The 138,711-nt window shown below is 44.1% G+C and overlaps 14 protein-coding genes across 19 annotated transcripts in view; 4 read left to right on the top strand and 10 right to left on the bottom strand.

Moving 5' to 3' along the window:
• LOC122770073 (histone-lysine N-methyltransferase SETD1B-A-like) overlaps positions 1–3,498 on the top strand; it is an 8,860-nt gene extending 5,362 nt beyond the window's left edge. Inside the window, exons 13-18 of the mRNA XM_044027042.1 lie at positions 1–569; positions 929–1,095; positions 1,180–1,281; positions 2,606–2,725; positions 2,861–2,998; positions 3,251–3,498. The exon at positions 1–569 is cut by the window's left edge and continues 418 nt beyond it. Of these exons, the coding sequence (XP_043882977.1) occupies positions 1–569; positions 929–1,095; positions 1,180–1,281; positions 2,606–2,725; positions 2,861–2,998; positions 3,251–3,424 (1,270 nt within the window). The 3' untranslated portion in view covers positions 3,425–3,498. The remainder of the gene's footprint in view (positions 570–928; positions 1,096–1,179; positions 1,282–2,605; positions 2,726–2,860; positions 2,999–3,250) is intronic.
• On the bottom strand, positions 3,481–7,571 carry hpdb (4-hydroxyphenylpyruvate dioxygenase b). Its single transcript, XM_044027043.1, has 13 exons — positions 7,498–7,571; positions 7,332–7,358; positions 7,164–7,226; positions 6,835–6,939; positions 6,501–6,543; positions 5,457–5,539; positions 5,289–5,378; positions 5,108–5,211; positions 4,948–5,025; positions 4,427–4,661; positions 4,228–4,350; positions 4,013–4,129; positions 3,481–3,932 (listed from the first exon to the last, which is right to left on the bottom strand). The coding sequence occupies exons 1-13, from the start codon at positions 7,498–7,500 to the stop codon at positions 3,822–3,824; spliced, it is 1,182 nt and encodes a 393-aa protein (XP_043882978.1). The 5' UTR covers positions 7,501–7,571; the 3' UTR covers positions 3,481–3,821.
• A 9,433-nt stretch (positions 7,572–17,004) lies between these two features.
• Positions 17,005–19,037, bottom strand: aplnra (apelin receptor a). The gene has a single exon (XM_044025356.1). The coding sequence runs from the start codon at positions 18,866–18,868 to the stop codon at positions 17,783–17,785; it is 1,086 nt and encodes a 361-aa protein (XP_043881291.1). The 5' UTR covers positions 18,869–19,037; the 3' UTR covers positions 17,005–17,782.
• Positions 19,038–41,530: 22,493 nt separating this feature from the next.
• LOC122769322 (TBC1 domain family member 10A-like) lies at positions 41,531–49,607 on the bottom strand. The gene is made up of 9 exons (XM_044025773.1): positions 48,962–49,607; positions 47,047–47,146; positions 46,031–46,138; positions 45,685–45,791; positions 45,477–45,591; positions 44,957–45,022; positions 44,408–44,597; positions 44,175–44,329; positions 41,531–43,539 (listed from the first exon to the last, which is right to left on the bottom strand). Exons 1-9 carry the CDS (start codon positions 49,141–49,143, stop codon positions 43,036–43,038), a joined length of 1,527 nt encoding a protein of 508 aa, XP_043881708.1. The 5' UTR covers positions 49,144–49,607; the 3' UTR covers positions 41,531–43,035.
• Positions 49,608–50,504: 897 nt separating this feature from the next.
• sf3a1 (splicing factor 3a, subunit 1) lies at positions 50,505–55,494 on the bottom strand. Its single transcript, XM_044025770.1, has 16 exons — positions 55,427–55,494; positions 55,230–55,318; positions 54,632–54,741; positions 54,338–54,542; positions 53,998–54,243; positions 53,837–53,911; positions 53,605–53,755; positions 53,311–53,507; positions 53,108–53,225; positions 52,718–53,025; positions 52,326–52,574; positions 52,017–52,230; positions 51,647–51,801; positions 51,395–51,496; positions 51,238–51,309; positions 50,505–50,869 (listed from the first exon to the last, which is right to left on the bottom strand). Exons 2-16 carry the CDS (start codon positions 55,275–55,277, stop codon positions 50,768–50,770), a joined length of 2,352 nt encoding a protein of 783 aa, XP_043881705.1. The 5' UTR covers positions 55,278–55,318; positions 55,427–55,494; the 3' UTR covers positions 50,505–50,767.
• Positions 55,495–55,535: 41 nt separating this feature from the next.
• Positions 55,536–58,949, top strand: ccdc157 (coiled-coil domain containing 157). 2 transcript variants are annotated; one of them, XM_044025771.1, is made up of 10 exons: positions 55,536–55,847; positions 56,061–56,211; positions 56,321–56,990; positions 57,069–57,146; positions 57,237–57,397; positions 57,480–57,656; positions 57,753–57,921; positions 58,032–58,171; positions 58,246–58,322; positions 58,445–58,949. In XM_044025771.1, the coding sequence occupies exons 1-10, from the start codon at positions 55,600–55,602 to the stop codon at positions 58,698–58,700; spliced, it is 2,127 nt and encodes a 708-aa protein (XP_043881706.1). In that variant the 5' UTR covers positions 55,536–55,599; the 3' UTR covers positions 58,701–58,949. The 2 variants fall into 2 exon arrangements, with proteins under 2 accessions (XP_043881706.1, XP_043881707.1); XM_044025772.1 differs by lacking the exon at positions 58,445–58,949 and having other exon boundaries at positions 58,243–58,296.
• A 626-nt stretch (positions 58,950–59,575) lies between these two features.
• Positions 59,576–78,286, top strand: LOC122769632 (rapamycin-insensitive companion of mTOR-like). Of its 2 annotated transcripts, none has more exons than XM_044026322.1 (37): positions 59,576–59,662; positions 59,788–59,835; positions 61,561–61,658; positions 62,835–62,899; positions 63,076–63,207; positions 63,310–63,373; positions 64,234–64,360; positions 64,482–64,651; positions 64,967–65,034; positions 65,452–65,519; positions 65,613–65,695; positions 65,933–66,020; positions 66,108–66,198; positions 66,752–66,818; positions 67,413–67,493; positions 67,622–67,722; positions 67,870–68,035; positions 68,791–68,892; positions 68,989–69,035; positions 69,132–69,267; positions 69,372–69,571; positions 69,656–69,782; positions 70,130–70,294; positions 70,402–70,478; positions 70,676–70,754; positions 70,851–70,960; positions 71,039–71,126; positions 71,239–71,331; positions 71,442–71,548; positions 71,980–72,209; positions 72,287–73,397; positions 74,323–74,579; positions 74,678–74,884; positions 75,425–75,577; positions 76,045–76,168; positions 76,257–76,395; positions 76,501–78,286. In XM_044026322.1, exons 1-37 carry the CDS (start codon positions 59,614–59,616, stop codon positions 76,582–76,584), a joined length of 5,202 nt encoding a protein of 1,733 aa, XP_043882257.1. In that variant the 5' UTR covers positions 59,576–59,613; the 3' UTR covers positions 76,585–78,286. The 2 variants fall into 2 exon arrangements, with proteins under 2 accessions (XP_043882257.1, XP_043882256.1); XM_044026321.1 differs by having other exon boundaries at positions 74,275–74,579.
• A 1,031-nt stretch (positions 78,287–79,317) lies between these two features.
• npc1l1 (NPC1-like 1) lies at positions 79,318–91,517 on the bottom strand. Of its 2 annotated transcripts, none has more exons than XM_044027150.1 (21): positions 91,261–91,517; positions 89,755–89,925; positions 88,755–89,666; positions 88,386–88,679; positions 88,080–88,303; positions 87,891–87,991; positions 87,641–87,813; positions 87,431–87,559; positions 85,746–85,928; positions 85,546–85,660; positions 85,171–85,436; positions 84,993–85,082; positions 84,649–84,839; positions 83,417–83,544; positions 83,201–83,330; positions 83,053–83,108; positions 82,825–82,975; positions 81,529–81,760; positions 80,107–80,220; positions 79,852–80,014; positions 79,318–79,760 (listed from the first exon to the last, which is right to left on the bottom strand). In XM_044027150.1, the coding sequence occupies exons 1-21, from the start codon at positions 91,303–91,305 to the stop codon at positions 79,543–79,545; spliced, it is 4,086 nt and encodes a 1,361-aa protein (XP_043883085.1). In that variant the 5' UTR covers positions 91,306–91,517; the 3' UTR covers positions 79,318–79,542. The 2 variants fall into 2 exon arrangements, with proteins under 2 accessions (XP_043883085.1, XP_043883086.1); XM_044027151.1 differs by having other exon boundaries at positions 89,755–89,916; positions 91,261–91,509.
• A 3,296-nt stretch (positions 91,518–94,813) lies between these two features.
• On the bottom strand, positions 94,814–96,543 carry nono (non-POU domain containing, octamer-binding). Its single transcript, XM_044026530.1, has one exon. The coding sequence runs from the start codon at positions 96,436–96,438 to the stop codon at positions 95,116–95,118; it is 1,323 nt and encodes a 440-aa protein (XP_043882465.1). The 5' UTR covers positions 96,439–96,543; the 3' UTR covers positions 94,814–95,115.
• Positions 96,544–96,567: 24 nt separating this feature from the next.
• On the top strand, positions 96,568–100,924 carry pold2 (polymerase (DNA directed), delta 2, regulatory subunit). 2 transcript variants are annotated; one of them, XM_044026529.1, is made up of 11 exons: positions 96,568–96,928; positions 97,534–97,764; positions 97,846–97,967; positions 98,201–98,324; positions 98,421–98,535; positions 98,625–98,823; positions 98,967–99,047; positions 99,802–99,959; positions 100,048–100,175; positions 100,248–100,349; positions 100,442–100,924. In XM_044026529.1, exons 2-11 carry the CDS (start codon positions 97,536–97,538, stop codon positions 100,600–100,602), a joined length of 1,419 nt encoding a protein of 472 aa, XP_043882464.1. In that variant the 5' UTR covers positions 96,568–96,928; positions 97,534–97,535; the 3' UTR covers positions 100,603–100,924. The 2 variants fall into 2 exon arrangements, with proteins under 2 accessions (XP_043882464.1, XP_043882463.1); XM_044026528.1 differs by having other exon boundaries at positions 97,529–97,764.
• aebp1b (AE binding protein 1b) lies at positions 100,768–112,516 on the bottom strand. Its single transcript, XM_044026527.1, has 22 exons — positions 112,096–112,516; positions 109,137–109,313; positions 108,988–109,050; positions 107,805–108,323; positions 107,149–107,211; positions 106,643–106,708; positions 106,444–106,527; positions 105,613–105,684; positions 105,397–105,506; positions 105,180–105,319; positions 105,014–105,098; positions 104,795–104,939; positions 104,627–104,715; positions 104,332–104,455; positions 103,877–104,073; positions 103,617–103,793; positions 103,268–103,431; positions 102,594–103,168; positions 102,352–102,491; positions 101,998–102,097; positions 101,727–101,893; positions 100,768–101,544 (listed from the first exon to the last, which is right to left on the bottom strand). The coding sequence occupies exons 1-22, from the start codon at positions 112,352–112,354 to the stop codon at positions 101,143–101,145; spliced, it is 3,918 nt and encodes a 1,305-aa protein (XP_043882462.1). The 5' UTR covers positions 112,355–112,516; the 3' UTR covers positions 100,768–101,142.
• Positions 112,517–118,591: 6,075 nt separating this feature from the next.
• elmod3 (ELMO/CED-12 domain containing 3) lies at positions 118,592–127,524 on the bottom strand. Of its 2 annotated transcripts, XM_044026531.1 has the most exons (14): positions 127,457–127,524; positions 126,431–126,485; positions 125,375–126,053; positions 124,219–124,290; positions 124,065–124,139; positions 123,914–123,983; positions 123,373–123,435; positions 123,174–123,262; positions 122,647–122,770; positions 122,438–122,560; positions 122,169–122,299; positions 121,914–121,990; positions 121,665–121,792; positions 118,592–121,541 (listed from the first exon to the last, which is right to left on the bottom strand). In XM_044026531.1, the coding sequence occupies exons 3-14, from the start codon at positions 125,474–125,476 to the stop codon at positions 121,291–121,293; spliced, it is 1,305 nt and encodes a 434-aa protein (XP_043882466.1). In that variant the 5' UTR covers positions 125,477–126,053; positions 126,431–126,485; positions 127,457–127,524; the 3' UTR covers positions 118,592–121,290. The 2 variants fall into 2 exon arrangements, with proteins under 2 accessions (XP_043882466.1, XP_043882467.1); XM_044026532.1 differs by lacking the exon at positions 126,431–126,485.
• A 2,359-nt stretch (positions 127,525–129,883) lies between these two features.
• Positions 129,884–132,266, bottom strand: star (steroidogenic acute regulatory protein). The gene is made up of 7 exons (XM_044026921.1): positions 132,066–132,266; positions 131,844–131,951; positions 131,634–131,764; positions 131,385–131,543; positions 131,102–131,286; positions 130,562–130,655; positions 129,884–130,468 (listed from the first exon to the last, which is right to left on the bottom strand). Exons 1-7 carry the CDS (start codon positions 132,127–132,129, stop codon positions 130,349–130,351), a joined length of 861 nt encoding a protein of 286 aa, XP_043882856.1. The 5' UTR covers positions 132,130–132,266; the 3' UTR covers positions 129,884–130,348.
• Positions 132,267–135,152: 2,886 nt separating this feature from the next.
• Positions 135,153–138,711, bottom strand: part of grk5l (G protein-coupled receptor kinase 5 like) — a 22,630-nt gene continuing 19,071 nt past the window's right edge. The window contains exons 8-16 of the mRNA XM_044026918.1: positions 138,560–138,700; positions 138,294–138,484; positions 138,145–138,182; positions 137,957–138,046; positions 137,678–137,886; positions 137,454–137,591; positions 137,205–137,342; positions 136,973–137,104; positions 135,153–136,873 (exon numbers count right to left, since the gene is read on the bottom strand). Coding sequence (XP_043882853.1) covers positions 136,790–136,873; positions 136,973–137,104; positions 137,205–137,342; positions 137,454–137,591; positions 137,678–137,886; positions 137,957–138,046; positions 138,145–138,182; positions 138,294–138,484; positions 138,560–138,700 — 1,161 coding nt within the window. The 3' untranslated portion in view covers positions 135,153–136,789. The remainder of the gene's footprint in view (positions 136,874–136,972; positions 137,105–137,204; positions 137,343–137,453; positions 137,592–137,677; positions 137,887–137,956; positions 138,047–138,144; positions 138,183–138,293; positions 138,485–138,559; positions 138,701–138,711) is intronic.

Here is a 138,711-nt window from a genome sequence, read left to right as displayed (position 1 = left end):
CGTGTGTTCGCCGCTGAGTAGCCCACCACCTGTTCCATCTCTGTGCAGCAATCCTTATACAACAGCCCCGAAGACTCCTGGAAGAGACATCGTCCTACCTCGAAGAGCAGCCGTCTACAGGAGGACAGCACGCAGCGTCGCCTCCTCTCAGGTGATGTTATCTGACGGGGGCTTCCCCATGAACGCGTCCTCCTCGCCTCGCAGCCTCTCCGATTCCTCTCTGGACGCCGCTGACGTGTTGATCACGACGCGTGTGAGAACGGAGCCCTTACGGGGACTGGAGAACGTGCTCGGCGTTCTGCACGCGGAGAACCAGTCGTCGTTTCGGCGGAAACAGTGGAGGAGGTTAAAGAGAACGCTGCATCGTCAGAAGTCTCTCAAAAGGATCGCCGGTCCGTGCCGATACCGCGGTCGCTCGCGGTGCAGGGAGCGGACGATCCTTCACAGCGTTTGGACGGAGGGTCTGGATGAAGAAGATGCGAGGCTGCTGCGGTGCACGTACGACAGGCTGCAGGAGCACGATAACGGCTTTGGATGGCTCAATGACACAGTCTGGATCCCCCACCCTCATATCCTTGTAACAAAGGTTCATTACAATAGAACTCTGTAGAGCCCGGACCTTTAACAAGGCCAAAGATCCACAGGATAAATGATGAATCTGTCCTAAAACAGAACCAAAGAAATCCTGGATCTGCTGCTTAAGCCACATCTACACAATTTTAATGGGTTCCCATTAGATATTTGCATTTACGTGCAGTTAAACATGTGTACCTAAGAAAGTGGCTGGTACATGTATATGCATTAGATATTAGTATGATTACTGACATTTATATCCTTATTTTACATGTTTAAAATTGATTGTAGAACTTTTTTGGAAACTTTTAAATGAAATTTAAATTGTGTTTATCGCACTTTAACTGTTGCTCACTCACTAAAGTGGTCACAGAGAACAGAGAGGAAGAGCAACACTGGTGGCCGAAGCACAGAAGCGGCTGCGCTCGCTGCGAAGGTTTCTATCAAATCAGCAGGAAGGACAAACTGAAATACCTCAGACTGACGGAGCCGGGCGCTGAGCTTCCGTCCACCAGCTCTCAGGTGAGAAATGTGATGACGTGTGTGACGTTTGTTGCATTCAGAGGTAAATGTGTTCACACACACAGCGTTTGTTCATGTGTGCAGGGAACGTCGGTGCGCGCCGGGTCTGACTTCAGGTCTGAACAGCGCCGCCTGCTGTCCTCTTTCAGCTGCGACAGTGACCTGGTTAAGTTCAACCAGCTGAAGGTAAGAGATGTACATACAGAGCATCTGTGTAAACCAACTAAACAGTTATTTGTTTACTCTGTGAATTGTGAAAATATATCATTAGATTAGATAAATAATATATTTAAACGTTAAATTTACGTTGTGTTAGATTCTTGTCAGTACACATGGATTTATATAGTGTCATATTATTGTTTGAATATGTTCAGTCCTTGATCTCGTGTAGACCTGCAGGTATCCAGCTGTTCAGACCGGGTTTTGCAGATGTTTTGAGAAAACTGCCGTCACACCAGGAAAAGGACCCAGACCCCATTGCACGCAAAAAACAACAAAAAAACTAAGAGACAAAACCACACTTTTGAGGGAAAAACTAAGACAAAATCACTCTTTTGAGGGAAAAACTAAGACAAAATCATGTTTTGAGGGAAAAGCTAAGACAAAATCATGTTTTGAGGGAAAAGCTAAGACAAAATCACTCTTTGAGGAAAAGCTACAAAAATCACTCTTTTGAGGGAAAACTAAGACAAAATCATGTTTTGGGAAAAGCTAAGACAAAATCATGTTTTGAGGGAAAAGCTAAGACAAAATCTTTTGAGGGAAAAGCTAAGACAAAATCTCTTGAGGGAAAACAAAATCTGAGGGAAAAAACTAACAAAATCACTTTTGAAGGAAAACTAAGACAAAATCACTCTTTTGGGAAAAACTAAGACAAAATCACGTTTTGAGGAAAAGCTAAGACAAAATCATGTTTTGAGGGAAAAACTAAGACAAAATCATTCATTTGAGGGAAAAACTAAGACAAAATCACTCTTTTGAGGGAAAACTAAGACAAAATCACTATTTTGAGGGAAAAGCTAAGACAGAATCATCTTTTGAGGGAAAAGCTAAGACAAAATCACACTTTTGAGGAAAAACTAAGACAAAATCATTCATTTGAGGGCAAAACTAAGACAAAATCACACTTTTTAGGGAAAAACTAAGACAAAATCACCTTTTGGACAGAAAAACTAAGATAAAATCACTTTTTTGTGGGAAAAACTACTATAAAAAACAAGAGTTTGACAAAGTAGCAAACAAAAAGTACAAATACCTGACAAGACAGTGGCACAGGAGTTACGCTGCTTCTCTGGTTCAAAAGACGAACTGGCAACAAACAAAGGGAGATGATGGTGGTGGGGAACAGGTGGAAACAATCAGACAATCAGACAGGCAGGAAAACACAAGGGGAAGGAGCAAGTTACCTGAAGCGACAGGAGAGAGGAATTTCAAAATAAAACAGGAAACCACAAGACAACGGCATTGACACACTCGTTAGTTTCTGTGTTTTTTTTCTTGTGTTTTTCAGTTTCGAAAGAAGAGGATCTGTTTCAGCCGCAGCCACATCCATGAGTGGGGGCTGTTTGCCATGGAGCCGATCGCAGCAGATGAGATGGTGATTGAGTACGTGGGTCAAATCATCAGACAGGTGAGACAGTAATAATCCGGCCTGTAAGAAGAACATGTGTGTGTGTGAATGTTCTGTCAGAGGCCCGCGGGGAGCCTCTGGTTGTTCTGGGGAGTTTCCAGGAGTGTGAGAGCATCTGTTTTCTTTTCTGCTCAGGTCATCGCCGACATGAGGGAGCAGAAATACGAGGAGCAGGGCATCGGGAGCAGCTATTTGTTCCGGGTGGATCAGGACACCATCATCGATGCCACCAAATGTGGGAATTTGGCCAGATTTATCAACCACAGCTGCAATGTGAGTGACAGCTGCTTTGATGAGGTCAATGTGTGGAATTTGTGAGAATTAGTGACATAAAAGTGAGATACGATACGTCAGTGAACTGCGACGGCCTTTGCATACCAAAAGATCTTTCACTTTTGATTTACTGTTGTATTTTTGAAGTGATACAAACACACTTATAGCTACTGTGTTGCATGTCTGTAAATAAACCTTCCTAAATGTTACTCATCTGCACTCATTATGTGTTTTGTTTTTTTTGTCTTGCAGCCTAATTGCTACGCTAAGATCATCACCGTGGAGTCTCAGAAGAAGATAGTGATATACTCCCGGCAGACGATAAGCGTCAACGAGGAGCTCACGTACGACTACAAGTTCCCCATCGAGGACACAAAGATTCCTTGCCTGTGTGGAGCAGAAGGCTGCCGCGGCACCTTGAACTGACCTCTCGCGACGAACCGTCACGCGCTGAAGAAGGAAAAACACACAGACTCTGCACGTGTAGCCATACAACTGTTTTAATACTGCGGAGAAGAACACGAGCAATAACTGAGCGGGAGGCCGCGGAGGAGCTGACGATAAACGACGGCGACATCAGCTGTTTTTCTGCGTCGACCTCGTTTTCAAGTGTTTTCATTCACGAGAGCTTCAATGTCGTTTGCTTGAGTCAAGCTTTTATCGGTAATATTTGACTGTGATGTTGTTTTATACTATGAAAGCATATGCGATATATTCTTACTAATAAAGTAACGATAATAAATGGAAAAAGAGAGTCACAAATATGTGAAGACGTAATAGCAAACGAGCAGTCACAGTATCATGAACGTCAGACGTCAGGCGTTCAAATGTTCTGTGACAGTCCGTTTGGCGTCAGGGCCGTCAGATTCCCTCTGGCGTGTTGTTCGGCTTCTATCGCCTGAAAGAGAGATTTGAAGTTCCCCGCACCGAAGCCCTGTGGGTGAAAACCTTCATGTAAATGACGGACGTGCACACGGACTGAGCCGTGAAGTGGATTTCTTTACGTGTGTTTACCTGATGGTTGTGTCTCTGAATGACCTCCAAGAACACAGTGGGCCGATCCTGCACTGGCTTGGTGAAGATCTGAAGTAAGTAGCCGTTGTCGTCGAAGTCCACCAAGATATTCAGTTCCTGTATAATTAAAGGTGTTATTATTATTATTATTATTATTATTGTTATAAAATGTTGCACACTAACTACTACAGCACATTCTACCCTCTGGCTCTGACCTGCAGCGTGTCCAGGTTCTCCGTGATCTTGACCTTTGAGTGTCTCAGCTGCTCCCTCAGCTGCTCATAGTAAGTGTCCGGCACACACATGAACTCCATCCCACGCTCCTTCAGGTTGCGAATCTGTGGCGAGGCGACATTGTTGTCATTTTCTGACGTACCGTGCGTGCGAGATGCAGAGCGTGCGTCGCAGACTCACCGCGGCGACTATGTCTGAGGTGTTCATGGCTATGTGCTGCACTCCTGCGCCGCCGTAGTACTCCACGTACTCCTGGATCTGAGACTTCCTCTTCCCGACGGCCGGCTCATTGATGGGCATCTTCACAGTCTCCTCGTAGTTTGCCACCACGATGGAGCGCAGTGCGCTGAACTCGGTCTGGAGCTGTTTGTCGTCCACCGACCAGAAGCGATGGAAGAGGAGGTTCCTCTGATACCTGAGAGGTCACGGAGCAGACGTCAAGCGTTCATTTATGTGTTTCTGACAAAGCAACTTCTGCACATCTGCATCGACCATCTGGTCTCCAGGACCAACCAATGAACGCGCTCATTGAGAGAACTGCCTCCTCCCGTCTCTAAATAACGGCTCGCAAACGAGACACAGATGTGGAAAAGCACTGGTGACCCACTGATGAGGGACTGAAGCCAAAGCACAGAGTTATGTAACCATCAGCCACGTTTCTCAACCTCACATTTCCACACACTCAGACTCAGGCTCGTTACCATTCCACCACAGGAACCATCTCGTCATCTGCTTGGTTTCCCACGACGTGATCGATGAAGTTGAGCTTTCCACTCGGACTGCGCGGAAGGATGAAATGGTTAGATTTTGCACGGATGATGTCAAATCACCGGAAGATCACGATGACGCGTAGGTACTCACAGTTTGGCCAGTAGAGGATCCCTGACCGGAGAGGGATGGAACCCTGGCAAAAATAAGCCGGTGTATCCTGTCCTCTCCACGAGCGTGTGTGTCGTGTCGCCATACTACACACGAAAAACTCATTCAAAGATGGAAACACTGGACATTTTCCCCGTGTAAATAACAGGATTCACTCTCTTACTGTTTGAAGCACAGCGAGTCTGACTTTGCCATGTTTGTCCTCGACAGTGTGCGGCTCCTTCACGATGACCGCGCCGCGCTCACGGGCTTTCTATGAGCACAGGGTACGTGTCAGTGTCATCACCAGGTTCACTATCATAGCAAGGTCACTGCAAAGGTCAAGCATCACCTGCACAAGGTAGTCCAGGTCCTCCACTGTGAAGGCGATGTCCTTCACTCCGTCCCCATGTTTGACCAAATGATCTCCCATCTCTGAGGGAACAGACAAAACAGGTTTTCTTTGTCAATTCTAGGCTTAAAGGTGTTGGGGGTTCACTATTCAGGCATCAAAATAATTATTATTATTTTAGTAATTGTGTACATCATGTAAGAGAATACAATAATACAGGACACAGTGCAAGATGACATTTAATCGATTAATCGATTACTTGATTATTAATCGATTACTAAATGAATCGACAACTATTCTGGATTCATCGGTTTAATTAAAATCAGATTTCCGATTGTCTAAGCTTCTTAAAGCTTAAGCTTAAGCTTCTTAAGCTTCTGGACAGCCCGTGGCCAAGTGGAAAGGGAACTTGACTTGTAACCGGAGGGGCGCTGGTTCAAATCCCCACCTGGCCAAAAAGGGCTGGAGTACCCCTGAGCAAGGTACTCAACCCCCAATGCTCCCTGGGTGCTACTCAGTGTGGCAGTGATGGGTCAAATGCAGAGGAATACTTTCCCCAAGGGGATTAATAAATTCAATTAAATTTGAGTATTATCTTCCTTTCTTTGCCCTGGATAACAAAGAAATCGTTAAAAGTGAGATAAAAAAAGATATTTATTGTCATATGTTCAATTAAGACACACTGTCACACCGCACAATGAAATTCTTAATTTGCACGTCCCCCGAAATCACCAATTTTTTTTTTATATATAAAGTAAACACAGTACTATCAGGAAAATATAATTTAAAAAACTAGAATAACATTTAAGCTAAATGTACAATCATTTTGGTTTGTGGACAGAACAAGATACTTGGGACATCGTCATTTCCAGGTTATGACATTTTTTTAAGGTTTTCTGACATTTTATGGACCAATCGATTAATCGGGAAAATAATCGAAACAAAAATTGCCAGGAAGTGCATTTCTCATCAAGATTTGCTTTTTAATTTACAAGGCTTTATGAGCTTTAAAGTGTGACTGAAGCCCGTCGTGCTGTGTCGTACCTTTGTTTCCAGGATTGAGGGCAGATGAGAAGACGTAAATGATCTGTCAGAAACAAGATTTTAAATAAGATTTATTTATTATACTATGTAACCCACAGTGCAAAGTAACCCTGAGTCTCTCTAAGACTGTAAACATACAAGACTATAAAGAAATATAAAGGGAAAAAAGTCAAAAATGTACACATATATATATACATTCATGTGTATATATTTGTGAAAACATGAACTGAAATATTACTAGAGTGAATGATAAAATGCTCAGTATATGTTCTATAAACCTTGATTGTACATTCATAAACAGTGATTGTGTCATTTCTGTGCAGGTTTCTTTCACCTTGTCTTGTTTGACCACATGTGAGACCACGTCACGACTTCCTGTCTCCAAACCCTGGTAAACCAAAGGCTCGAAGCCCAGCCTGCTGCAGTAATACGACGCCGCCTGTCAAAGACAACTCACTGTCACTGTGTGACAGCGCCATCTGCTGGTGACGCGTGAGGCCACTATATGCTTTAATCGCCTGAAAGTGAGTGGTTTTGTCTCCTCCACCCCTCTGCAGAACCAATAGCCTCGCTGATTGCACAGTCTACCCCATAATCTGCAAGTCATCATCATTTAACCCCCCCCCCCAAAATAACATTTTAAAGGTAACTTTGTGAACTCACCTGTTTGGCATTTCCAACCCAGAAGGTTAAATGATCAAAGCAGAGGAATCTGCCCTGTTCGTGCTGTGACAACACAGAATTATTAAAGAAATTATAATAAGCATTTATTAAAAAATCTAAAAAGACTAAATTCGACCTTTAAGTACTGATCAATATAACATGACCTACCTTTTCACCTTTGTCTGTGTATGTCGTCTGTGTTTAAATGAATAAAAAGCAGGTCATGAAGTTATTACAAGGAACAAAACACACTGACATTGTTTTGTAATATCTAAGGTGACGGTAAAATAATGATTTTAATAAAAAAGAGTCAGCAGTGACCATGGTAACTCACCATTTTGCTCCCGGTGACCGGCTGAGACAGAATGAAGAATGAAATCCACCGCACGTTTAAAAACAGAGAGGAAGTTTCTGAATCAACGCCCACAGGAGAGGAGGAGGAGGAGGACTTTTGCCGTTACACAAGGAAAACATGTTACCGTGCCCTCCATCACTTTACTCACTGTTACTGATGTTACTGTGACGCTCACAAATACACTTGAGGGAATCTATTATTTCCTGTTTGTAAATGTGTCACAAACTAAGAAAACTGTCCAAAACAGTTCAGAGTGGCAGCTGCATGTTTCCATAAGGAGAAGAAGTAGAAGGAGAATGGCCATATGTTAGCGTTTAGTGTCGAGAGGTGGCTCACTAATGCTGGCCTCTCATTGGTTCAGTGAGGTTGAGTTGAACGAACCCTGGTGTTCTTTGAAATGCCCCCGTCCCATCAAACCACACAAATACCACAGATACTGCTGTGTAGGGTTCTTTAATTGTTAATGTGTTGAAAAATAAGCCCCAGAAAAAGAATTATTGAGTAGTATAATTGTCCAGATGTTGTTTACATGTGATCAAAAAGATTTATGAGTCAGTTTAAGACAAACTGGAGCATTTTAACTAAATGAATGATGGGAAACGTGGGCATAAGTGACCTGACTGAAGAAGATAGCGTTTTAATGGAGAAAACCACATTAACAGATGCTCCATCCACGTTCATGACCTTTGACCTTTCCCTATGCTGTGGCTGAACAGAGAAATGCTGCACTTTAAACCTTTTCACGTTCACATTTAAGTTTTCATCCGTCAGACAGATATCGTCATGTATCGCTATATAATTGTCTCGCAATACATTGATTATGACAGAATTGTTGTGTTTATTATTATTATATATATTATATATATATATAATATATTATTATATATATTATTGGTATTGTGCATGTATCGCGTCTCATATCGTGGCGTGGCGCATTGCATCGTACAGTATTGTATAGTGACGTACTCTGTGATTGCCACCCGGAACGATGATAACCCACAAAAACAGCTGTTGCACCACCTACTGGCAGGAAGTACACCTTCAGTAAAAAATATGTATTTTATGTGTATATACAGACAGATATATGTATCTCTCTCCCTCTCTGTGTATATATGTATATATATATGTATATACATATATATGTATATACATACACATATATACATACATACACACAGTAACATGACAGATATAGTCTCCACAGTTCCTTTTTAAAACTTCAGTGGAGTAAATGTTGGTTCCACAGGGCCAGAGAATCCTTTAATTGTTTTTAAATATAATGTCATTAATTAATCTTACTTTACTCAGAAGCGTATTATTCTTATTACCCTATGTTAGTTTTTATTATGACAGCTTTTTGACTTTCTGTAGATATGTTGTTGTCTTTTATCTGTGTTGTGATACGGCTGCTGTCTTTAAATATGTATGAGTTTTTGTCTCATTTGGTTTGTTTAGTTCTGGGGGAGGGGCTTATGTTGGTATTATGGATCAGTTGTTTTTTTTGTTTTTTTTACAGCTCACTAACAACTAATGAGGCTTTAGAGTCTGCTGCTCTGATCGGTCCCTGTGGATCTTTGTTTTTCACGCTGTTACCATGCGGGAGGCTCACTGTTGTCAAGTGATGCAACACACACACACACACAGGAACATAACATAGTAGATTAAATCACTCGTGCATTTTGTTATACACTAGCTACAAAACCCTTCAGCAACAAACAGGTGATGTTTCAGGCTGTAGTTAACCATGACGTGTCTGAATCCCTCGATGCTCAGTCACTCTAAGGACAGGCACATTAGTAAAAGAGGCTCTTCCCACACCACACCACTCACTCACACATTAGTAGTGGCTCAGGACAAACTACGACTGTCGAGACACAGAGAGTAAAGATGAGCGTGTTATCCTCTGAAGCTTTTCCACAGATCCTGGTGAACGGTGAGCAGCAGCAGCAGGACACCCGCGACGCTGCAGCGGAGGAGCTGATGTCTTCCAACAGTCTGGAGGACGAGTATTCAGTGGACAGCGGCGCTGCGGGAAAGGAGGTGCATGCAAAAGTGCAGTCTGTGCTGCAACAGGTGCGTAAGCAGATCAGATCGCAGAGTGGGGCAGCGGGGGCTCCACAGAAGAGCAGCATCCTGGAGCTGGTGAACAAAATCAAAGACAGAAACATGGTGCATAATGAAGCCGTGGACATCAGCAGCGAGGACAACGGACACACTGAGATGTCAGCAGATGAGAAGAATTGCAAAGAAGAAGAAGAGCTGTGTGCAATTTTTGAGGCAAAGCTGGAGGCCAGTAAAAAAGCCTTAAGGGTGGAATTTGAGGAGAAAATCTCTCAGGTGGAGAAAGAAATGCAGGCGTACACAGACAAAGCTGTGAGAGACCTGGAGTTAAACCGACTGAGCTGCAAATCCAACACTCTACACAAGACACATCCCAAAGAACAGGAGAGCAAGGGTCTGGACAGGAAGGTGCCCACAGCTCTGTCACTGGCCTCCAGACGAGGGAGAGTCCTGACTCGGACCATGACCACCATCATCCCTAAAACATGTCCTCCCGTCGTCTTTGGCCCACGAGCCAAATCAGAGACTCTGGCCTCCTCTAAGGGAGCAAGTTGTCGACCTCTGCAGAAAAATCCGGTGCTTTCCTTGCCAGGAAACAAACCGTACCAGAGCTGCAGACCCACACCTCCTGCTCGCCCGCTGCTGCATCAGAGTAAAAAGCCTGTGGGGGGGAAACCCAAAGCAGCAAAATGACACCGGGAGATGAGAAAATATAGCTGATTTTTGCTGCTCCTTAGATAAACTAAAAAGTATCACATAGTAAACATCAGATAATTTAAAGGTCCAGTGTGTAAGAATTAGTGAGACATAAAAATGATAAACTTATCCAAACATACTCATGGGTATTAAGTTATTGCTAATTCCATGTATGCATTACTGTATGTGCTACATTATCACGTTTGTTTTTTTATAACTGAAAAAGGAATAAAATATCTGGTAAGTTTCCACATCTCTGTGGCATCATTTTGTCAAAGTCAGGGGTCAGGGCTTAGTGTTACCTGGAACTCAAACTAATGAATATTTCTCTCTCTCTCTCTATGTATATACATATATATATATCTTATTTATGTCCATGTGGCTGCTTTGGCGCCATCTGCTGGAACTAAAAACAAAACAAAACCCTCAGAAAACTGAATACATGAGGAAAGACCCCTTCAAAACAAGATTAGAGAGAGAAAAAACAAGTATGACTTCTACCAATAATGATAATAAGTTTGTATATTACATTTCTTTTTAAATTATATATTGTCCATGTAATTCTTTTTTAAATTTTTTTTTAAGTTTGGTTAGTGAGACTTCTTTGTTTACTTTGTTTTTGGTTATTTCACACCAACCTTTGGGTTTTCCCTGTAAACAAAATGAGATGATTTTTTTTATATATAATTTATAACAAAATTTATAAAAATATATATTCATAAGGCTGTGTATTCTTATAAAACTGCTCTGGTTTTATCTGCCTTTTGTGTCGTTGTAGCTTGAAAAAGGGCCACAGTATAAACATAATATATTAGTATGAAATGTGACCATATTCCCTCCTGATGATGATGATGACTTGGAGAACTGTTGAATTCAGCTGTAACTTTGACCAACAGGTGGCAGCAGCTCCTTTAGAAGAGCTCACAGAGACTCACTCACAGTTTGTAATGAGAGAAATGAGTTTTTCTCAGTCGCTTTGGTGCTTTTCTCACATCACTATTAACATTTGCACAGCAGTTTTCTCAAAACAATTAGTGCAAACTGCAAAACCTAGTGGATAACCTCGTCACTTGCTCAAAATGAATAGTCCTCAAAAGCAAGTATTCATGTCAATGAAACTGCCAGTGTCATCAAAATGACAATCGTTTATGAACAAGATAGTCAAATTACTTTGTCAAGTTTTCATTATGCCAGTTTATTCTCTGTGTTTTCCAATGCAAAAAAAGGTCGGTGATACTACCTGAAAATGCTCAAGACAGCACTATACACTACAATCATTCTGGCACATCCAGACGTTCCTGTCTGTCTGGCCACATATTTTCATCTACATCACAACGGATATCATCCCTGAGTGACTGTGAACAAGTGGCTTGTCATTGGTTACACCTCCTCGTTCATGTTCACCTGAGAGCAATCGTTCAATTTAGGACACATTTCCAGGAAAGAAATGATAATGATGATAGTCATATGTAATGACTCAAGCAATGATATGAAGACTATTAGTTTTATTGGTTAAGACTATTCAGCATCCATAAGTATAGTTCATTTTGACTGACATGACATAAGCAAATGATAATGTTATAAAACAGCAAAGAATTGTATGAAAGCAACTGATACATGTCCAAAAGCATGTGCAATTTGTTCAGAGGAAGGAGAAATTGCTACTATGATGTGCAAAAATGACTAAATGTTGACGAGGTTGAACTAATAGTTACGAGAATTTTCATTCTGATCTGAGAAAAGCACCAAAGCGACTGAGAAAAACTGTCGTTTTCACTGGTCGTGAAAGGTGATGTGAGTGCAGTGTGTTTGTGGAGACCTGAGCACCTGAGTGCCTCCAGCAGCTGAACTGGCACCGAGAGCAGCCAGTGACAGGAGATGCATTCAGCGCTGAAGCAGGGCACAGGAGCAGGGGACGCCCCAGGCAGGAGCTTCACAATGGACGTGATAGAGAGCGATGTGAAGAGGATCTTTGTGTCTAAAGGGCCGATTAGCCCAGAGCAACCGCATCCGGAGAGGACAAGAGTCCAGCACATTCAGGTCTGGCCAAGACACGCTGTCCTCGGAAGCTGCGTCTCTCGCCTAACGATGTCCACCAGCAGCAAGAAGAAGAAGACACATCAGTCATTAGCATGCAGTAGATAGATAGATAGATAGATAGTAAGCTAACTAGCACGTTGATAGATGGCTCGTAAGCTGTGTTGTGTTAGTAACTAGTTACAGTTACTTTAACTCAGTGACCTAAACCAAAAAAGTAATGTGTTACTGAGAAAGTAACTTTTTAGTTCTGTAAAACGTTTTTCCAATGCTCCCATTAAATAAAGATTGATTGATTGAGTTCCCCTCTAGCTGTCATTTCAGCTCTTATACTAATGTTTTCCACTCTATATCTGAGGGGAAAAAACACTGCTTTTATCTGTAAAATAGCCTGATATTGCTAAAAAGAGATCCAAATAAACAATGAAACATACCGCGCTATTGTTTTATCAAGTTGTGCCTGGCTATGGGTCTGTCTTTCGAACTCCAACCACTGCTGCTTGGGTGGAGTGTGTGTGTGTGTGTGTGTGCTCGCTGCTGCGACTCTCGGTCTCGGATGCTGCGTTAGCTACCTTAGCTGCTAACTTTGTCGTAGCATGCCGCTCCTCCTGGTGCGTCAGCAGATTTCTGTTGCCGTTGTTCGCCGTAGAAAGTATTTTTGAACCGGGACAAAGTCTACACGTTACCGTAAATTGTTTTTCCCTCTGCTCTCCAGTTGAAAATAATGTGAATACCTCCACGAGGATTATCTTCCCCTTCTCGCTGACCTGTCCAGTCCTCTTCATGGCGCGTGTTTGATTACGTGTGGGACGCTAGAGGGCGACAAGTGCTTTGTTTTTCAATTCAATTAAACTTTATTGATCCCTAAAATGAACTGTGTGCCGTTGTAAAACGTCACCAAAAGGAACGGAGTAACGCAGTGTTTTATAACGGAAACGGAGTTACTGAATTTAAAAAACAACAACAATTTACATTATTAGTAATTGAATAAAGTAACGGCGTTACTAATAACGCGGCACTACCCAACACTGCTCATAAGCTAACTAGCATGATAGATAGCTCGTAAGCTAACTAGCACGATAGATAAAATATTGTTGAGGGCCAGACCAATGAGCTGAATTAATTCTGCTCAATATTAATTTTATCTCTTTATAGAAAAGCAGTAAATTGTAATGTTTTGGTGTAAATTGGGCAGCATACAATTCTTTCACAAACTTTACCTTTAGTCGATGCTGTGTTGTTGTTTTTACCAGTTGACCTGATAATAAAACCAGCGTTGTTTGTTTTTTATATCATTACAAAATACAGTGAAGTTTGTCAGGGGGAAATGTTTTAGTTGTACCTTTATCTTTTCAATAAAACTGTGGCTTTGTTATAAAGTGATTCAAGAGATTGAAGATTTTAGTTTTCATTCCAATGTGGTCAGGCCTTTACACTACAAGCTTTATTATTCTCTCAGTAACTCTCCCGCAGTCATTCAGAGCCAGTCAGTGCAGTAACGGGTGGAGTGGACATGACCGTGAACAGCAGTGAATAACAATGACAGGGTGAAAGGCCTCATTCAAACGATGTGTTATTTTCTGCTTCAGGTTGAGTTTGTTCTCAGGGTCTGAGGAACACTCACAGTGAGAGGCCACTTCCAGGTTATAGCCCGCACATTACTGATCTCGCCTGTGATTCTCGTGCAGATGTGGCAACAGTTTACAGTCGGAACAAGATGTGAAGCAGTGGAACGAGGGCGGCGGCGGCGGCTGCTGTGGCTGTGCCGGTGTGTATTGCACACTCAAGTGGCCACTTATGTATGGGAATGATTACACATGTTACACTCTGTTAGTGTGTGGAAAAGTAATAAAATAAAGTCCTTCTGCTTTTGTCAATAAAAATAACAAAGAGGAATCTGATGGGTGTGACGACCAGACACCGGTCACAGCAGCTCCTGCTCGCACTCGTGTGATAAGAAGGTTGCCTCACTCTTATGATATAATACAACACATTAATGAGTTCATACTCTGACAATTCCTGTTATTAACAGTACAGTGTAAGCCTTAATCCCCTGGACAGTTTCTCATCAGCTTAATGTCGGCTTTAGTGGGGAAAAAAAAAAGCCACATGTTCACTGACTGTGTGTCCATGTTTGTGCTTATTGACATTTTAAAGACATGACTTTACATATTCACTTTGGTCACTGCGTTAACAGGACCAGACTCGTTGTACCGGATCTTTTTTGCTAAGAAGAATGAATGAATGAATGCACTTCGGTGTAAGAATAACCCTGTAAGAGTTGTAAATAAACAACATGAGGCTGCTTTATTTCACGTACACTGCACAACACGTGCCTTTTCAGAGGTTTTAAAGACAAACAAACAGACAGACACTTCCTTTAGCCCCTCCCCCACCCAATACCTCAGTCTTTTCAACTCACTCCTGAGTCTCAGTAAGAACAGGTAGAGATGAGCTGTAGGGACTGTTTGTTTTGTCTGCTTCTTTTTCAGCGATTATTTAAAATGGCGCTTTAATTGTGTGTGTGTGTGTGTGTGTGTGTTCATATGCACATGTAAACAGAGATCTGACACTTTTCTACAGCCTGTCAACACTGACCCCACTTTCTCGTTAGCATTTGTCCACCTGTTGCCCAGTTATAACACACACACACACACACACGCGGTGCATTTGTTGCTGCTTGGGTGGGATTGGAGCAGCAGGGAGATCTGAGGAGCAGTGAAGTGAGCAGTTGTGGTTTTGGTCCATTTGGGGTCTGGTGACAACAACACACCTGTGTGGGCTGCGTTCATGTGTTCATGTGTTTGCAGGTTTGCAGACTGATGCTGTGACATGAAAGCACAGTTGTTGGACTGGGAATTTAATATTATTTGTTTGTTATTTCTTTGTTCATTTTCATTGTGGTGTTTTGTGTTCTTGAAACATTAAAACGATGATAATGATTTAGAAAATCACTTCCTGCACATACATACATATCAGATCATGTTACTGGATGAAGTGGAGCATGCGACAGGCTGCAGGGTGTTTCTTTGTTGTGGCTAAAGTAGCAACAATGATTACAGTTATGGAAAAAAGCAGCTTTTACTGCAGCGATAAGGAAAACCATCATAATGAGGGGCCGCTGTTTTACCACGGTTGACCTCACGCTAAGAAAACTCACACAATCAGCCACACACACACACAAACGCTCACTCAGGCCACACACACACATACAAGCAACCTTTATGTGCATTTTCAGGCTAACACAACTGTTGTTTTTGTGTTGGCCGTGGCCCCTGCGGCCCCTGCGGATCCCATGGACCCCGCCATGCGTTCCTCAGCTGGTGTTCTGGGTGACTTCTTCCACAGTGATGCTGACTAACAGCATCAGACAGGCTGTCAGCGCCGATCATCTCACCAACAACAACACGCGCGCGCAGTCCAGCGTGAACCAGAGGAACGTCCTCTGTTGTGGTCTCAATTTGTTCAATTGTGCGAGAAACATGTGTCGTGCGTCTGATTCTGTTTGTACCTGAGCCCATGAATCCCCACTTGTAACACCATCCGCTGAGGTAAATGAAGAGGAAGTATGTGTTTAATGGTCCTGGAGCTGTCAAACCTTGCTCCATTTTGCCCCTGCGACGGACAATAAGTCACATATGATCTCTCACACATGACGTGAATCATGTGGCTTCACATTCTCATCATTTCACGCATGTGTGAAGAATGTGAAGCGGAAAAAAAACCAAACTTTTTTCCCCTTACTCCCCCAAAGCTTTAGGGGAATATGGGTCGGTTGCACGGTGGGCAGACCTGACCTCTGTCTGGTGACAGTTTGAAGGTTAAGTTTGTGAAACTGTCCTTGGAAAATTACAGTTACATTAGTACATCTGTTTGCCTGATGATAAAAGATAACCACGAGGATCTTCATCACCCGTTCCCTATCTCTCTGTCACCCTTTGCTTTCACCCCCGCCCGCCCGGCCCCGCCCCGCCCCTGCCCCCCAGCAACCACTAACTGCAATTTGAGCTGAGACAAATATTGACTTGTTTGGTTGTCCGACTTCTGCCAAGATTACAGAGCCACCCCCCACCCCCCCGGGTTTGCTGTCACATCTGTGAAAGGTGATTACTGTTGACTCAAAGGTTCATCACAAGAGTCACTCGTTGGTAATGAGCCCGTTATTCTGTGAATAAAAGTGTCCCTTTTGTGCTGCCAAATAACATCGTTTTAAACTCACTTTTAAAAGCATTTTAAGGTGGAATTGACTTATATATATATATATATATATATATATATATATATTTGTGTGTATATATAAATAACCCTGGCCCTTTGACGGCGGTTGTAAATAAATACGAGTGTTTAAACGTTTGATTGAAGCTCACAGGACGACGTCATCAAACACATCTGATGGAAATAACACCTGAGCAGTGAATACACACTCGCGGGACGGCCCGCGCTTTGCATAATCCAGTTAGAGTCTGGATACTGGCTGTGAATCAATAGAGATTAGAGATCTATTAGTCTGAAGGTGTAACACAAACACCAGGGTTTTCCATCACAAAGCCGCCGAGCCGGTGCAGATACTTCACTGTGAAATAACAGGATGGTGTAATGAAACTGCAGTTTGGATCAAGGAAACAGAGATGGGATTACAATCGCCTTTTAAATTCATCTCAAATCACACTCACACACACACACACAGAGAAATCTGGTTCATATAACACATCTTTAATACAGAAGTTAGTTACAGAGATGCCGAAAAATAAAACATATACATCAAACTGGAACATTTACAGAGTCCCTGTGTCCCTCTTTAGTGCTGTGACCACACTGTGAAACACCCCCCGTTCCTGTTCCCCAACATTTGTCCTCTGCCATCTGTCTGTCTGTCTGTCCCCGTCTCCTCTCCACAAACTTTACAATTAAACTGCAACACCTTTTCTCCCTTCCTCCCCCCTTTGACTCCTAACATCACAAACAAGAAAGAGGCGACTTCTCTGTTTGATTTCCCTGCTCACACATTTTTTTTTTTTTTTTTTTTAAACAAGTGCCAACAATAAAGCAACAGAAGAAAACAACAACAACAACAACAACAAAGTCAGGGTATGAAAATACTGTACAGCTTTATGTTTTATCCAGTGTAAACAGAGTCAAATCAGCGTGTGGGTTTCAAAACCAGACCTCTGGCTCCTGCCGCGATTACAAACGAGACGGACAAAGCAAAAAAATAGACCTTTTCTTTGAGGATTTGATCAACAGGAGCTCAGCCAGCTGTTACTCCTGCGACCCGATCACACCTCTCGCTGTCGAACAGAAGGCACAGAATCACTTTCACGAGCAGTTCAAAGTTCATCATCATCTCATCTTACCGGCTATGAACAGTGGACACTTTAAAGTCTTGTATTTTAACAAGTGTTCCAGTGGTGGGAGCTGGTTCTGTCCCGCAGCACCGCTCCCCACCTCCTCCCCCCCAATGCTTGCTTCATCACACCTTTGTGGCCAGAGAGTGGATCTCTGACTTCTGAGTCTGGGCGCTGAGCGTGGACGACATGGAGCTGATCTGGCCGTGCATGGCCTTCTTCAGGTTGAGCAGGCACAGGCACTGGGAGCGGAAGCGCAGGTCGAAGAAGGCGTACAGGAATGGGTTGAGGCAGCTGTTGACGTAGGCCAAGCAGGTGGCGTAGGGATGAGCCAGCAGCAGGAACCGCAGGAAGCCACAGGAACTGGGAGCCAGGTTCAGGTAGGACAGCGCGTCCATGCTTTTCAGCACATGGAAGGGAGTCCAGCAGATGGCAAAAACCACCACCAGTGTGGTGATGATCTTCAGCAGCCTCTTCTTCTTCTGGTCCTCCTTGCGCAGGTTGTTGAAGTGGCGCGTGACGGTGCAGCCGATGAAGCAGTAGAAGATGGTCATGGCCAGGAAAGGGAGAAGAAAACCCAACGCGGAGGAGGACAAGCTGAGTCCCGCGATCCAGAAGTACTCGTGCCTCTGGTTCAGGGTCACGATGCTGAAGTCCATGGCACAAGTGGTCCGGTTGCTGTTCTGGTCGTTCACGGTGGTGCGGAACAGCAGCGTGGGCACGGCCAGCAGTCCAGAGAGGAGCCAAATGGCCCCCAGGGACGCCAGCATGGTCCCCCGAGAGCGCAGCCTGGTGCTGGACAGAGAGTGCACGATGGCCAGGTAGCGGTCAAAGCTCAGGCAGGTGAGGCAGAAGACACTGGCGTACATGTTGACCAGCACCACGTAGCTGCTGACCTTACACAGAGCCACGCCGAAGGGCCAGTGGTAGCCCAGCGCCGTGTACACGGCCCACAGAGGCAGGGTCACGACAAAGGTGAGGTCGGCGAAGGCCAAGTTTCCGATGTAGACATCCGCGGCCCGGCGCTTGGATTTGGACCTCCACACGGTGAAGATGACCACGCCGTTCCCCGACAGGCCCAGGATGAAGATGAGCATGTAGAGCACGGGGATGAGGGAGTAGGAGGGCTCCCACTCGGAGAAGTCACAGGCGGTCTCGTTGTCGTCGTAATACTCGTACATGTCGCCATATTCCCCAGTGCTGGTCTCCATGCTGCTGCAGGCCAAGACAAAAAAACAACAGACGGTTCCTGGTTCCTGTACAGATCCAGATCTTCAGTGGTCTTCAGTCAAAGTGAGTCACAGCTTCTGTTCTGTGGAGCTGTTACTGTTACTGCTGCTGCTGCTGCCGCTGCTTCAGAGGGAGTGAGTGACTGTTGGCGCTGTCTGCCTTTTTAAACCCAGCCCTCCACACCCCTGCACCCCTAACACACACACACACACACACACACACACCTCTAAACGCGTCCCTCCCCCACCTCTCTCTCTCTCTCTCTCTCCCCCTCTCTCGGAATCTATAGGATTACTATAGAAATATGAATGTAGTTGTGTTGTTGACCTTGTGTAGTTATGCAATGTGTGATTGTTGTTTCTATCTTTGTTGAACGAAGATAACGGATTAATTAATTTATGAATGAATTAATAAATACCGATATCAATACTAATATTTGAACAAAAGTTGTTTTCTGCGCAGATAAACAAGCATTAGATCAGAAACTGTGATCTATTATAATAATGATAATAACGATAATAATAACTGATGACGACATCACATCGTTAATTTAATCAGCGGCTGATGATTACCATAACGTTTCTTTTTTCTCTTTTCATCAGGACTGCTCTAGGTCCTGGTCTAGGTCTTGGTGTCTCGCGTCCTCGGGTAGATTCTGGTCTGGTCATGTGCGGAACAGGTCCGGGCATTTTCAGCTTCTCGTACTTCTTACAGAACAACGTGCACACACACGCGCGCGCGCGCGCGCGTGGTCGGGTAAGTTAGAACGTAAGTTTGTCACATAAATGAATGAATGAATGAATGACGAGTGTAAAGAGAGTTTCATTTATTGAATTAGATCGACAGTGAAAATGGTTGATTTGAAAAGCGTTTGAAGATGAACTCAGGTGTGAATTCACCTCTGAGGATTCATTTCCATCAGAAAAGGACAAACAAACACCGTTTGCAACCAAAACAAAGAGGAAACTTCACTTTTTTTTACACCGTCACGACGAAAACAACCTTCTTCCCTAAACGCTTTCGCTGATTGCATCATAAAATGAGGCAAGATGAGGCTTTTAATCTCTTTTTTATCGTTTTAATCTTTTTTAAACTATTTAAGTGTCAAATTCAATGGTTTATGTGGTAAAAAAAAAAAAAGGATAACGCAGATATTTGAGTTATACTTTGACAAAATCAAACAAATGACAAACTTAATTCAATTTGAAGCTGCTTTACTTGGAGTAGAGTGTCCAAAAGCAGGAGCTGCTGCATGAATGAATGAATGAATGATTGAATGATTGTACTGTAAATGCAGTGGCTTTGATGACAGCTGATTCTGCTATGAGACTTTGTTGGCGTTTTGTTTTTTTAAATCAAACATTTAATTTATTTTTTTCCATTTTTGAAGTGAAAGTCTCATGTATCACACACACACACACCAGGTGGGTCCCACCTCTTGGTCGCCTGCTGATCTTCAGGGCCTGATATCCATTAGACAAATACATTTGCAAATTTAAAAAATAAAGGCGAGCAGATAAGAAACAGATGGTCAGATTAGACCGTGGTCTTCATCACGGCCTTGATATCTTCACAGGACCTCCTCACGTGTTAATCCCAGACTCGGTAGGTGCCGAGATAAAGTCCTGCTGTTGATCCTGAGCTCGGGCTTATATGGAGGGGGTCATTATCAGCTGCTTTTGTGAGGCTTTACTTCCATTTCTTCTCTGCGTATATAATTCGACATCATTTATTTCGGACGCTTTTATTTCGCGCGAGTGGCGTCACGGCGAGGTCACGTGGTTCTGTCTCCTCAGGCGTGGACCACACATGTGTCACAGCTGCTGTGGCTGCGTTTGATCCGCTGCTGCTGTAAAGACGCCGCGGCTTCCGTCTCTCGCCTTGTTCGCCGGGCTTGAAACAGAAAATCTGTTTACTGTACGTCCGCTCCAAAAACCGAGCGACTGAAGGTGTGAGTCTGTGGCCGTGGCAGCAGAGTCCAGGTCCCCACAGATCACAACTCGTGTGGAGAGACCCGGGCTTTGTGTCTCTGTGGATCCCTTCTACGTGCACACAGTTCTCACTTTTGGACTCGGTGCAGCCCTCTGGTTCATGTGTTCATCAGCTCGCTCCTCGGCAGATGCTTTCACGTCGGCGCGCTAAGTGCCGCCTCCGCTGTGTCAGACGACGTCGCACTCCTGTGCCGTGGAAGCAGGTCAGCAGGTCACCTGAGGATCTGTGGCCCGTGTGAATGTTTGCAAACACACAATCGTGGTGTGATGTGGAAAAGACCTGCACATATTTTGTATGTAAAGGGTGTTTTGAGCTGAGCTGCACGTGGCTAATGAAATCCTTATGCCTCATGCTATCTTTCCCCCACATCTGCCCACTCTTGACCTGTGTGCATTAAAGGAAAATACAGACGCCCGTGCAATCACGAGAAACGCCGGCGCTGATAAGGCCGCTCCATTGTTTCTTTTTTTTTTGCCGCTCTAAGCACTTTTCACGAGCGCTTTTTAATGAGCGACGCACCTGTGGACAGAGCTCTGTGAGACTTCACCGTGATTGCAAATGTTTTTCGGTTTGAATGTGAAGACGAACAGCAAAAGGAAGCTCGAGTTTCTTTGCGCCCCGAAATGAGGGAGGAGAAGGAATATTCTATTCATCCCATGCTCCAGAACATTAGATCATTAAATAAACTATTATGCATGCAAGAGAAACTCATCCAGATTTATTTGCGTCAACTTTTACCCGGTGTCAGTGAACTGTGCATCAAAGCATACTTCTCCTCGGATGGCTCATGTGGAACGAAGGCTTTATCTGCAGCAGAGTCATGATGTCTGCGTCTGTGGAGACAGTCGACGTTGACGTCTGTATCAAAACCCAAACACCCGGCAAACTACAGGCCGAGTTCACTCCACTCTGTCCACTTATTGTTGTTGCCATGAGAAACACAGAAAAATCCCGTCTGTCTGTCTGTTTGTGACTTATCTGTCTCTCCTCCGTGTGCGTCGGCAAAGAAAACACGAGTGGACTGCGTCACATGTTTACACGTGCGTATATCAACAAAGCACACACACACACACACACACGCTTGTTACGTCTATTTTTTTGGCTACTTTTGAATAAAAACAAATAAAAAAAAAACACAATAAGAAGTTAAGAACTTCCTTCCTGATCTAATGAGGTAACTCTGATATTAAATATTGTCCAGCAGCTGTCCTCTGTCCTCTGTCCTCTGTCCTCTGCAGCTGCAGCGCCGTCGCTCTCATTGACTCAGAACCTCCAGCAGTTTGGTCAGGAACACGGGGGTCACAATGTGTTTCCCCCTCATCCTTTTTTGGGACCCTCGGCCACCCCCACACCCGTCCTCTATCTACCGCCTGATCACACTGTGTGTGTTTGTGTGTGTGTGTGTGTGTGGACAGGATGTGCTATAATAGGACAGTTTATCCCAGAAGCTCCTGTTGTTTTATAGCTGCTAAGGATGAGTCATTGATTCAGTCGACTGATGACAAATATGTTTAAGTGGATCTGGGTTAAGTTGAGACAATCGTCCCGTCAAAGTCATTGGACAGCGCAGGCGAAACTTTAATTCACCTGCGCTCGCAGGAAAAGATCAGGAGGCGGAAGCTCGGAAACAATAACAGGAGAAAATAAAGAAGCGTGAGATGAGCCTTAATGAAAGAGAGAGGACGTAAGGGAAGAAATAAAGGGACAAAGGACGGGGCTGATGAGAGGGTTTTTGACTGGCAGGCTGGACACTTTTAGGTAATGACAGGGATTAGGGAGCTGGAGAAGCGCTGGGATCTCCAGGCTCCGGCCCTCCCATCATCCCAGGAGATCTGCGGGAATTTGACTCCATTTGGCCTAAAATCTCCTGACCAAACAAAAGCCTATTGCTCAATTAGAGGGAAATTAGCCTCTCTCTACACCTTCACGTTTCACTGCTTGGGTAGTTTGTGCCTCTGCACCTCTGGTACGACTCAAAATCAACAAAGTGTGCTGCTTTGTTTCTTCATTCCTCGACCGAGAAACTTATTCTGAAGTGACAGGAAATGCCTCCGTCTCACAATCAACACTTGTTTTCTTTAAAACTAAGACAAACCTGTGGAAAACAGTTGCAAAAACCAGGTGTTTTGTCTGCTATCCCATAATGACCTTCAGACCTGACCGACGCGGAGAGGTGAGGCGGGAACTGGGCTCCCCGCTGACAACAAACAGACAAACTCAAAAAATAGGCGAGCGCTGAAAGTCTGGAGTCAGGCAGGAAAAGATCTGTTTATAAAAGCTGCTAAAAATAAGAAGCGAGTTGTTTCCCACACTTTCATTCATCCAGGAATATTCTACACTGTTTTTATTTCAGCCTAAATCATGTCCACTGATTTCATGACTGACTGGACCTGTTTCACTTTTCTGTTTTCATTTCTGTGACCAGGTCTCTGTCCAGGTCTTTGTAAAAGTTGTACAAATCTGTCCATCATTTCACCAGCTGCTGCTAAATGAAGCAGATCTGCGCTGCAGAGGCGTCCAGTGGTCGCTCCATCACAGGCACAGAGCAGTGAAGTGTCGGCACTTTTTACGGCCGCTGTTAAACATCCCATCAGACCTGAGGAGCAGAGCTCAGCTGGTGACACCGCGGAGCATCAAACAGTGGCGACAGCGAGGCGGAGGCTGCGCTGCTCAAACATCTGTCAGCTGTTTGACAGACAGCAACAAACTGTAAATCAGTCAGACAAACCACAGGCCACACGTGTGTGTGTCTGTGTGTGTGTCTGTGTGTGTGTGTGTTCTTCCTATTATAAATAAAACAGTCACAACATTGTTGCTTTTAATAAACTCGACTGATTCACATCTGAAAACGTCAAAAAAAAAGGACGAAACGTAAACTGCGATAGTTTAAAAACTGTAATAGATATCAAAACATTGACTTAGGTGATAACAGTCCCAGGTCATGTGACACGTTTAAAGTTTCAACCGCGTTTCTGCGATAAAGTACGACAACACTGTCAGGCTCCAGACTGATCATTTTTTTAACCATTTCCCATTCATGTGTATGTGGACATTTTTCGCAGTTTATTGCGATTTTTGTTACTCGAAGCGATTAGAAAAGTCACGATTCCCGATCAGACTGCATGTTTTGATATAGGAGGAAGAGGAGGAAGAAGGGCGTGAGATTATAATAGATGCTTGCTCTGCTTGGTGCAGCAGGCACTCTAATTGAGTAGTATATTAGACCTATTAAATCACAGCTTATTTACAGGGTATGACACTGATCTTGGTTTAGAGTTGAGTTCTCAGACTCACTCAAAGACACACAAAGACCAAAAACCTACATTATATTGTAAATTATGTTCGACTTTAGAGGAAAACGATAACGCGAGGCCTCTGAGTGATTGTTCGGAGACGGACAACTGACTGAAAATGAAAATGAGTGTGGACCAAAACACAGCGCGACACCGTGACTCGCTGCCTCCAGCCTTTTAAAAAACAACAACTGACAACTGCTCTAAGGAGTCAAACAATAAAATCCACATTTACACCCAGTCGACAACTTTGATGTGCACTCACATGGCGAGAGGGAGTAAAAACATCCTCTGACTTGCCCTAATTGTTTCAGCATCTGTTTTGCTCGTTGCGATCACCCAGACTGCCTGAAAGCACACCAGCCCATTTCCTTTAATCAGGCTCCACTCACACTGACTGATTGTTAGTGCCGACCTTGGCCTTGTTTTTGCCCATCTCTCATCTCATGCTTACTGTACAACCCATATAAAAGTCTTTAGCCTTTAATGTTCCCTGAGCAGCTGATAATCACATTACAACTGATGATTAGTGTGATAAAATGTGACTGGGAGGAAAGGTTGGATTGTGGGTAAGAGCCTGTTGGAACGTGGCCTTCTCATTATACACGTTCTTCAGGTTTCTAAGACTCAGCAGGTCCACATGTGAGGCCCCCTGGAAACACGTCTTACCGTCGGCCTCGTGTTGAATGCTGACAAATTGGCTTTTAGCGATCCAGAGCAGACCTGAGGTCAGTGTCAGAGCCACGTGTCACTCTTTTGACTTACTGCCGGGACACTGAGAAAATATTTTGACAAAGTCCGCCGCACTCGTAAATGAGTCGATCCACGTCCTCGACACTCAGCACAAAAACAAAGGAGGGATTCAATGGAACTTCTTAAGGTGAAAATAAGACTTTGTCCTGCCAACAATTTCACAATTTGATCTACACATTTAAGTCATTTTCAAATGTGAACTACTGCCTTCTACTGCATCGTCTGTGTTGAGAATCTTCAAAGGGCTGCATCACATGCACGCACATGTCTGCTGTTCCGTCCAGACTAAAACCAGGGTCGGTGACGGTCTAGTATTCCACGCACGAGTGCTCGATCTCACATTCCTTTTTTAGTCGGGACACATTCTCACCAGGTGTTTTTGCTCTCTTTTCTACGTCTTTGTATTCTTTGAGCAGTAAAACCTCTTTTTCACCTATGGTCCCGGCACGGCACGGTACGGCACGGCACGGCACGGCACATCACGGCACGCATCGCACATACATCGCGCACGCGGGCACGCACGCTCGCACGGCCAGAGTCATCACGCACGCATCACGGCATCTGTCGCACACATCACGGCACGGCACGGCCAGAGTCATCACGGCACGGCACGGCATGGCCAGAGTCATCACGGCATGGCCAGAGTCGGCACGTCACGGCACGGCACTTGTGAAGTGGTTGTTTTCAGTGGAACTGAATCATTAGAATCCGTGAATTTAAACTTTTCACTACTTCAGTCACTGGATTTGGTTTGTGATGCCATCAGGTACCAAAAAATTGCAACAACTAAACCAAGCCGTGCTGAGTCGAGGCGAGCCAGTGGAAACATGCCTCCACTGTCTTTTTTGCGGTCTCTTTACTGTAGTGTGCACCTGGCTGCAACATTATGTGTATTTTCTTCATTAACATGGGATTATAGACTGGAACTGACGAGAGAATCTCCACGGTCGCCGCACAGTCTCCAGAGTTCGGACTGCAGCTTCATCGCTGCGGGCGGTTTAATCCTGCAGATCCAGCAGATCTCCCGGGACGACCATGACGCCAGCACATGTGTCGGTTGCCGGCGTAATCCTTAACGAAGGCAAATGTTTAGTTGGAACATTGAAGTTGCAGACCACATCCCTTCTCCTTCAACGCCGCCGCCTGCTAAACCACCACACTAAAAACACACGTGTCATTTAGTTTAACATCAAAACACCAACACCGACCATCCCATTCACATGCTACTAATCCATGTACATACATGTACGGTATATGTGTGCTCTCATGGTGTCCATATGGTTTAAAAAAGTGCTGAACATCTCGATCTGCGATCTCTGCCGTCCAACTGTGGCGTCCGGGCTCGCTCAGGTGTCGTTTAGCTTCGTCTGCAACACGTCACATGTGTGATTAATAAACCGTGTAAGACTCGAGGTTACAGTCGCGTCAGCGCTCTCACGTGTCCGTCCTCCACAGAGGCAACAAGGTGCGGGTTTTACACCATCCAGCAACAGGTTTTGGGCTGTGGTTTGAGTCCAGGACACGCTTCATCATCCGCTGTCCAAAACAACAAAGGCCTCCTCCTCCTCCTCCTCCTCCTCCAGTATATACACAAGCTGCCACAACTTCAAATGTCTTCATATGAATATCAGAGACATGATTTAAGAGTGTTTACAGTGTGCAGCAGACGTAAAGTGCTCTCAGAGGGAGAATCCTTATTACAGGGATTATAAAACAGGAAAAACCTTCTGTGCTACAAATCATACGGCGACAGCTCTCCATGCATGAGTGCGATGGATGCGCCGCCGTGGCCCGGTGTCTCTGGTTCAGCCCTTCCTGCATTTGTTGCTCTGTGTTTAGGGCGGACACCGTCGTCCGTGACCCCTCGCTCTTCAGGTTCCTCCTGAAAGGTCAGACTTCGATTTGAGGCGTTTCATTTGTAAATGAGGCGGCGAGCATCGCGGGGTATCGTGGAAACCGTTTGTTTTTGTTTTCACAGAAGGTTGAGGTGGGTTTGCTTTTTTTTTTTTTGTAGCCCCGAGGGTCTAAAGGGATTAGGTCTGAGAGGACAAGTCTGAACCTGCTCTAAACCTGCTCTCTTACCTCTCTGTCATCGGCCTGTAGATCATTAACTTTACAACACGGGGCTGAAGAAACACAGATGAACTGTGATTTGATAATTATCAACAAATCTATGATGACAAAGTGAAAGGCTTTGGATGATTGGAGTCACACTGAAAGCTCCATTATTAAAAAGCACACACACACACACACACACACACCAGCAAGATCAAGGTCAGAGAGTTTGAGAGCACTGAAGAGAAAGGAGGACACCCAGGTTCTTTTCAGGGGATAATCTCTGCCACCGCAGTCACGGAGTGACAAGCTTTCACGAGCCCGAAAGGCAAATAGATCCTCACATTCCAACATCGTCGACCGACCAGTCAATTCACACAAAGCCCGCGCACATCCCCACATTAGGAGGGGAGGTCGGGGGGGGATGGAGGGGGTGAAGGGAGTGAAGCCTCACCTGTCAGAGGTAGAAAAGCCCTTTGGCCAGGAGACAAAGCACAGGACTAAAATGTGACAGACAGTCACTTCCGACAGACACATGAGAAGCGGGCGGGGCTTAGCAGGGAAAAAAAAACATCCACTTAACCCTCGCTTTGAGACGAAGACGGGCAAAACTGTAGCGACTGAAGCTCATATTTATGAGACTCTAGTCCGACTAAGCGTACACACGCAGGAGTAATCAGACTACGAATCACATTATCCAGGTACGTTAGTCTGACTAAGACCAGCTGGATTTTAATCGGACTAATGAACTTACACAGACAGTTATTGTCTAACTCTGACTCAAATCAGACTTTAAAAAGGGGGCGTTTACAAATAATAGTCACATAAGGAACGACATGCCTCAGGAGAAGACACCGGAATACCATCCGGATCCGAGATTTGTTACAGTCTCGTCGATAGACGTCGCTGTGTCTCACACACTAGACCTTTAAAGTCTATGAGTCTTGCCTATGAAGCTTTTCGTTTTCTTAAACAACATTTTGGGACGGCGGAGTTTTGTTTCCACAAGTGAACGTGAAATCAAGAAGTCCCAAACTCTGGGAACAATACTCCGAGGGCGGTTGTTTCCAAACGCAATCAAGCTCTGGACTACTGTATTGTTCAAAGATGCCGTTTGGCAGCGGACCAGTAAATCGTATTGTGCTTTGTGAAAAGTGGACACTCGGCTGATTTTCTCTGTAGAAAATAAGGGAGAATCCAAATGTGTATGTGTGTGTGCGCCCTCCTCCCCCCTCTCCCTCTCCCTCTGTGGCTATCAGCAAGTCTCTGGAGAAGTGCTGGTTTCCGTAAACGTGGTGGGGAGATGTTTCCTGTGGCAGGTCTGTCTGCTGCTGATTACAGTCCATCCATCAGCCGGACCTCCTCGGAGCAGAGCGGAGGGCACCGGTCAAGTCTTTCTGCCCAGGTCGTATAAAAAAAAAAACCCAAAAAAACAGCTTTAAAACAGAGCCACGCCCCCTCTGTGTCCCCTTTGACGACGTCGATCAGATTTGGAAGCCACCGTAGCGGCGCACAATGAACAATGCGTGAACCTCAGCCAAGATCTCTGCTTTAGTTCGACTCATCTCCACTTGACTCGACGTCTTTGATGTGGATCTGCATTTTCAACACTCTGACAGCTCGGGGTTAATCACTGAAACTCACACATGCGCTCACACATTAACTGTCTCGGAGGGAATGTTGTAGATTGTAAAAGTGGCTCCTGCGAGGCTCATGTAGGTCACAGTGGCCCCCCTCCCCTCATATGCAGACATGATCCTTCATCTTCTTCCTCCTGCAGGCGCTGGTGTGCACTGGGTTCTCTCCCCTCCGTGTTCTGTGTGTGCCATCGCGGGCGAATTCACCCACAATCGCAGGATGACTCCGGTCTAAAAACAGGCAGCTGTTCGTGGCCCCCCATGCTGTGCCAAGGGCCCCTTTTCTCTCCCCGCTCCTCATCACTGACCGACTCTGGGCTGCGGTGTGAAGTGTAAACAGGAGGTCGGGAAGCATCCTTCCCGGAGGGGCCGAGGAAACCGCACGGGGGTCTGGAGACTGAACTCTCCTGTGGTCAGCTGGTCACCTGGAAGGCGACGCTTGAACTGCGGTGCTCGATCTACGGCTGCAGCCCGGTCCATTGTGTTTGGCCCTTGTTGTCAAAAAAAACCGTGTGACCTTACAGTAAAGTGAACTCTGGTGCAAGTGAAGATGCAAACAGGAAAGGATTCATTAAAGACGTGGACACGAGACTGCACTCATCTCCCTTCTGACCAAAAAACCTGCACGCAAGAGGAAAAAAGCAGCACTTTTTCCAACATTAAAGCTTATAAATCAACAGATATTGGCACAGGTAACACGCAGTAAAGCCTTGAACACATCGTGACGTCCTTTTCTAACTCCAGCGATGCATCAGGAGAAGGAATTTGGGCAAATTTATGCCCCCACTTTGACGCTTATTGCTTTTAAGGGCCCCTTGTAGGCATGTGTGTGTGCGGATGTAACATTCCTGAGAGAGCAGTTAGTGTTAGAGCGCCACTGACCGCGCTCACCTCAACCTGTCAGCCCGCTGAACCCCCGGCTGACTCAGACAATGTCCCGGTCAACAGGTCCCGCTCTGCAATCGCCACGCAGCATAGGTTCCATCATTCAGATTTGACCTCTGACCCCTGAGGGAGTGTCTGAACGAGATCGATTTAAAAAAGGTGGATCAAAGCGTCTATGATGTAGAGAATGTCACATTAATGCAAAAGGGAGAGGGTTTTAAACTCTAATCGGGATCTTACCGAACTCTTCCATCATCCTGGAGAGTCACGGACGGGAAAGAGGAACTGGAGTCTCTGCAGCTGCAGCTCTGAAGCGGGACATGTGAGGCAGGCCCTGAGAAGATTTATAGTCTTCATCATAAATTTCACAGGAAGGATTACAGCATTACATTGTAAGTGTGGATACGGCGGAGGAGGGGAGGGAGGAGGAGGAGGAGGAGGAGGAGGAGGCCACACTGGATCCTGGCAGGACAGTCGTGTTCAGGAGACAGAGCAGCAAATACGGACAGATTTCCTCTCTGCTGTCCAGCTGTGTGTGCTCATCACCTCACTGTATTATTATTATTATTATTATTATTATTATTATTACTATCGCGGCAGATAAAGTTTGTGAATGGAACTCCACTAACTCATCATGACTCAGCTGCTGCATATCTGATCCCAGTGTGACACGCCCACCCGAGTCCACAGAGGAGCATCTTATCACACGAGAGTTCACCGCCCGGCAATTAGCCACCAGGCGAGAAAATAATGAGTTATTTTATCATGCGTGCACATTCCTGTGAACCGCGCAGAACCGTGCAGAACCATGCAGAACCGCGCCCCCCCCGCGCCCCCGTGACCCCGTGCCGGCCCCCGACACACACACGCCCAGAGGGGCGAGGCTCAGCAGCAGGACGCCGCGGCCCGGTGTGACAGCGCCTGCTGGGAGGGTGGGGAATGAGCGAGGCCCCGCTCACCTTTATTCCCCTCCAGACTTTGGGCTTTGGGCCGGGGCTGTTAGTCCACCTCCACTGCCACACTCACATTCCTGCAATTCTCCACAGTGCAGGATCCCCCGCTGGGCCGGAGGAAGAGTCTGGACAGGTCTGACTGAGCCTCCGACAAAGGAAGAAACTCACAAAGCAGTAAATTATGTCCGACAAGTGGAAACTGTCCGCGTTAGTGTGCTTGTTTTCACGCGCCGCGTTGCAGCTCGTACCTGCAGCGACGCGTCGTCCGCACGAGCTTCAACACACTGCAGGTCGCTGAGGAGACAAAGGTCAGGGGTCAACACACACACACACACATACAAACAAATACTCAGCCGCATCATAACTTCACCATCACATCTAAAATGTGCAGCCCGTGGCTAAGAGGAACGGAACTGGACTCGCAACCAGAGGTGTGTATGTGTTCACTAGTGAGTCATAAGTATGGGTTAAATGCAAATTCACTCAAATAACTCATTCTAATTCTAAATGCCTTACCCTTAACTTAACCCTCTCACCCTTAACTTAACCCTCTCACCCTTAACTTAACCCTGATCCAAACCCAAGTCTAAACCCGAGTCTAAAACCAAGTCTTAACCCTCAAATGCACTTTAAAGGAGTAAAGTAATACCATTTTAGTCGATCTAACTTCTGTGTAATCTGGCCCTAATCCCAATCTAATTTTAATCCAGCGCTACCTTTTAAAAGTGAATTAATGTACAACCTATCGACGTCTCCTCAGGCCTAACCTTATCCTCTCAATCAATTTGCCTAACCTCTTTGTAATCTGGACCTAATCCCAATCGAATTATAATCCATTTCCTACCGTTATACACATTTTTGTACAACCTAAACATGTACGTTTGTTCCAGCGGTGTGTGTGTGCACTTACTCCTTAACTTAACCCTTAACTTAACCCTGATCCAAACCGTAAAGTCTTAACCCTCAAATGTACTCGACTAAAATGTTGTTATGGATTAAAATGAATGAAAGTGAATCACATTTGTCCTCAAAGCCTACTAGAGACCAGTACACACACACACACACACACACACACACAAACAAAGACACCTCAGGCTCTGGTTCTCCAAACACACAACACTCCCTTTTCCTGTTTTCATAAGGAGAAAACAGGGAAAGGAAAACAGAAGACACACAGACGCTGAAGGTGAGACTGAAATATATGTAGTTGTCATTAGAACTAATGGAACATAAGAAAAGTTAGAGAATAACACTATAAATGTATGGAAGCCCATTTCTGTCAGAAGAAAAAGAGAGATAAAACTTAGCCTTGATAATAAAAAAGTAAGTCGAAATTATGAGATAAAAAGTCATTATTTTGAGATAAAAAAGTCGAAATTATGAGATAAAAAGTCATAATTATGAGATAAAAAAGTCATAATTATGAGATAAAAAGTCAAAATTATGAGATAAAAAGTAAAAATTATGAGATAAAAAATCATAACCATGAGATAAAAAGTCATAATTATGAGATAAAAAGTCATAATTATGAGATAAAAAAGTCAAATTATGAGATAAAAAGTCAAAATGAGAGTCAAAATTATGAGATAAAAAGTCATAAATTATGAGATAAAAATCAAATTATGTAAAAAAAATATGAGATAAAAAGTGAATATGAGATAAAAAGTCAAATTATGAGATAAAAAGTAAAAATTATGAGATAAAAAAAGTCACGATTATGAGATAAAAAGTAAAAATTATGAGATAAAAAGTCAAACTTATGATACATTGTGAGTATGGTTAGGTCAACGAGATGATGGATGAAGGGACCATTGAAAACACTGCCATTGAGGCGCATGCACACTTCTTATGTCATAATTTCAACTTTTTATCACATAATTTTGACTTTTTATCTCATATTTTTGACTTTTTATCTCATATTTTTGACTTTTTATCTCATCATTTTGACTTTTTATCTCATAATTATGATTATGTGTGGTGTCTGATTTAACGCGAACAGAAACGATTCATTCATCTGCAGCTGTTTTACTCTCAGGATTCTTCAGATTGATGATCAGAGAGATTTTTTCTTGAGAAACACCGTCTCCGGTGACACCACCCCTGAAAAGTCTGATCCAGACCATTTCCTGCTGTGTTCTTCAGGTCTGAAAACAGCTCCGGTGTTCCATCCTGCACATGGTCTATCACACATTAAAAGCAGAAATTCGAATAAACCACAGAGTACAAACTGGTGCAAAAGCAAAGGAATGAGTGAGGTCAGTAAAAGCACTGTTTTCTCACTTGTTGCTTGTGTGTGTGTGTGTGTGTGTGTGTGTGTGTGAAGTTTAATGTGGGGAAATCCTGCTGTAATGTGAAACTGTAAAACGGAGCCCGGGATAATTAGGAGAGCACACAGCGCAGCATTCAACAGCACGAGCGGCTTCACAGGCCGCTCCTGTCGTCACACTCGTCGGATTCGCGGCTCCTATGACTTCCTCTGAGGGGCCCGCGGGTCCTGACGAGACCCTCAAGCTCAGCCGCGTGTGTGTGTGTGATAAGAAATCCACACAAACCGCTCTCTTAGAATGATTTGGATGGAGCATAAATATTACACGTGTGTGTGTTGGATGAACGTGGGAGCGGGGAACAGAGAAACCTTTGTGCGTTGCTCTTTTTCTCCCCCCGTCTCTCTTTCAGCTACTATCTGTGATATTTCCACCTCGTCTCCTCCAAAGTGAGCGGGGCCTTCTGCTGGGCCCTCTCCCGTGACATCAGAGAGAAATCTGAAGCATGCAGCGTGCAGGAGGTCGTGGAGCTGCAGCCGCGGCTCCGCCCCCCTGAGTCTGTGTCCAGGCCTCGTTACACAGCACCGACGCACACGTGTGCTGCAGCCGCCGCGTCGTCAAAGTCACATGTGAATAAGCTACTGTTTTTGGATTTCCTGACAGTTCAAAGTTCATGTTGATGTAATTCGACTTAGAATTTATGATATGTGGCCAATTTAGAAAATCCCTCTAAGTATCAGATAACACACGACTAAATATAGCTGCTCCGAGCTCATGACCACAGTCCATATGTTTACTGAACAGCAGTTACGGATGAATTAGGATGCAACAACCTCGGGTGCGTTTCATTCCGTGCCATTTTCCCCTCGCTTGGCGACACTGTGTTGTGGTTTTATAAAGTCGCACTTACGCGATCCTCAGGGTGAGCTGCACCGGACTGTACCACGTGGTGGAAATGCAGCTTTTCGGAGGCAAAATCCTCTGTAATTATTCACAGCAGGTCATAAGCACACATTTAGGTCTGTAAGATGTCACCTGCTGTCGCTCCCCTCCCCCCCCCGCTCTTCCTGCGCCAGCATCTTTGATCAATAACGCTGTGGTCATCAGTGAGGGGCCCATTGTCATGTAATTACAGACCTGTCTGGCTGATCAAGATCAAGAGTCAGCTGGCACATGCTCCGCTTCTTACGACTCTTTCAACTGGAACCAACAGCCTGGAAACACAGGCACAGCACAGGCCGAACAAAGCTTTGTTCAGCACGCGCTCGCTGGCTCTGAAACCTCTAACCACCGGCAGCGGTGACGCAAGGGTGGTAACGTGACGGAGCATCTCATTTGGGATGAAATTGAGAGCACCTGTGACATCTGAGCAGAGGAGGAGCCGATTCAGAGAGAGAGAGAGACCTAAAAGTTCCGCCTGCTAAACTTTAATTAGGACTTAAAAGTCTCCATGCCCCCCCAGGGGGGCCCGCCCCACAGTTTGAGCGGAGAGCAAACATTAGCAAAGTTTAATAAAGCGTGGTTCTGGTCTGTAGCTATCTGGTCTTCCTTTAGTGGAACACTCGCAGGAAACACCCTGGACTTTATTATCTTTCCTGCTGTTTTCGCTGGCAGGGCAGAGTTTGCTTTCGCCTCCTTTCTAATCTCGGCGTCCGAGCGCGACCTGCACGCCATCTCAGCACAACAGCCCCCTGTTTCTCCCTCACGCGCACACACACGCACACACACGTACACAAACGCACACAAACGTCCACCTTATTCTTCTCGGCCTGGTTCAGCTGCGAGTCAAGTCTCTGTGATCGGACTCGCGTGTTTCTCTGTGATTAAAAAGGGTGGTTTCTCCTCATCTGCTGCAATCACGTCCTCACATCTATCATGATAGGAGGCCTGCAGCAGATGACAACAGCGCACACACACACACACACACACACAGCAGTAAGATTTATGCGATGGCAACATGAGTTGATATTAACGCAGGAGTAAAACCTCAGCTGAAGCTCCACATCCAGATGTTCTCTTCTTCGTCTCTCCTGCTGCCTGATCGACTCCAGTGATATTAGGCGTTTTATTTTTGCAGTACGGGAAAGGTCAAAGGTCACTGATGAGCTGCAATGTAAGGTGCTAAATATGAATTATGCACATTCCCAGAAAGCAATAATAGCATCAGTGAGAAATGGAGCGCTGAAACGTCTTGTGATGGACTTCCAGATCCTGGTCCAGGACGTCCTGAACTGAAGATGAAGAGGTTCTTGTCCGTGTAGCTCGCTGTTTCATCCTCTGGGACTAACAAGGAAAGCTAAGCTAAGCCTTTCTTTTGGGTGTATTTATATTTATACGACATCTGATGGTATACGCTCGTCCTCTTCACGGCTCTGGACTCCAGGGCCACTTTTCCAAGAGGGGGCCCCTGACGGTGTACACTGCTAAACATCAGTTTACGGCTCCTGCTCTGTAACGCTCAGGTTTCACCTCATCTGGTCGACATAACGCCGGAGCCGAGGGGGCTTTTGTATCATCTCTGATTTAGGAGGAGCCAAAGAGACGGGAATCAGTGAGTAAATATACAATAAACACAACGGAGAGCGTCATAAAAGTGAGTGAATGACCTTTAGGAGACGATCGTTGGTGGAGAAAGAGGAACACAAAGCATTAACCCTATCTTGGGTAAATGTAATGGAAATGGAACTATTTGGTCAAACAAATAGAAATGTAAAAGTAACATGAAGATAATGACAATGATCGGCGGCGGCGGCGCAGCTGAGCGCTGACTCTACTGCGACTCATCATCTCATCAGAAACAAAAACAATGGCAGGAAGAGGAGCTTGGGAGATGAGCCACACACACACACAGACGTCTTCAAGCACCACTCATTAGACCGGCGCTGATGCTTCTTTGTGCATCCGTCCATTTCCTGTTTTTATGCCAACAGCCCTAATGACTCTTCATGTGTGAGCAGCCACGAGCAACAACATCGTCCCCTCATCAGCGGCGATGAAGCCATGCCGCTGACGATGAACACAATGGCTGATGAAGAGGACATCCTCCTCTCCGTGTGGCTGCAGGAGTCCGGCTCCACTGTTTATAAAATAAACACGGACCCGCACAAACCCCGCCCCACCCCTCCACTGCATCTGGCTGACCTTTGACCTGCCACGGTTTGAACTGTGCTTCCTGTCCAGTGTGATGTGAGCGTGATGTGGTGATTCCGTGGGATTATGACGATGCAGCCGAGACAGAAGCTATAAAAGTGCAAATGTGAGTTCATTTAGATAAGGCTCCACTTAGCGGTGTTGCGTTACTTCTAATTACAAACCTGTGCTTCTTAAATGCAGCAGCATTAGCTTTTCAAAACAAGAGTGTTTTCACACAGACACCCCCGCCTCTCCCCCGCCTCTCCCCCGCCTCCCCCCCCGAGCCTGTGAGGGACCACTGGTGGAGGAATGAGACCAGATAAGCCCGCGGTCGGCCTCCATCAACACACGACGCTTGCCAAAGTGAGTAGAGTTACAGACAGACTCTATCCTCTGGGGCTCAGTGGGAGTGGGAGTGGGCTGCTCAGACACTGGAGACTACTAATCTGCCTTCAGCCGGCCCTGTTGATGCCCACCATCTGTGTCTGTAACTCATCACCCACCGGCCCGGGAGCCTCCGCAGGCAGCACACACATGTAAACAAACACCCAAAGAGAGATTTAACATCTTCTTCTCCTTCACTCTGTTAATCACTGATCTTTTGTGTGTCATAGTCGCACAGTTTGCGTTTAAATAACTTCACCAGAGCACAAACTCACAAAAAAAGAAAAATGGGGCCTCCTTCTTCTTCTGCTCCATTTACTTGACGAGATTTCAGCGCCGTAATCGCACAAGCTCCCGGCTTCTACTGAGCCAGGAGGGATGTAGAGGGTCAAGAGGTCGGGAGCATGGGTGCTTACTAAATGAAAAGCCTAAAACTCCTGCAGGAGTACGACAGCCACACAGGTGTGCAGCATTTACCCCCCGCGTGACCCCCCCGTGTGACCCCCACACACCCAGGTGATTAGTGATCAGTCACCTTTTCAACATTCATGTTAACAGAGATTTCCTTGTAGCTTTGTGTGAGTGGTGGCGTTGAGTTTGAGTTTGTGTGATGTGAGTTAGTGGTGGTGTTGTGAGTTTGTGTGTGGTGGCGTTGAGTTTGTGTGAGTGGTGTGTTTGTGTGAGTTGTGTGTGTTTGTGTGTGTGGTGTGTGTGTTTGTGTGAGTGGTGCTGTGAGTTTGTGTGTGTGTGGTGGCGTGTGTTGTGTGAGTGGTGGTGTTGTGAGTTTGTGTGAGTGGTGGCGTTGTGAGTTTGTGTGAGTGGTGGTGTGTGTGAGTGGTGTGTGTTTGTGTGTGTGGTGTGAGTTTGTGTGAGTGTGTGTGTTTGTGTGTGTGGTGGGGTTGTGAGTTTGTGTGAGTGGTGGTGCTGTGAGTTTGTGTGAGTGGTGGTGTTGTTTGTTTGTGTGTGTGGCGCTTGTGTTGTGTGTGGTATGGAGTGTGGTGGTGTTGTGAGTTTGTGTGAGTGGTGGCGTTGTGTGATATGATGTTATATAAGAATAACATCCGATTATCAGGGAACACTGGGTACAATAACGTCACATTATGAAAAGGCCACGTTGTCATTTCTCGGCAGTTTAGAATCTTTTATGTTTCCATAACAAAGAAAGGTTCGTATCGCGCAACAATCTCAGTTTAATTCAATAAGTCGACACCCCTCGGCCTCTGAAGTGGTTTTGTAAAGAACCACAAGTCAAACATATGGTTTAAAAAAGCCCCTTCTGTAAGTTCCATGCTTCTCCTCCTCCTCCTCTGGGAGTCGCAGGAATGAGAACCGTGATGACATTTAAAGCACTTTGCTAAATGTGCCCAAGAGAGAATCTGGGTGTTATTCTGAGCTAAATTTACCTGCTAAGTATTTGCCATATACGTCGTCATCGTCGTCGTCTGTGGACTAAAACGATAGAGTGGAAAACAGCGGAGGTGCCAAACGACACACAGAGCTCTTTATAACGCATGATGGAGTGGAGGAGAGTTCAGACGCTGCTCCACATTTAAACCATTATCAGGCTTTTTGAGCGAGGAGTCATTCAAGTCAATACTGTGCACACTGTAAAAAAAATGTCTGTTAAATATATGGCAAAACATTGTTACTTTCAATTAAAAACAATGTTATTTATATGGTAGAATATGGAAAAGCCTCCAACCTTTACCGTAAAGTACTCATATCCTTTTACCGTAATGTAAGAAAAAGTTCTACTGTAATTCTGGCAACCACAGCTGCCAGTTTTTTACTGTAAAAATAACAGGGTTTTTTTTTACAGTGTATATTCTGCTGTCTATAAAGTACAGTACATTCTACATTCTATTTTTAACAAATTTTTTATAATCTAAGTGTTAATATCTTTGTATATTGTAATTTGCTTTTTTTGGTAATGCATGTTTATTTCTCATTATTTTTATCTTTATTGTCTTGCTGCTGTAACAATGCAAATTTCCCCACTGCGGGACAAATAAAGGACTATCTTATCTTATACAGATCTTCACCCTACACTTATATATATATATACACACTCATAACACTGTCTGGTGTGTGTGTGTGTGGAACAACTCAGGGGGGGGATTCAATTATCTTCCCTCTCTCATGGATCCTCTTCTGCACAAAGAGTAATGTTTTCCCCCCTGAGTGTCATAAATAACTGTTTTTATTCCCACTGCCCTTTAAAAAAGTTCACCTGCAGACACGATCCTCATATTTGTTACCGCGGCCTTCTAATGTGACCTGAGCCAACCTGTCACGCTCCATCAGACGTGGGAACGGGATACCTCAGGAACACAGGCGCCTTTGCTTTTGCCTCAGTGGCACACGGAGCCTGGGAGTGGAAAAAGCAAGTCGCCCCGCATCGCATGATGAATCGAGCACTGTGACGGGGGGGTGGGGGGGATTGGGGGTGTTCTTTGGGTCCGGGATCACACGCGGGACCCACAAGTCCACCCCTTTCACCGCTCTCCCTCTCCCCGTCTCTGTGAGCTGGGGATGAGCGAGCGTATATTTCCGTTGATGAAGAGATAAATCAGATCATTTCTGGAGTGAGGAAGGCAGCACAGAGGGAGCCTTCTTGCTCGTCCCCCTTTGACATGTAAATGGAACGGTGGCCCTGAAAGAGGACCAGGTGTCCGATGCAAAGAGGGAAAGCGTGACGGTGCATGCATTCTTCAGCGACTCGGACCATTAACTGTTGCCGTGCCTCGTGTGGGCAAACATCCACTCACGGTGCATGAGTTTGATGGATAACACGCGACAGGTTCTCCCCGTACGAATAATAGCCGGGATCTCCAAACTACCTGCAGCGCCGTGACTGAGCAGAGGTCAAACAGCTGCAGCTCACACCCGGCCGGACAATTAGAAACGAGTTAGCGGCCTCACTCAGGTCATCAAGATAGCAATTTGCAATTAACTCTTAGAAGCCTGCGGCAACAACTTCACATGCACCACACCTTCAGGTGAGAGAGGAGGCCTCTGACGGGTCAGTAAAACAGGGAGTCGCCCGTCATTAGTCTAAACGAGGAGAAAGAGCATGAGTCAGCCCCCCCTTTTTTTATCTCAGTCCAAGCCTCAGAGGTCAGAGGTCAAATCCGTCATGACTGGATACACTCCCACTGTGGTTTCACAATCTTCCAGTTCCAGAAACATTCAGAGGGATGAACTCCCGTTTGATAAGAGCATGTTCAGCAGAGACTGAGAGTGAAAACCACATCGGGACGTGGTTTGAAGACGGATGGATGAACGCGATCTGTCCTCTGATCCACTGCCTATTCACTTATTTTACACTAATCAGCTCTCACACTCGTTTATTTGCCGCTATATTCATCCTTTTATTATTGTATTTTTAATATTATTTATTATAATTTTTATTGTTATTATTATTATTATTATCGTTGTTGTTATTATTATTGTTATTATTATTATTATTGTTGTTGTTGTTGTTGTTATTATTATTATTATTATTATTATTATTCTTATTATTATTATTATTATTATTAATAAGGTGGAAGTCATATTTCATGTTTCAGAGCTTTGTTTTCACTCGTCCGTGCACACACACACACACACACACACACACACACACACACACACAAACAACACTGAGAGCAGTCACACCTGTGACTTCCTGTCCACACAGCACAAAGAACGAGTGTATTTTCAAACAATAATAATAATAATTTGATTTCATGGATCAATGTGCAACAGACTTAACATTTCACTTGCAAAGAAATGTAATTATAACATAAAATAAAAGGAAAAGGAGACGTGGTTTTGTCTAATGTTAAAAATGGGTTTTGTGGCAGGAGCAAAAACCTACGTATGGTCACTTTAACTCACCTCTGCTGTCCGTAAGAACTCAAGCACAGAGAACCGAATCACACTTCAGGAGCTTCTAATGTCTCCATGTGTGAGGACAGTGCACTGATGTCCCGCATAAACAAAGTGTCTAACGTCTAACCCTCACGTGAACCGAACCACAAACACAATCTCAGCCCTGAACTTCAACCAGTTCCTCTAAAAATGCCTCATTAACGTCATGAGGACAAAACAGGAACTAAAACCGACACACACACTTTCAGTTTTATATCAGTTGAAAGGGAGGTCACATTGTCACCTTTGGATTGATGTGATGTTATGTACTTCATGGTGTAATATGACACGCAGACTACAAACAAAAACAAACAGGAAAACATTTACTTTCATATAATATAACATTCAAATCTGCTGATTGTTCAGATTATTCCAATCATTATCACTTATGATGTCTTTTTTACTCCGGGACGTGTTCAAATCCCTCCTGAAAGACCTTTGACCTTTTCATGCCAAACGTACTGCTTCATTTCAAACTGGTGACACAAGAGCTCCCTCTGCTGGCCAATATACGACATTGATCAGCACCAAATCTGACTAATATAGTAGTATATAATACTACTAATAGCAATAATAAATGTAATGTAGTAGTATACAATACTTATAATAATAATAATAAATGTAATATAGTAGTATACAATACTTATTATAATAATAATAATAATAATAATAATAAATGTAATATAGTAGTATATAATACTACTACTAATAATAATAAATGTAATATAGTAGTATATAATACTAACAATAATAATAATAAATGTAATATAGTAGTATACAATACTTATAATAATAATAAATGTAATATAGTAGTATATAATACTAATAATAATAAATGTAATATAGAAGTATACAATACTTATAATGATAATAATAAATGTAATATAGTAGTATACAATACTTATAATGATAATAATAAATGTAATATAGTAGTATACAATACTTATGATAATAATAAATGTAATATAGTTGTATATAATAATAATACTAATAATAATAAATGTAATGTAGTAGTATACAATACTACTACTACTGATAATAAATGTAATATAGTAGTATATAATACTAATCATAATAAATGAAATATAGTAGTATACAATACTAATAAATTAATAATAATAAATGTAATATAGTAGTATACAATACTTATAATAATAATAAATGTAATATAGTAGTATACAATACTTATAATAATAATAAATGTAATATAGTAGTATACAATACCAATAATAATAAATGTAGTATAGTAGTATATTATAATAATAATAATAAATGTAGTATAGTAGTATATTGTAATAATAATAATAATAATATTAATAATGATAAATGTGAGCAACGTTACACGACTCAGTGAAGAGAATAAAAGCACCAGAAAGGCTGAAGTTTTCTTTGAACAAAATTTATTTTGTAAAAGTTAACTGTAGCAGTTTAGATATTGCAGACGGCCGTGTGGCTGTAAAACATGTTTGAACTCCATGTGGTGACTATTGAAAAAACCAGTCTGTGTGGAAAAGTATAAATGTACAAATATTCTCCCCCCGCAGGAAATCTAAAATATTCTGCGACTTCTGGAACTGTCCAATAAAAAGTTGGCATTATCACACATTTAAAACAGATTTCACTACAAAATCGTTACTTTACACAGAATTAGAAAAAGAACATCGGCTTAACATAAGGTGTGTAATACAAGCACCTATAATAAGAACATTGCATACAGGGTAAGTGTTTTTGTTTACATTTTAGCCCTTTTGTGACCGACCGATAAATACATGCATTTCAAAGCAGACCTTTTATTGTTAACGACACGCAAACACGTCCCAAACTTGTACTTGTGCTCGAGCAAAAACTCCCTTTTATTGTTTATCAACACAAAAGCAGACGTTCACGAAAAAGATTGTCCAAATTCTTGGGGGTTAGCATCATAGCAAGTGTGATTTTCTCACAATGTCCTAAAGAAATGCTACAGAGACCCTGACCATGCTCAAAACAGTCTTCGTTTACTTTGGAAATTCTAGCAAAATCTACATATATATATATATATTTATTAAAAAAAGAAAAGACCAAAATAATACACATTAAGCTCTGGTTGGCCCTTGTACAGAGGTCAAGTGGAAGAAAAGCACCATGACCTGTGACCTGTGTCATCACACGTGAAATACAAACACAGAGTTTGGCATCAGACGACAAATTTTTTTTATTTTTTTTTTTTTTTACAATACTAGCTTTTAACAAAGCAGAAATGTGTCATCCATGAGGAATGTGTTTTTCTCTCCGCTGCCCGACGAACATAAACTACTGCTGCTGTAAAGAGGCTGGACGAGGCTGGCACACCGACTATATAAGGTTTTAGCACGCGCGCAAAAACCTGCGAGCATTTGAGAGCAAGCAGGGGTATAAACGAAACAAACGTGATCTTTAAATAAATAGTCCTTGAAGGAGAGGATGTGTCAAAACGTCGTCGATCTGCGGTGATCAACGTAAAGAACATGAAACACAAGGTAAAAAAGAATATCTCCCAAACTGAGTGAAGTAAATAATGAGTTTAACTAACTGGATTCTTACTGAGGCCTGGACGAGGCTGCCCTCTAGTGCACGAAAGCACCAATGACACCTACGGCTGCAGAGTATTACAGTGAGCTCAGTCCCATTCAAAGCACACGTGTCTGCAAGAGGTGATTTTGCTCCCATTAACTCAGTAAACACGACGTTAAAATGTATGGTTTGAATAAAAACAAAAACGTTAAGCGGAGCTAACATCAGTGTCTTGTGTTGAGAAATGAGCGCGGATCAAACAATAATAACAACAACAACAACACAGACAAAACTGGAACAGGAGGATATTAGTGATTGTGATGCTGGACAGACTCTGGCTGGATGCTGCTGGTGAGCTACAGATATGTGTCCAGCTCTGTGCTGCTAAGGCTTTGTGTGGATTGCTGAAGAGCAGGTGATTCTTCGGCAGGGGGGCGGTCTGTGGGAGGAGCTTGCTGCGGCTGCTGAAGTGAGTCTGTATCAGCTTGTGGCGCAGTCTCGATTGTATGGTCCCTGACTGGAGGTGGAGCGGGTGGATCTGTTGGCGGGGGTGGAGGCGGAGGGTCAGTTGGAAGAGGGTACGGGTTGGGGATCTCCATAATGGTCTGGGGTTTCTTCATGCTCCTCTTTTTCTTGCTCTTTTTCTCCTCCTTGCCCTTCGGCGGAGGCACTTCCACGACAATGGTGGGGTTCTGCTGCAGGTCCTGGCGCCCGGGCGGCTCGGACATCATGACGTGCCGCGCGCCGTGCATCCTCGGCGCCGGCTTGGAGTTGAGCTCCCCGCGCGTCTTCCTCCAGCGCTTCAGCTGGGCGTGATGCTCTCGCTCCACGTCCCGCGCGGTCACCGGCACCTCCAGGATCTGCAGCGGGAAGAGACGCGTCACCGGGTCACCGCACGGACTCTCATCAATCATCGTCATTGAAATGTGAAGCAGCAAAAGCAGCGACTGCTGGAAAATATGTCTGGCTATTGAGCTAAAAATGTGAACTTTGTTAAGTTAATGCCAAAGGGGCCTCGGGGCTGCTGCGGATACTGAGCGGCGAGTAACGGCAGAGCGGACAAGAGGAGGTATTGTTAACAGGAAGAGACGCGCGCACACACACACACACACACACACACACAAACCAGACAGACGGACATTCTGCTCAGTTTGTGTCGACACCACTTTAATTCACTCGCAGTCTCTCTGCCGTTTCCTTGGCGACAGTTGTGAAGGCTTTTGTTCTCTTTTCATTTCATATCCACAACAAGTGACACGGCCCTCTACGACGACTGTGTTACAGTCTCGTCTCAACAGCACAATACAAGTGTTTGAGTTTGATTAGTCACAAGTAAAGACTATATATACACTGTACGATATTCACCAAACAAATCAAATCTGGCCACAACTGCTCTCAGCAGTGCATGATGTTGTAAATGTGCCAGAAAAGCGACATTTACACGAACCAAAAACATAAACTGTGTTCGTAGTAGGCAGGCGAGTCTGTCACTTACCTCTCGTACGAGGAAACCTTCCTGCATGTATCGAGGCTCGATGGCTCTGAGCAGCTCCATGGTCTCGTACTGGCCCTGGCAGGCCTTCAGCTTCTCCCGGGTCCCGAGCATGCACTTAAGCAGCACCAAACCCACGCGGAAGATGATTTTCACCCCTGAGAGAGGGAGAAGTGTCAGGGTGAAGAGGTTCTGACGCGACGTCTCGTCGACAGCGCTGCAAAGTCGCCGCTTACCGTCGCAGAGGAACATGTCCCAGACGCGAAGCACAGAGGCCCAAGGCAGCGTTCTGGAGAAGGCACACATAAACCACTCAGTCATGTAGAGGATCGGGTCAATCTTGTGTTTCTCCAGATGGCGGAAGGCTAGCGGGGAGACGCGTCGCAGCAGAGCGAACAGGATCTCTCCGTCCAACTGTATAGCTTCCTGAGAGAAGAATAAACACAAGCTATTACACTCGGGGATGAAACCTGATACAGATGCTCATACATCGTCATTTGTTTCCTCTGATTTCATAACCTCTATGTTAGGCTTCCACGAGGAATCAAATTCTTCCGTCAACTTAGAATTACATAATATGAGAACGATTATGCTGAACAGTAACCGCGTGCAACAATAATTACATACGGTGAGAAATGCGTTAACTCTTGTAGCTGCTGGGCAAATAACTAACCCGCTGTTAAATGTGGTCTGACGACGCCTAACTGGTTTCATCAGTAATTTATAACCACATCATTCCCGAGTCTGCAAATACAAAAGTCAACTCCAGTTTTACTCAGTCTTACCAAGCCAGGACTGTAGTAGCCGGGAAGATAGCGCTCACAGATTTGGACCAGGCCCCAGAAAGCTTCCTGTGGAAACAAACAGACATGTCACATAGATGTCACATTACACCAGACACTGTGACACGGATAATAAAGACCGAGCATTGACAGAGGAGGCTGATGATGCCAGATTGAAGATGATGCACTGTCACAAAATGAACGACTTTGTGGGATTGAGCCTGCTTCGCTTCTGCATGTTTTATTTGAATGTAGACATGAAGACATCTGCTTAAACACTTGTTACGCCCGTGTGGCTGCCTGAGCGAGTCTCAGTATTCTCAGGATTACATTATCTGAGACTAATACAAGGTGACAAATTAAAACCCAGCAGTACAAGATCATGAAAATGGCATTCTTAGCTTAAAGGGCAAAATATACCAGGTAACTGGTGCAGAGGTTTACACAGTATGGCAACAGCACACTTATAGCAATGGAAAATACTTTATTTGGTATTTGTGGTGGATGGAAAAGTATACAGCACCTCAGCAGGCATGTGCATGAGCAACACCGCAGCTATGGGAGCTTGGGCTTGGCAGTACCCCTCCTCTGGCCTGTAGACAGTGTAGGCCTTAAGAACACGGAACAGGTCCCGCTGCCTTTAAACCATCAACATACACAAGAGTTAAGACAAATTAGAGACAAATTCAAGGTCCGATGGTGATTCACTCACGACACGTCACACCGCTTACCCGTGTCCTCCCCGAGACACAAACATCTCATGGAAAGGAAACTGTCGATGGAGATCTTTCTCAATGACATCGATCCATTTGGGTTCCCCGGCCTGGTTATCCAGCTCCTGACAAAACACACCGCAGAGAGGGACCATGTTTTTCCATGCAGTATTATTATAATTATTATTTTAAAAGTACATACAGTAGTGTTATTTGCCATCAGATAACACTTCATGACAGTCTCAACAGATGTGATAACCCGGGTGCACAGTCACAGTTTCAGTGGAATTTCAAAGTAAAAATGAGCTCGAAAACAGAATAAAGACAGCATTAAAAGGGGAAGTGGAAGAAGAAGTGTCCTGACCTGAAACTTTCCTTGGTTCTGCTCTTTCTTCACCTTCCCCCCCGACAGGTAAAGCCATGCACGGCCTCGGAGGGCAGGAGGGATTCCTTTCTGGCAGCGCAGCCTCACCTAAGCCGCAGAGGAAGAAGAGGTCAACAAATGAAGCAAGACACAAAAGTATCGAGAATAACAAAGGCTCGTCAGGAGCCAAAAAAACAAATCATGCAAACTGGTATGCAAGTCAGTGGCCCACACACTTGGTGTTGGTTCCTCTTCTATTTACACAGAATCTTGCTATCTATCAAAAGCAGCTCACTGTGCACCATGGACTCATTTTCTGTATTTTATTCTAGTCTAATTTCACTACAATCTCTAAACTGAATAGAATAATTCAAACTAAAACAAACTGAAACTTAAAAATGTCAAACTTAGATGGACTAAAATGAAACCTGGTCACTTATGTTTGCTTTCTCTGATATGAAGCTGGCACACTTCCTCAAAGAGAGAACAATTTCTCCAGTAAAGCTCGAGTAAAACATAACAATGGATTAGAAACTACGACCGTCAGTGTGCGATGTGTTTAACAGGAACACGACGGCTACTTTTGGCTCACAGTCAAACTGCCCTTAAGTACAGCTATAACATACTACACTTGCAGAACCTTTATTACAGTCATCTCACAGGAAGTCAACGCAGCCCCTCCCTGAATATGAGACTATCAATCTGTCACATGGCGCATAGGGCGATAACGGGATGGGTCATGTCCTGCCCTGCTGCTGATTCATGGAAATGAGCAGCAGTTGCATCCCTGTGCTGAATAGCTGACAGCGTTTCGGCCCAGAACCAGCTCAACAAGTGAGGCTGCAAACAATGTGTCCACAAAGGTTCTTGTCCTTGTGCAATCAAATGCTTAAGCGTGGCCATGTACGTGCTGCCGAGTGCACGACAGCTGACTGCAGACCAAATACAATCGACTGTCAATCAAACCGAGCAGCCTCAAGTTATAAATGACATTACAGTTATCATTTGGTGCTGACCTTATCAAACCTCTTGATGATCCACTTGTCCCAATGGTTGAGCATGTCCAGCCACTTCACCTCCCTCTGCCTGAGCACAGCGGGGGGCACATCCTGAGCCCTGAAGACAAAAACCGAAAAATGGATTCATGTTGAGCCGCTTAAAAATAATACACCACCTTAACCGCCAGGTGAAAATGCTGTAATACCAAATTAGGTAAACAGGAGGCTGTTGTGCTTGTGCCACCAGATCAGTGTGTGTGTGTGTGTGGTACAGTGCGTCTTGTTTTGATTTGAGGAGACTATAAAAGACACTAACTCAGTTTATTGACAACGCCTGTTTAACCTCAAAGAGCTGCAGTAGGGACTTGTCTTTTAATGTCATTTAACTGTAAAACATTTACAGGCTAGAACAACTAAGAACTTCACAGCGTACTCCCCGCTGGAAAAAGAAAACATGGGCAAGTATAACGTATTATAACTGAGCTCCGATGCCTTAACAGGCTATGTAATTATCTCCACAAACACGTAATTGTAGGGTTGTCTTCAAAGAAAGTTTTAAACTTCAGACGGTCCTCTTTCATTTAAAAAAAGGGATAGATGTTGTGCATCAGTGCAACGATGTTATACTCCAGCATCAGCTTCCAAAGACCCTAAACAATTGGTTTTTAGTAACTTTCACTTCCAAGTATTGTAATTTAAACCCTGGGTTTGTGACTATGTATAAAGCTGGGAGCCAAAAAGAGGCCTAATAGTACAGTAATTCACAGAGACTTAATATGGAACCCACAAGCGGGCCATTGGAGATTTTTCTGTGTCACCACTTGCCAAATCTATTTTTCCAGCCTTTTACATATAAATATAATAATTAAACACCACATTCATGCATTTAAGTTGCGATTCAATCGTCAAACATATCTTCTACTGGAAATGTTATGTTTACCCTTTCAAAAATAATATCAGGAGTTAAAGACATTGGTGTAAAAATAGTCAAAACTTGCTCTTATCATGATTTATCCTGTGAATTGACTTGGAATAGATTGTCATCTTTAGATGTGTCCCCATTAGGGCTGGAAAATAACTAAACAATAATGTAAAGTACGTATCACAACAAAACTTCCACACAAATGAACACAGTTAATATGTACTTTTTACCTCTGACGTGATATGATGTTTTTCACTGAAGAGCAATTGTCAAGTACTAATTAGCTGACACGTGCTGTCATAATTACCCATGATTCATTTTTTTTAAATGATCACTGCCTTATTGTCCAACCCAAGATTTCATTGAAACATATGACACAACAGCTTTAGAACCAGGGCTGCGGCTCCAAGGCTGCCAAAACTCCAGAAAACAGGAAGCTCCCGGACAGACAGACAGACAGACAGGCAGACAGTGCCTGGCACAACTTGGTCTCACTCCTATCACTACTTTGGCACTGAAGTGCAGACTTCAGCGCCCCATTAAAGGGCTAGAAGAAAGAGGACTTCTTCAGGAAACACTGAAACTAGCCTCGAGGGATATGAATAAGTCTATTCAAATAAAAACTTTTTAGACTTCTCCTATGAAACAGTGTCAGATACAGTAAAAACAGTGTCGCAGGAGGAGGAGGAATAATGGTGCACTGTGTTGTTGCCTCCAGCTTTCATATTTGCCATGGGGACTGAGGCAAACAGTGGGTAAATACAGAAACACTGTGCCACGCAGCTGCAGGGGAGAGGCAGAAGCACCAAGACTAAACAAAAACACCAGTGGAGTTTATGATACTCTACGTCACTGCTACGACAAAAAACACCAGCAGAGTTTATGATACTCTACGTCACTGCTACGACAAAAAAACACCAGCAGAGTTTATGATACTCTACGTCACTCCACCACATTAAAGTTTGGTGCTAGTCGACAGAGATTAAGTCAATGGGTAATGATCCCACTTACGATGTCTCCGAGTACTGCTGTGCCCCGCCAATGAATCCATATTTATCCGTCTGTCTGTCGCTTGTGAAGCCGTTGATCTCAGAGTCGGATCCCAGCGAGCTTTCGTCGTCTATGTGGCTGCTGCTGATGGTGCGGATGCTCCGTGTGTCCACGGACTGACGGCCGTTCTCTATCTTGGCCATGGTGGCGAAAAGGCTAACTGGATAGCCACAACAGCTAACGCCAGCGAGCTTCTTGTTGACAGCCCAAGTCAAAAGCGTCCCTCTGCATTTGTTGTCGGGTCAAATGGCATCGACGTCATGTTCTCTCGACTTGCCTTTAACTTTTCAGCGTGTGTTTTTTCCTGTAGTTATAATCCACAGCTGTCGGGGCGCGGCGGTGAGGTTTTTACCTTAAGCTTTCACAGATTTACGGTTAGCTAGCCAGCGGCGGGTTGCTAACGTACTTAGCGTTTACTCCAAAAATGTTTCCGAAATGACTCCACGTTCAGCCAACTAGCGCTAAATTCTAAACGTGGTTTTCATGGCTAGTAGGTAACAGTGTTCACGGTGTTAGGTATTTAAAGGACTCGTTTTGAAGATCCGCAGGTAGTGGTGGTTTCGTAGTGCTGTCATCCCGAATGAGCCGAGCCGTTTCAGGGGAGGGGACTGTGGGCTTAGTGGGCGGGCCAGTGTTTCAGCCAGCGCCTTAATGTGGACGACCCCTAGTGGTTGCCGTGGGGAGTAACCTTTAGAATCTAAATGTTTTATTGCTCAAAGAATGACTTTTTACACTTTATCCCCATTGTATACACATGTAACTCCCGTTACACCTATGCAAACGGACTTACACTCCATGTTTCTTCTTTTTTAAAACATTTGTGGTGCATGGTATACATGTAGAACTGTAAATACAACAGACAAGTCAAATTAGGCTTAATTCCAATGTTTATTAATGGGTTATGAGTTTAACATCAGCGTTTATTAGAAGCTCCATAACACATTATCGTAAAATAGCTGTGCGAGTTATTTTGGTGGAAGGAATTACTTTTGATGCTGTGCAAAGGATTTGTGGAGTTTTGGTTAACTTGAGCAACACTTTCTGAAAACATTTAAGGACAACTATATCGTCAGGGGTGGAAAGTAGTGTAGTACTTTTACTCACATTACTGTAATTGCAATTTTTGTACACCCGTACTTTCTAAAATGTAATTTTACTGAAGTGCTTACATTCACGTTTCTGAGCTAAAAATAAAACATGAATAAATGTACACAGCATCCACAATTGATGCCACATTGGTTTATTTGACATTGGTTTATGGCATGATCTGCACCACAATGACACACTGAAACACAATGTCATGTGTACGTCCTGTTTTTTCACTTGAACTTGTAAAAGGTGATTAAACACGAGAGATTTTCCTAAATCTGATGAACTACAATGAATTTGCTTTGGTATTTTGGAGCGTTTCCAAGCTCAGTGACAAGAAACCACCAGTTAACCGTCTGATCTTTGTGGCCTGTGTTTCTCCATGACATCAATATTAAAACAACAAAAGCAGATCTATTGTTTTACATTCCTTTATTTGAATGGTAGAACATCATGGGTATTTGCAGTCACTAAATGTGTATTACCATGAACACAAGAAGAGTTGAACTTAACACATGAATCCAATCGGTCATAGACTTCTTTCATCGTCATGAACAACAGTTAAAATGCAAGGACAAGGTTTTCCTTACAAACCCTTGATGAAAAGTGGATTATATTGTGACACAATATGGATTTAACTAAAATGACATGACAGGAATTTCTTTATCGCTGCATGGTTCACTTCTTTCGTCCACCTCTCTCCTTCAGTGCCAAGTGGATGACTGAACCGTTGTTCATATTGTAATAAGCCAAAGAGTTGGAATCCTTGATAAAAATGCCCTAAAATGGAAGAAGAATCACATGTTTGACTTAGCAATGCGTAGAATTATTTCTCAGTCACTTTATTGGGACCCATCCAGAAAATACAGGAAATCATAAGTATTTAGTGTGACCTACCCTTACACTTGAACACTAACATGACCCTGGCTCTCTTAAAATTGGAGTTGAACCCTAATTACTGTTATTGGTAAAACCTGTGTTTGTCCTTCTATTTCATGTCGACAAATATCTGTTGTGAAAAAGCTCCATCACACCGGGTTTATTAAAGACATGCTCGAGAATTGCATTCACACGTTAAAGAGCTTTCAAGACTTTCAGTCACAAAAAAAAAATCACATTTCAAACAAGGTTAAAAAAAGAAAGTTTACCTCATATTGTAACTTCTGTTTTCCTGCTGGCATGCCTGTGGCTTCATGGATTTTGACTTTAATAACCGACACCTGTGGACACATTGTATTTGCATGTCAATAAGAAGGCATTATGTGCATTGACGTAAAAAAGAAAAACAATTCTGTATTTAGATACCTGGTCTGTGAGAGGGACAGTGAAATTTAGCACTTGGCCATTTAGCTTCCATTCCGTCTTGTCCTGCATGTTGGGAACCTGTACTTTAACTGCCACGGGGCCCTGAAAAGAAAAGAAAATGCCTTTTACAGCAAGTATATGGTAGACCAGGCCAGCAGCCAGTATATGGTACCAATACAGTTATATGTATGATGAAAGCTGTAGAACGCAGACAAACAAACACACACACACACACACACTGCTCTATCAAACCTTATTTCTGCGCAGGAACTCCTCCTCTGGAATGAGGTTGTCCTCTGTCTTCATTTTCTTACTGACCGGCTCGTCGTCGTGAGGCGGAGGTGGGTGAGAAGGCGGTGCAGGAGCAGAGCTTGGTGGTTGTGGCACTGGTGGAGCCGGAACAAATGCTGGAAGAGGTGAAGAGGTTGTTTAAATGTAAAATAATAAAAAAGGGATATTCCAAAGCATACTCCTGGGCCAACAGTAAAATCCAGATCATTACTCAGCACCATCTTTCCAATGTTTTTGAAATGTATTATTATGTAAAAAATAAATAAATAAATCACTGCATCCTGCTATTTTAAAAAAGTAGCAGAGGGCAGGGGATAATAAAGCATCTTACCAGTTGGAACAACCATGGGAGGTGGTCTTGGGGCCATGATGTGGGGTGCTGATGGTGGCATGGGAACCACATTGATACGGGGCGCAGGAATCATGGGAGCATGAGGGACTGAGCTTAGAACTTGTCCTGGTGCAAGGCGCACCACAGGGGACACAGGCGGCCTTGGAAGTACAGGTACAGCAGACAGAAGAGTGGTGCGCACTGGAGGTGCCATCTGTTTAACAAGCGCATACGATGACGGGTTAGGATTACATGTGTACAGAGAAAGTCAAATGAAACGATGAACTATTTTTAATTATATTAACTTACAGATAGGGGTGGACGGGGCAGAGAAGTCATGGGAGGACTCGGTTTCGGCATACTCGGTGCAGAGGAGGGCATGGGAGGCTGGTGATGAATTTCACTTGGTTTGCTTGGGCCAATTTTCTCCTTGGTATCGTCCTCTCCGACGAGCCCTTTGGCTTTGTGAATGGCTTCAATTTGCTCTTGCAGGGTAATGTTGGCCTGTGCTGCCTGCTGTGTACGAGCCATACTTCCAGAGTGGCCATCCCAAGTGACCTGTCAGGGCAAGAGAAACACAAATGTTGTGGACACCAAAACATTTGACAAAATTGTTGAGAACTGTCAATAGTGTTCCGTTTCAATGACATCTACGGGAATCTTTGGACCCAAAGATGTGTAATTAAAACAGCCATTCGCACCTTTTCCTCTGGCTTCTGGATTTCCTCTTCACCAATCTTCTTACCAATAGCAGTCTCTTCCACACCAAAGATATCAGTACGCCTCTCAGCCAGCTGTTTCAAGCTGCTCTCAATATCCAAACCAGGAGCATAGACTTCATCTTCAATCTGCCTCTCTTTGATAACACGATCTCTTTGCTCCAGCCAGCGTGGATCCAGCAGACCAATTCGCATGTGCTCTTGCATCTTACTGGCTGGGATCTTCTCGCCAGTAATGGGTGAGATGAGGTACTCATCCGGAGCCGCGATTGAAGGCTGAGGCTTGGAGGCTACAAGAAAAGACAGCGTTAGATAAGCACACGTTGTACATGTTTAACAGCACAGAGAAAGTGTTAAAGAAGCACAAGTTACCTTTGGGGTCATAGTCTTTGCGGATGATAACCTGGTCTGGAGTTGGAGGCAATGGAGGTGGCATTGGATTGTCTGGTGGCAGAGGAGCCTTCATGCCCATATCCTCGTCATCAGATCCCTGAGGTGGGCAATATTGACATGTTATTACCATTTTGTTTTGTTTCTTTGTAAGCAGGGGGGGAACATTCTTCACTGGTTCTTACCTCATCCATGTCCTGAACTTGTGTGTCTTGATCAGGCTGTGAGGGATGCCCACTGCCTCTGTCCTCTCTCACATCATCTTCATCTTCACTCTCAACCTCCATCTCCACCTCCTCACTCTCTCCATACTTCTCATAGCGCTCTTGGATGAGGATACGAGCACCAAGCTCCTCTGGTGTGGTTGGTGGAGGGAAGTGGCCTGGGGAAGATGGAGTGATAACCAAATTAGATCAGATATTCTGGTTACATGAAGGGACTTCCACATTTAATAATAATAGTCATCATGGTAATATTACCTTGTTCATTGGGCTGGAAATCCACCGTTTCGACCACTACAAAGTCATGCCAATCAATTTGGGCATATGCCACCCTTTCTTTCTCTCTTTCCTCCTCTTCCTTCCTTCTCTCACGCTCCTGGAACTTTGCCCACTCAACACGGTATCGTACCTGAGGGTGGAATAGTATGACAGGTGATTAACATGGGATTCAATTCTTTCTTTGCAAGATAGTCACAGTTTAAGGGATTACCTGGTCCATAACCTCTTTTGGATTCTCAGCCTCCTTCTTCAGCTTGGTTAACAGGCCTTTGGGAGGGATGAGTATCTAAAGGACGGCAGACGAGTTCAAGATACAGTTTAGTATCATGGCACAAACCAAGCAAGTGTCAGACTCATTATTTGGCAAGTCACCTTAGTGTACTGCTCAACCAGTTTGGTGAAATAATTAAAAAGGCTGTGCTGCGGCCGCAGAAAGTCAAACTGGTAGTTCCTCTGTTCTTTCTGCATGAGCTGAGTGAGGAACTGGCGGCCATTGCGAGCAACAAACTGGGCAGTGAGTTTGACAACATCCAGGTCAAATGCTGAGATTGACGGAGGGTCTGCAATGAACTCAAACTCAGGAGGAGGTTCTTTGGGAATCACTGCCTCCTGAATCACCTGTACGAATTTACAAGCACAAAATGTTAATAGTTAATACCAGTTATAACCTACGGAAACATGTTTTAGAGCAGATGAAAAAGCTGTGTCTTACTTTTTGAGGCAGCTGCTGGGATTGCAGCATGGCCTGCTGCATAACCTTGGGCACTGCTGCAGAGGGTTCTTGTGCTTTGCCCTCTTTAAATTCATTAACCTTGTGACGGTAGTAGGCATGGTATGGGTCGTTGAGGTTGAGGAAATTGAATTTTGGATTGTTGATCTCATTTTGACGAATTCTTGCTTCAAACTCGGGACCATTTCTATGAAATTACAAGAACGTTGCCATTTTATGTACATAAAAACAGTTTGAAATTGCAGTTATATAAAAGATTATTGTGCAGTAACCAACCTGGCAACAAAGCTGGCTGTCTTGTCAACTATGTTTCTGACCTCAGGAGGTGGATATATGATGCCAACAATTGGCTTAGTAGCTGGGGTTTCCTCTACTGGTGCATCAATCTGTTGAAAGAATGTACATTTATAGACTACAATGCCTTTAAAGAAAACATATATGTTCAACAACATATCAATGGATAACCATGTTATAAAAACCCATTTGGTCCTAATATTGAATATTGCATTTAAAATAGAATATTCCTGCAACTCCCGATTACAATATAAACATAAGTATAAATATAATATAAATATTTCCTGATTACTACAACAGAGAACTCAAGAGGTTCTAAACCTACAGTCTACTTTTAATAAAATGCCGGGTAACTGCTTACAGTGATTGCTATGGATTATCCTCAGTAAACGCAGCACCGACTCGCTGATAACAAATATTTACTTGATCCGTTATAGCCGAATGAGTTGTCACTTGGAGCTAGCAAAATAACAAGATAAACGCCAAAGGCTATCTGATATTAACAAGTGAATTTCGTCAGGAAAGCAGCTGGAAGTGCTGAGTATATTAGCCACAGTGCTAACATGAGCTAACTCGTTACCTTATTGTTGGGCTCCGGCTGAACTATCTGAACAGGCCCAGGCGGCATGGCGGCGTCTTTCTGTAACACCGCAAATTACCTGAAAACAGCTGGCGAAAGACAAACGTATATGTGTTTCAGATATACGTGGTTTAATAATATAACGTTAGAAGTGCAGTATATATTAGTTTGAGGCTAAACTTTGAACGAACACTTACCACGACACGCTATCGTTGCCCCCGATGGAGACGTATTACTTCCGGAAACACGCAGCAAAGCATCATGGGAGTGGTAGTACTTTTTGTCGAAGTTGCCAGGGAGATTTAAGGCAACAAGCTGCACCCACTCACACGCACTGCTGTGGCAGATAAATCAAGTCCGCTTGTTAGACATGAGTCAGTTCCTGGATCGGCGGGACTGTATCGAAAGTCTCCGGAAAGACCTGATTGATCTTCAAGGAGCCATCCTGGACGTGTTCTCTAGAACCGGACCGGTCCGCGTTCCCTCCTGGAAGTTCCCCGACAAACTGTCATGTAACCTGGACATGGTTGCTCTTCTAGAGCGGTGTGACTTTGTGGATGGAGAGGGTGAATTCAATCAGCACTCCCACACAGTCCTTCTGGAGCTCGTGATAGACAGGTAAACACTTCATAACCTAAAACCTAAAAGTAGTAACATTTATTTATTTCACACCCAATCAATACAATTTTATTCAGAAAACGCTGCTAAAAACAACACAGTTGGCCAATTCCTATTCATTTGTATATTTTAATATTTGTTAATTTATTCTCCGTTTTCTTTGCCTTATCTATAGCCTAAATGAAAATAAAACCCATGTGTTTGTTTGTTTAGACTTCTGCTCCTCCTTCAAAGCTTCAGTTCTTATGTTGAGCGTGTAAGGTGCAGCCAGCCAAGAGAACAGCCTCAACACAAAGGATGCTTGTCAGTCGGACTTGTGGTCAGAAACTACTGGAGTCATTTAGTTCATTTTGTCAACCTTATGGTGAGTAAATGTGTTATTATTATTGTTATTATTATTATTATGGTTCAACTCAAAACCTTTCCATACAACTGACATGTTGTTATGTTTCACGTCTTCCTCCGTCTGCCAGGTGACCTCAAACGACCTGAGTGAGAAACAGACAAGACCAAAGACGTCTGACTGCGATGAGACTGAGGCAGCGTCATTTGCGGATGACAGCTGCAGACAGTGTTTGTCTGCTTGGTCTTCAACAAGCTCCTTCAAGTTTTTGCCACACAACCACGTGTCCTCTGGTCCTTTCCACAATAATCAATGCTGCCCCAAGGCCGACAACCGCAACGTCAGCTGCCAGACCGTGGAATCGTCTCTCTGCCCCTGTGATGCCTGTTATCATGTGCAATCTATTTTAAAAAAGACAGGAAACGCTTTTGTTGAACTGTTGCAGAGTGAGGGTCTGCCCTCCTCTCTGCAGCCGCTCTTATCTGCTGTTGAGGACACATTGGAGCTGGGACATATGACAGCAGGGGACGTCACCCAGTGGGCCAACGAGCAGTCCAGGGACATGCGCCGACTGGAGAAACATCTGCAACATGTGCGTCGTACGGTCGACCCTCTCAAAGACAGACTGGCTGCAGCAGAGACAGAGCGGGAGAGACTCCACTCTCAGTTGGAAAAAGCACGGCAGCAGACACAGAAACACCAGGCAACCATCGTTCAGCTGGAGTTTTCACTTCAGAAAGCACAGCGAGCGATGAAAGCAACAGAGCAGAAACTACACAAGGAGCAGCAACTCAAGAGAGGTGCGGTAAACTCACACAAATGAATACAATGGGCAATCTTTTAGATCACATTAAATACTGTAATATTTCTTTTAACAGAATCTCTGTCCGTGGAGGAGAGTAACACTCGGCTAAAAGAAGAATTAGTAGTGCAGCAGGGTGCACTGCGGTCTCTTGGTAAGGACATACAAGTTTCAGGAGTTCCCTTCATTCATCAACGTTTATATCTTTCTGAATTTTTATTTTTAACTGTAATTTTTTTGGTAGAATGTGAAAACATTGCACTGCAGGAAAAAGTGAAGTCCAAAGAAGACGCTTGTTGTAAGCTTCAACAAACGATCCAGCAAATCGAGAGACGCGTCTCTGAAACCCACGTCCTTCTTGATAAAGAAAACGCCAAGTACCTCAGTGCCTGTCGACAACAAGAGGTAAGTTCTGGGGCAAACACTGCGCTATTATTTGAATGTACAGAGGCTACAGTGGTTATTGTTGTCGCTGTTTATCATCCAGTCAATGCAGACAAAGCAGAAATCATTGCTGGAGCGAGTGGATGCTCTCGATGAAGAGTGTGAGGAGCTGCAGAGGCAGTTGGGAGAGAGCGAGGAGAAACAAACTAACCTACAGAACCAGCTTCAGCAGATGTCCAAGGAGAAGGAACAATTGCAAGCTCAGCTCTCTCAACAGCAGGTTCACCAGACCTCTTACCCATAATAATACCTGTTATAAATCTAGTAGCTCATGCATTGACGTGGATGTGTTTTATCATGTTCTTTGGCAAAACAGAATTGTGGTGCAGAGCTTCAAAAAGAAAAGCAGATGCTGGAAACAAACATGGGTGAGCTTCAGAAGAGCGTGGCTGAGCTGAAGGAATATGTGCAAGCGATGAAGGAGAGGGAGAGGCTGCTGGTGGCTTTCCCTGAGCTCAGTCCTCTATCTCGGGCCCAACCACAGAGTAGGCAATCATTGAAACTTTGTCTTTAGTCTTTACATGCACTCACTGGATAAAGTTAAGCGTCAGTCTTGTGTCTGGTCATATTATTTGACAACTTTGTACTTAACAAGGTACCGGAAATGTGCTTTTGGATATGGAGAAACAAATGCAAGCAAATGGCATCCGCGTTAAAGTCCTGGAGAAGGAAAATGTTACTCTACGCAGCAGCCTCGACAAACTGAGGGAAAGAGAACGACATAATGCTACGATGGTAGGGCGATATGACGAGTGAATATACACAATACTAAACATGCAGTGTATTAAAACCATTATTGTTGTCAGTAGGAAGCTTCACCTCAGCAGACATGGAGCCACTCTCAGCTCCCCACACCTGCAGAAAAGCAAATGCACAACAGTCGCCCGTGAGTAATCCAAACTTTAGATTAGTTAACATGTTATTATTATTATTATTATTGTTATACAAATGATGCAAAAGCAACACTGACTCATCATGACACCATTGTGTCTCTTCTACATTCCACAGACACAGCAGCAGTGACACATGTCTTGAACGCAGTAAAAGAAAGACAGAACCTGGAGGAGGTGAACATGGTCTGGAGTCCGCTGGGTCAGAGGGTCGTGTGTCCAGCACTGCTGCTGCCTCCCCCTCATTCCTGCAAATTCACCTTCACACCATCCAACTCAACACTCCACACTCCACTGCTACTCAAAGCCACAAAAAAGGACACGGTGCATCCGTCGTCTCTCCCTGCAAAGGCTTGAATCAGAGGAGAAAATGAGATGTTGCTGACCTGGGTGGAAGCCACGTGAACTGCCTCACAAACGAACACTGAATGTGGTGACATGTGTGGCATTGCTGCTCGTCCTCCACTAGATAGTGCTGTTGTAACCAGAAGTGAGTGTTTTATTCAGGATGCCTCATGTCTCATTAAAAAGTTCAAACACATTTTTTTTTGTCTGATGATTCATCGAAGTGTCATTCATCATGTAACAACAAATACATAGAATTAAAATTATTTTTGCACACACCAATTAGTGATAGTGAATTTGTCCTCCTGCTTATTACTAACCAGTAATGAACTCACACGCAATGGGGGATTGGATGCCTTGCTCAGGGGCAGCAATAATAACCTCACTAGTAGTCTAGAGCCAAGAGATCCCTGGGTCATGACCGTTTTCAGATTCATTCATCGAAACGATTGTGCTAAACACTGATTTAGGGCAGCCCATGACAAAGAGGAAAGGAATTGTGAACTTTCACATGAGTATGTTGTATTTTACATGATGGCATAATTAGAAGATCTGAGTTTTTCCTCCACTCCTGCAGGTCAGAAAATGCAATAATACCCAAAGTAAAAAAAACAAAAAACAAACTACAATTAAAAAACTATAAATAAAGTGTATCAGTGAAACAAATCGTGTTATTCCTGTTGCAATGACTGAGCATTTGCATTTTTTGAAAACCCTGAGCTTTTAAGTCGCTCTCTCTTCGTCCAGCACGCGGCAGTCTCCAGGTCAGATGTACGTGTTTGTCTCTGATAAGATCAGATGGTGATGAGGGAGATCCAGCTGATCCACGGTCTGTAGGGAGGGGCGTGTGTTGCTGCGAATGTCTCCCCGTGGTCTCCCCTTGTTTTCTCCTTTCTCGCGAGAAGCCGCGAAGTTTCCGGTGTTGTGTACGTTCCTGGAAACATGGCGGCCAGCTTCCGCGGCCGTCCTATTCGGAGTCTTCGGATGCGAGGTAAGCATGAACAACTCGACCCGGTGAAAAACATGATCGTGGGATATTGTGATAAAGGGTGTTCTCAGGCATGTGATGACCTTGGTGCGATCCCTCACCGTGCGTGCTGTGCGTTTTTCTGACAGGTCGGAATGACAGCGGGGAGGAGAACGTACCGCTGGATCTGACCAGGGGTAAGCAGCGGCTTCATCACATCACCCTCAAAGCGATTATTGTTCAAAATGGATGAGCGGCATTTGTGCAAACGTTAGCGCTGTGACGTGAAAACCCACTGCGTTCTGCCCGCGTGTGCTGCGCGTGCTGCTGTTGCGCTGTCACCTTCGTCTTTCTGTTTCACATTCACAGTAATATCATAATAACAGCGGCAGCGAGCTAACCAACTAGCAGTGTTAGCAGGAGCTAGCTGCCACAGCTAACCAGCCATGACGACGGTCTGTTGTTTTGGTTCGTGTGAGTCGGCTTTTATTCAGACAAACAGCCTCCAGTGAGTGCTGTACTCATACGTTTGTCATCGCGAGCTGCGAGACACACTGGCTTTCCTTGCTCTTAGCTAAGTAGTAATTAGGCAGCACTGGGTGCGTGCGCTGTTCTTTTCTTCTTCTCGTGCCACTGTGATATACACGGTGGTCAGGTTCACTACAGACCACGTATTAATCCACGTCTTGGGACCCTAACTGGTTCCATTACAAGCGAGAGTTGTTTTGCACTTGAAATGTCGGCTTGTATTAGAGATGGGGTGGAGGCTTCCATCTGTCGGCTGTTAATCAGGGAGTTGAAGATTGTGTGCAGAATACTAGTACACCTCAGGGTTTACTTTCAGGACAGGATAAGTCACTGTGATTGTACAATTCTCAAACTGATGTCTAAAACCTGCCTGTGCTCAAAACCTTCAAGGTCATTGAGCTCAAAATTCTGACATAAATGCAATGAAAAACGTTTATGTGGTACATAGTAGATACTGTGCCAAAGCATCAGTATTGCAGTGCATGTAGTAGTGATGCACAATATTCTCTGCACAATATCAGAATCGGCAGATATTGGCAAACAAACCAAGATCTGCCAAAACAGTGGGCTGCTACCTCCTTGACTTCTATGTTTGTGCCCTCTCCAACTATTATTCCATCTGTCATTCTCTTATGTTTATTTATTTTGCTCAATGTAGAAAATATATATCTACGTCTGCTGTGAACATGAATATGAAAAACATTATGTTAATTTCACTAGAGAGGAAACTAAATGACCTCTGGAGTTGGATGCAGGAAAAAACATATACATGTCGGCATCAGTTATCGGCCCAATCACTCCCAATATATCTATATATCTATAAGTCCAATATCATGCATCCTTAGCATGTAGATAATTGCCTGACTTGATGAATGATCGATGTCCATCAGTGTTTTGAGTTTATTTTCCCTCAAGTCTAATAATAATCATGTTGTGGTAAGGTACTTTTCTCATACAGATAAACATACATTTGTAACTGTGCTCATTTAGGCTGAAATAAGTCAGAGCTTGGAAAACCAATGGGAAATAGTCAATATTTTGATTTACTGACGACTAATACTGATAGCTATTTGTATTTCCCAGATTAGTTACTGAGTAGAAAATATAATATATCATATGGTTTGTCTTTCTATTGTTTTTTTGTTTCAGTGAGTGGAATTTGTTTACATAATAGCTGTATGAACTTAAAATGAAAAAAGAAACAACACAGTTACCTGCTTAGGTTCGCTCTTACAATCTAGACCTTGTTTTGACTGTACACACTGAAATAGTTTAGCCTGCTAAACTAACTTCCTTCCTGCAATATATCAAATACAGTTCATTGATTGTTATTGTGTCAATATGGCTTTTTGCTTGTTTTGGTTACATTGCATTTCCTCTTGGTTTTCCTGCAGAACCATCAGAAAACCTCCGTGAAATCCTCCAAAATGTGGCCAAACCGCATGGAGTTAGTAACATGCGAAAACTGGGCCACCTGAACAACTTCATAAAGGTAACTCTGCCAAGTTATGATCCTTATGATGATAAAGGTTGTTTTCCCTTCTGTCATGTAACCACTGATCCCCTCTCCTTGAGTTCTCGGTCTGTGTCAAGAGAGACGCTCTGTATTTAAAAATATAATACCTGGTTATTGTTCTAAGGTTTTAAAATATTTATTTTTTCACTGAGACCAACTAAAATCATGCTCAGCAAAAGTGTGAGTCACAGAGTAAGGGATCATGGTGTTTAGCAAGCACTACAAACTGTAAGGGATTTAAAATCATAGATGTGACTGACAGACATTTTGATTTAATTGTTGTTTTGCTTTAATTCAAATAATTTTTTTTTATGTTTAAATACTGGTCTTGGATTTATGATGGAATTCTGCCTTTCATCTAAGACGTATTAGACTATTTCTGAGCCCTCTTCCAATTGCTCACCATCTTGTCGTTGAGAAGTTAACCAATCTTAAGCACGTGATGTTGAGATGTTTGTTGATTTATTTATTGTTTTTGACCAGTTTATTAGTAGCTGTGCCGTTAGTATGCAGCTGCCACTGGAGTGGACTGAAGGCTGAATGTGAGCCAGCTTTAGTAGTGCGGCTAAAATCTGTCCACCTAACTATCTTGTTTACAACTGACAGGAGAGTAATTGCGATGACAAGTGTGTATATGTCTGTTAGAGCGCCATGCCTCTGATTCCTTATAAGGGTTCTAGGACAGTAAGGGTGACCTAATCCCCTTGGAGATTGTCGCATGCCCTTCTCTCCATTCCCTGTGGTACACACCAGCTTTGTGTGGTGGACCTAGCAGAAATATACAGATAATACAATAACAAAAACATTTCTTACTTTCTGTTCTCATATTTAATATTTACTGGTGCACGTAAACAAATATAGGAGGTGACCCTGCAAATGTGCAGACCCACCACCAGCATGTCTGCAGGACAGTGAAAGTGTGTGCTGTTTGTTAGTTTGGTCCGTCCATGACTCAATCACTGTTTAACAGTGAGTATCTCTGATCAATGACGCTACCAATTGAGATGCTGAGCTGCTTTGAAAATTGGATGTAAAGTCTGTTGTACAGGCATCGGCCACCTCGGTGCCTGTTCCAGGCTTACATTGATCCATGTAAATGCAGAAAATTCAACCAATTTCATAATTTCTTTGTTCCATCCTTTTGTTCTATAGCTGCTATGCAGCGTTGGCCATCGAGAAGAAATCTTTGGGTTTACATACGAAGACATCATCGTTTGGTAAGTGTCTTTATACTTTTTATCCACATTTGCGCTTTTCTCACTTAACTGACCTTTTAATTAACATTTCATTACATTATTTATAAGTGACATAAATCATCATATTGATCACATAATTAAGGAATTAACACAACAGTACTTTGTAAAGTATTTATGACTCTGTTTTCAACCCTCAGTCTGCGACTAGCTCTCCTAAATGAGGCCAAGGAAGTGCGTGCTGCAGGGTTGCGGGCACTGCGTTACCTCATCAGAGATACACATGTGCTGCAGAAGGTCCTCAGACTCCAGGTGGACTATTTAATAGCCAGGTGAGATCCTGCATAGACCGGTCAGATGGAAGTCTGTCTTTTCATTTTCCCTTTTTAGATCTATGTTATTAAGCGTTAATACTTGTAATGCTTTTGTTTCAGATGCATTGATATCCAGCAAAGCAATGAGGGGGAAAGAACTCAGGCACTGAGGCTTGTCCGAAAGGTAAGATGCACAGAATTCCCATGTTATTTTCCCGTGTTATTTGTTTCGTTCCTCCACGGTGATTCATTGGTTGAGTCGGTATCGTGAGTGGGAATTTGCCCTCTGATGTTATAGGTCAGTGTCGGTGCTGCCAGAAAGATCATTGAGTTTGCAGGAGTGTCAGTGTATGGACAAGGTTATTTATAGTTCTTTCTGTAGTTTACTGTAAACCATCTCTCTCTCACACACACGCATAGACTCCGGCTCTGGTTTCAGGAAGCAACTATTAGCCATACAGGTAGTAACACAACCTCAGTGTTTATGACATACAGGCTGACCTGCGATCATAAAATTTATGTCTCATTCACTTGTGACCTCATAAAACATCAAGGCACCACTTTGTATTTCTAAAATGGAATTTTGTTTTCTTTTTAAATATTATGATTAGGGGTGTCACGATTCTCCAAGTCCTCGATTTTGGATTTTAAGCTCACCATTCATTTTCTCTCTCTTTTAGCACGGATGGGTCTAACAATAACAATAACATTATCATACATGGAAGGAAACACCTTTGTAGTAAGGTGTGTCGAGCTTGGTCAATGTGACGCTCAAATGAGCAGTTTCCGTGGTTACTTTTAGTTGGCAGCATGAGTGTAGTCGTGCTACAACGGCTACAACCACAGCACTGTGTTTTTCCTCTCTGGCACTCCTGCAGGACGTCACGCTGGGGCTGTGGTTAAATCCTCCACTCCACTATCGGGATGCCGTCTCGTTCGATATTTGATTTACATCAGGGATTATTATGATGTTTTTTTTCCTTTTGCATTTCTCTCTAGATTTGATGGATGACTCGTGTTTCTCTCCTCTTCCCACTCTTTTAGATTATCACTGTCAATGCCATGCTGTTCCCCACCTCAGTCACAAACTCTCTAATTGCTGTGGGCACCGATGGACTCCAAGAAAGAGACCGCATGGTTCGTGCAGCTATTGCCATCGTCTGTGAGCTAGGTGAGTGCCCGGTCTTTGTGCTGTGCTGAGTTGAAAAAATACCTAATTTAATAAAAATGTAGCAAAAAAAAAAAAAAGGACGCAAAGCCTGTAATCTTTCTTTGTTGCCGAACTTGTGCAGCACTTAAGAACCCAGAGGTGGTTGCCAAACGAGGAGGCCTCAGCACCATCCTGAAGAGTGTGATTGACTGTCAGCTGAGTCGCATCAACGAAGCACTGATCACCACCATCCTCCATCTACTCAACCACCCACGTACCCGTCAGTATGTGCGGGTTGATGTCGAGCTCGAGGTACGCACAGATTGGAATTCATTATAAGTGCGCCACTGCGCTGGGAGTCATTCCTGGTCTGATTAACTGCTGTAGGTTGCCAGTCTGTTTCCCATGGTGCTCAAAGTAATCAGTTCAAATTATTCTCTGAAGCCTCATTGTCTGTAAGCGGTCACCTGGGACAGACTCGTCTCATCACTGCTGTCATTATGAGAGATCATATGAGATTTATTGCAGGTTGAATGTTTGATGGGGAGATTTCAGAATGATTCCACTTATAATAATAATTCTCTTATATTTTATACTCATCCATTTTTTTCCCCCTGTGTGTTCTAGCAAATCCTCGCCCCTTTCACAGATTTTCACTACCGGCACAATGCAGACACGGCTGAAGGGCAACTCAAGTGAGTGTGTGTGTGTTGGGGGTATGAAGAGTGTTACTGTTACAGCAGAGACAAAAAAGATAGTGTTCTGACATTTCCCTCTGTTTACTGTTTGCCACGCTTCTATATTGGTAACACCATGCGTTGGGGGAGAGTTGAGTGTTTTGTGTGGTGTTTTTGTGACGTCACTCTTGTTTATCTGGGCTGCTCGACTCCAGAATGACTGAGCACGAAAAGATGTGTGTCAGACAAAGTAACGCAATCCTTGAAGTCACTTTACCACTCACTTTCAAGTTTATGGATACTCGTTGACGTCAATGTTGTTTTGCACTCGCTGTGTAATTGGAGACCTTTGTGAACGGTTCTGTGCAGAAGAGATGATAATAGTGTTGTGTGTATGGAACATGTTGCCCTGTTAATGATGTGTGTGTTTCTCAGGGAGGACAGGGAGTCCCGTTTCTTGTCTAGTAGGATGGCCATCGTGGCAGCCTTCCGCTCCTGGTCTGGTAAGGACTTGGATGTTAACCACATGTGAATACTTTTCACTTACATGCAATGTATTTTCATGAGATAACTGTCTGTGTGCCTTTATTACTCAGGGATTATCAACTTATGCAAGGCTGGGAATTCCGGCATCCAGTCTTTAATTGGATTACTTTGCATACCAAATATGGAAGTTAGGGTAAGTACTGAAACATCTGCACACCAAACATGTACTAGAATATCTGTATGGATTTTTAATGCAGTTTATGTTTTAATGTCTGACCCTGTTTACATTGTTTTATTTTTATTTTGATTGTTTTGTTACTCAGGCAACCAAAGCCTCACTGATGAGTAAATCCTTTGTCTAATAAGCATTTGATGTAGAACCAAACACGGTAGTATGTATCTAATTGCTTCAATGTAACGTGCCCCACAGAAAGGCTTGTTGGAGGTGTTGTATGAGATATTTCGGCTCCCTGTGCCCATCGCAACTCAAGACTTCATGGAAGGTCTTCTTAGTGTCGGTAAGGACAACATCCACTCGGTGTCTGCTGTTTCAGAGCCCACATCTGTACATGTCGGTGCCTAACGTGTGACCGTATTTACTTCAGACCCTGCCAGGTTCCAGGACACATGGAGACTCTCTGACGGTTTTGTTGCTGCCGAGGCCAAAGTCATCTTACCCCACCGAGCACGCTCCCGGTGAGAGAACCCAGATGGAACAGAGTCACAAAATGGTTGTGTTTGCATGGATAATGAAAGGCCTTTTGCATTTCTGTTTGTGAACTTTCCTGACACACACACACACGGAGTCCAGGATGAACTGCAACGGCGTCATTATTTTAGCTTAGTCATGTTGTTTGTTTCTTCTTTATGGGGAATGATGTCCTTGAAATGGCGAGTTCAAATGTAATGCTAACTGCTTCATAGATTAAAAAGTCCCAAATTACTGTATCGTACTGATATCGGTATTGGCAGATAATCAGGTTTGTGATATCTGTAGCGTGCCTTCCCTACTGATAAGATTATGATGTCAAAAGTCCAGATCACTGATGTCTTGAAACACATTTTAGCCTCAACTCAAGAATGAATTCACAAATGATGTTTCAAGTGATAACATTTTACATTCAAAGGGTCAAAAACATGTTGTGACATCACAGTGCATTTCCTGTTCATTTATTTAACATGATTTCGTCAGGTTGGCTGAGAGGTTCATCTATGAGCTGGTAATTCTAGTTTCTCTTTGATTCAATAGGCCTGATCTGATGGACAACTACCTTGGATTTGTCCTGTCGGCTTTTATTACCAGTGGCCTGCTGGAGGTGGGTTGATCCAGGGTTTCTTCAGACCTTTGCTCCTGAAGGCTGATTTATTTTCCATTTAACACTTGCTGCTAACTTCTACTAAAGCCGTGTTTCCATCGTGGTACAGTTTGTTTTGGAAAGGTAGAGCCTTACTTACATAACATGACATTGTACCAGTGCGACAGCAATGGACAACGACATTGAACGCAACATGACAGACAACACCGGAACGGAGCAGCTCATTTGTTTCTGCTTGGTTTGTGGCTGTTTCAACACGACGTCAAGATTTCTATAAGAATAGAAGAAACACCGGTTGCAAGGGAGTGACGCATTTATGTTGCCCAGTCAGCTGACTGTTGTGGGTCTTTACTCATACCGTACCATTACTCTGGTACTCCTAGAGAAGGTTACCAAAAAGCGGTTATTTTGGTACAATCTCAATGGAAACACACAAAAAAAATATGAACAGTACTGAACCAAACCGTTCTACTCAGTAGAAACTCTGATTTTGTTGTGTGACAATCCTCTGCGACATGTTTGCATCACTGTTCTGCAGCGTACAGTGGTGTGAAAGTCAAAACCTGCAGTCTCTGTGTCCTCTTGTCTTTGTAGGGTCTCGTTGAAGTTGTGACCAGTAGTGATGACCAGCTGGCTATCAGAGCCACCATCCTGCTTGGCGACCTTCTGCACATGGTAATATAGAAATGACCATACTAACTACACGTGACATTGTGTAGTTAGTATTTGAACTTGTGATGAAAAAACTGCCGAGTCACTCTGATTCTTATTCAAAATGCTTTTTCTTTCACCTGCTTCTTTAGGCAAACACCATCCTTCCTCACTCCCACAGCCACCACCTCCACTGCCTTCCCACCCTCATGAACTTGGCAGCCTCCTTTGACATCTCTCAGGAGAGACGACTGTGAGTACCCTGGCCTGGGTCTTTTGCTGCTTAGTCTGCTGAACACCTTATATGTCCAGAAATCATCACCAACATTAATAATCTCAATAATTATATTTATCTGTGTGTCTGTGTTAAAAATTCCCAATTTGTCCATGTATGTTTCAGCCGGGCGAGCGCAGCAGTCAACAATCTGAAGCGTTTCCATGAGAAGAAGAAGAGAGGCTTGAAACCACACAGTCTTTACCTGGACCACATCGTACGCAAGGCTGTTACTTGTCATAGCCGCAGGGAGTCGCACACGCGTGCACACAGGGACATCTATGTCATTAAGGTAAGATGTACAAGATGTGCTTATTTGCCATTTTTGACGGTGGATGTGTTCCTCCCTGTGTGTTTAGTACAAACACTGTGTTTTGTTGTCTTTAGTTTAGCTTAGCATTGCACAAACACTGTGCAAAGAGAAACTTCTATCACAAATGAAACCCCCCCCCAAAAAAAAAGGATTAGAACTTCAATGAACACAATCATGGCAGCATCTGTGTATTTTTAGTGTTGCTGCTGAAAAAGTTCTACGTTGTCAGTTATGAGTTGCATAAGTCTGTGATTCTGATTTCAGTCACATTATTTGTTTTATGTTGTCCATACCTGGCTCTTGTTTGGATGTCAAAATGTGCTTTAGGTTTAAAATTAGAAGAAGAATAAATGACTTATAGATCATCTTCTTTTTGAAATGTAACATTTAAATTACTGCAAAAAACTGATGAAATAGGCACTGAAGTGGTGTCACATGACTGGGCCTATGTGACCCCATGACACAAGCCCCACAACTGAGTTTTTGAATTGTTTTATTATTTGCTCTTGACCTCACAGCAGAGTCTAATGTTTTATCCAGAATCCGATGTTTCTTCACTGTAGTTCATTTATTATGTCTTTGAATTTTTACTGCTGAAGTTGATATAAACTGTAAGCAACAATTAGTGAGTTATAACCTGGAAATAACTGTATTATAATCATTTCCACTTACTATGACATAAATCAGCAGGGATTTGGTCCTGTTTTTTTAATATTGTGAAATCAATGTTTCAGGACACAGAAGATGCACTGATGATGAACCTGAGAGACAGTCAAATTCTCAACCACAAGCAGAACCTGGAGTGGAACTGGCTGCTTATTGCCACCATCCTTAAGGTCAGGCTGTTGTCATGCACAGCGTCGTAGTACCCCAGAATCCATAGTCTGCGTTCTCCTGTCTAATGTTCAAATGTTGTTTTTCCTCTCTCTTAGTGGCCAAACGTAAACCTCAGGAACAACAAAGATGAACAGATGCACAAGTAAAACCTTTATATTCTAAACACAAAACCTCACTGCAGACCTCCTTTTCTGGCGTCTTTGTTTTAAATGTGTTTGTCTGTTTCTGTGTGATGCAGGTTCGTGCGCAGGCTTTTGTTCTTTTATAAGCCCAGTAGTAAATTGTATGCAGGACTTGCTCTGGACCATGCAAAGGCCAGACAACTCACTGTGGTTGGATGTCAGTTTGTCGAGTTCCTCATGGACTCAGATGAGGTGAGATGGGTGCACACAAACACATGAACAGATGCATTCCTCATTTACTTTGTGTCCTTTTCTAATTCTCTCTCTCTCTTTTTCTCTCTCTCTCCTGTCACCAGGATGGCCAAGGTTACCTGGAAGACCTGGTGAGGGACATGGTGTCCTGGCTCTCCTCGTCTCTGGGACTGAAGCCTGAGCGCTGTCTGCAGAGTAACGGCCTGCTCACCACACTCAGCCAACACTATTTCCTCTTCCTGGGGACCCTCTCTGCTCACCCGCAGGGAGTCAAACTGCTGGAGAAATGTGGCCTGTTTCAGTGGTGAGTGAAAAGGGAGGACCTCACAGCTTCATCCTGATTTAGGTCCGTTTAACAAAACCACTTTAACGTCTTCTGTGTTTGCAGCCTGCTGAATCTCTGCTCTGTGAAGAACCAGGATGCTGTGCTGAAACTTGCTGTAACCACACTGGACTACAGCAGAGATGGACTGGCCAGAGTGATCCTCTCCAAGATCCTTACTGCTGCTACTGATGTAAGAGGGCCACAGGAGAACAAGAGAACAAACAGAAACACCTGAAATGCCTAAATCCCTGTACTCATTTGTGCTAGTTGTAGCTAAATTTGAACTTGCAGAATATGCAGAAAGATTTATTTATATATGTATATATATATATATATATATATACATATATATGTATATATATGTATATACATATATATATATATATATATATATATATATACATATATACATAAATAAATATATATATATATAAATATAGAAAGATGCTCCATTTCTCTATGACTCTTTAGTTTGATCCAGCAGACTGCCACAGCTGTAACCACAGTAACGATGCTTCTTGTCGTTGTCCTGAGCAGACATGCAGACTGTACGCCACCAAACACCTCCGTGTGCTGCTCCGTGCCAGCGTGGAGTTCTTCAGTAGTTGGGGCATGGAGCTGCTGGTGACACAGCTCCACGACCACAACAAGGCCGTGTCCATGGAGGCCCTGGACATACTGGACGAAGCCTGCGAGGACAAGGTGACGTGCATTGCTTAAAATGTTTACGTTTTTATTACAGAAAGTATGATAAGTAGTCTTGTTGTGAAGTCTTTCTGCCGCCTGACTTAAACTGTGCTGCTTCACAGGCCAATCTTCATGCGCTGATCCAGTTAAAACCAGCTCTGTCCCATTTGGGAGACAAAGGCCTCCTGCTGCTCCTCAGGTGCGTCTTTACTGCTCGTATCATTTTTCTAACCCAGTTAAAATGAATCGCTGCCAGTTTTCGTGTCAGGGTTTGGATCGAGGGGCGTGGTTTCATTTGAACTGGGCAAGAAGTGAAACGGATGCAGGTTCACCACATCAGCATTGATTTACCAGCACACGCTTAATAGTATTTGATGTTTTTGTTGTGCTTTTTAGGTTCCTGTCCATTCCTAAAGGTTTCTCCTACCTCAATGAGAGGGGTTATGTCAGCAAGCAGCTGGACAAATGGCAGAAGGTATGATCAGGATATGAATGTGAGATTATTAGATTATAACGGGACCACAAACTAGCACCGTTTTCTTAAATATTTATTCACACTTGTAATTTACAGGAATATAACCTTAAATACGTGGACCTGATAGAGGAACAGCTCAACGAAGCACTAACAACCTATCGCAAACCTGTCGACGGAGACAACTATGTCAGACGCAGCAACCAAAGGTGAGAAACTCGGCACAGACAAAACCACAGGGTTTGGTGCTAACGGTTGTTTTCTAACTTCTCCCTCTGTGTCTCCAGGTTACAGAGACCAAATGTCTATCTTCCTGTGCACTTGTATGGCCAGCTGGTCCACGATAAGACAGGCTGTCACCTTTTGGAGGCTCAAGTAAAGACATTTTTATTCCTGTGATCATTTTCCCACTGTGTTGTTCTTGGGAGCAGAGGACTGTGTGGATTCTTCTGCGTTTGTTCCTACCGTTCATTTCTTTTCCTCTCAGAGTGTGGTTCCCGACCTGAGTTACACAGTTCGCTCCCCGATGCTGGACACCTGGGAGGGCATCAAACAGCTGAAGGCTGCTCTCTGGGCTCTGGTGAGGAACACTTTCACTGTAATAGTCATATATATATATATATATATATATATATATATATATATAGTTAATAGATATGCTGTTGCTCACGCGTGTTCTTTTCCATGCAGGGCAACATTGGCTCTTCAAACTGGGGACTGAACCTCCTGCAGGAAGAGAATGTCATTCCTGACATCCTCACGCTGGCACAGCACTGTGAGGTGCTTTCAGTACGAGGGTAAGCTTAAACTTAAGCTGATTTTAAACTCGGTAAACTGATAAATTCAGTCCAGTTATTATCAGCTACGGCTTTTTGAGGTCTGCAGATCAGCCTAAAACAAGGCAAAAAAAACCCAGAGGTGATGGGGCTTTTTAAGCACTGGCACCTAAACTGTGGAATGAGTTACCCACACCCAAGTCAAACAGGCCACCACCCTGGAAACCTTTAAATCTCGTCTTAAAACTCACTTTTACTCCTTGGCTTTTACCCCGGAATGAAAATTGTGTTTTTAATGTTAATTTAGGTTTTTGGTGTTTTGTTTTTTTAGTCATTGTTAGTTTAACGTTGTGCTCTGAATCTCCGGGGCGGTGTATTACATCTTTTATCCATGTACAGCACTTGGATGTTGGTTGCAGATTCACTCACGGTCCTCTCTCTCCCACCCACAGGACATGCGTGTATGTGCTGGGCGTCATCTCCAAAACCAGGCAGGGCTGTGAGGTGCTGAAGCAGTACGGCTGGGATGCGGTCCGACACAGTCGCAGGACGCTGTGGCCCGTCACTCCAGACGAGGTCGACACACAGTTGACCTCTGAACTCTCCTCGGTGCCAAGCACGCTCAGTCTGAACTCTGAATCCACCAGCTCGCGTCACAACAGCGAGAGCGAGTCTCAGCCAAGTACGTAGGACATCACTGTGATCAAGCATCTTCTTTGCTCCTGCTGTGGTTATTTATGTTATTATTGATGTTTTCAGACATGTACATAATGGATGATGACAAGTGTGACGGTCTGGACTCGTCAGATGAGCCCTCTTTCTGCCTGCACCCCAAACCAGTCAAGGACCGCAGCCCCTTCACCATCCTGGCGTCCACACGCTTTGTTCGCAACCGCTTCCTGAACTCGTTATCGCTCCCGAGTAAGAAGCTGCGCTCTACCAGTGACCCCAAGACCCCATCGGGATCCCGTACCCCCACTGACTTCAAGACGGGGAGTATGAGGCGGAACAGGACGGTGACGGAACCCTCGGTCTACATCCCAAACCAGGGGGACGTCTTCACCCCCATGTTTAATGGCAGAGGAATGCCGAAGAGTCCCACGGTGAGCCTGGAGACGTCTTTTGTCGGGACCAGGGACGGCTCTGAGGAGCAGCTTGTGGACGGAAGGCTGGCGAGGGGGGGAAGCTCAGGCCTTGGACTAAGTGGTCTAGGAGGGCACGGGGCTGTAGAGCACCCCAGCCGAGAGAGGGAGCAGAGCAGCCGGGAGCGTTTGGCAGGAGGAGACGGCGGCTCGTCCTCTAGTGGAGGCAACATGGGGGGGAGCGGAGGGGGCGTCGGCGGAGGTACTCAGTTTAAAAGCCGCAGCCAGAGCTTTAACACGGACACCACAACCAGCGGCATCAGCTCCATGAGCTCCAGCCCCTCGAGGGAGACTGTTGGAAACCCGGAGCATCCCGAACCGGAGCCAGACTCGTCAGACTGCGCGAGCCTCAACACAGTTGTGTCTGCCAAGACTGTCAAAACGCTCTCCTCCCTCACACCCCAGGCTCACACCAACCACATGTCAATGTCCAAGTCGTCCACTGTCTCTCTGGTACCTCCCGGCTCCTCGCACACACTCCCCCGCCGCGCTCAGTCCCTCAAGTCTCCTTCAGTGACCACCATCAAGAGCCTGGCTGACTGCAGCTTCATGTACACCAGCCCGAGAGACGCGCTGGGCTACGCTACGCTGAAGAGGCTGCAGCAGCAGAGGATACACCCATCTCTGTCTCACAGCGAAGCGCTGGCTTCTCCTGCCAAAGACGTGTTGTTCACTGACGCGATCACGATGAAGACGGGCAGCCTGGACTCCAGATTAACACCTCGCAGGTAAGTCAGGACAGAATCACAGAGAAAGCTCTGTTGGCTGGAACTTGTGTGTGTGTGTGTCTATATCTTCTGGCGGTTTCAGCAGTGCCTCTGGTTCATGTTTGGTTTTGTCTAACTTGGAAGTGACGGACGTGATTGTGTGTTTTCTTGTGCACCTTGTGCTGTGTCCGTCAGGATATCGGACAGGAGACGTACCTGTCCAGAGCCCAGCCTCATAAGTCCGTACCGCAGGCTGTCCCGAACTCTTTTACCGTGGTGGGTTGGACCGACCCGGTGTCGTCCTCGGTAGAGACGTAGCTTCTAGCACCAATCCAGCTGTTGCTTTTACTTTAATAGCTACTACAAGCCCTTGTACAGTTGCTCTGCAGATGATTTGACTCCCGTAGCGCAGTAGTGTAAAGCCCCCCTGTTGACTGATCACTCTCTGGTTGTTCCTGCCTCTTGTAGCTGTGACCCTTCTTAGGTTTGATTGTGAAGTCCCTGATCAGCTACTGCAATAATTATTGATTAAGAATTATTAACTTACCTGTACTCATGTGTGTTTAAAAAGAAGAGATGGGAATTTTCCTCGGTTAAAAAGACGAGAGAAACAGTACTCATTATTACTCTTTTACAGACACACACACAGTTGTTGATTGATGACTAAATACAAGTGTTTCACTGCGTCTTAAACTCGTTCTCTACACGTTATGAGACAGAATGCGTCTATACCATCCAACAGTTTTGGATAAGTTGTCTAATTATGCTTCCAGTGGCCTCTGCTGTGAGTGTATCTGTAGCTGCTGCCTGGTTAGTGAGTTGTAAACTTCCCTCTCATGCTCTACTCACTGTTTTTTTTTTTATTTCACTTACTCCCCGCGTTCCTCATCTGTCCCAGTCTCTCCCCCCGGGTCCTCTCACGCACCTCTCCTCTTGCCTTCCCTAGGTTCCTTAAAGCTCTGAGCTTCGCCTCTCTGGATAAAGAGGAACTGCTCAGTCCCATCAACCAAAGCACTCTGCACCGATGCTCGTCCGTGCGCTCCATGGTCTCCAGCGCCACCTACGGCTGCAACGACGACTACATCGGCCTGGCGCTGCCCATGGACATCAACGACATGTTCCACATCAGAGACTTGTCGTACTTTCAGCAGAGGGTCAGCCCTTCGTCTGAGGAGCGAAAGCGCTTCCTCTTCGGCGACGACGGTAAAAACTGCGACGTTGGCGTTTCTTTCGTGAAGTCCATTGATGTAAGTGGAGCTGTGCGCACCGTGGTTGTTCCCCCCCTCCCCCCCCCCGTGTAGGCGATCGCCCGGCCATCCCAGTGCTGAAGCAGCAGTTCAGCATCTCTGAGCTGATCGTGTCCCGAGGCGACAGCCAGAACCACCTGGTGGGTTCAGAGGAGACGGGACTGCAGGATCACTCTGAAGAGAACTGCCTGTACTGTGTGGGCGCCATCGTCCTTGGGTACCCCACACAGCCACAGCTCAACAGCACGCACCCTCGGACAGGTGAGCGCACACACACACACACACACACACCCTCGGACAGGTGAGCGCGCACACACACGTTTCTATAGCATTCATAGTGAGGACATTCATTGACGTAAATCATTCCCCCGCCCCTTACCCTAACCTTAACCATCACAACTAAGTGCCTAACCTGAACCTTTACCTTCACCTAACCATTATTTCTAAACCTAACCCTAAAACCAGGTCCTAACCCTGAATTATCCATTTTTGGTGGAGTCAGAATGTGAGGACCAGCCAAAAATGTCCTCACTTCCTTAGTTGACTTCCTAGTCCTGGTCCTGATCTTTCCCCGGCATGTGCTCTCTTTAGCCACACATGTGCTTTTGCTTCTCTTGCCTCACCTTCTCACCTCCTCACCTCCTCACCTCCTCACCTCTTCACCTCTTCACCTCCTCACCTCCTTAGGTATATAAGTTTTTTGGTGCTCAAAAAGATGCCCATACAAGAACACACACACCCCCTTGGACAGGTGAGCGTATTTAAAGTGCAGGATGTCTTTGTTGTCTTTGTCGCTGTCAGATTACGTGGACTTCCCGTCGTGGGGGGGTCAGAGCGGCCACCGTCTGGAGGTGATGCCTCAGTCTAAGTTCTCTGGAGTGTCCGGCTGCAGTGACGCTGCCGTGTCACAAGGTTCCGTCTGTAGCACGCCCACACCTGCTGACATCGTCATCGGTAAGTGAAGCATACACCAATAAGTGTTAAACTGCAAAGAGAGAGAGTGCTGTGAAAGAGGGTTTACATTGTTTTTGGTTTGCAAACATTGTGGTTTTCTCAAAAGCTTGGAAATAAAAAACGGGGAGTGAGCAGAGGAACAGTCTCACCACTAGATGTCACTGTGTCTCATAGAGTTGTGATAATTAAGCAGAAATGGGTTAAAGAAATGTGGAAAAACTCATTTTCACAATGATTTTGGATGCAATGGATTATCGAGTGGATTTAGTTTTAGTTTATATATATATACATATATATACATATATGTGTATATATATATACACATATATGTATATATATACATATATATATATATATACATATACATAGATATATATATATATATATATATACATATATATAAAAAATACTACAATGAATGAAAATAAAATAAGAAAAGAGTATTTGTTTGGTGTTTATTCCTTCAGATGGGAAAGCCCTTTCAGAAGATGGCCCCGCCTCCCGGGTTCTGCTGAGGAAGGAGGTTCTGCGCCTCATCATCAACCTCAGCTCCTCTGTCGGAACCAAAGGCCACGAAACAGGACTACTGACGTAAATCCCTCTTTCTTACTCAGCTCTTATTCTGGCTTATATCTCGTGTGACGTTCTACATGTCGTGAAAATCCTTCTGTCTCTTTAGGATAAAGGAGAAGTTTCCGTACGCGTTTGACGACATCTGCCTGTACTCGGAGGTTTCTCACCTCTTAGCTCACTGCCTGTTCCGTTTGACCTCGAGGCGTTTCATACAGGAGCTCTTCCAGGACGTGCAGTTCATGCCCGTGAGTCCTCAAACCGCCTGCGCGTCCATCTATGAGTCAGTATTTATGTTTAATGGCTCTTCCTGTTTTGTTTGTTTGTTTGTTTGTTTGTTTGTTTGTATTCAGATGTACGAGGAAGCAGAGGCAATCCTGACAAAGTTACCAAAACCTGTCCAAGAGGACGCCGTTGACCCGCCGGTCGAAGCCTGATCGTCCCTCACAGCCCCCGGCTCTGTCGCCCCGACAACCATGAACAATTACAAGACTGACAGATTGAAGTTCAGCTCTGAGGATGGAGGAACGTGTTTCTGTTGCTCTAACACAGAAAAAAACATAGCCGAGGAGGAGGAGGAGGAGGAGGAAGTGGTCGTCACACAACTTTCTTCTCACAAACACGAGCGGGGAAAAGGGACAAAGTTTTACCTGACACGCCTAATGCTGTCACTTTTCTTTCTAACAGGAAAAAGGCGGAGCAATCTTAACCAAATACTGTTTGCAGATCGGTCGGCTTCTCGAGCGACACGTGATGAAACGTGTGAATGATGCTCAAGGACAAACAGGACCATGAAGACAGAGACGGAGACACAGTCCTATCACCATTGTTTTTCTCTATTGAAATGAATACGGCATGATGTTGTTGTGTCGACCCAGTGATTCTTTTTTCTCCTGATGTAACAAAACACTACAGAGGAATCCTGCTGTTTTTAAACAGGACCTGGACCCTCCCTGGTCCTGGTCCTGGTCCACGTGGAGCCTCCCTGGTCCTGGTTCACGTGGAGCCTCCCTGGTCCTAGTTCATGCGGACCCTCTCTGGACCTGGTCCTGCCCCTGCCTGTGCTCTCTTTAGCCACACATGTGCTTTTGCTTCTCTTGCCTCACCTCCTCACCTATTCATGTCCTCCACCTCCTCACTTCCTCACCTCCTTACCTCCTCACCTCTTCACCTCCTCAAGTCTTCACTTCCTTACCTCCTCACCTCCTCTACAACCTGTAGCCTCTGGTCGGCGCAGAGAGCCGCTGACTCTCGTGTTCCTCGTATCTCTGACAATCAAACATCGAACGTGGCGTCGCGCAGCTCTTTGCCGCTCTGACGCCGTACGTGAGAATAGCATGTGATGTGACACTAGTTGACGTCATCCTTTTACTTCCTTAGGACCTTTTTTGATGTTTTTCTCCACTCGTTGCTTTGTTCGAAAGCGTTTTTTAAAATCTGTACAAGGATTCATCACAAACTCTGCTCATAGACAGTTGCATAAACCTGCGTGAGGCCGTCAGCTGCCCGACTCTAAGCCTTCTTACCTTTGTGCTTCACCCTCGCTGCATGTGCAACACGCTCGGCTAAGTTGTGACGTCACCCTAACCCTTCTTCTTCTTTTTTTTTTGCTTGTAAAACTTTATATGAATAGTTTGCCATTACACGCTGCCATTACATTGTAGGAATAGTCTGACCCGTGAATCTGTTTCCACAATGCAATATCACTGTCTGTCATTGGCTGAGATGGGCGAGGGGGTGTGATGACGTAAAGAGTTTTAAGAGGTTTCCAGGGAAACGGGGATCCCTTGTTTCCACTGGCTTGTTTTTTGCTATAATGCTGCTACTAAAATGGACTCGTAGAGAGATGATTGATAGATCAGCCGAGCGGTGTCGCGCCTGATCTATTTATTATATGTCTGTACCATAGAGTGAGCTCAACCAGAGAAGAAAAAAGTTATTTATATTTTTTCCTCAAGACTGTATTATAATTTAAAAAGATGTTTGTTTGTTTTTGTTCTTTTTTTTTTTTTTTTGCCTGAATCGTTGTTTCCCTTGTAAAATGTGTACAGTGTGTTTTTGGGGCATTGATGACCTAAAGAAACATACAATCCTATCAAAGGGATGCGTTGTTAATAAAGTTTAATTTGAAATACCAAACGTCAGTGACTTAAATTGAGCTTTTCTTCATTTTTTTCATTTGTAACCTTGACTGGAAACTTCAAAAAAATGTTCAATTTCAGTCATGGAGTTATTTGTTTGTGTTTATTTTCATTACATTTACAGTATATTATTCTTTTCCTGTCCCTCATTATGCAGCATTTTCAAACTCGTTATAGACAAACGACAATATTTACAGTATTAACTTAAAATGACTTTCATGAGGTGTTAATGTGCATGAGTGTATTTACTTTCCTCCCTGATGCGCAGGCACGCTCGCCCTGCAAGATCGGCTCGGGGGCCGCGCGCGCGGGCGCACGTGACGTTGCAGCGAACGCGCTCCTCCTTCTGGCGCGAAGTGACATCCGAAATCGCACGATATGAACTCCAGACTCGTCAGACATGGTAAAGTTTAATAATTTGGCTGACTCCTGATGATGCATTAACGCTGTTCGACCTCTGTTCGACTTCTGTTCGACCTCTGTTCCTTTGTGTGGTTGCGCTCTATGGACTTAATTGCTTAATTGATTAAAATGACAAGATAGGAACATGTAACTCGTCAATACGAGAGTAGATACAGGTGTGATGAGATTACAGAGGAAACAGTTTCACACAGGAAGTCGTTTGCCTTAAAGGTACAGTGTGTAACGTCCAGGTGTTCCAAAATGGCCGCCTCTGTGTTCATAATAAAGGAACTGTTTTCTCTTCAAATGAAAAGAACCAAAGTTTTTCCAGAGTTAGAAGATAAAAAATCAATAGTAAATAAAACGTGTAATTCTGCATTTTTTTTAATTACATTAGAAAAACCTTTTGCACTCAAACACACATACAATACCAAATGTTATTAATAAGAATATTTATTCACATAATAAAAACAAACAATTGCGTTTTAATGATTGCACTTCTTTTTTTTTCTTTACAGCAGCAGCAGCAGCGGCCGCGTCACTGCACGTCGTCGTAAATGCTGGAGTGTGACTCTGTCTTCGATCTGTCGAAACAGCGCCGATACAAAAAAATTACTTTCAATAAAAATAGAAACAGCGAAAATCGAGGACGTTTGTCGACTTTCTGTTCCGTCCCGTCTTTTCACGGCGGCTCCGTACAGACATGTGGTCTCTCATTGGTCGATGCTCGCTCTTATACTCCACTCTTGCATTGCTAAGTCGTCGTGTCGTGTGCTTGTGCAGTTTGTTCCAGAGGTATTTATTGACTCAAGTTCTGTTTGCGTCGTCGTCTTCGTCGTCCTCCTCCTCCGCTCAGAAGCGATCCACTGTCTCGTCTTTCTTCACGACTGTTGAGAGCGTGCTCGCGTCCGTCACCGCCTGTTTGGAGTGCGGCTCCTGCTTCGTCTCACTGTCGTCAAAGCTGATGTTGTCGTAAACTTGTCTCATGTTGCTCCTCGTCTCCAGCTCCTGACTGGCCCTGGCTTTGTCCTGCTGGATCTGCAGCAGCACGGCCTTGTTCACACCGGGACCTGACGGAAGGACGGCAGGGCGGTTCAGAGGTCACTCGGAGTCTCTCAGACGCATCGAATGAGAAATGATAGAAAAGGAAACGCAACGTACCAAAGTAGCTGAGCAGCACGGGGAGGAAGATGAGTCCGTGAGCCATCCCCAGAAGTGTGATGACCAAGTTTAGCCGGAAGAAGAAGATCTGGATGAGCTGAGCTTTGGCCAACGCCAGCACGAGAATGCCGGGGAGGTTTGTCATAGCAACGCCAGCAAACACCTTCAGCATACAAAACATCACACACATTATAGTCACACACGAGTATGTGAGCTAAATTATTGGTACGATGTATGTCCGGGATTGTCACTCACAGCCGTGCCCATGTTAGCTGTGGCCTCCTTGGCTCTCTCCACGTGTGTGCCTTTGACACTGAGAGCAAACGACCTCGTCATGTGAGACACAAACTCCACGGAGATGCCCACGGCCTGCAAACAACGCGTGGATAAATGTATCACACGTTGTGATTCAAATCCACCGATTTATCACGTGTACAAGCGACTCCTGTTGTGCTTTACTCGCTTAAATGAAGTTATAAAAAGGAAGCGAGAAAATACCATTACAAGAAAAATCTACAAATTAAAATGTGTGAAACGGAAACGGCAAATAAAAGTGGACAAGTTTGACTCAGTTTTAGTTATTTTTACTTACTTGTAGTTATTTTTAGTTAGTGTAGTTTAGTTAGTTTTTAGTTTTACTTAGTTTTTACTCAGTTTTACTTACTTTTACCTATTTTTACTTAGTTTTAGTTATTTTTACTTAGTTGTAGTTACTTTTAGTAATTTCTTACTTAGTTGTAGTTATTTTTAGTAATTTCTTACTTAGTTGTAATCATTTTCTACTTAGTTGTAGTCATTTTTTACTTAGTTGTAGTTACTTTTAGTAATTTCTTACTTAGTTGTAGTCATTTTTTACTTAGTTTTAGTTATTTTTACTTAGTTGTAGTTACTTTTAGTAATTTCTTACTTAGTTGTAGTTATTTTTAGTAATTTCTTACTTAGTTGTAGTCATTTTTTACTTAGTTGTAGTAATTTTTTACTTAGTTTTAGTTATTTTTAGTAATTTCTTACTTAGTTGTTGTCATTTTTTACTTAGTTGTAGTTATTTTTAGTAATTTCTTACTTAGTTGTCTTACTTAGTTGTAGTCATTTTTAGTAATTTCTTACTTAGTTGTAGTCTTTATTACTTAGTTGTAGTTTCTTACTTAGTTTTTTTAGTAATTTCTTACTTAGTCGTTGTCATTTTTTACTTAGTTGTAGTTATTTTTAGTAATTTCTTACTTAGTTGTAGTCATTTCTTACTTAGTTGTAGTCATTTTTAGTAATTTCTTACTTAGTTGTAGTCTTTTATTACTTAGTTGTAGTCATTTCTTACTTAGTTGTAGTCATTTTTTACTTAGTTGCAGTTATTTTTAGTAATTTCTTACTTAGTTGTAGTAATTTCTTACTTAATTGTAGTTATTTTTACTTCGTTTTTGTTCTTTTCACTCAGTTTTAGTTCTTTTTACTTAGTTTTAGTTCGTTTTATAAACACACAATTCAGTTTCAGTTAGTTATTGACTCTAGTTTTTATTTTTATTTCAGTTCCCTTTAAGTTTGGGTTCTAATAACTCTTGGACACAGAGTAGAGAATTTAAAGAACATGCATGTATGCAAAGTTTTAGCTTGTGTTATTTTTTCACACACGTCTCTCTCTCTCCCTCCCTCCCTCTCTCCCTCCCCCTTGCGTGTTCTTACCGTGACCAGGTTGATGAGAGCCACGGCGTTGTAGTCGATGTTCCACAGCGTCATCACGCCCACCGTGTCCACGATGATCATGATGATGGTGAGCAGGTTGAGCAGACCGGAGCGCAGGTCCAGACCCAGCAGGAGACAGCACACGACGAAGGTGGGCAGCAAACACAGGGAGATGTTGAAGAGTCCTTCAGGCACGATGGTCAGGTACTGCTCATAAAACACATTAGTCACCCTGCAAGAGGAGAAGATTACGCCCACATGTGAATGCACGCTCAAAACTTTATAGACACAGACAAGGTCAGAATAGTTTAGAGTTTGTTTTACTTCGTTTTTAACTTAGTTTTTGTTATGTTTACTTAGTTTTAGTTATGTTTACTTAGTTTTAGTTATTTTTACTTAGTTTTTGTTATTTTTAATTAGTTTTTGTTATGTTTACTTAGTTTTAGTTATGTTTACTTAGTTTTAGTTATTTTTACTTAGTTTTTGTTATTTTTAATTAGTTTTAGTTATGTTTACTTAGTTTTAGTTATGTTTTACTTAGTTTTAGTTATTTTTTACTTAGTTTTAGTTATTTTTTTATTTAGTTTTAGTTATGTTTACTTAGTTTTTTATTTTTTTTTTTTAGTTTTAGTTAGTTTTAGTTATTGTTGCATAGTTTTAGTTATGTTTACTTAGTTTTAGTTATTTTTTTACTTAGTTTTAGTTATTGTTGCATGGTTTTAGTTATGTTTACTTAGTTTGAGTTATTTTTATTTAGTTTTAGTTATTTTTTATTTAGTTTTAGTTATTTGTACCTAGTTTGAGTTATTTTTTACGTAGTTTTAGTTATTTGTACTTAGTTTTAGTTATGTTTTACTTAGTTTTAGTTATTTGTACTTAGTTTTAGTTATTGTTGCATGGTTGTAGTTATATTTACTTAGTTTAGTTATTTTATTCTTAGTTTTAGTTATGTTTACTTAGTTTGAATTATTTTTTACTTAGTTTGAATTATTTTTTACTTAGTTTTAGTTATTGTTGCATGGTTTTAGTTATTTTTACTTAGTTTGAGTTATTTGTGCTTAGTTTTAGTTATTTTTTACTTAGTTTTAGTTATTGTTGCATGGTTTTAGTTATGTTTACTTAGTTTTAGTTATTTTATTCTTAGTTTTAGTTATTTGTACTTAGTTATTTTTTCATTTTCATTTATTTTGACTCTAGTTTTTATTTTTTATTTCAGTTCCCTTTTAGTTTGTGTTATTGTATTACTTTTATAAGAACTCTTGGACACAGAGCACTTAGAGAACTTAAAGAACATACGTGTATGGAAAGACTTCAAAGTCAGGCGAGGTTCCCGAGACGTTCCTCATGCTCAGCGTGATGTTGTAAGCCAGTTCTCTGGACTTGAGCAGAGCAGCGGTGAACTCCTGAGAGTTTCTCAGAGGTGTGTGATACGCCATGAACCGAGAGGCTGCAAACACACGAGGAGAAGCTTCACTCGCTCGTTTCATTTTGCTACTTACACTAACATAGAGTCACAGGACTCACCTATAATCTCTCCACTCTCGTCCATGACCACGGCCGTGTCGTACGCTCCCAGGCCTCTGTGTGAGGAGAAGATGAGCAGAGACAGTGTTGTTCTCATGTTGTCGCATAGTCGTCTTTGTGTTAGTTTGTGTGCAGACGTGAAACGCACCCTTTAGGACACTGCAGGTCAGGTTTGTTACCCAGGAAGTTGGGGAGGAAACGCTGGAATTGTGTCACGTTGGGCCTCAGGACGCCGTCTTGGGGAGACTTCATACATTTACTGTCGCACTCGTAAACCGCTGTGGAAACACACGGGCAGAGTTAAGTGAAATAATATAATATATAAAGTTTATTCGGACCGTGTCTCAGTGTGGTTTCTCCTCACATTCAGACGCGGGACAGAACTTCCCGATGTTTGGACCTTCCGTGTACAAACGACAACATTTCGATCCTGGGTTGAGCCAATCGATGAAATCATCCACCCAAGAGTTGGAGGGGATCCCCAGGTAAGATCTACACATGATGCACATGATGCACAATGTTATACTTCTTTTTTTTATCATCAACACAGAAAATCAGCTCAGTTTCATGTCTTTAAAACTATATATACACACATACATATATGCTCCCCTGTTTTCTTTGATCTCTGTCACTTTGTGTGTTCAGTTGTTGATAAAATAGCAGTGATAATAATCTTTGCCCCTGTTTTTCGGGCTCTTGCCCTCAGGTCTGATCTCTGTGTACAGACTCGGATATTTCACAGAATGAAGGGTTTTGTCGTTGCGTCATCCTGAGTCTGAGTTTCAGTCGTGAGCTGCGAGTGTGGAACAGTTTGCTGGAAAATGTCGTCGTTGTTTTTTTGCGCCCATTCCATTCTGTTCCACATGAAAACGTCATGTTCTGGTTAATAATAATAATAATAATAATAATAATAATAATAATAACAACAATAATAATAATAATAATAATAATAATAATAAAGTTCAGTGCTTTCAACTCAATCACGAAGGACACATTTCCTACAATGGTCTAATCTTTATTTTAAAAAACTGAGTAGAATGCAGTTTTCTCATCAGGGGAATAGAGGAGATGATAGAGTGATGTTCACATTAAATTAAATAAATACAAGAGTGTTGCTGTTTGTTAGAAGTCATCTATCAAATCCTAATCTTATCCGGAGGATGTAAATTTTAGATTATCTAACGGTCACAGTCACCTTAAAGTTATCAGATGGGATCACTTTCATGTCATCATGATTTTATATCACAGTGGACGTAATATAACCGCTGTTATTCACAGAGTGACTGCAGAAGGTTCCCTCAAGTCATTATTTACAGTTATTTGTGTGTGTGAGAGACGATCTGTTATCTGCTCAGTGGCATTCGTGTAAGTCAGTTTATGATTAACTCGTGTGATTGGCTGGTATGCCAGAGGTTGCCACTGTGATACCACGTTCAAGGATGAGCCCAAGTTCAAGGATTTGTCAGTGAGAAAAAGGCGAACGCACACTCACTGACCCACACGCTCGCAGACGCACACGCTCACAGACTCACACGCTCACTGACCCACACGCTTGCAGACGCACACGCTCACAGACGCACACGCTCACTGACTCACCGATCAGGGTAACTGGTCGCATACTGGATTTTCTGGGTCAGGGAGAATTGATCGCAGCCCACGCTGGAGCACACGGCGTTCATCCCGTCCAATGAGTTGAAGTTGAAGCCCTTCTTTGTTACAAAGTAAACAGGAGCTCCGACTTCAAAGTATTTGTACAGATAATTGAAATAGTCCAACATGTAAGAGCCCTGCACCAAAAACACAACATTATCACACGTTCATTAGAAAAGGAGCATGGAGGTGTTATATGAAGGTGTACATACTACATATATGTATATGTACTGTATATACAGTATAGACTGTGTGTATATATACAGTAGTTGCATGAACTGCTTCCTGACCTGAGGCATGGCGAGCTCCTGATCCAGACCGACTGTGACGTTAAACATGAGGAATAAAGATCCACAAAGCATGAAGATGAAAACCAACATCTGCAGAAAAGAGAGGAACAAACGTATTCAGTGACGGCGATGAATACGACACGACAACCTTTCTGATCATCAGAGAGTGTGCGTTTACCACGACGATCCTGGTGTAGCTGTGCAGCAGCACAGGTGCGTAGTACTTCCTCATGAAGGGCAGCAGGAAGCCCTCGCTGCGCTTTTGGGGGCGCTGAGTGGACACGGTGACACAGCAGAGGACTTCACAGCGGTTGTTGTCCTGGCGCCGGGCGTCGAGGGAGAGCAGCGCCACGAAGGCTGTGACCTGAAGGATGAAGTCCATGAGCACGGCCAGAGCGGCATACAGAGCGAAGGTCTTGACCGCCGGCATCGTGGACAGGGCCCCTGAAGTAAGACAGGTGGACATGTGAGCACATAACAGTATTTCTATGTGTTTTTAATGTCAGAGATGCACATTATCCACGCGCTCCTTGAAGAAAAGAAACATTCCTACCCAGAAAGAAGCAGATAGACTCTGACAGGCTACACAGGAGCATGCTGGGAGCCACGTTTCCAAGAACCCGGCCAATTTGCTCCTCTCGTTTTTCACCGGGCCTTCGCTCGTCCCTCTGCGGGGCAGGAAGTGACACGTGTTACCACGACTCATAACTACTGACTGACAGCGGTTAGTCATCGATACTTCTAAACACACACCTGGTACTCCAGGACAAAGATGAATATGTTGTCTGCTCCCACAGCGAGCACCAGGAAGGGCACGACCTGCAGAATGACCAGCGAGGACGGAATCCCGATCCAGGAGTAGAAGCCCATGGACGCGAGGACGGAAGAGGCCACCACCAGGATCCCACCCATGCCCACCAGGAACTTGGAGTCCACCTTGACAACACGGAGATAAGACTTTATCTCCGTGTACACTTTAAATGTACACTCAACCCTCACTGATTTTCATATCTTTTTTGCTATATCATGTCTTCTGTATTGTATAACAGCGAGAGCAATAAACCAACGAGCTCCGACTGTGGAGATAAGCGCGGTATATGCTGACGAGGCCACCGCTGCAGTTCCTCCTTATCTCACAGGTGATACGTTTCATCCATTACTTACTTCACTTTCTTGACTTTCCACCGAAATATGTACCATGTTAAACGAAACGAATCTCATCCAGACTCGTTTGAAGCCACAGACTCAGCATCAACTGATCAACTAATAATCAACAGATCAACTGATCATCAACTGATCATCAGATCATCAACAGATGATCAGCTGATCATCAACAGAACTTTAACTGATCATCAACAGATCAACTGATCATCAACAGAACATCAACTGATCATCTGATCATCAACTGATCATCAACAGATCATCTGATCATCAACAGATCATCAACTGGTCAACTGATCATAAACTGATCATCAACAGATCATCAACTGATCAACTAATCATCAACAGATCAACTGATCATCAACAGATCATCAACTGGTCAACTGATCATCAACGATCATCAACTGATCAACTAATCATCAACAGATCAACCGATCATCAACAGATCAACTGATCGTCAACAGATCAACTAATCATCAACTGATCAACTAATCATCAACATATCAACCGATCATCAACAGATCATCAACTGGTCAACTGATCATCAACTGATCATCAACGATCATCAACAGATCATCAACAACAATCATCAACAGATCAACTGATCATCAACATCATCAACTGGTCAACTGATCATCAACTGATCATCAACAGATCATCAACTGATCAACTAATCATCAACAGATCAACTGATCATCAATAGATCATCAACAGATCAACTAATCATCAACTGATCAACTAATCATCAACATATCAACCGATCATCAACAGATCATCAACTGATCATCAACTGATCAACTAATCATCAACCTATCATCAACAGATCAACATCCTCAACTGATCATCAACAGATCAACCGATCATCAACAGATCAACGATCATCAACGATCATCAACTGATCATCAACTGATCATCAACAGATCAACTGATCATCAACAGATCAAGAGATCATCACAACTGATCATCACAGATCAACTGATCAACTGATCATCAACAGATCATCAACAGATCAACCGATCATCAACCTATCATCAACAGATCATCAACTGATCATCAACAGATCAACTGATCATCAACAAATCAACTGATGATCAACTGATCATCAACAGATCAACTGATGATCAACTGATCATCAACAGATCATCAACCAATCATCAGCGTGTTTATGTAGCTAGTATAATATTTACATATAGTACAACAAGCGTCCTCGCGGTTCATCCTCCTGTTAATTCAATCAAAAGTGGTAAATAATATTATTATTATCATCTGTGTCTCACCAGTATACGTTTCCATGACGAGTATTCCCCCAGCGCAACAGCAATGTAAACAAAGATGACAGCATAGCTGATCATAAAGATGGGGATGTCCTCCGCTGTTGTCCGGTTAATCTCATCCTCCAGAGACCTCTGTGAGACGGGATTGGGACAACCCAAGGATTAGTGGCCAAGCGATGATTTCTGGACTCGTAAAATGTGAGTTTACTTTACCTCTGACATGTAAGCAAAGGTGAAGCTGTTCTCTGGACTTTTCTGGTACTCTTCGACAATTTTGAGGAACTCTTTCTCCCACAGCATTGCCACTTTAAATTTGGGGTCGCTGCGAGGGAAGTTGTTGAGGGAGAAGGTCGCGATTAAAGCCTCGGCGCTTGTGTAATCTTCATCTGGAGAAAAAGCAAACATTGGGTTAAAGTGAGATGTGAAGATGGTTTGCGGTTTGAGGGTGCAGGAAGTCACTTACTCTCATAACCTCCCACAGCCAGAAAAGGGAAGACCGGAGCTCCATAGTCAGCCATGCAGCTCATGTCTAAGTCTGTGATGTCTTTGAAGGACAGAGGAGAGCTGGAAGAAGGAAAGGAAAGTCGTGGTTAAGTCGCAGACAAACTTCAGGTCACTCACTGTTTGATTTTCCATTTTTCTGAGTGGTTACTTTAAGCAGTAGAACAGATGATCTCTCCAGTCCACCTCTTTGGTCACTCCCAGCTCTGTCATGTTCACCTTGGCGTTGATGTTGTCCAAGCTGTTCTGGAAATATTGAGGTAAACTGTTGACTGCACAGTCTGTCAGGGACGGGTTGGACGGGTTGAGAGGTGCAAAGCAGACGTCCTTCAGAGTCGCTGTTCGGTTCAGATCCTCGGACCAGAACTCAATGTTCTAAAAAAGTGTCCACAATAAAACGATGAGCATTTACAAAAAGCACTGCGTTATCACCTTTAGGATTTTCTTCTCTTCTTACCTGTATTCGTGTCTGGAGCTGCAGAAGCTGGATGATGAGGTCTTTGGACAAAATCCCGCTGAAGTTCTGCGGCCCAAACAGCAGAGAATCATAAATGTGGCCTTTTCTGTTTGGTGCCGTGAAGATAATCTGGTTTGTCCTGAAGAAGGGGCCGAAGCTTTTGTCGTGGAAGTCCTTCTCCTGGCGAGCGCGGCTGTTGGGAGCAGACCACAGCTCCACCGGGTCTGTGGTGAGCTGGATGTCTTTGAGACCGGCGCTGAAAACCGCCACGACCACAGCTGACAACAGCAGCACCTGAGAGGAAACACGAGCAAGATTTATGACGGATGCATTTATTTAAACATACACAGGTGTGTGTCGTGGACTTACAGTGAGCGGATAACTGGCCATGACCGTTCCCCAATTCTTAAACATCAAGCTGAGGAAAGCTTGAGCTGCCAGACTGTTCCTGTCAGCGCAGGTCACGTCTGAAGGTTCCACAACCATTCGAGTCACATCATTACTGTTCTGGTCTTTGCTTTTGCTCTTTCTTTTCCCTTTCTCTTCGTCCTTTCTTTTCTTGGACTTCAAAAAGCTTGAGATGCAGAGCTGAAGCAGGAAGATAAATATCAGGAGACAAAGTAGGATAATAGCCACAAGGAGGAAGCCGTCCATCCCCAACAGTATGAAGGGGGCGGCGGGCGGCGGAGGGGGAGGCACACTTGGACATGACTCTTCGCAGTCTTGGCAGGAGCAGACTTGACCTCCTGACGGCGTGGTCTCGTTGCACATAAGAGCTCGTCCATTGTAGGGGACGACGCCCTTCGGTAAACCCTGGGTGTCGCCCTCTTTCACCAGCGTGAAGTCGATGTCCAGAGGAGCCAGCCCGTTACTGGAATCTCCCTGGAAGTCGAACCAGCGCTGGGCATTGCAGAGTTTGGCTCCATAGCGACCGCACATGGCGGAGATGGCAAAGCCTCCCGTCGAAGGGATCCTGACATTTTTACACGACTGGAAGGAACCCTCTGCAAAGGCGGTGCTGAGAAACGCCTGGTAACCCACAACGACCTCAATGGTCTTGTTCAGCTGAGTGACATTCATGACCTTTAAGATTTTGACGGTCTGGCTTTGGTTCGGGCTGCAGGTGTTGATGCAGTGCAGGTGGGCAAAGTTGTCAGCGCAGGATGGACAGCGGAGCAGCATGACTTTGGACAGCGCCAAGCTGGCCTCCAAGGACGTCAGCTGTTTACTGGAGCAGCAGGCGAAGGTGTTGTTCTCACCGCGGTCAAGCATGGGACACACCTGCAACAGGAACTCAAGCTTCATCTCTGTCAACTACAAATGACAGCAGATGAAGCTGCTGTGTTGTGCTTCACTGAAACATACAGACCCTGGCCAGTTTCCTGTAGTCTTTTCCTGTGAGCGGGCGGGCTGGATTGTAGTCAACACAGGGAACTCTGGCAGGGAGGAGGGATCCTTCGACCAGAGGGTTCTTTGCACACTCTTCATAGAAAGCACAGATACCAGCCTCATGTAGGGTGTCGGACAGCACCTGCACGGACTACACACGTCAAATCAACACGAGAAAAACTCCTCAGATCTTATAGTAGCCTGTGGTTCTGGTGCACATGAGAGTTATTTGGGCACTTCCTTGTTTGCATAAATCCAAATGTAACAGTTTTATGATTTATGAATGAATATATTCAAATATTAATCCATATATGTCACGGTGACCTTAGAGCTGTCCTGCTTTAGAGTTTAATTACATTACACAAATACTAACAAATACCAACAAATACTTACAAATACTAACAAATACTAATAATTACTTAGAAATACTAACACATACTGACAAATATTTACAAATACTGACAAATACTAATAAATACTAACACATACTGAAAAATACTTACAAATATTAACACATACTGACAAATACTTACAAATACTAACACATACATACAAATACTGCCAAATACTAACAGTACTTACAAATACTGACAAATACTAACAATATACTAACTGACAAATACTAACAATACTTACTTACACATACTGACAAATACTTACAAATACTAAAAAATACTAGCACACTAACAAATACAAATACAAATACTGACAAAACTAACACATACTAACAAATACAAATGCTAACAAATACTGACACATACTAACACATGCTAACAAATACTAACACATACTAACAAATACTTACAAATGAATGAACTCGTTTCTTAGGTACTTAAAGGTGCCTTTGTTTATGTTAAAGAACTTCCATTGTCTCGTCATATTTGATGGGTTATTATGGGCTGTGGGAGCAGTTGTTAAAACTCTGCATAAATAATATCACAGTCTCTCTCACACACACAACTACAGAGAAGCCCTGGGTCCAACTGGGATTCAAACCACTGACCTGGTTGCTGTGAGGCAACAGTGCTAGCCACAACTTCACTGTGTGTCTGTAATGTTTGATAACCATTCAAAATGTACCATTTCAAAAATTGAAAAAGAACCAGTGTCAACTTTACATGATTTAAATATAATATACTACAATGTTTCTGCTTTGTTGAAAATGTCTAAAACTAACTCTGATATAAAGTATACTTAGACATGAAAATGTAACACACTTTACTGCATGAATACCTTTTCTATTCCTGCATGAAAATAACATTAAACAGAACATTTACACCACCCGGACTTTTTAATGATACAGGTGTGACCAAGCAGTACTTACTGTTACTTTAGTACTTTAAATTACGTACACTTTTATTTAGTATTTAAATTCATCACAGGAAAAGTTCCTCTCCTTTTCAAAAACTGTCAAGACTTTTAAAAACATTTTTTTTACTGTATTTTACAAAGGTACACAAAGGTATCTGTACTAAGTATAACTTACCACACAAGAGCACATCAGAGCGACGAGGGCAGCGAGACGGACCATGATTCCTGAGAGTTCCCTCAACAAAGAGTCCACACAAACACGTACAGTACAGTGGAGTACTACAGTGGAGTACTACAGTGTATCTGAATCCCTGTTAGTCTGTGTGATGATACATGAGACTGAGACACAGAGTCGCTCTCTCTGTTAGGGAGGACACGCAGAGACATGAGGACATGCCCAGTCTGCCTGTGACGTCTCTCCTGTCTTATCTGGTCTGATGCAGCGTCCAACCAATCACAATTATATGTGATCTGTAGTTTTGTGTGATTATTAACGAGGGAGGGGTTTTGATAGGGTTGCCGTGGCGACGTGAACGAGGAGGCAGAGACGACAGAGGAATCCAAAACAACAAACACGCCCGAGTTCTTCACGTAACAGGTGTGAGGTGTCTTCACCGGAGACACCTGTGTCTTTATCACTCAATCTGTTTCTGTGGAAGATACAAGATTATCACTCTATTTAATCCCAGATATCTGCTATCATCTCCTTTAACACACGCATCTACAGTCAATCATATACGATTTTTAAACGCTGTTGGGGCAGAGTACAGTATACTACTACAGAGTACTTCACAGTACAGTATACTACTACAGAGTACTTCACAGTACAGTATACTACTACAGAGTACTTCACTGTACTTCAGCGTACTTCAGTGTACTTCATTGGGCCTGAGTGTGAACTTTAATGCAGCATGTCATGTCACTAGATGTGTTTGTTGTTCTTCATGTAGTGACACTCACTCACTGCTGCTGTGTCTTGAATCTCCTCAGATTAACATCCGCTCATGTTGTCTCAGATTAACATCCGCTCATGTCGTCTCCTCAGAGTAACATCTGCTAAATTGTCTCCTCAGATTAACATCTGCTCATGTCGTCTCCTCAGATTAACATCTGCTCATGTCGTCGCCTCCTCAGATTAACATCTGCTCATGTCATCTCAGATGAACATCTGCTCATGACGTCTACTTAGATGAACATCTGCTCATGTCATCTACTTAGATTAACATCTGCTCATGTTGTCTCCTTAGATTAAGATCTGCTCACGTCTTCTCCTTAGATTAACATCCGCTCATGTCGTCTCCTTAGATTAACATCTGCTCATGTCGTCTCCTCAGATTAACATCTGCTCATGTCATCTCAGATGAACATCTGCTCATGATACTTAGATGAACATCTGCTCATGTCATCTACTTAGATTAACATCTACTCATGTCATCTCAGATGAACATCTGCTCATGTTGTCTACTTAGATTAACATCTGCTCATGTCGTCTCCTCAGATTAACATGCTCATAACATCTGCTCATGTCGTCTCCTCAGATTAACATCTGCTCATGTCGTCTCCTCAGATTAACACTCATGTCGTGTCCTCAGATTAACATCTGCTCATGTGGTCTCCTCAGATTAACATCTGCTCATTTGGTCTCCTTAGATTAACATCTGATCAATAGATTAACATCTGCTCATGTGGTCTCCTTAGATTAACATCCGCTCATGTGGTCTCCTTAGATTAACATCCGCCATGTCGTCTCCTCAGATTAACATCGGAACATCACTCAGATTAACATCTGCTCATGTCTCCTCAGATTAACATCTGCTCATGTGGTCCCAGATTAACATCTGCTCATGGTCTCCTCAGATTAATATCTGCTCATGTGGTCTCCTCAGATTAACATCTGCTCATGTCGTCTCCTCAGATTAACATCTACTCATGTTGTGTCCTCAGATTAACATCTGCTCATGTGGTCTCCTCAGATTAGCATCTGCTCATGTGGTCTCCTCAGATTAACATCTGCTCATGTGGTCTCCTCAGATTAATATCTGCTCATCTGCTCATGTGGTCTCCTCAGATTAACATCTGCCCATGTGGTCTCCTCAGATTAATATCTGGTCTGGATCTGTGACAGAGTGAGAGGACTGTGACGTTTGATGACTTCCTGGATCGCAGCGTTATCATTAATGTTATCCCATGTCAGGGTCAGAGCGGAGATAAAGTCATATTATCATACTGTCAGGGCCAAGGTGCGACGCTGTTTCAATCTGTGATAAACCGAAGAGGCAAAATAGCCGGGATGAGACGGGGCAGATGTGATGGTCTTTGTTCTGTGTTATCTGCGTTAGTCACTGTAACGCGACCTGTACGACGCTCAGTGGACCTTTGTTTCCTGAACCATGCGTTACTCAAACAGTGATGTAAGATTTATACAATTCTTCTCTGTATACATTAATATCTGCGTTCCCTGATAAATGAACCGTGAACCACAGATAGAAGTAAAGTTAATGTATAGCTCTCGTATTACGACTAGTAATGTAAGTATTTATGATTATCTCAGGAGGAGGATTGAAATATTAAACTGCATGGATACTGCTTATAATAGTCTTCACATGAATAGTACTTCAGTCAAATCAGAAGACAGAGAGGAAAAACAAAGGAATATCTCCCAGTGAATCGTCTAAAGTACAGTGTGTACACTCTCCTGCTGATCATCTGCAGATATAACGCACACTTTCCCCTCTTTACAACCTCGACGCGCTGTATTTATCACGCTGCTTGGATGTTGGAGCGAGCTCATGCTTATCTGGACTTTCAGTGCTGAGATATGGGTGAAGGATAGTTTCCTTGGCTCAAAGCCTGTTGCACAGGACGCACGGTATCGTGGGATGGAGATAGGATTTTCTTTCTCTGTTTTCATACTTTTTTCTTTTTTTTTTTAAGTGAGTGAGTGCGTGCACGTGCATCGTTCAGGTGAAACTACATCAGCACATTTCAGCTGTTTATTATGCAAACCTTGACAGTTTCAGTCTGTGGAAACAGAGCAGACTTTCTCCTGAGGATGATGATGATGATGATGATGCTCACTGTAGATGACGCCGCGTCTTCATGAAACTCAAACACCAGCGTCTGATGTCGACATTGTGGACACGGCGCGGACTGAAAACTGCTTTGCTTGTGTTTCCCTCTGCTGAGGCTGTTGACCTTTGAACTTTGGAATAATCAGTCGGGTCTGAATCAGAGCAGATTCCTGTAATCCTGTCTCGTTAGTCCGTGTGAACGAGGCAATCCTCCGAGTTCTATTCATGCGGGCGTCGTCTGTGCTGTAAATGAGTCACCAACCCCGGCATCACCACAACTTCCTCTATGTTAATATATGTCAATATTCCTTTATAATCTAATGCTTATATTTAATTCAAATTAATCATATATATATGCCATAGTTCATTTGAAGGGTTTCAGTGACTAAATGTGCTGCTGCTATTTTATTAATTTCATTCTTGATAGAAATATCAAAAGATCACTGTAGTCAGCTGATCACACACACACACAACACAGGAGCATCAGTGGGACTGTGGACGTGTGTTTATACTTTTCCGCCACCTTCTGAGTTCTTGTCAGATTACATCCTGCGTAGAAAGAGTTAATCAATAATCTACAGCTTCACTGTAGGGGTTAAATATACGGAGACACACATACGTGTAAAGAGAACGACGTCTAATTTGAATGAAACAAAATTCTTAGGGAATTGTGAATTTATTCCAGATAACTCATTCAGAACATGTTCAGAACAAAAACACTTTTCTATCCCTATAAAAAAATACATTAATGAGAAACAAAGTTAAACACATGGCTCACTGGGAGAGTTTGGGTATTTTAGTATTTAAAAAAATCCAAAAGTACACATGAAAAAAAGAAGAAGAAACAAACAAAAGAAAATTATACATGCAACCGTTTTTCAAAGCCCAAAAGTAACGTTCACTACCTGAACTTTAAAATACATCGAGTATGAAAATGGGGAGGAAAAAATAGCTCCGACTCAAAATCTGCGCTGCTTATTGTTTGGTCCAAAGTCTCCAGGACCTCTGGGGAAGCCACCCTGACCTCCTCCAGGCATGGTGGCGTTTCCTTGCCCCTGCATCATTGGAGTATTCTCAGAGGCCATGCCGGGAGTACCAGCAGAACCAGAACTGCCACCCAGAGAGTTTCTATTCATGGCCATCCCATGGCCACCCATGTGCATCCTCATGTCTTGCTCCCTATTTTCAGGGAAGTTGCCTCTGAAGCCCTCCTGCTGCCTCTTCAGCATCTCTTCATTACGCATTCTCATCTCCTCCTCTCTCCTCCTGCGTTCCTCCTCCTGCCGGAGCTCAGCCTGTTTCCTCTTCTGCACCTCCTGACTGTGGAGCTCCTCCATCCTCCGCAGCTCCTCCTGGCGCCGCAGGAGGTCCTGCCTCATCAGCATCACCTGATGCTCGTGTCTGGCCGCCTCCATCTCAGCCTCCAGCTTCTCCTGAGCCTCTTTCATGTTGCGGTCCACCATGTCGTACTGCTGCTTCTCCATCTCCATCAGCGCCTTCCAGCGCATGGCGTACTCGTACTCGAAGGAGCCGGGTTGTGCGAACCTGGGCGGCTGCTCGCGCTCTTTGTTGTACTGCTGGTTCTTGTTGATGAGCTTGTCCGGTAGACCCTCGTCTTCATCCAACTGCTCCATGGGCTCCACGATGATGGGCCGAGGGAAGGCTGTGAGAAGATAGGCACCATCACTGCACTTATCCAGCGCTTTCCTCGCAGCTGGTTTCGAGGTGTACTCCACTATTCCCTTCCCCGTGGGCCTCCCCCGGTCATCGACTATGACCACGGCTCTCTCTATCTGACCAAAGACAGCGAAGGCCTCCTCCAGCAGCTCGTTGGACACGAACTCCGGCAGATTTTTCACAGATAAAGCGGCGCCGTGTGTCGCGAACCTGACCCGGATGGGTCTGCCTCTGAACTGAGTGTCGTCCAGCTCTGCTCGGGCGATCTCTGCTATGATTCTGGTCTCTAGCCGGATGAAGCCGAAGCCTCGTTCCTTGTTGACAAAGATCTCGCTGGCTTTCCCGTACTTCGCGAACAGTTTCTCGATCTCTTCCTCGGAGACTCCGGTGGGCAGGTTCCCCACAAACAGCCTGCTGCGCTGTGTGAACGTCTTCTCCCCGGGTTTCCTGAAGCTGTCCATATCCAGCGTTAAGGCCTCGTTAATCCGGCACTGCTCCATGGGCTCGGGCTGCTGGCCGTTGGTGCTCGTGCCTCCGGCTTTCTTCGGTTCCGCGTGGCCGCGGGGGCCGTGGTTCTGCTGGGGGCCTTTGTTTCCCTGCATCATCCGCGACACTTTCGGTGCAGAACGGCACAAACAGTCGTTCACAAACACGCACACTCTTTATGGACAGTGGCGCACAAAGAGCGACCAAAATGGCGAGGCGTGTTGCCGCGACGGTATTGTGACATCATCTGCGAGCGACAAGTATTTGAATCTGTGACGTGTTCTCTGCGACACCAAAACAAAAATAATAATTTTGACTTTTTCTTTATTTGTGTGTTTATAGTTATTGTTCACTGCTTCTTATTTGTTGTCGTTTTACTTTAAATTCTTGCTCGTCACGTTTATGCGTTAATAACGGTGGTCGGTACTCGAGCCGCTTCATCTCGCGAGACTACGCGTACGCGTTGAATAAACTGCGACTCCTGCGGCTGATTTCGCGGGAATTGTTTCACTCGTTCGTTTAGGATACAATCACAACATATAACTGAGAGTTTGGTCTAAGGTCACAGGTGACAGCGAAGGATTAAACTGACACATACAAAGGTCAAAGGTAAGGAATGTACCGTTGTTTCTTAGCAGTAACTGTTAGCGGGTTTTTAGAAGAACACAAACCGTCAGGCTAAAACGCTGCGTTTGCTAACATGTCGACCTGTTAATGTCCATTTATTCATCGTCAAACTTTATTTAAAACACGGTCAGCTCACAAGAACAATCTGTCACTGCAACATATACATGCGTATGAACATATATATCTATACATATGTGTTACATATTAAAATAGTCTTAAATTAAATAAACAGCAGCACAATCCCATGATATCATTCTATAATGTGCTTATACATGCTTAAATTTTGCTGGCCATCCATTTATTCACGTGTTCATCCTTTTTACAGTTGTGATTGTGCGCTTAGTGAAACATGTTTGTGTGAAACTTTTGCACTTTTTTGATTTTCAATGAATTCTGTATTCATTCGTTCACGCTTTTATTAAAATGAACTGAACAGTCTCAACAAGAAAGTAAACACACACTAAGTAGTATTAAACTACATAAAGGACTTTGTGTAACTGATTGATAGAAATGATTTCAGTGTGTGGACAAAACCTACTTGTGTGGTTCATTCTCATTTGTGCTATTGTCTTTGCTTGTCAGCGCAGCCATGTTCTCTGACCTAAGCGTCCAGAAGCAGGGCTCAGAAACACTGCTCTGCCGTCCTGCCTCCGAGGACCAGGGGCCAGTGTTTGAGAGGACGTCACTGTCCTTCAGTCCCTGCTCCCAGCTCTACACGGTCGGGGAGAGAAGCTTCAGCCGTCAGTACGCTCACATTTACGCCGCGAGACTCATGCAGATGAGGCCGCTGCTGTCAGAGAGAGCCCAGCAGAAGTGGGGTAAGTTTAGCGCATTTTACTTTCATCTGACAGGTGTTTATGTTCTTCTGTGTTTCCTCATCTCTCTTCTTTCTGTGTCAGGATCCGATGTGCTTGTGAGGAAGCTGTGTGATCTCCAGACCGGGGAGCAGTGTTGCATTGTGGGCACCTTGTTCAAGCGTATGGACTTGCAGCCATCGATTCTGAAAGAAATCAGCGAGGAGGTAGGTAGACGTGTGCAGTGTCGGCCTTTATTACGACGCGAGTACTGGAAGTACATACGTTTTTGCTAACGGCTAATTGTTGGGGTGAATGTTTGGAAAGCAAGATGATGGATCTCTATTTTTGTCTGCATCTAAGTTGGAAAGTCACATCACAAATGTGGGTGCTAGAGCTGCAACTTGACTCACCTTGACCTCATAGGTGAAATCATACATGTTTCCTTGTTTTTCCTCAGCACAACCTGCTGCCACAGCCCACACGAGTGAAGTTCATCAGTGAAGCAGACGAGCTGATCTTAGAGGACGAACTCCAGAGGATTAAACTTGAGGGGAAAATAGACAGAGACAGATGTGTCACAGGTCAGGTTTCTCCCCCTCCCCCCAGGTGTCACACGATGAGCAGATAACTTGCAGACCTCTTGAATGTCGTGGCATTGTGTGTGTTTTCTATCTTAGGTAGTATTATTGCTATATATGGAGCTGAAAGGAATGATGGGAAGTTCACCGTTGAGGACTTCTGCACAGCGGATCTCCCTTTGCAGACTGCAAGATCTGCACTCAGCTCAGACAGGTACACACACACACACACACACACACACACACACACACACACAGAGAAACCCAGTCCTCTGTGATAAATGCTCACGTCTCTTGGTTCAGGTTTGTGCTCCTGGCCTCAGGACTTGGTCTCGGTAGTACTCGGGCCGACAGCATGTTGGGGCTACAGCTGCTGGTTGACATGGTAACGGGTCAGCTCGGAGACCAGGGGGAGCAGAGCGGGGCGGCGACTATTTCCAGGGTCCTACTGGCCGGAAACCTCTTGAGCCAAAGCACCCAGGACAAGGATGCATCGACCAAGGTGACCAGAATCATTTGTTATTTCACTGAAACCACAATGTTATCACTCTGCTAAAGAAGGGAACGGACTCGGTTGTGGAAATAAGATGAAGAAATAAGATAGGGTGGAAATAAGTGATGTTTTGTCTGTCATTTATTTTCCAGGCAAAATATCTCACCAAGAAGACTCAGGCCGGGAGTGTGGAGGCCATTCGTCTGCTGGATGAGCTGCTGCTTCAGCTGGTGGTGAGTAGAGCTGCAACTAACGATTATTTTCATCATCGATGAATCGTTTGGTCCATAAAATATCAGAAAACCTTAAAGAATGTTGATCGGTGTTCGTCACACCTGGAAATGATGATGTTCTCAAATGTCTTGTTTTGTCCACAAACCAAAAATATACCGAAAATATTCACATTTAAGAATCTTAAACAATCGGAAATCTCGTTTTAATCATGAAAAATCTTCAAACCGATAAATCGATTATCAAAATAGTTGTCGATTCATTTAGTAATCATTTAATTGTTTCAGCTCTAGTGGGAAACACAAAAAACACATTATGATTGACTTTGAATGATTTCTTTGTTATCCAGAGCAAAGAAATGAAGAAAATACTCGGAAATCTTATTTTAATCATGAAAAAAGCTTCAAACCGATGAATCGATCATCAAAATAGTTGTCGATTCATTTAGTAATCGATTAATTGTTTCAGCTCTAGTGGTGAGTTTCCCCGTCAGGCTGATGTATGAACAGATAATATTGTCACTCAGTTTCATCTTTTGATGATTGATTTGCACTTAAATTGCTGCAAAATATATGAAATCCTGTGGTTAAATAAAGATCTGAGTAAATGTGTTCAGGGTTTCCCATTATTGTATTGAATTATTACTAGTTGTATTATTATTACACATTTGCCTCATATTACCATCACACACAAACACATAACTTTGATTAAAGAGTTAAACTTACAGCTCCGTTCCCCTGCCACGTGTTGTCGCAGGAGTCCGTTCCAGTGGATGTAATGCCGGGTCAGTATGACCCGACCAACTACACGCTCCCACAGCAGGCCCTACACCGCTGCATGTTCCCCCTGTCGTCAGTTTATCCCACGCTGCACCTCGCGTCCAATCCATACCAGGCCGACATTGACGGCGTGCGGTGAGTTCCACCACACATTTGTTCTTTTTATCCTCCGCTAAGTGAGTATAAGGTAAAAATAAGTGTGTTTTTTTTTGTTCCCACAAAGGTTCCTCGGCACATCCGGTCAGAACGTCGCTGACATTCAGAGGTACAGCAGCATGGAGAGTCACCTTGAAATACTGGAGGAAACGTTACGGCTCAGACACCTCGCCCCGACTGCGCCCGACACTCTCGGTGAGTTAGACGAGATTGTGTAGAATAGAACGCGAACCTTCTCACCGATTTCTTTGTTGCGTTCTGTGTCAGGCTGTTACCCGTTTTACCAAAAAGACCCTTTCATCCTGGAAGAGTGTCCTCATGTTTACTTCAGCGGCAGCGCCCCGACGTTTGGGTCTAAGCTCGTCAGAGGTCAGTGTGAGGTCAGTGTGTGAATATTCTGCGTCTTTGCGCTCCACTGTTTTACACTTGTGTTTGTGTGTGTGTGTGTGTTCTCCCGTCAGGTGCCGATGGCCAAGAGGTTCTGTTGGTTACCGTCCCAGAGTTCAGCAGCACTCAGACGGCGTGTCTGGTCAACTTACGCACTCTTGAATGCGAGCCCGTCCGCTTCTCGGCCTTCTCTGCTGAAGACGATGAAGAAAGCGAGATGAACATCAGTCACTGAAGGTCGTCACGCACACTGTCTGACATTACTCCACACCCGTGACCGCTCACTGCAATCTTTGTTGCTGCCTACAATTCAGTGAAAGTGTGGTCAGATGCTTCGTGACATTGCTTTTGTATACAGACGATAAACCAGTATTCACAAAAGTGCTGAAAAATGAGGACATTTTGTACCAACAAGCCTTTATTTGAAAAATAACTCTGTTACCCTCAGCGACTGTTCATCACTGTTAAAACAGTCTAAATAATCCCACTCTTACCTTCTTTAATGTGCGTCCACAATAAACACTCTTTTATTAAAAAAACGACAACCAAAAACTGAATATTGCGTCAGGAAAATTCTGTGTGAAAAATGAAACCGTTAATGATCAGGATCTACGTTGCATTGTTTCAATAGATACAGTATTTTTTTATACAAACAATGTCCTACAAAGACAGGATTTCTCTCTCGATTCTTCGATAACCTGTGTTTAAAGTACAATAAGACGATAAGAACTGCAAGTAAACGTCGGTTTACAGGAAGCGGTCGTCTGTGTTTGCTTTAATAGTCATCGATCTTAAACTCGTAGTTGTAATCCAGAATGGAGTCTGTGAAGCCGCCGGGCGTCGAGGACTGTCCCTCGTCTATGAGCCACGAGTCGTACCAGGATGTGGTGGCCTCTGCCGTCGTGGGCACTGTTGTGGGTGCGGCTGTTGTTGTTGTTGTCGTCGGGGGCAACGCTGTCGTGGTCAGTCTTTGCTTCATTAACTTCTGCTGACGGAGGCGACGGAGTCGGGCTATCCTGAGACGCCGCCGTCTCTCTGCGCCGACCCGCGAGTTCGGTGACAGTGCGTTGTTGTTGTTGACGACCACGCGCCTGTTGCCGTTTCCAGTGGCGGGATAGTGAACTCTGTTGTTACTGTAGCTGAGTCGAATGGGTTTGTTGCCGTGCAGGGCCATGATCTGCAGGGAAAGGAAGAAATGACATTCATGGCGTATTTCCACCGGCTGTACTCGCCTCGGCACGACACGACACAATTAGGTTGCATCTTAAACATCGGAAATCTTGTTTAAATCAAAATAGTTGATTTAGTAATCAATTAATAATCGAAGGCAGTGGTTGGTTCAGGATGACAATGACTTACCTGCTTAATACGGTCCCAGTTGGACTTGGCCAGGTTGAAGCTGCAGGTGGTCGCTCCTGACTGGTAACCCACCACGCAGAGCTTAGTCACCGAGGAGAAACCCTCGGCCCTAGCCGTCACGCGATACTCGCCCGGGTTCAGGAGCCTCCAGTAGTCGCCTGTCGGAGCTACAGTTTCACAGAGACGACAAAAAAGGTTCCGATGTCATTTAAAAACGCCCGCTTAAAACGCGACGAGATGCTGGAACAGAGTCGACGGGAGAGTCGTTCACCTGTGGTGACGTCATGGTTGACGCCCTCCACGGACACGGTGGCGTTTGCGATGGCGTTCCCCTGCTGGTCCTTGACGATGCCCCTGATGCCACGATGTACCTGAGGGTGGAAAAGTGAGGAGCGACCACATCATCGAGTGCTTTGACTTCAGGAGAACGCGAGACTCCTTTTGTCACATGAATCCACTGAAAGTGAAACTGCGATGTTTTAAAGCAGGGTTTCTCGCTCCTGGTCCTGGGGAGCCACTGTCCTGCATGTTTTAGATGTTTCTCTGCTGATTCAAATGCTGAAGCCTGATAACGACCCATTTCGTAGGACCAGGAGTGAGAAACCCCGTTTTTAAAGTCACTCACCTGCTCCATGAAGATGAGCATGGCCTCTCTGTTTTTCTCCCATTCATACGCCAGCTCACTCTGATGAGGGAACTTGTCGCAGCCCAGGAATATGGATAACTCTAAACAGTTGGTGTGCAGGTAGCTGAAGTCGTTCATACCTGGAAGAAGTGCAGACATTAACCAGAGCATGCAGTGCCCACATTATCCACCAGGGTGTGTTGTAAACTAGACAGTCAGAGGATTCAGAGGCCTCCACTTACTGCCCGTCACTGGCTTCCACTTGGCCCGGTTCACGATGCCGTGCGTCCCCGCGGCCGTGTCTCCGTGGCAGGAGCCGTGGTAGCTGTGCGTCATGGTCAGGTGTGTGGAGGCGTAGGAGACGGCCAGCCACCTGAAGAGAGACTCGTCCGCAATCACCCGAGGTTCATCCTCAGGCTCGGCGTACTGGTAACCCGCGCTTCTTCCTCTGTCGTCCTCCTCTTCCTCTCTGTGGCCGTACCCTGCGTTGTGACCGTGGTCGTACCCTGCGTTGTGACCGTGGTCGTACCCTGCGTTGTGACCTTGGTCGTACCCTGCGTTGTGACCGTGGTCGTAACCTGTGCGATCGTGGCCGTAACTTTCGTGACCGCGGTCGTAACCTTCATGACCGCGGTCGTAACTGCGGTCGTAGCCGTGCTCGTACCCTCGGTCGTAGCCGTGCTCGTAACCGGGGTCGTGGCCGTGACCCCTCCACTCCTCCTCTGGCTCCGAGTACCCCCTGCCTCTCCAGTCCTCCTCTGGCTCCTCATGGTAACCCTGCCCCCACTCTGTCGCATCAAATCCCTCGTCCTCATACCTGAAAGAAAGGATTGTAGTTGAACTATGGAAGATTGTACCTGAACATAAATGTGTGTGAACCAGGAGATCACGAGCAGAGCGGATGGTTCAGACGTACTGTCTCTTCTTGCGACTGCGGGCTTCCTGGCTCCTTGCAGGTTTGTTGGGACGTAAGCTGTCATAAGGATAGGCCACAATTGTCTCCCCGCCCTGGAAGTTCGCACCCAACACAAATGGATGGCTTTTCATCCAGGAGATTACAGCCCTGGTTTCCACGGCAATCTGGAGCAATGACAGGAAGACTGGGATTGACCTTGTGTGTGTGTGTGTGTTATTTACTTCATGTTTACTCAGGCGACGCTGGTGTGAGCGTTACACAAACACCACGCGACACAAACCATCTCTGGTTTTTACAGAGAGGCCAAAACATCCAGTGAGCAGCACCTCCTCCTCCTCATCCTCCTTACCGAGCTGTTGCTCTCATAGTGTTCTGGTATGGGTACGTGATGGTTGGGGGTGAGTTTGGGGACCATGCCCTTATCCTCAGCGTCCCACAGGACGCTGTTGAGGTCGGGGAAGTTCTGGAAGATGTCAAAGCCGTCGTCTGTAAAGTGTCCAGTGGTCCAGCTGCTCAGCTCCGATCCCTGCAAAGTGAGGAAGACTGTGTATAAAGAGCACGTTCCTGTTTTCTTTTGTGAGCTCACAACACGAGTTTCTCGTCGCTGACCGCTTCGAAGGCCTCCGTTTGTCCATCAGGGTTGAGGGAGGGCACGAGGTGGATGCGGATTCCCTCCACCAGTCGCTGGACTCTGGGATTCCGGTCCTTGTACTCTTTGCACAGGTACTGCATGAGAAGCAGAAGCATCTCCCGACCGATCGCCTCGTTCCCGTGGAGACCCGCCGTGAAGCGGAATTCCGGCTCGCCTGTGCAGACAGACAAACACAGGTGGACTTCAGCTGTCGTCTCTTAGCCCTAATCCTCTAACTTCCACCTGGTGTTTATTAGGATTTCCTGGAGCCGTGGGTGGATCCAGGAGCCGACACCACCGAGATTTCATTTTAAACAATAAGTGGAACAGACGGTGAGAGAGAACACCTGGCTTTTTCTTTTTGCTAGATTGTAAAAATAATGAGTTCTCACTAATCTGCCTGTTTTATGGTCGCGTGTCAACACATTCTCACCTATTTCGTGCTCTGTGGGGTTGCCAGAGATGACGATGGCCATGATTTCCTGACCCTTGGAGCTGCGTCCCAGGCTGTAGATGTTGGTGATGTTGGGACACTCTTCATTCACCGACTTCATGAGCTGTGAGAGGATGGAAAACAGTCGTCGTGTTGCTGACCGTTAATGACCGTGTTGCCCTCTGGTGGAAACAATATCCAACTGCAGAGGCTTTAATATCAAAGTGGGTTAAAGAAGACCAATGTTTATTTGGTTATTCAGTTTTATTCTTTTATAAAGGGAGTCATTACTCACTGTGATCATCTCAGAGTAGCTGTGGTGCTTGAATTGTAAGTAATCCACTGGAGTCACTTCATTTAGCCTGTACTTGGCATCATTTGGATCTGTGAGGCAGAAAATAACAACAGTGGATCATTCAGTGTGTGTGTGTGTAGGTCGCTGTGTCTTATGTGTGATGCTCACCAGGCAGTGGGCAGCCCAGGACCTCCAGCCTCATGCACAGCGAGCCGTTCCAGCTCTGAGGGATGATCCGTATGTAACGGGCCAGCACAGACTCCGCCAGCTGGTTCATCACGGGAGTGTCCTTGTCGTTATTTCCAAAGAACAACTGGACAAGAGCGAGTCAGGGTTAAAAGATATATACGAGACGTCGTACGCAGCCTCCGGAGGGGCGGAACTCACCCAGTCTGCGTATCCGTCGTGGATGGTGGTCCATTCTCGGCTGTCGTTGCTGAACGCCAAGAAGTAGGATGTGACGTAGTCGCTCCTGCACAGGATGACACGCGTGTTGAATGTCGGCTTTGCAGTCAAAGTAAATCCCTGGATTTTGTCTGTAACCGTGTCTTACTCGTTGAAGGATTCTCGGCCCTGTGTGATGACTCCAGTGAACTCCGTCTCTCTGCGAGCGTCGATCTCAAACCAGTGGATTTTGTCCTCGGAGTTTGCACACCAGGCTCCGCCTCTCATGTCTTCCTCGTCGTCGGAGCCCTGAGAGCCACAGAGGCGCGGGTTATTGTCTGTAGCGTCGGATGATTTTGGGTGTTTTAGCTCGCCGTCATACATACCTGCATGTTGAGACGAGCCCTCTGAGGAGCAAAGTGATACTGAGCCATGGACGAGGCTGAAAGCTGGTCTGGCTCGATCCTGTGCGACTCCATTCCCAGAGGAGGACATTCTGCCATGTACACACACACACACACACAGAGTAAATCACACGTAATGACAATTGTGCGTACGAGTAAAGGTCGTGCAAAGATGTCGGCAGACATTTTGGCTCTTACTCTTTGGCTCTTTGTAGACACGTGGTCTGGTCCTGGCGCGCTCCTCGGCTTCCTTCAGCTTCCGTGCTCTCTCTGGCAGAAGTCAGAAAAAAAATACACTGGCTGAATATTTCCTCTCCAGAAATGATCTCTTGATATTTTTTTTTTTGCCAAGTACCCACGATGAAGAACCTGGAAATCTGGGGTGTGGTTTAAAAACGAAGCAGATGTTGTGATTCCTGTGATGAGAGTCAGATCACGCTGACTCACACACAGAGTTCACTGCCATCCATCACTGTCTTCATTCACATTCTGACACCGTGAAGTCGTTTCACTGGCTGAGAGAATGTAGAACATGCTGGAAGTCAACAACTGCACACACACACACGCACACTGAGACATTTGTGCTTCAGTGTTTCACATGAGACTGATGAGGGTTCAAACTTGTGGTCCCAGATCGAGGCCAGATCTCAGTGATGCGCACACAGGAAGTGCCCTTCCGACACCAACGGGTTCTATATCGTCCGCTCCAGTCTCCACCCCCTCAACCATCAGCAGACACTCCCTTTACAATCCTCCATGACTGCACTCTTTCCCTGATCCCCCGCGTGGATCAGCTTGCGCTCACCCACTCACAGGAGATGTGTCCAGCTCTCACAGGCCCCGGTTGTTCCCGAAATAATAACATCTGCGTTCGCTTACGCACACACGCAGACGTGTGATCCAAGAGAGGGCCGAGGTCAAAGGTCATGTTCTTTGTTTTTGCACAACTGCAGCGGTGGATATCATCTGGCGTGACTGTGCAGAGTGTGGTGTTTCGTTATGCAAGGAGAAACATCTGGCTTCCCTTACCCCTCTCTTCCCTCTCCCGCTCCTTCTTCCCTCTCTCCCGCTCTCTCTCCACCCATTTTTCGTCCGTCTCGTCGTCTTTTTTCCCTGAGGAAAATCAGAAAATAAACCGCTGCATATTTATGTAACTCTGGGTTTTTCTTTTCATCACCATAAACAATAAAAAAAAAAGTGTCAAGTGTGTGTGTGTGTGTGTACGTACTCATTCCATATTCATCGTAATCGTCGTACCACGCCCCTTCGAACGGAGGAGTGGCCGTTGGCTCCTCTGTGCACACACAAACACACACATAAAAAAAGTTAAATGACTTCAGTTAAAGTGCGATATTTACGGGATGTCACAGTTTAATCTGCAACATTTTACAGGTTAGCGCAGCCCCAGATTTATTCCACCACAACAAGTAGCTCTCTGTTTGGATGCCACACTGTCGCCCACCATGTCATTAAGTCGCCGACGCTTTAATTCACATTTAACAGAATCATAACACAGTTGTGAGCTGATGAAAGGGTTGTGTTTCTTTTTCTCTTTCCACTCCGCAGTAAAACTTTGGAAGGTTCTGTTGAGTGTGTGTGTGGAACCAGTTAAACCCACACACTCCCGTTGTTTGACAGACTCTGTTATTCCTGTTACTGGCTGGATTACTGCTCCGGCCTCAGAGTGAGGAATGAACCGCGACTTCTGACCGTCGTTAAAGAGGCGGCGGTTACCTGGTAGAGTCTCGATGGTAATGTCGGGGCCGACCTCTTTGCCGTCAGGGAACGGATGCTCGTCTGAAAGTCAAACAGAGGCATTATTTGTTGTCGGACACACACGGAGGAACAGGACGCGATGACGGGCCGGTGTGCATGAATCAGTGGAAAGAGTGGAGGTGGAGAGCGGCGTGCTGGAAACACACAGTAATGAGACTTGTTAGTGTTTCTCGCGTCATGAGCCCGGTGGAAAAATGAGTTGAGTAACTGACTGAGGTTTGATCCGCTATCTTGTGTCACCACAGGACTTCGGTTAAACTGTCCTGTCATCAAAATACAACTCAAAGGGTTTCCCACATTCTTAAATACTTAAAAACTTAACTCAAAGTAGGTTATGTTTTAGAAATGTTGTGAAGTTTTCTCTGGATGTAGGTTAAGACCCACAGACGGTATAATTCTGTAATTTGTTTTGTGGGTAAACTGAGTGAAGTTTGTGCCTTTTCTAGTTGGGAGGCTTCTTCTGTTGCATAAAAAGGTTAATATGGAGAAATGATAGGAATCAGAATCAGTCTTCAGAAACATGACTTTTGTCTTTCGATGTTGTTGCTGCTCTAAGTCTCATTTCCTGTCATTCAGTCCACACACGGCAGGGTAAACGAAGGGTTCACACGTACATTTGGCGTCCCAGTAATCGGTGTCATCTGTCCCGACCTTCACGTCAACTTCAGGGGCAGGATCTGTTGGGTCCTCCTCTTTCCAGTTGTCATAGTTATCGACCACAGTGGTGTCTGGTCCCGTTTCATCTGGTTTCCAGTAGTCGTCGTAGATGTCGGGTATTGGGGTGGACGGCTCTTTCCCGTCTGGTTTCCAGTAGTCGTCGTAGATGTCGGTGTTGGACGGTTCTTTCCCGTCTGGTTTCCAGTAGTCGTCGTAGATGTCGGGTATTGGAGTGGACGGTTCTTTCCCGTCTGGTTTCCAGTAGTCGTCGTAGATGTCAGGTGTTGGTGTGGACGGCTCTTTCCCGTCTGGTTTCCAGTCGTCATCGTAGGGATCTGTTACAGGAGCAGCTGGCTCTGGCTCCTCTGGCTGCCAGTAGTCGTATGGAGAATCCGTGATGGGACTCTCGGGCTGAGGCCTGGACGCTGTGGGCTCAGCCTCCCAGTAGTCATCGTCCGGTTTCCAGTAATCCTGGTCTGAAAGAGAAACAGATGGAAAGACTGACGTGTGATGTGCACGCTAACATGAAAGAACACAAAAAAATGCTTTGTATGGTTCTTTGTTAACCTCCATTTCACAACACTTTGGGATTTCAATGGGATGTGGCTGACGTTACAACAGCCAACGTGACCTCCTGTACCAGAGAGCTACGGGACTTTCACAATCTAGGCAGGAAGAACAGCTCAATGTTTTTATTCTTTGTTTGTTTACCACTTATCAACAGTGTTATTTCTGTAGTGTTGCTGACTGAGTATTGCATCACTAGAGGCAATAAATGAAATTTCAAGTAACCAAACAGGGGGCTCCTCCCTGACACCGTAAACCAAATGACACATGTTAAATTGGTGGAGTTGCCCTTTAAATTCTTCCTGCTTTACCTTGATTAGCTGTTAATTCATTCATTCATTCGTCCATCCACATGGAGCTGGAGCCAATCCCAGCTGACATGGTGGTGAAAGGCGTGGTCACAACTGGGACAGGTTGAGCGGTCCCTCACAGAGCCCGCACACCGTCCAACAATCGTTCACTCATTCACATTCCAATCAACCTCTGCATGTCTTTGTGAACCAGCAACCCACATGCTCCGAGGCAACAGTGCTAACCACGTGCTCCACCACGTTGAAAGTGTGTGCCACTCACCGGGATCGAGGTACGGGTAATCTGTGTACGCCTCCGGTTCAGTGGGCGGTTCAGTCGGGATCACTGGTGGCAGCAGACAGAGGTCAAGGTCAAGGTCATTCATTCAGGTCCAAGAATGTCTAGACTGGTGTGTCCTGTCCTGTCCTCACCTGTTGTGGTTGGTGGTAGAGTTGTGGTTTTCTTCTTGTCCTTCTTCTTTCCCTTCTTGTCAGTTTTTGGCTTCTTGGTGGCGCTGGGGTCCTTTGGTTCTTTGTTCTTATTTTTCTTCTTGTCCTTCTTCTTCTTCTTGCCTTCCTCTGGTTCTCTCCTCACTCTGCCCACATGACCTGGAATCACGGAGAAATCAATTTTACAAATCAAGTACGTACTCTTCATTAAAGCTACAGTGAGTGCGACATCACTGAGGGAGCGTTTGTGTGTATACAGCAGGAGTGCAGGGGCGAGTGGGGACAAGATGCATTGATCCCATGAAACAGTTCAATGAGCAGTAAAATTCCCTCCCTTGTGTTTGCAGCTGTCTCGCTTTACTAGCGCAACGTTGCTGTTGCCTCTGTCTCGGGTGACATAAAATGAGTTCATGTGTGCAGCGACATTAGATCTAAACACAGAGTGAGAAGAGAGAGAGTTGTGTGGAGCTGTCAGACGTAATAGTTAGTTATCCTTCAGCAGCACATTAAACAAAAAACACAGAAACCCCTGTGCAAGAATGAGCCCAAGGAAACCATTGAATAACAGTTTAAACATGTTAGACTCTGTTAGACTAGATCTAATATCCACTTAAAGTTCCAAAATCTACTTATAGTTCCAACATCTACTTAAAGTTCTACTTATAATTCCAGAATCTACTTATAGTTCCAAATTCTACTTATAGTTCCAAAATGTACTTATAGTTCCAAAATCTACTAATAGTACCAAAATGTACTTATAGTTCCAAAATGAGAGTAGAGAGGAGTCTGGTGTATTTAGCGACAGCCCTGCTGAAAGCCTGCGATCATGACCACGTTCAGTGGTATTTCAGTTCAGTGTCAGACTGAGTGTCAAGTACTGAACCTTTCTGTGAATACAAACTTTTTAATGATTCACTTTTACCCAAAACAACATGGTTTACAAGTCACTAGTTTGTGTGTTTGTGTCGCGGAGAAAAAAACACGTCACGTAAGTTTCACGCAGCCGTGCTGTGATGACTCCGCCCACACAGAGGAGGAGCGACAGTAATGACAACGATACCAAAACGTGTCGAGGCGTGGCAGAACTGTACCATGGAAAATCGAAAGGTGGTAAAGCTTTGTCAGTGGCAACAGTGTGAGGCAGCAGTGTTGTAGCAAGAAATGAGGGCGTGAGCGAGTGAGGAGACATTTAAAAGGATGTGACTGTAGGATGTAGGATGTAGGATTATCATTACCAAAGTGTTAATTCGTTCGTCATGAGACTAAATCTTAAATCACTGATAGATATCAAACAAAAACTGCTCTGTGTTTGTGTGTGTATCATTTCTGAATAATGAGAATTATGCAACGATTTCTTCTCTGAAATGTTAAAAACACGGCCAGGAAAAAGGCTCCAGACAGAGCCGGATGCAGTTTAGCGGTTGCTTGAGATCCATCAGTATTTCCTTCTGAGGTTGTCTCGAGTCCTGAGGCCCTTTAAAGGAAAACACGTCTCTCTCTTTTCCATGAGCTGCGCTCCATGAACCACAGTCTCAGATCTGTCCACATACACAATGAATGCATCACTCTCACCTCAGAGACACTTTATCATCAATGAGACTCAGAGAAACTTTATCATCAATGAGACTCAGAGACACTTTATCATCAATGAGACTCAGAGACACTTTATCATCAGTGAGACTCAGAGACACTTTATCATCAGTGAGACTCAGAGACACTTTATCATCAGACTCAGAGACACTTTATCATCAGTAAGACTCAGAGAGACTTTATCATCAGTGAGACTCAGATCATCAATGAGACTCAGAGACACTTTATCATCAGTAAGACTCAGTGACACTTTATCATCAATGAGACTCAGATCATCAGTGAGACTCAGAAACACTTTATCATCAATGAGACTCAGAGACACTTTATCATCAGTAAGACTCAGTGAAACTTTATCATCAATGAGACTCAGAGACACTTTATCATCAGTGAGACTCAGAAACACTTTATCATCAATGAGACTCAGAGACACTTTATCATCAGTAAGACTCAGTGACACTTTATCATCAATGAGACTCAGAGACACTTTATCATCAGTGAGACTCAGAAACACTTTATCATCAATGAGACTCAGAGACACTTTAACATCAGTGAGACTCAGAGTGAGACTCAGAGACACTTTAACATCAGTGAGACTCAGATACACTTTATCATCAATGAGACTCAGTGAGACTCAGAGACACTTTATCATCAGTGAGACTCGGGTCAGAGACACTCTGGACTGATGTGTCTTACATGTGATGTTTAGTCATAAGAATCCAGCCTTTAACAGAGTCAGCATGAATCAGAATTACAGCTTTTTAGTGGTGCTGGAAAAGCTCAGTGTCATAAAAATCTGTCTGTCTGTGCAAGACGGCCCACACAGTGTCCTCTCAGTGTCCACTCAGTGTCCTCTTCTCTCCTCCCTGTGGAGAGGTGTCTGTCCTGAGCTGTTGTGTGTGTGTGTGTGGTTTTGTTACTTTGTCTTTTGTAAAATGAATGGATTTTATGTTTATTGTTTATTTGTTTATGTAATAATATTACACAAATAAACAAGTGGGAATTCAAATGAACATAAATAAACATTCATATTATCAATAATATGCATATGTTTTATTCCCTCTGTTTATTGATCATTCTAAGGCTGCGTGAGTGACGCTGACTCGTTGCATGCGTTAATGTGTTCTGGATTTTGCGTCCTCTGTTTGATTGAAAACACGTTTATTTCCGCTCGCTCTGGACTTTCCTACGATTCCTGCACCTGAGTCACAGGAAAACTGACACTGAAACAATTCAGGAAAACATTTGTCCACTTGTTGTGGAATATCATGTAGTTACGTGTCATATTTAAGTTTTAAAACTGCACTGCTACACACTACACACGTCAGATCTGTGTATTTCTTTATGTCCTCACCTGCACTCACAGCCGCCTCTGTGTCTCTCCTGGCCCTGATGATGTTGATCTCCAGTGGACGTGGGTCTCCTGCAAGTCCTCGCTCGCTCTCTGGATCCTCCAGCGAGCGGTCGGGCTCCGGCAGCTCGTCCTCCAGCTGCCGGCTGCTCTCAGCCTGCTGCAGAGACAGGATTCCCCCGGCGCTCTCTCCTCCTCTGGGTATGAGCAGGCAGCACAGGGCCAGTAGAGCCACACACACAACCACAGTCTGGCTCTTCATACCTGACGCTCGTCCAGCTGCACAATAGTTTTTTCTTTTCCTCCAGAAGATTTATAACATAAATATGTATGTATCCACACTTTTAGTCCAGCTTGGAAGTCCCTGCAGCTCCACACGCCTCCACAGAGTCAGACTGAGCTCAGTAGAGATGGAGTAGAGTAGGAGGGGGGTAGAGACAGGGAGGGAGGGAGGGAGGGAGAGAGAGAGAGCTGCAAACCAGTCCAATGAATGGACGCTCTAACTCCTAATTGCCCTGCAGCTTTGGTCAGCTGAAACAACAGCTTAAGGCCGGAGGATTCCCTTCACCTGACTGACGAGTCACAACAGGTGCAGGGATCAGACAGGGGAGGGGCGAGGCTGTGATGGGGGAGGGCAGGTGAGGGCAGGTGAGGGAGGCCTGAACCTCGCGTATTAAAACTCCAGCTCCTGTTGAATTCCTCACCCCTGCAGATTCACCAGTGAGCAGAGCAGAGAGAGAGATGAGTGAATTCCACAAGAGGGAGGGAGGGAGGGGAGGAGGGGAGACGGGCTGAAGGGGGAGGACTGGGATTCTTCTTGCGTGAGTTAACAAAAACCAAACGGCACTCATCGAAGGAGGAAATTAAAACATCAATTCTCCTTCGTGTTTTTGGAATTTAGTGAATTATTCTTCATGTCTCAAAGACGAAGTTTAGAGAGATTTTTTTAGTGATAAACATGTGGAGCAGATATTACATCTGCAGATTCTCTGATTCATCATCATTTCTGTAGAGGAAAGAAAATTAAAGTGAGAATAAAAAAGGCAGCGTGTTTCTCCGCCTCCCTCTTCCACGAGACGTTTCTTATCCAGAGACACACACACACACACACACACACTCAGAAATACACACCTGGTAAAGCGGTTGAGTCCATTCTCTCCGACTTTGACAGTAAATTAAATTCCAGCGAGTGGAAAACAGACTGTGGAGAATGTGAGTTCATGAAAGATGTGACGGATGTGAGCGAGTTTGCGAAGAATGCACGAGATAATCCAGACTACAGTAAGGTCAGGCGGAGGCCTTTTCATTTGGCAAAGATTAACACACACACACACACACACACACAGAGAGGGGGGAGCTGGCTGGGCCTGAACCCCCACAGACAGACAGACAGACAGACGTGTGTACAGACACAACTCTTAAATGAAAACAATGAGAATCACTTTATGTCCTCGTAGGATTTGGGCTGAGTTAGATCTCAAACATCTGCGTACTATACACACAATACTTATAGTACTATACTGTAATACTCTGTTGCTTCTTAAACACGACTTTCTTTGGCAGAAGAGTCGATTAAAAAAAAGCAAATCTCTGAGGTCAGAGAACGACCAGGCTGGTTCAGGATGAAGTGAAGTCGAATATCTCCCCCGCATATTAAAAACACATTAATATATAATCATTATAATCCTGAGTGTGTACTGGGCAGGAAACAATGACGTCAGAGAGACACAGGGAGGGAGAGAGGGAGGGCAGGGGAGATGGGGGAGGGAAGGCAGGAGTGAGATGTTGAAATCCAGCAGGCTCACTAGGTACAAATGGAAAGAGTTTATAAAACTCCTTCTTCTTCTTTTTCCCTCTCCATTCTCAGCCGTGACCCCACACTTCAGCACGATATCTGATACCTGACGCACTCCTGTCCCTCACGTTAACCCTTTCAAAGTACCCGCCGTGATATTATGGGATGGACTGCAGTGTTATCTGAAAACACGCGCATCGTCAAGCGTTCCAAAACAAGCTCACATATTTTATTAGACGAGGAGAAAAAAAACAGGCTCGTGGACTCAGATTAGTGATCCATCCCGTGTGTGTGTGTGTGTGTGCTGTGATTCAGCAGGTCCAGTCATGTGACGCCGCAGCACAGTGTGATTAATCACAGATGTAGAAACACGCCGCGTTCAGATTCCTCTGGAGACATCCCAGAGTTCACTGACCCACTTCTCTCGCCGAGCATTTCAGCTTCGTCTCGGCCGTGTTCCTCTAATGTGTAAATACAGAGCGTTTAAACTGTTTATTATCATTATTATTATTATTTATCTCAAGTTTTCATAAGGAGCGAGATCAGCTCTAAACATGTGTGAAGACAGAGGTGAGACATGACTTTTACACACTGCACCTTTAAGACATTTAACATTCAACATTTAAATTATAAACTTATTCATTTATGCAGCACCTGTAGAATTAGCGTGTCGCCGTCTTTCTATTCCCTGCTCATTGTGTGTGTGTGTGTGTGTGTGTGTGCGCGCACAGAGTGTGTGTGCACTCTAGTGGCTGAAACACAGAAAGGCTGAAGGTCCACGAGCAAACACTCTGTCAGTTCCTGTCTTCTTAGTAATTCTGGAGAAATAAACACTCGTGTGTGAATGTGTGAGTGCTCTTCATGTGACTCAGAGAAAAAGAGAAGCTGCAGACGCCATAAAAAGTTCCACGTGGCGTGCCGCGGTTATTTGGTGATTGATGCCAGGTGCTTCTGCTCCTCTGGGACTTTCACACATACACACACACACGCTGTCCTTTAGATGGTCCAAAGGATGGTCCAAAGGAGAGGAAATCGCCGTACCTTCAAAATATCAGACCTCTTGTTGAGGTCAGAGGTCAGAAGAGGATGTCCAGACCATCGTCAAAATATCTAATGTCTTGTTTTGAGTCACAGCTCAGAGGAAACCATGTCAGAAAGTTGTTATTTAAAAAAGGCCAATCCTCTCGTTTCAAGACATCGACTTCAGTTGAATTGAGATCATTACGGAGCTTAACACGAGTCAGGAACGCCAACTTCAAGACATGATGTTTCATATCAAGTAGGTGTTGGACCAGAGTCACAATTATAGAACTAAAAATGAGTTAAATACACTTGAAACAAAAAAAAATACTATTTTTGAGTAGGGCTGCAACAATTAATTGATTATTAATCAATAACTAAATTAATTAATCGACTATATTCAGTTTGAAGCTTTTTTTCCATGATTAAAAAACAATATATGAGCCATATTCATTTTGTATTAGTTCATGTAATGTTGCTCCGTGCCACTAGGGGGCGGTATCTACTGTGTGGCTCAGTTGACCTCGAGTCACGAAAGTTATGCCATTGAACTCTAAACACAGGTGTCGCTGATTTGGGAAGTAAACAGTATTTTGACTTGTGTAACTTCTGTGATTTGATGTAGTGAGAAATTCGGTGTGTTGTTTTTGTTCCATGTATTAAAAGTTAAACTTATACGAAGGAAAATAAACCTGAACAAGATAATTGGAACATTACCGAACTTTCCGGTTTGCTGTGTTTGAGCGCCCTTCGTATTCAGTACTGCTGGGTTAAGGACTGAGTCAGCACATTTAGCTCGAAAAACTGCCACGCGGAAGACCGGGGTTCGATTCCCCGACGGGGACGCGGACCTGGACCTGCTACATTGTGGATTTACGTGTTCGTTTGAAAAACACGGACGTGAGGTGGGCAAATGTTTGGCGTTGCCGAGCGAGCTCCAGGGCCAGCGGGACACCAACGTCATAACACCGGGACAGCATTCGTCAAAGCCGGCCAACACACGATTGAGGTACGTGTTGATTAGCGCTGATATCATGAATGTGTGTGTGTGTACACATTCGCGTAAACCCAGTGCATTGGTAGCAGATTCGCAACCGCCTGCGCGCTATTTGCGGGCGTATTGATGAATGAGCCAATTCACTTTGCTGAAGAGGAAAAAGGCCAACTCAGCCATGAGACTGATGTGGGTGCAGGGGTCAAATCTGTACCTGGAAAAACGTGTGGTTAAACTAACACCCAAAGCTTTGTTGGAATAAATAAGCACTTTAGAAAAGGAAAGAAAGTCTAACTTTGGTAAACTGTCCAAAGTAAAAGAATCTACTTCTAAATTGATGGGTGATAAAGAGTATGCAAATGAGGTTGAAAATGAATTCATCATATTCAAATACAACAGGTACATACATCTTTATTGGGAATATTGCCTGCTGATGTATTGTGTATCGAGGCGGACACTTTCAAATTCAAGCTGAAAGTCCTGGAGAAGCTATCCATCATCAGTTCAGGTCTTTGAATCATGACCGCATTCAAAGAGTCTTGTCCAAGAAGGGAATCAAGTGGAGCTTTCACCCTCCAGCTGGGTCCCATCACGGTGGTGCTTGGGAGCGCATGATACAGATGATCAGGAAGATTTTGTGCAAACCTCGGATGACGAAGGGTTCCATACCCTGCTCTGTGAGGCTGAAGCTATGCTCAACGATCGCCCCATCACAAGGCTGACAGAGGGGACCCCAACGACCGGGAGGCTCTGACGCCAAACCATCTGCTACTCCTCAAAGGAAAAACCTGTTCGACAAAAGGGATGTTTACGCGAGGAGAAGGTGGAAACAAAGCCAGTGCATCTCGGATCTCTTTTGGAAGAGATGGATCCACGAGTACTTACTGCTTTTTACAGGAGTGTCAAAAATGGATCTTGGGAAGAGTCCTGGAAACCTTCCCTGATCAGAGAGGTCTGGTACGTGTGGTTAGTTTAAAGACCAAGACAAACATCATTGAACGACCCATAACCAAAATATGCTCGCTTAATGAAGCTAAAGCCTAATTGGTTCCCTATATAAATAGTGGCTATTTTTTTGGTATTTATGTCTCATTTCAATTTGGTGTAATTGCTCTGGCAGATGCAATTAGGGGCTGGAGTGTGTGAGCCATATTCATTTTGTATTATTTCATGTAATGTTGCTCTGTGCCACTAGGGGGCTGTATTTACTGTGTGGCTCAGTTGACCTGAGTCAGCCAAGTTATGTTAAGCTAAACACAGGTGTTGCTGATTTGGGAAGCAAACAGTTTTTCAACTGTGCCTTTGTGATTTGATGTAGTGAGCAATTTGGTTTGTTGTTTTTCTTACATGTATTATGACTTGAGTGATATATGAAGGAAAATACACCTGCAAGATAATTGGAACATTACCAATCTTTCCGTTTTGTTATGTTCGAGCGCACAAGGCTAAAACTAAACCCTCGGTATTAGCAACCAGTACTGCTTCGTTCAGGACTGAGTCAGTACAAACAACATTTCCGATTGTTTAAGCTTCTTTATTTCTTTGCTCTGAATAACGAAGAAATCATTAAAAGTGAATCGTTTTGGTTTGTGGACAAAACAAGACATTTGAGAACATCATCATTTCCAGGTTTGACGAACGCCGATCAACATTTCTTAAGGTTTTCTGGCATTTTATGGACGATGGATTGAGAAAATGAACGACAGATTTATCGATTATGAAAATAATCGTGAGTTGCAGCTCTATTTTTGAGCATCACACGCTTATTACGAGACAATACTTTTAGTTTTCCCATCTAATTTCAAGATCACCCTCATCTTGTAAGGCTATAATATAACTGGATATATATAAATATAGAATTTTGTTTTTGCTTATTACAAGCAAAAAATATCTAATATTCATTGTCTTTTGCTTATTTTTGGAGTGGCCTTTTTCCACAGCAGCAGAAGACCACACCAGTGCCACTTTACAGGACACCTCATAAAGTTTATTAGGTGTGTGTGTGTGTGTGATAAAGTGGAGTAAAACGGTCACGTACAGATGTGGAATATGAACGGAATACGACGAGGCACGGCACACGTTTTCACTTTTAAACAGCATTTATTTAGCTTTCTTCATACAATACATTTAATGTACACCAGCACATACTGTATTCTGAAATAACTCTCAGTATAAAATAGGGCTTCTACAATCAAGGTACAGTCATAAAATGCTCTGAGGGACATGACGACGGCGGCGACAGTAAAACACCTTCATATAAAGCGCAGGATATTGAAAGAAGTGATTGTATTTGCCGAGCTGCTGCTGCAGGGAGCAGACGTTCAGCGCGCGCCTCTCAGAGCACACGACATCCTGCAAAGAACCCGTGGTTTCTCTTCTCTTTTCCCTTCTGTTTTCACAACTGAGGAGACTCCAAATGGTGATCGATGCGTAAGAATAAGATCAATTACAACCGCTGAAAATATAACTTTTCTTAATATGAGAGGATAAACCAGGCCTTGTTTGGATACTTAATATATACCAAGGTCAAAGCATACACAGTATTATGACTGCTCATCAAGCCTATGTCTTTACAATCAGATATTGAAGTATGTCTGTGACTGTAGCTAGAAAGAAGTGTTCTCCTCACATCAAACACTTAAAAAACAGCAAAGATATACTTTACTATCACTGAAGCCACAAGAAAACCAGCTTATTTCAACATGGTAAACATCAGCCAATTATAGATTCTTTTAAAAAGGATTTTTTTTTTTCTTTTTTTGTTTAAATCTGCAAATGTGCATCAGAACATGTGTGGGCCTATATAGTGTCTACAAATGTGTCTTTAAATAGAATACACAGAACATTGACCAGCGTTTGTGTTAGTTTGTAATCATGTAGTGCTTCAGGTGTTATTATAGGACAGAGAGAATGTCGGGGGGGGGGCACACAAGGAAACGTAAAAACCAAACAAACATCGGGAGAGAAGGAGAGATTTGTCTCAAGTCTTGAGGTAAGCAATGTGTTTCAGTATAATGCCCTACAGACAATCATACAGTTACAATCATTAATTCTCTATATACAAACTTCCTGATTTACATACACACTGTACTGCTCCTCAGTTTAAAATGGAATAAAACGAAATGCCAGATCATATCTGTGGTGCAACATCTGAGAGCGATGAGGGGGAATCTCACTCGTGGCTGCGAGGACAAACGTAGTTATGGCTATTGAATGATGAAGACCCGCTGAAGGCCCGCTTATGCTTGCATACGTCACACGTTCCTATCAAAGGTCTACAACAGTGCAAAAAGTTCCTGATCAATCAAAACACTCGCAAACAATTGGCAAAAGTACATCAGCTCCATTTTTTTTTTTAAGTTACACGGTGGCAAACAGCGATGGAGAACGATGATCTGAGTGGACGTCGACATTGAAGATTTACACGCCCGCGATTGTTCCGTGTGTGTGTGTGTTTATATCCATTGACGGGGGCGGGGCGACTGTGTTTACCGCATCACACGGAAAAAAGAACGAGCACCGACCACACGATTCCACTGGGGGACGTAGGCGACTTTTTTTTATTTTTTTTTTATCGTCACCTTCTTAGAAGACAAGGTCAAGCCGTTCCCGCGTCTCTGCAGGACATACACTGCACCGCCTACACGTGCGTCTACCGGAGGAAGCGTAATGGAAACATGGAATGGATGTGCTATAGTAGTAACAGTTTGCTCACTCACTGACACTACAGAGTGTAACTGAGACATGACATCAACAAGCTTTACAAAGAGGAGGAGGATATAAGATGCTACAGTACTAGTGCTACCTGAACATGCTACAGACTGAGACTACGACAACGGGAGACGGTTTCGCGTCAGCACAGCGCAGCCGCGTGCTCTGCTGAGGAGCTGGACCCATTCCAGGCTGCAGAATATGCTCCTTGATTTACGACGAGCATTCGGTAATTGTACAATTACAAATCTGCAGCTCCGAGGATCAAGTACTTAGTAAAGCGGACTTCTTTTGTGCTACGGAAAGCGCCCCATCTGTAGTCTGTTCCTGTCATACAACACACACGCACACACACACGCACACACACACAAACCCTGAAGTAAAGAACGATTTCTATCGTTACACAGCACATATCGTTTTTGATTATCATTGAGTGAGAGCTGGGATTGCATACTGTACCATACATCTCCAAGGGGAGGCATCCTTCATCAATATCAGCTGATCCATTTGGTACCACACACACAAACACACACACACACACACACCCATACACACAATAGAATACATTTCTAAACTGGTCAAAAAAATTACAATCACATGCTTTGTAACGGAATGTAGAGAAAGCTCATACCAGACCTTTGAATGAAGCCGGGACCAAGCACAGACACACGGACGTCTCGTTGGCTTTCACCATGAAAAGACTTTAAGATCGACTAATAACAGTGTTGAAAATCCCTCACACGGTCACGGAGCCTCAGTTTAATAACAAACTCTGAAGTGCTTTTACTCATAACGGTGAGGTTATGAAGGACGTCCCTTCACAAAGGACTAGATTAGTTCTTTTTTTAAATTATTTAAAATATATTCCCCCCCATATTAGGCGGGACCTCTGGACTAAGTCAATCACACCATCACTGGCTTTACCACCACACACGTGGACTGACCGTCCGACATCTGTCACAATAACGTTCAATTCAATCACGCGGAGATGCAAAGGGGAGTAGACCTTCGAAGCACGCTGCATTCAAAGACTAGCGTGTGAGAATTCTGAGAACGACGTCTGTTCGCCGCACAAAAGCTGAGAGAAATCTGCTGAGAGAAAACTCCATAAAAGGGATTTGAATTTTTTCTTTTTACTTCACTTAAACCTTATAATGCTGCCCGTCAGCTGCAGCGTGGGCCGTTAGCATTAGCCTTTGATATCGGCTGCTCGTTGCGATGCTAACATCACCTGGCAGAGACCGTGGGAACACAGGTGTGCATGTTTTGGATTTCTAGGCAGGCGACGAGTAACAATTCATATTTGGCTGAAATCCGCAGAAAAGTGCAAATTCACTTTCTTGATTTTTATGACACGTTATCTTTACACTCTACAGTCCGCCGTTCTTTGTTTTCTGTTAAAAAAAACAAACAAATGTATGTAACAAAACAGGCGCACGCACACACACATACATACACACACAAAAAGGAAATATAACTCTGAAAGCATAATGTGATCAAAGTGCAACACCCCAGCAGCAAGGGAGAGAGTGGAAGTGTTTGAAAAGGTTCAGATAGCAGGTCCTAGACCAGGGTCTGGCGGGGGTTCTTCTAACTCTCTGAGTTAGTCACTCGGAATACGCTAACAGACACACCCACAAGCAGGATTGCTCACACGCACACTCACGCAGAGTCTAGCTTAGATGAGTCTGGCCTCTCCCTCCATGTCTGGTGGTAGATCACACACTCCCGTGAAGTGCATCTCCTTCCCCTTGCTTCCTTGTCCCACCACGGCTCTGGCCGCTCGCTCCCCCAGGCCGGGAGACGGCTGTTGGGCCTGAGGGTCTGATGACGTCCCACAGGGGATCCCGACTGCCTGCCTCTCTTTCAGGAAGACCTCGAGTCGGCGTAGCATCTGCTTGGGGTTCTTTTTGGCAAACAGCTCCACTTCTGAGGGTTTGAAAACAAGAGAAAATGTGGGACTCGTGTCAGGACGACGATCTGCGTTTCTGAGTCGACGTCCTACACGCGAGTCGTGTTTTAGAGAAAGAGGAAAATATAATCGTTCATCACCTTTCAGTACAAAACCAGAGTCAGCGATGGTCTTGTGTTGGGTCTTCCACAGCTGGTAAAGGTGCAGATACGTGGCAACGTAAAACTCATTCAGGACGCCGACCACTTGCTGACGACGATTGCACTCCCTGTCACGACCAGAGACACGTGAGCGCTGGTTAGAAGTGATCGTGTGTGCGTCACACACACACACACACACACACAGTTCATCGGCTGTGTGAAAACAATAACTGAGCAGCGATGACTCACTTGGACAAGGCCTCCTCTCTGAGTACTTGCAGAGCGATGCGGGTCATGTTTATCGACATCACGCTGAATGGAAAGTTCTAAAGCAAAGAAACGGATCATATAAGATTGAAGTTTACAAGGAGAGGTCAATAATCTCGTTTCTAATCTAGTTCCCCAACGCTCAAAGCTACAGAATCCTTTAGACTTTTTTTTCTACTTAATCAATTAAATATTAGAGCAAAAAGAACAACAGGAGCAGACTGTGGTCTATAATACCTGTGTAGGGTGTTGGGATAACTTGTAGATGTCTCTAGCCAGTGGCAAAGTCTCTGGATCCATCACAAAGTACAGAGTATGCATCAGTCCCAGGAAGCCAGTGCCGCGTAGGTCAGTCGCTGGGTCCGTACCTACAGTGACACACAGATGACACAGCATAGAATCTCCCCGTTTGGTCAGTAATTCTAAGTAAAAACATGTTTTTTTTTGCAGTAATTATGACACAAACACAAATCTTAAGACAGGACGACATCACCACCATGTCTCACCCTGAAAGCCGATGTTTTCCCAGTGCACGCCGTAGCGAGGACAGTCCAGTCTGCTGCCGACGAGCTTCTTATAAATGGTTTGGAGGACGCGCATGTGGACGGTTTGGCTGTTGTCCACGGGGCCTATTGAAAGACACAGACATTTAAAAGTGATGACCGATTTAACAAAGACCAGTGGCATGATTATGGGCTGTAAATTGCACACTCACACTGTGCAATGGCAAAGACCAGATCCCGCTCCTCCAAGAGTTCCCGATGAAGCCGTGGAGGTCCAAAGAGGAAGTGTGCGATAGCAGCCAGACCAGTCCTGCGAATGGTTGGCTGGATATTCTTCTGCATTTGGAGAACATAACGCTCTTTTTAGAGTTCAAACAGACTACAGCCATCTTAATTAACGCACTTGATTTTTGTATTGACAGTTCATTGATTATGTGGTGGGAAAATTTTCTCCAGTTGAATTCTTCTCACTGATGTGGGCCCCAGGTCTTTGAATCAAATTTCCTTTTGGTTTTAATTTGTTACGCAAACTCCACATCCTCCATCTGTGTGTCACAATAAAATGCTTCCAGCTGTTCCTTCCCATCTCAGGGAATCGTTTACATGATCATGTTGTTCCACTAAGTATTGTAGAATATTCATAATGCTGAATTTACCATGTAAATATGTAGAGCACCACATTCACCGGCATTATGTGAGACATTTTCATTTGAGTTTTTGGTTATGTAGCATTTCTTACTAGCAAATCCCCGAGGTCTGTGGTCTGGAAGTACTGCAGGGCTTCATTGAAGGAGATAAGTGGGCTTGGGCTTGAGTCCTCAGTGAAAGCTAAAGGGATATTACATGAGGTTATTCACTTAGATCAGCAACTTTCAAACAAAAAGAATAAGTCATCTTTATTTTTGTTCAAACAGGTGAAACGGCGAGATGTGTCTGACCTGGTTGAACATTTTCCAGGGCCTCCCACTCCTGCCTGGCCTTTTCTAACTCCACATTTTCCTCTGTGAAGAGATTCACGTAGATGAGGTAAGAAAACAAACTGCTTCACACACGAGTTCCACAAACTTTCTACACACACACACACACACAGATGTCACTGCCTGTGGCCAATTCATACTTTTTTACATTTTAAATGTCATCATCCATGTGCAGCTCACACATTTGTGACCGTCCACGCCCACTGCGCATACTCCAGGTAGCACAAACCACTGGAACAGTCCACATGTGTGGAAAAACCCATGATGCAGACGCACACTTTAGTATAAACGAAACTATGAGCACAACTCTCTAAAGACACGGAAAGTAGAGGACGCTACGGAGACTCTGCTTTCTCCGAGTAGACAACCTTCCCTCCTGAGGGAGCGTTTACCTGCAAAGGCTGCCTGGTTTCTAGGATACACTCACATATTCCTGTGGGAAGAGGGTGTTCAACAAAAGAGAGGCAGTGTGAGACTATATGTGTGTGTGTGTGTGTGTTACCTGAAGGTTTAGGTTGGTCCCCCCCTGCCGTCAGGGTCTGCAGAAGACCGTTCTGCTTCAGTGCTGAAATCTGAACAAGAATCTTACATGAGTGGCATGAAAGAAGAGCCATGTTGGCTTGAGTGAGATACGCAGAATGAAATTAAGTTACCGGCAGAGATGTGAGTGGCGCACTGCCGTTGGTGTGGTCTTTGACATTATGGCCAATAATTATACCATTCATGACCTGTTAAGTAATGAGGGTTATGAATAAAGGACTTGGCGGAAATAAACAAATTGCGACGGCAGCTTGAATAGATACTCACGGGCTTATGATTGGAGTGTCCATTGGTGATCTCCTCTGATGGTTTACATTCACTGGACAGACCGTTTAGACCCTGACAGAAGGGCAGCCACACAGAACACATGTATCAGACATGCACACAACAACGTTAACACTGCACATGATCACTTTCTTAATATACTACATCTTACATGAAGAAAAAGGTGCCACAAAAGTGTAAATAATACATTTACCCGGTAAGAATCTGGTAATAATAGGTATGTTACATTCAGCAAGTACAAATGGCACGGCATGATACAATTATCAGATCAAACTTTAACGCAGGTATAACAAATAACTGAGAAGAGTAAGGACAGTGACTATAGTGACAACAGCCTATAGATCTGTGCTGAAAAAAATATATAAAATAAATCACCACCCGTAAATAGGTTTATCAATTGTAGTCGACAGCACAAGTTAGTGTAACGTAACAACGTCAGTGTCAGGTGACGGTTACACAGAGAGGCTCCATGTTGGAACTCAATGTCGAAAGATTTGGAAAAATGTGATATGGTCAGATGAGTCATCCTTCCCCCATACAACACTGAGGGGATTATGCGGTGGGGGCCATTTTGCTGACATGGTTTGGGTCCACTTGTCTCTTAAGTGGAGTGGAAAGCATCACTGAGGTTGTTCTAAGTCATCACCATTAATTAAATAAAAGTTTCTATCTTGAAAGGCGCAGCCTCTTCCAGGATGATAATGCACTCGTTTGAGGAACACAAAAGGAATTGAATCGTGTGCTGTGGCTCTACTGTCACCAAATCTCCTTCCTACAACACCTAAGACACTATGTTGGCTTTACTCATCCGAATGTCTAGAAAACAAAGCTATAGATACGGTATAACTCTTGTTAGCTGCAGCCATGGATACGTGCCAAACAAACCAAAATGGGATTACAGCTCAAGTGTGGGGAGAATTTAGGCCTAAAGTTAAATACAGCTAAGTTCAATACTGCTTCAATACATTTACATTAAAATGAAATAAATGCGCAGAGCAGTGGGGGAACTTTGGTGACTATCGATAAAGCGCCAGTGGTCAGATGCCACAACCATTTGTTGAGTAGGTGTTGCCATTCTGTTCTAAAGGGATTAACATTAAAGAAAAACTAGGAGCAAAGGTAATTAAGGAAAAGTTACCTCAGGATGTGATGTGACATCGATGTCTTCTTCCATTGCATACATGTGTGTGGGCTGGGGCATGTGTTCCTGATCCTGGACTCTACAGGCTTCTGAAGTCATGGACAAAAATGGGCTGAGGAGCTAACGCGAGGACGACCGCCATGGTTTCTGTAGTGCACATTTGTAGTGACTGCAAGTATCTAAGCCTTTCTGATGTTCTTCTCGTATACTCGGTGTCACTCATCAGTATGATTTCACTAAACCATCATCACTGCCAATAGAATTCCATGTTCTGCAGCTCTTTGCTATGGCGATGATTGTGTGGAGTCTGGCTTGATTAGGTACTCCAAAGTCTAACCTTGAGCGTGTACACAGAAGTTAGGTGGAAACTGGTCTCTTTCCTCTGCCGGTGGGTTCACTCCTCAGCCCCATCAGAGGTACACAGATGCTGGCTGATGACACTGCTTTTCAGGGCTGGGCTCTCCCCGTCTGAGACACGTCATTATTTTAGTGCTCAATAAACAAATCCAGACACAGGTGCAGCTTTAGGTCTCTGCTGGGTTATGTCTTTAGGCTCATGTGAAGCAGCAGTGGACTTCCAGAGCAGGAGTTGCAGGTGTCCAGTGAGATGTGGGTCATAGATATAAGACTTGTTTTGCCAGAATCCTGAGAAGGGACTGTCATATGTACACAAGTTCTGAAAATTAGAACAAAACAAAATGAATAGCCATGGTCAGTGAGAAACAATGGTGCATAAATTATGAATAGATCACTTCAAATGGGGAAATAAATACAGGTGTAATGACGTCAAAGTTGATGAATATGTAACCACAAAATTTAAAATAAACTAACTTGTAAATATTGAGTCCTGGCATCATGAGCCTGGAACCAGGTAATTTAAGCAGAAGGCAGTCAACTGCATTTTATAATATAATACATATATTATATTACAAAATTTAATTAGTATTATTATAAAAGAATTGTGTTATCATTTTGTGTATTTCGGCATTTGGTATTGATAATGTTGCATTACTGCCTTCTTGTGGGTTTAATCACTCTTGACTCTCTCCTTACCTCTCGTGTGTGTTTGTTCTTCTTGGCAGAGTGAGCAGGATAAAAAGTGAAAAGGCTAAAAGGACAAGAATCAAATTTGTGAGGGAAGAACAGGGGGAACAGACAGAAAGACTTTGGTTACACTTGCACTCTAATGTACTGTCATATACCTAATTATTCTAAAGCATCTGGTTGTGATCAGCAGAGGAAGCTTGACAGACTATCATCATCATCATGAAAGGCAGAAAGAGGAAGAAAGCAGTAATGCAACATTCTTCTACCTAACTAACTAACTACGTAATAGTAGTAGTAACCTACATCAAGTGATGCAAATAAATACATTTACTGCATGTACTGCACTTGAATACACATTTGAGTCACTTGTACTCTTATGTAATTTCAAATCTATCGTGGTTATGATTTTTATTTGACAGCTGGTCCATGAATAACTGCACATATTTAATGGATATATGATGGACAAATGGAGTCTGATGCATTGACTAACTTAAACTCCCCAGCAGTGCATGAATGAAATAAACACAACTTTGCCAGGACACTTGTCCACTGTTGCAGAGGACACTTGTCCACTGTAGTAGAGGACACTTGTCCACTGTGACATCGACGCTTTGACAGCTACAGCACTCAGCTAACATTATCTGGAGCTGCCGACATGCTAGCCGTGTGTCAGATAGCAACCCCGCTGGCACAAAGACGCAGCTCCGCTTGGTCTCAAAGCGGGAACACAGCGCCCGTCTGTGCCGGGAGAAACCCACACTACACGCGCCGCATCCAGCGAGAAGGTTTAAACACGAATATTGAGTGCAGTGAAGAAGTTAAGAGATGATTAGCACGAGAAAAACCAGCTGTCAGGCTAACTAACGGGCTAGCCGCAGCTCTAGTGAAGTGTAACGGGGACTGAGTCTGTCCCCACATACACAACACAGGCGATAAAAGCTGCTTTTGTCAAACAGGCATATTAAATATAATCAACAACACACACAACATGCAGCCACCTGTTATATCACTGAAGCGTTTATAAAAAAGTACCTCAGTTTCTGATTGTTTCTCCCTCCAATCTCAGCTTCCCTTCCCCCGTCCAGTGGCCACGGCATTTGCAATGCATCATGGGAATTGCAGTTTCCGGTCTCACTCTAGTTTAATTACGTCATTGCTCTTGTTCCCTCTCTGTGTCTCCTATGGCAAGCCGTTTTAACATTTAATAGCTAGACTGGATATGTGTTATATAGATATCTGTAATTCAGTTCTTCCTAGTCAAAATGAACATATAAGATATCACACAATGACATTCTTCCTATACACAAATGCCATTTCAGATATTCACAATGTCACTTTTGCCATTCATGTGTATTGGGCTTTCACTTCAGATACCCACACTTATATGAACATCGTGGATATCTGCAATTCAATTTTTACTAGGAAAAACTCCCATTTTAGATATCTTCAATACATTTGTTACTAGTCATCTCATAGTCAAAATGAGAAATGCTATTATGGATATCTAAAATGTAATTACAGATAGGTGTGTGGCTGGATGTAATGTTATAACGGCTTGCCATAGTCTCCAACAGCAGGGAGATTTAGACCTCCTTCTCTAGCTGCTCCTCAGATAACTTTTTATTCCAGATCTCAGCGAGAACAACTATGATCCTTTAATCTTACGAACAGTTAGGATTTATTTTTCATTTAAAGGTACAGTAGGTAGGAGTAGGTAGACAACACCTTGTTGTTACTAAAGCTACATTATTCCATTTTTGTTTAAAAACACATGAATAAAGCCTCCGAGACAGAAACATTTAAAAACACTGTCAAACCTCTGGCACTCGTGTGGCGAGAAAAGCAGTTCTGGGAGTTAGGGTCACATAACTGTTTATAAAGTTTCATAATGTTTAAATCACAAACATGCATGCATAATATGTTATGTTAACATGTTTGAACGATAAAATGAAAACGACGTTTTATGTGTTGTGCCGTGGCTTCAGTGCCATCTCCTCACGTCGCTCTGGTAAAGTTCCTTGTCTGTGTTCTCTGGTTCATAGGGCAGTGTAGCGATACGTAGTGATATGCAGTGACACAGGCCAGAGAATAGTGCCAAACCGACGTGACATACTGATGTACAGAGGTTTTATTGTTCAAACGTGTTAACATAACATATGCATGAATGTCTGTGGTTTAAGACCTGTTAGTCATGTGATCCCAACTCTCTTTTCTTGCCTCTGAACCGGAGCCTCGTTAAATATGTTCAAAAATCCAAACTGAACGGCCAATCACAGCGATGCATGTCACTGACGGACGGTGACACAGATTAAACACAGTGAATTGGCTGTAAAAGTTATTGGCAGGGCTTCAGTCGATGCTGACACACACACACACACACACACACACACACACAGCCCTGACAAGGTCATTGACTGCCTGAGGGCCGCCTATTGATGTGGTTTATCCTGGATCCTGGGCTTATAGGAGAGATGAAACACATGTCAGTGTAGGCAGAGAGTTAGACATAAGGAAACTGTGTTGGCTCACTCCTGTTTGATGTTTCATGTAAAGTAGATGAAGGATGTATGAAAAAGAATGGCTGTCATCAGCACCAGGAATTCAGCTTGTTTTGTCTCCTTGTTTTTTTTGATCCAGTGATAACACTGGATCATTTCCCCTTTCCTATCACACACACACACACACACACACACAGAGGAACTATAAACAGCTCTGAGTGGCTGCAGCTCACATCTGCTGATGTTCAGATTTTTAGGGATTTGGAGCAGATGTCAATTATTATCCGCTGGAACATTTATTAAAAGACAGAAATGTGTGTTTTGCATTGACACACACCAGCTCTCCGAGGCTCTCTGAAGTGTTCTGCTCACGCTCACTAAAGTCAGACTCAATCAAACAAGTCTGCGATGTTTCATAAAATCTCTGTTGAAAAAGTGGGAAACATTGACCGGCTGACTGGTTACAGCCCGACTCAGAAATGGCCTTCAGGCCTCAGCAGTGTGACTTATTTCCAGAATTGTGAGGCGGCGTGCGTGAGTGTTAAATCCCGACACCTGTCGTCTCGTCACTATATCACATTTGTACAAAGTGGCTGTGAGAAAACATTTCTCACAAAAAAAGTAAAAATGTTACGCAACTGGCACAAATGGAAGAGAGACTTCCTGTTTTGGGATTGAGATCTGCTGTGACTTGATCTCAGAGAATGTGCTGCTGGCTCACATCAGCCCGCTGAGCTCCTCACACACGTCAGAGGCCAAACACCTGCTCGCTCTGGCAAACTGTCAGAAAACCCATCACCCCCCCCAAATGTAAGTCATTTTATTTGATACGAGCCATGATGTTTTACAGTTTCATCCATCTACTCTGTGTCCGTGTGTGTTTTGTATTTAGTTTCCGACAGAGTTGCACTGGACGTTATTTTTGTGGACCGTATCTTTGTAGTTAGAGAAACTCACTGAACACTTTTACAGGTTTTTATTTACGTTCTCATGCGTCACGATATTACAGATAAATCATTCTCCATAATGTCTTCTATCGTCTTCGACAGGAAAGTCCAAACATACAAATATAAATATCAGTTAATTGTGGAATTGTGGATTCACTGATGATTTGTTCAACAACAATAAATAAAACACTGGAATCAAAGTTACAAAGTTACAAATATCTGACGGTTGGTGTCAGTGATGCAAAATCTCACGGCAGGTTTTTAGCGTTAAGAAAACAGTGTAACAAGCTTTTGTGCTGAGAATGTTTCAGAAAAAGCATCATCTTCATATCATCTCCATAAATACTCTCTGGATTTTATTAGATTTTCTTTTTCAGCACTTATGAGCAGATTTGGTGATTTTTTTTAAATTAATGAGCAGCTGTTTCTCCTCTGCCTGTGTTGAGCTCAGTGTGCCAAAGCTCAAGAGGCTTCTTGTGTCAGCAGGCAGGAGCCATCTCCATAGAAACATTATTAGCCATCCTCTGCCTGAGGTGGTTGGCAAAGTCCACCTGTGTCTGAGAGAGCACTTTGTTTACGATCGTCTTTGGGATCCAACCCTGTAACGTACAACACACACACAAAGCCACTGTTAACATTCAAGTACACTCTGGTTTCACTTGTAACTTTACTGCACTGTGGTTCATTCAGACCTTTAGATCTAGACTCAGTAGCCAGGTGAACTTGGTCTTATTTGGATCTTCAGCGCACGGCTTCATAACGATACAGGTCGGCCCATTTTCTGCCCTGAAAGATAAACGAATAATGTACAACAGCAGTGTAGACCGCATCCATCCATTCATCATCCATCCATCAATCCACCTATCATCCATCCATCTGTATCCATCATTCATCATCCATCCATCCACCCATCCATCTATCTGTATCCATCATCCATCCACACATCCATCCATCTGTATCCACCCAGCCATCAACCCATCCATTCATCTCTATCCATCATACATCTGTATCCATCCATTCACCCATCCATTTATCTGTATCATCCACCCCTCTGTATCCATCCATACACCCATTCATCAGTATCCTTCCATCCATCTATATCCATCCACCCACCCATCCATCTATTATCCATCCACCTGTATCCATCTATTCATTCATCCATCTGTATCCATCCATCCATCTATTCATTCATCCATCTGCATCCATCCATCCCATAATCAGCTCTGACTTACCTGACCACTCCCCTCTGCTCGGGCATGTTGGGGTGTTTGGTGGACATGCCGGCCAGGAAGCAGGTGGAGCCGCGGCGTTTGGCACAGCGGACGCTGACAAAGTCTCTTGGTCCCACCACGTTTCCAGGTGTCTCTGCAGACACCTCATGGGTGACCATGGTGTCCTGGCTGATCTTCTGAAGAATCTGTTTGATCCCATTTTAAAATAATATCATCATCCCTTTTTTTTTTTTGTTTGTTTGTTTTTAAACGAGAATCCATGTGAATGTTCCAGCTCACTTACCTTGACCTGTTTGACATTAGGGTTCCACTCCCCCATTTGCTCCATGTTTCCCACCAGCTCTTTGTAAAGATTGTCAGGATGTTGTTCCAGCATCACTTCCAGCTTGAACACCTTCCCGATGTCAGGCAACACCTTACTCAGAACTTTGTCTCCGTTTGCCTGTGGAGGGAAGCAAACGTGCACGAGACATCATCAGCGCTCACGCTTTTCCAAATATGAAGCAAAGACGATACAGAACTCAGAACTCACCGCTACAGTTTCAGTGGTCCATCCGTCCTGCTCACTGAGGATGCTGATGGCCTTCTGAAGAGCATCCTCACCTTGCTTCACATAAGACAACTCCTCCTCGCTGTACTGATTCTCCTCTTTAATTCGAGAACCTTACAACAGAGCAAACCAAGTCAGTAAATCATGTCCGTATTCAATACTTGCATTCATTCATTCATTCCCAAAACTCACTGAGGAGGGAGCTCCGTCTGCGGACCTGGCTGATCCAGTTAGTGGGACTTGGACCTGCCAGTCTGTTCAGCTCATGGTGAAGGGCCACAATGGCATTCTTCCTCAAACCTGGAAGAAGTGAACGCTGGAATTACACTTACTATAATATTCAATCACAAGGCAAGAAATCACAAAAACGAAACAACACGGAGAGATTAACTAAACCAAGATTATTTCACTCACCTGTCATGTTTCTCATGTGCCGGTAGGAGATGCCAGCACACAGTTTGAAGGTTGCAGGCAGCATTTTCTCGTCCGTAGCAGCTTTACGACAACTGGAAAACTGATGTCAAACAGCACACAACTGTGTGAAAATGGGTCTGAGCTGTAAAAGTGGATGAATGAAAGTGCTCAAGAAGTGTGGATGTGTGTCTGTCGAGGCTTGGGAGAGACTGTATATATAAGGGAAGCGCTCTCAAGGCCGCCGTGCTATCACCACGTAGATAAACACTCGCACCACCTCACTGACCATGTCGCCAAGGCTGCTGCTGCTGTGGACACGAGCAGAACATCGCAGAACGTCAGATAACGTCCAGTGCCCAGGCCACACACACACACACACACACACTTCCGTCTCGTCAGTGATGAGTAGCGTGTTCTAAAGAGAGGTCAGTGGAACAGACTCTGCGTGACTCATCATCTCTTCATGGTTCCACTGCAGCAGAGTTTGTCATCACATGGTCAATGGCCATAACTTGGAGACAAATGCTGATGAGGACAGTTCTGACGGAGCCTAAAACAAAGTGGCACTCCTTTATTATAAGTCATATTTACATACAGCATCCTCAAACTTGCCTAGCAACAGTGACACAGTGTCATTACATTACATTACATGTCATTTAGCAGACGCTTTTATCCAAAGCGACTTACAATGGAATCAAGTACAATTAGCCAGGGGGGGAATCGAACTTGCGACCATGATGTCTTTGGTACACAAGGCAGGGTCTTAACCACTGAGCCACTCCACCCTGTCTATACATTACCTCTGTATAATTAATATAACAATAAAGCAAGATATGAAGTCTTGTTAACACTTTATATTAAGGACAACATATTCACAATTAACTAGGTGCTTACTAACATGCATATAGCCTTTTATTAGTAATTATTAAAACCGTATTCAGGAAAAATCTGAATTCATGTCAGGTTAATAGAGGTAGTAATTGTTGTTTTATATCGAGTATGTCGAAAATATTTTGCAAGAACCAATCAAAACAAGACAAGACAGACTGCGGCGCATGCGCATTGAGAACACAACATCCCAAAAATATCGGGATATTGATTTTTATCAATATCACACACCTCTAAGAGGTAGACTATGGTGTTAATACTGCACATGCTTAATAATTACTAATAAAGGACTAGTATGCCACTTATATGCATGTAGGTAAGCACCTAGTTAATGGTGAATATGTGTTCCTTAATAGAAAGTGTTACCAAACTCTTTATTTTGTTGGAATAGAAAGACTTTGTGATCCCTTATTTTCATTTCCTTTTCTTCCCTCTGGACACCTGCACTTGTGAATAGTTTTTAATTCCTACAAACATCCCCGTCTATAGTTTTTAATATATGTCTTATTGTGCAACTGCATGTTTATTAAAATGAGGGCATTATAAAAACTCCCAGCTTCAAACGACAACAACATGTTTTGATCAAAATCGCTTCAGTGTTTGGAAAACCTTACTCACTTCACCTAAGACGAATCCAAACGATCTAAAAACAATATTGTCTCAGTGAGCCAGCGCGTCGAGAACACTCTCAGGGACGACGGTGGACACGGACACAGAAATAGAAACCAGTCAAGAGGACGAGGGATTAGTAAACAGCAGCACGACTCAGAGAAAACAGAATCAGATTAATGAACGACAAAGACAAACGTCTCCTTCACCTGTGACCTCACGTCCCTTATCCACGAGGCCCTCTGTCCTTCTACAGCCTCATTTACAGTAATACAGAGACACAGAGGGACGGAGACCGCTCATATTTTGACGCAGTGATTGTTTCTCGTGTCGTTTGCAGTTTAAAGGAACGAGGATACAAATCTGTCCTAAAATACAGAAACAAATCTACTGATTATTTTCTGCAGTTGCTTTTTATGTCATTTCCTTTCCTTTGTTTCCGCACACACGTGTTACCTTCATTTTCCTTGTGTGTCTGTGTCCACATGTAAGCGTGTGCATGTGTGTGATCGTCCCAGCTGCGGCGGACGTCCCTGAACCATTCACCAGCCAAACATTTGTTTTTATTACACCTTTAAAATGGTTGGTTTAGTGCAGGGGTCTCCAGCCTTTTTGTCTTCGGAGAGAGCGAAAATGGCCGAGCTACTCGTGTTTTTTAACATTTATTCTCATCAGTTATTGTATTTACTTATTTCAACCCAGACAAACTGAAAAAGCGAAAATAATATTGATGTCCTCAACTCACATTTTGCAATAAACACAACACTAATAGTATCTAATTCAGCTCCATGTGCATTTTGTATTTCTGTACGCATTTCTTTCTACTTTATCTCACACACTATTAAATTTAAATATAAATGCTGTCAAAACAGAACAACGCATTCACAAATACACCAACATTTGGTCTTATTGACCTTTAATCTAGTTATTATTTGCCCACATGTCTCTGTGTCACTTCACAACAGTATCCATATGTGCAGCTGTATGTATGTTGTATACTGGGATGTTCTATTTAGTGAGAGGTGAAAAATTGTGTTTCCCAGCCTCAGTTTCTCCTGAATTGAGAAATATCTTCATTCTTCATTCTTTTCTTTGTCACGTGGCCACCAGTGACACTTGCTGCTGTTAGCGTAACTGTTAGCAAAGATGGCGGACACTGTTTACAAGATATTTCTCGACTCAGAGAAGTCAAGTGTTAGAAGAAATATCTTCAGTCTATTTTTGTTACGTGCCCACCAGTGACACTTGGTCCGAGTCTTGAAACTGCAACGCTAATTCCGCACTCTTTAGACCCGCTCATAGGGGGACGGGACCTTATTCCTAGAATGTAAACAGTGTCGGCCATCTTTGCTAACAGTTGTTAACACTTACAGCACGAGTGTTTTTTGTAGTAAATATATAAAATGGTTTATGTAGTGGTTAGCGCTCTTCCTTTTTAAGTGCCGGTTGGAACAAGGGTCTTTCTGCGTGGAGTTAGCATGTCCTCCCCGTGTGAGCAAGACATTGACAATGTAAATGTAATGTAGTGGTGAAGAGGGACATGTCCCGCGGTCACATGGACAAAGAGAGACACACGAACTGTGAACAGAGTCAAACTACAGCACAGAGTTTATTGGGACTTGAAGAACACAGTGGGTTTGGCTTTCACATGCACTCAGCACTTTTGTACATCACAATAAGAAGGAAGAAGTCCCTCGTTTCATCTTTGACCTCCTTTGAATCGTTCCCTTCACCTCCAAGCTGTCCCCGTCTGTGTTTCTGTGTGGACATCGTCTGTGAGATCATGCTAACAAGGAGGCACTTCAGTCTGATTCAGATCATTTTTCTCTACAAGTAAACACGCAGAAAAACCAAGCTTGCATGAGACTGTAAAATAAAAGAAAGAAAAAGGGATTGTGATTGATGCACGGAGCAGCTTTCAGTAACTCAGCTGAAGGGAAATGGAAGTGGAAGAAGAGACTGAACTCTGCTTGGATCCCTGGTGTCTTCTTTCCTCTGCTGCTCTGATGTCAATGAACTGGACCAAATAAATAACATCGGGACAGAATCAAGTTTAGAATCTGTCTTCTTTCAATGCAGTTAAAAACAAAAAGGAGGAGGAAGACCCTTTAGAGCTGTGAGGAGAAACATTCCCGTACACTTGACCACGACGGCGATGCAGCAAGAACACTTAAGATAGAAAAGAACAAGCACGCGAGAATATCAATACAACAACGTGTCTTAAAAAGCAGAGGTAACATCGTCACAGCATGACATGATTTTAAATTGTGCAAATAGTTAAGTGAGTGCACGTGTTCCTCTCCACGCCACTGTCTCTGTGCAGGAGAATCATTCGCCCCTCAAACGTCACAAAATGTCAAACCGAGAAAGACGTCGAATGCGCGTTTATAATCCTAACATCAGTGGAATGAGGTATGAAGAAGCCAAAGGGATACAGCAGCTGTCCAGAGCTGACACGCGTCCATGCAATGAAAACACAGCACTATTCTCACTATTCTGTGTGTGTGTGTGTGTTTGTGCTTTAAGCAAAATGATATGTGCGCAGGCTCATATTTAGAGAGAGGACAGGAAGTGGATCCTCCCGCGATCCTAAGCGACAGCGAGAAACCTTCAAACACCAGGGAGTCAGCGTGACGACAGCGTCACAGAACTAAACTGCAGTCTTTGGCCCTAATGTACATCACGTGTCGAGGTTGTGGAGGTGCGACGTGTCGTGAATGTTTACGGAGTGATCTGAGGTACGAGAGGTGAGAGTGAGTGAGGGTGTGACGTGTACGTGGCGCCGCGCAGGTGCGGCTTACAGAGATGACGGACAGATACTGGGACGAGAGAGTAAAGCACTGGCAATGAGTGGAAAGAAAAAAAACACAAACAAATTCACTAAGACCCCGTTTTCTATTCCCTGTGGCGGTCTTTATTATACAGTGGATCCCCTGAATATTAGCTTGTTTTCTATCTTTCCCCGTTTCCCATGGCTCTCTTCTACAGTCCAACAATCCTGAGGGTGACTTTAGTTTTGTCCAAATATTTCTAAACGTCTCTGCGACGTTGACCATTCCATTACTAATGCCCGGGGTCTCAGGGCCCGGTCGCCATTTAGGCTTTTAGACAGGCTGTCTCCAGCTGCTGCTCCGGACCCTCGGAGGTGGACCAATCAGCAGCAGGGAAGCCCCCTCGGAGCTCCTTCTTCCCTTTGTGTGCGTGGCTCCCTCACTGCCATTGTGCCACTAGGGGGCAGAGTTGGTCATGGAGTCCACCGAGTTCACACTGGAAGACTGCACGCGGCTGTGGGAGATCGGCACCTCGGGGTGCTGCCACAGAGACAAGAACAAGAACAAGAACAAGAACAAGAGAGGTTTCTATGAGTGAATCTGTGACTCTGTGGGATCGGACTGTGTTTTCATACTTACATGCCTCCTAAAGATCCTGTCCAACAGGCTGCGCCGGGGCGGCTCCGGAGGCTGATTCCAGTCAAGGTCTGGTGGTCTCGACCCCTGAGGTCCAAACACATTCAAATCTCGGAAACATTCAGTCTCTATCATCTAGAGGAGAGGAGAGCGGTAAATAAGAGCTTCCAGCAGTTACACAAACTGCACCCAGCGTTTAAACAAGTCTTATTAAGTGCACACACTCACACCTTACCTCGTTCTGCCATGGGATGGAAACACTGCCTGTGGCAAATTTGGAGTAGAAGTCATTGTCAGTTTGGTCCAAATTCACTCCCTTGACTGTGGAGAACTGCTCTATGTCCAGAACGTCCTTACAGTACACGGCCCGAGGCTGGGAGAGGACAAGGACCGCGACCAAAGAGGAGAACACGAGACGAGTTCTTGACACTAGATTTTTATCAGTGGGGTTGATTTGAAACACAGTGTGTAAAGTTTTACTCACATCGGGCACAAAGGGAGGCTCCACCATTCCAGCCTCCAGCCTCTTGAAGTTGATGTTCTTGAAGAAGGGGTGGACCTTGGCACAGGCCGCTCCGTCGGCCTGACACCCCAGCCTCTGCTTGGGGTCTTTGGTCAGCAGCTGGTCGAGCAGAAGCACGCGTCATTCATTTCATTTTCATGAGCGCGATTCATCCATTCATTCCACATCTTGGCTTTAAGCCTCACCATTCTACAGATGGCCTTGGTGTCCTCTGTGAACTTGTCGCTGTACTCCTCCTCTTCCTCCTGCACCCTCCTCTCCACCTCCTCCCGCTTCACACGCTCTTTGCGGGCGCGGAAGGGAGATCGCCCGGCGGTCATCTCGTACACGAGGCAGCCCAGCCCCCACCAGTCCGGACTCATGCCGTATTTCTCATTGTTTATCACCTCTGGAGCTGAAGAGCAAACGGGTTACTGTTTGAAGGTGAAAACTAAAAATGAATCATTGGCGGCTGCGTCTCTTACCCATGTAACCCACAGTGCCCACCCGGCCTCTGATCAGCTCTCCTTCAGGCACTTTGATGGCCAGCCCCAGGTCAGAGATACGGATGTGTCCTGTAACAGTGATGAGTTTGACATATTTATTCAAAGTTTAGTGGCTTATGGAAATCCAGCTACTGCTACTCGCTGCCATTCAAGCAATCAAAACTCACCATTGTCGTCCAAGAGGATATTCTCTGGTTTCAGATCCCTAGAAACATTTAAAGAGCACGTTAAAGAAAGCAGAAACAGTCGCTGTGGAAACATAATACAGAAAATAACATGTTGAAGACATATGCATACATACAGTACGCAGTGCTACCTGTAGACAATACATTCCCTGTGCAGGTGCTCCAGCCCACAGCAGATCTGAGCAGCATAAAACTGGACCCTGTCTTTGTCAAAGCCCGGAGTTCCCATGTTGTAAATGTGAAACTTGAGGTCTCCGCCGTTCATGATGGTCAGCACCAGACACAGAGCGTCTTTGGTCTCATATGCGTACGCTAAACTCACCTGGAGGACGACAGGTGAGTTTAGCGATCAGACAGCAGCGCGGTGAAAGCGTGCGCGACCTCTCGTTTTACTCACCACAAATCTACTGTTGACTTTCTCTAAGATCTGCTTCTCGTTCAGCGCCATGGACTCTCCTTTCCTCTTCTTTATCCGCTTCTTCTCCAGCTTCTTGCAGGCGTACATCTTCCCCGTGGCTCTGACCTGACAGGCGCACACCTGGGAGGGAA

The sequence above is a fragment of the Solea senegalensis genome, linkage group LG5 (genome assembly GCF_019176455.1).
Source record: "Solea senegalensis isolate Sse05_10M linkage group LG5, IFAPA_SoseM_1, whole genome shotgun sequence".
Lineage (NCBI taxonomy): Eukaryota > Metazoa > Chordata > Actinopteri > Pleuronectiformes > Soleidae > Solea > Solea senegalensis.
This window is presented reverse-complemented; position numbering and strand designations above follow the sequence as displayed.

Coding starts and splice junctions, on each gene's coding strand:
- hpdb (XM_044027043.1), bottom strand. Junction 5,212..5,288: donor GACTCGCTGTGCTTCAAACA/GTAAGAGAGTGA, acceptor TTTCGTGTGTAG/TATGGCGACACGACACACAC. Junction 4,351..4,426: donor CCTCAGACATAGTCGCCGCG/GTGAGTCTGCGA, acceptor GCCTCGCCACAG/ATTCGCAACCTGAAGGAGCG.
- aplnra (XM_044025356.1), bottom strand. CDS start 18,868: ATGGAGACCAGCACTGGGGAATATGGCGACATGTACGAGTATTACGAC.
- LOC122769322 (XM_044025773.1), bottom strand. CDS start 49,143: ATGGCCAAGATAGAGAACGGCCGTCAGTCCGTGGACACACGGAGCATC. Junction 45,592..45,684: donor GTGTCTCGGGGAGGACACGG/GTAAGCGGTGTG, acceptor GATGGTTTAAAG/GCAGCGGGACCTGTTCCGTG. Junction 45,023..45,476: donor TCATGCACATGCCTGCTGAG/GTGCTGTATACT, acceptor TTGTTTCCACAG/GAAGCTTTCTGGGGCCTGGT.
- sf3a1 (XM_044025770.1), bottom strand. CDS start 55,277: ATGCCGCCTGGGCCTGTTCAGATAGTTCAGCCGGAGCCCAACAATAAG. Junction 52,575..52,717: donor TCCAGAAGCCAGAGGAAAAG/GTGCGAATGGCT, acceptor TTGCCCTGACAG/GTCACTTGGGATGGCCACTC. Junction 51,802..52,016: donor TCCCATGGTTGTTCCAACTG/GTAAGATGCTTT, acceptor CACCTCTTCCAG/CATTTGTTCCGGCTCCACCA.
- ccdc157 (XM_044025771.1), top strand. CDS start 55,600: ATGAGTCAGTTCCTGGATCGGCGGGACTGTATCGAAAGTCTCCGGAAA. Junction 57,657..57,752: donor CTCAGCTCTCTCAACAGCAG/GTTCACCAGACC, acceptor TTGGCAAAACAG/AATTGTGGTGCAGAGCTTCA. Junction 58,172..58,245: donor AACGACATAATGCTACGATG/GTAGGGCGATAT, acceptor TGTTGTCAGTAG/GAAGCTTCACCTCAGCAGAC.
- LOC122769632 (XM_044026321.1), top strand. CDS start 59,614: ATGGCGGCCAGCTTCCGCGGCCGTCCTATTCGGAGTCTTCGGATGCGA. Junction 67,494..67,621: donor TTGGCGACCTTCTGCACATG/GTAATATAGAAA, acceptor CTGCTTCTTTAG/GCAAACACCATCCTTCCTCA. Junction 74,885..75,424: donor CAGCACGCACCCTCGGACAG/GTGAGCGCACAC, acceptor TGTCGCTGTCAG/ATTACGTGGACTTCCCGTCG.
- npc1l1 (XM_044027150.1), bottom strand. CDS start 91,305: ATGGTCCGTCTCGCTGCCCTCGTCGCTCTGATGTGCTCTTGTGTG. Junction 88,304..88,385: donor AGCTCCAGACACGAATACAG/GTAAGAAGAGAA, acceptor ACACTTTTTTAG/AACATTGAGTTCTGGTCCGA. Junction 80,015..80,106: donor CAGCTAACATGGGCACGGCT/GTGAGTGACAAT, acceptor TGTATGCTGAAG/GTGTTTGCTGGCGTTGCTAT.
- nono (XM_044026530.1), bottom strand. CDS start 96,438: ATGATGCAGGGAAACAAAGGCCCCCAGCAGAACCACGGCCCCCGCGGC.
- pold2 (XM_044026529.1), top strand. CDS start 97,536: ATGTTCTCTGACCTAAGCGTCCAGAAGCAGGGCTCAGAAACACTGCTC. Junction 97,765..97,845: donor GAGAGCCCAGCAGAAGTGGG/GTAAGTTTAGCG, acceptor TTTCTGTGTCAG/GATCCGATGTGCTTGTGAGG. Junction 97,968..98,200: donor TGAAAGAAATCAGCGAGGAG/GTAGGTAGACGT, acceptor GTTTTTCCTCAG/CACAACCTGCTGCCACAGCC.
- aebp1b (XM_044026527.1), bottom strand. CDS start 112,354: ATGAAGAGCCAGACTGTGGTTGTGTGTGTGGCTCTACTGGCCCTGTGC. Junction 103,169..103,267: donor CGCAGTCGCAAGAAGAGACA/GTACGTCTGAAC, acceptor CCTTTCTTTCAG/GTATGAGGACGAGGGATTTG. Junction 102,492..102,593: donor GTGGAAGCCAGTGACGGGCA/GTAAGTGGAGGC, acceptor CACTTCTTCCAG/GTATGAACGACTTCAGCTAC.
- elmod3 (XM_044026531.1), bottom strand. CDS start 125,476: ATGACTTCAGAAGCCTGTAGAGTCCAGGATCAGGAACACATGCCCCAG. Junction 122,561..122,646: donor GGTCTTTGCCATTGCACAGT/GTGAGTGTGCAA, acceptor GTCTTTCAATAG/GCCCCGTGGACAACAGCCAA. Junction 122,300..122,437: donor GGAAAACATCGGCTTTCAGG/GTGAGACATGGT, acceptor GTGTCACTGTAG/GTACGGACCCAGCGACTGAC.
- star (XM_044026921.1), bottom strand. CDS start 132,129: ATGCTGCCTGCAACCTTCAAACTGTGTGCTGGCATCTCCTACCGGCAC. Junction 130,656..131,101: donor GAGCAGAGGGGAGTGGTCAG/GTAAGTCAGAGC, acceptor TTTATCTTTCAG/GGCAGAAAATGGGCCGACCT. Junction 130,469..130,561: donor TACTGAGTCTAGATCTAAAG/GTCTGAATGAAC, acceptor TGTACGTTACAG/GGTTGGATCCCAAAGACGAT.